This window comes from Salvia hispanica, chromosome 1 (genome assembly GCF_029641045.1).
Source record: "Salvia hispanica isolate PSC_SH4W2 chromosome 1, Shi_PSC_v1, whole genome shotgun sequence".
Classification (NCBI taxonomy): Eukaryota; Viridiplantae; Streptophyta; class Magnoliopsida; order Lamiales; family Lamiaceae; genus Salvia; species Salvia hispanica.
Window position 1 is genome coordinate 13,113,843 of NC_142692.1, and position 122,543 is coordinate 13,236,385.

The 122,543-nt window shown below is 38.6% G+C and overlaps 15 protein-coding genes, 2 long non-coding RNA genes, 1 other non-coding gene and 5 pseudogenes across 24 annotated transcripts; 14 read left to right on the top strand and 9 right to left on the bottom strand.

The window, feature by feature from the left end:
• Nucleotides 1-3,491: 3,491 nt before the first annotated feature.
• Nucleotides 3,492-6,667, top strand: LOC125218748 (uncharacterized protein At5g41620-like). 5 transcript variants are annotated; one of them, XM_089063316.1, is made up of 4 exons: nt 3,492-3,741; nt 3,873-4,441; nt 4,575-4,667; nt 5,122-6,667. In XM_089063316.1, the coding sequence occupies exons 2-4, from the start codon at nt 4,013-4,015 to the stop codon at nt 6,472-6,474; spliced, it is 1,875 nt and encodes a 624-aa protein (XP_088919442.1). In that variant the 5' UTR covers nt 3,492-3,741; nt 3,873-4,012; the 3' UTR covers nt 6,475-6,667. The 5 variants fall into 5 exon arrangements, with proteins under 5 accessions (XP_088919442.1, XP_047976443.2, XP_047976444.2 ...); XM_048120486.2 differs by having other exon boundaries at nt 3,994-4,441; XM_048120487.2 differs by having other exon boundaries at nt 4,000-4,441.
• Nucleotides 6,668-14,889: 8,222 nt separating this feature from the next.
• LOC125224107 (secoisolariciresinol dehydrogenase-like) lies at nt 14,890-16,239 on the top strand. Its single transcript, XM_089062336.1, has 2 exons — nt 14,890-15,029; nt 15,367-16,239. Exons 1-2 carry the CDS (start codon nt 14,992-14,994, stop codon nt 16,109-16,111), a joined length of 783 nt encoding a protein of 260 aa, XP_088918462.1. The 5' UTR covers nt 14,890-14,991; the 3' UTR covers nt 16,112-16,239.
• Nucleotides 16,240-17,295: 1,056 nt separating this feature from the next.
• LOC148933284 (uncharacterized) lies at nt 17,296-17,655 on the top strand. The gene has a single exon (XM_089059803.1). The coding sequence runs from the start codon at nt 17,296-17,298 to the stop codon at nt 17,653-17,655; it is 360 nt and encodes a 119-aa protein (XP_088915929.1).
• Nucleotides 17,656-19,684: 2,029 nt separating this feature from the next.
• Nucleotides 19,685-20,769, top strand: LOC125185405 (borneol dehydrogenase, mitochondrial-like). The gene is made up of 2 exons (XM_048081927.2): nt 19,685-19,707; nt 19,780-20,769. Exons 1-2 carry the CDS (start codon nt 19,685-19,687, stop codon nt 20,546-20,548), a joined length of 792 nt encoding a protein of 263 aa, XP_047937884.2. The 3' UTR covers nt 20,549-20,769.
• A 3,346-nt stretch (nt 20,770-24,115) lies between these two features.
• Nucleotides 24,116-24,415, top strand: LOC125221218 (protein GL2-INTERACTING REPRESSOR 1 pseudogene; annotated as a pseudogene).
• Nucleotides 24,416-27,582: 3,167 nt separating this feature from the next.
• LOC125217757 (uncharacterized) lies at nt 27,583-41,147 on the bottom strand. Of its 2 annotated transcripts, XR_016132901.1 has the most exons (3): nt 40,740-41,147; nt 28,104-29,126; nt 27,583-28,013 (listed from the first exon to the last, which is right to left on the bottom strand). XR_016132901.1 is itself a non-coding variant. In XM_089061682.1 (2 exons), the coding sequence occupies exon 2, from the start codon at nt 39,266-39,268 to the stop codon at nt 38,219-38,221; it is 1,050 nt and encodes a 349-aa protein (XP_088917808.1). In that variant the 5' UTR covers nt 39,269-39,617; nt 40,740-41,142; the 3' UTR covers nt 37,449-38,218. The 2 variants fall into 2 exon arrangements, 1 of the variants encoding a protein (XP_088917808.1); XM_089061682.1 differs by lacking the exons at nt 27,583-28,013; nt 28,104-29,126 and adding an exon at nt 37,449-39,617 and having other exon boundaries at nt 40,740-41,142.
• A 1,242-nt stretch (nt 41,148-42,389) lies between these two features.
• LOC125218839 (V-type proton ATPase subunit E-like) lies at nt 42,390-45,524 on the bottom strand. Its single transcript, XM_048120615.2, has 6 exons — nt 45,305-45,524; nt 45,098-45,198; nt 44,492-44,648; nt 43,780-43,973; nt 43,482-43,581; nt 42,390-42,767 (listed from the first exon to the last, which is right to left on the bottom strand). The coding sequence occupies exons 1-6, from the start codon at nt 45,404-45,406 to the stop codon at nt 42,732-42,734; spliced, it is 690 nt and encodes a 229-aa protein (XP_047976572.1). The 5' UTR covers nt 45,407-45,524; the 3' UTR covers nt 42,390-42,731.
• A 4,248-nt stretch (nt 45,525-49,772) lies between these two features.
• LOC125218838 (putative CCR4-associated factor 1 homolog 11) lies at nt 49,773-50,841 on the top strand. Its single transcript, XM_048120614.2, has one exon. The coding sequence runs from the start codon at nt 49,899-49,901 to the stop codon at nt 50,739-50,741; it is 843 nt and encodes a 280-aa protein (XP_047976571.1). The 5' UTR covers nt 49,773-49,898; the 3' UTR covers nt 50,742-50,841.
• A 1,941-nt stretch (nt 50,842-52,782) lies between these two features.
• On the bottom strand, nt 52,783-53,755 carry LOC125218840 (uncharacterized). The gene has a single exon (XM_048120616.2). The coding sequence runs from the start codon at nt 53,643-53,645 to the stop codon at nt 53,133-53,135; it is 513 nt and encodes a 170-aa protein (XP_047976573.1). The 5' UTR covers nt 53,646-53,755; the 3' UTR covers nt 52,783-53,132.
• Nucleotides 53,756-59,681: 5,926 nt separating this feature from the next.
• On the top strand, nt 59,682-60,592 carry LOC125223735 (FAM210B-like protein). The gene is made up of 3 exons (XM_048127015.2): nt 59,682-59,956; nt 60,038-60,214; nt 60,294-60,592. The coding sequence occupies exons 1-3, from the start codon at nt 59,759-59,761 to the stop codon at nt 60,459-60,461; spliced, it is 543 nt and encodes a 180-aa protein (XP_047982972.1). The 5' UTR covers nt 59,682-59,758; the 3' UTR covers nt 60,462-60,592.
• A 54-nt stretch (nt 60,593-60,646) lies between these two features.
• On the bottom strand, nt 60,647-64,060 carry LOC125223734 (transcription factor E2FB-like). Of its 2 annotated transcripts, XM_048127012.2 has the most exons (14): nt 63,759-64,059; nt 63,157-63,340; nt 63,011-63,058; nt 62,771-62,856; nt 62,607-62,695; nt 62,452-62,506; nt 62,069-62,121; nt 61,940-61,990; nt 61,809-61,857; nt 61,662-61,727; nt 61,508-61,584; nt 61,210-61,405; nt 61,064-61,130; nt 60,647-60,965 (listed from the first exon to the last, which is right to left on the bottom strand). In XM_048127012.2, the coding sequence occupies exons 1-14, from the start codon at nt 63,834-63,836 to the stop codon at nt 60,883-60,885; spliced, it is 1,182 nt and encodes a 393-aa protein (XP_047982969.1). In that variant the 5' UTR covers nt 63,837-64,059; the 3' UTR covers nt 60,647-60,882. The 2 variants fall into 2 exon arrangements, with proteins under 2 accessions (XP_047982969.1, XP_047982970.1); XM_048127013.2 differs by lacking the exon at nt 63,011-63,058 and having other exon boundaries at nt 63,759-64,060.
• A 2,499-nt stretch (nt 64,061-66,559) lies between these two features.
• On the top strand, nt 66,560-68,282 carry LOC148933285 (uncharacterized). Its single transcript, XR_016134740.1, has 2 exons — nt 66,560-67,794; nt 68,009-68,282. It is a non-coding gene; the product is annotated as an uncharacterized LOC148933285 (long non-coding RNA).
• Nucleotides 68,283-69,697: 1,415 nt separating this feature from the next.
• LOC148933286 (uncharacterized) lies at nt 69,698-70,647 on the top strand. The gene is made up of 2 exons (XM_089059804.1): nt 69,698-70,001; nt 70,382-70,647. The coding sequence occupies exons 1-2, from the start codon at nt 69,698-69,700 to the stop codon at nt 70,645-70,647; spliced, it is 570 nt and encodes a 189-aa protein (XP_088915930.1).
• A 6,097-nt stretch (nt 70,648-76,744) lies between these two features.
• On the top strand, nt 76,745-78,951 carry LOC125185304 (aluminum-activated malate transporter 2-like). The gene is made up of 5 exons (XM_048081823.2): nt 76,745-77,100; nt 77,164-77,304; nt 77,374-77,646; nt 77,807-77,907; nt 78,207-78,951. Exons 1-5 carry the CDS (start codon nt 76,833-76,835, stop codon nt 78,762-78,764), a joined length of 1,341 nt encoding a protein of 446 aa, XP_047937780.1. The 5' UTR covers nt 76,745-76,832; the 3' UTR covers nt 78,765-78,951.
• A 2,262-nt stretch (nt 78,952-81,213) lies between these two features.
• Nucleotides 81,214-83,226, top strand: LOC125223749 (aluminum-activated malate transporter 2-like). Its single transcript, XM_048127038.2, has 6 exons — nt 81,214-81,513; nt 81,603-81,743; nt 81,831-82,103; nt 82,250-82,356; nt 82,434-82,577; nt 82,669-83,226. The coding sequence occupies exons 1-6, from the start codon at nt 81,246-81,248 to the stop codon at nt 83,077-83,079; spliced, it is 1,344 nt and encodes a 447-aa protein (XP_047982995.1). The 5' UTR covers nt 81,214-81,245; the 3' UTR covers nt 83,080-83,226.
• A 2,565-nt stretch (nt 83,227-85,791) lies between these two features.
• On the top strand, nt 85,792-85,863 carry TRNAE-UUC (transfer RNA glutamic acid (anticodon UUC)). The gene has a single exon. It is a non-coding gene; the product is annotated as a tRNA-Glu (tRNA).
• A 496-nt stretch (nt 85,864-86,359) lies between these two features.
• On the top strand, nt 86,360-89,258 carry LOC125185379 (receptor-like kinase TMK3). The gene is made up of 2 exons (XM_048081907.2): nt 86,360-88,627; nt 88,710-89,258. The coding sequence occupies exons 1-2, from the start codon at nt 86,488-86,490 to the stop codon at nt 89,153-89,155; spliced, it is 2,586 nt and encodes an 861-aa protein (XP_047937864.1). The 5' UTR covers nt 86,360-86,487; the 3' UTR covers nt 89,156-89,258.
• A 61-nt stretch (nt 89,259-89,319) lies between these two features.
• LOC125218718 (uncharacterized) lies at nt 89,320-89,929 on the bottom strand. The gene is made up of 3 exons (XR_007176010.2): nt 89,700-89,929; nt 89,579-89,625; nt 89,320-89,501 (listed from the first exon to the last, which is right to left on the bottom strand). It is a non-coding gene; the product is annotated as an uncharacterized LOC125218718 (long non-coding RNA).
• A 3,571-nt stretch (nt 89,930-93,500) lies between these two features.
• On the top strand, nt 93,501-93,824 carry LOC148933287 (NDR1/HIN1-like protein 1 pseudogene; annotated as a pseudogene).
• A 4,475-nt stretch (nt 93,825-98,299) lies between these two features.
• Nucleotides 98,300-99,063, bottom strand: LOC148933288 (uncharacterized; annotated as a pseudogene).
• A 4,177-nt stretch (nt 99,064-103,240) lies between these two features.
• Nucleotides 103,241-104,004, bottom strand: LOC148933289 (uncharacterized; annotated as a pseudogene).
• A 4,177-nt stretch (nt 104,005-108,181) lies between these two features.
• LOC148933290 (uncharacterized) lies at nt 108,182-108,945 on the bottom strand (annotated as a pseudogene).
• An 8,674-nt stretch (nt 108,946-117,619) lies between these two features.
• LOC125219870 (aluminum-activated malate transporter 2-like) lies at nt 117,620-119,705 on the bottom strand. The gene is made up of 6 exons (XM_048121952.2): nt 119,375-119,705; nt 119,076-119,216; nt 118,730-119,002; nt 118,527-118,642; nt 118,301-118,444; nt 117,620-118,143 (listed from the first exon to the last, which is right to left on the bottom strand). Exons 1-6 carry the CDS (start codon nt 119,655-119,657, stop codon nt 117,700-117,702), a joined length of 1,401 nt encoding a protein of 466 aa, XP_047977909.1. The 5' UTR covers nt 119,658-119,705; the 3' UTR covers nt 117,620-117,699.
• Between the last annotated feature and the right edge of the window lie 2,838 nt (nt 119,706-122,543).

The window sequence follows — 122,543 nt, forward strand, 5'->3', positions numbered from 1 at the left end:
AACTTTTAATTAGGGTTAAGATCACAAATCGGGTTTCCGTCTTTTCTCTTCTCTACAATTCAACTCCTTGTCTCCTTCCACTTGCCTCCTCTTTCCACCCGCATTTGCGGCCGCTGATTCAATCAGGTAAGGTAATTATGAGTTTTTTTTTCTTCAGCAATTTTGCTCGACTCTCTCTTATTTGAAAATTAGAAGTGATGCCTACTTGGCTTCAATTCATTATATGAATTTGTCATATTTGCGGACTTGCGGAGTATTTCAAGTGAGACTATTACATTCAGCAAGTAATATTTTTAAAACAATCATCTAAAATATACAAATAATATTTTAAAAAAGATCTGATAAAAAAAATTAATGTTTCGGGTCGGGTACCCGCGGTGTTGGGTGCGGGATACCCGACTCGGGTATCGGGTAATACCCGACTAACTGCGGGGCGGGTATCGGGACTAACTTTTGGGCCAAAATCGGGTGCGGGTACCCTACTCGTCGGGTGCGGGTACCCGCAGGTACCCGTTTCGACACCCCTAATGTCTGAAGTCAAAGATATCAGATTTGAATATACTATAATGTCACTTTTAATTTATATTCATTTATCTAATTATAAAATGAGGTACGCAACTTATATATGTGAGAATTGGCTTAGCCGTGGAATGATAATACACACGACTAACATAGTCTTTAAAATTTTTATTTATTTGCCAATAAAAAAGAGATGCTAAGTCAAAACAAACAAATTTCTTTTAACATTTGAATCTCAAACGCCAAAATAATCATGTGCTGGCAACAGCACAATATATTGCCAACAAACGTAGAATCTGCACCACCTAAACAATCTTGTACCCATCAAAAATCCAAACACATGATCATAAAAATAAAATTTTGGTGCATGAAAATGGAATTGGAGGGTGGGGGCCTAGTCATGTGGGGAAGGCCCCCTCTAGTTTATCGGTATGTGAGTGTTTTATGATTCCCCCAAATCCACAATTTCTATATTCCTATAAATCCGTTACCCTATTTCTTATTTGGAGCCGTTTAAATGGGCCCTTTTCAAAACCCTCAATTCCCCCCCCTCTGTTTCAATTATTATACCACATCGTACCTTCTGCATTATAGTATTTGCTCATGGCCCCTTCCCCTTCCAACATTTTGCATTCTTCCCCCTTCGAATTTGACGTATTTTAAGTTAAATTATTAGAGAAAATCCAAATACATGTCTCCAGTGTACATATATTTTACAAAGCACGGTAAAATTAATATTGATAAAAATATTTTTTTCAATGGATTATTGTTCTAATATCTCCATGCACAACGCGCGTTATGATATTATTCCGGTGTTTTAGAAGCGAAGAAGACTACATCAAGATTACAACACACACAATGTTCTAAAATGTCTAAAAGATTAAGAAAAGTCGCATTAAAATTTTTTGGCAATGCTTTTATGGTCTAAAATTGTGATCATTGTTACTCCATCTTCCTACCATTATAAGGTCACATTTGACGGGATACAGATTTTAAGAAATACAGTAAAAAGTGAGTGGAAAAGTTTTGGGAAGGTAGGTCTACACTCCTACTGTTATATACTCCTTACTTTTATAATGAAATGTGAGTTAGATAAAGTTAGTGAAATGTAACGTCCATTATTAAAAATAGTACTACTGTAAAACATAAATGAGACTTTTATTGGTGGATAGAGGGAGTGCTTTTGTTAATAATGGTTAATTTTTGTTCATAATACTATTAATTTTTATTCATGACAACCGTTTATAAAAAAAAATTTGTAAGAATTGTCACTTTCCTTAGTGTTCTCCGAACGTAGGGGGTGGAAAAACCTTTTGTTTTTCCGCAATTTTTTTTTATTTATATAAATTTTTATTTGTAATTTTATTATGCATATTTGAGAACTTGAAGATAGTGCTAATATCGAGAACTCCCGATAATAAAGATGCCTGCCTGCAAATATGTCCCTCTATCCTATGTCGTGATACGTGAATGAACATAAAATCGGTGGGGAACAAAATGTAAATGCAAAGATCCGAGTCAAATTTTGCAACTACTGTTCATTACAATAATATTCATAGCCGTACATTATTTTATGTGCATTTCATTAGATTACATAAATAGGAACATGCAATTATTTAGGTAAGGACACCCTATACAAATTCTACTTTCTTATCAATTAGAAAATTACTAGTCCCTTCGTTCTTTAAATTTTCTCACATTTTTTTATTTACATATGTCCTACAAAATTTATCACATTTCACTTTTTATCATTTTCATAATGGATCTTATATTTCACTGACTCATTCTAATTTATAGTATTTTATTATAAAATTAATATATAAAATAGGGTCACTCTTCATTAATTTTTTCAACTCACTTTCTATTATAATTTTTTAAAACTCGTATTCAGTTAAAATGTAACAAATTTTAATGATAAAATTAACAAAATAGCTCCACATGATATTGATATCAACTTCTACAAGATGTGAATGTATTTTAATATAAAAATCAATACTCCTTATGCCAGGCCATTCTGCCAAAAGTGGACCATTGCCCATCTATGGATGGGACGTCTACCAATATTGTGATTCTTTACAATTGAAAATTGGACACTCATAACACAATTTTACAAATTCATGTGACTACTGTTTGCAGATTTACCATAATCTTTAAAACCACTTGCCATTTTAACCTAAATAATGCTCAACGAATCACTCAATCTCATATGTCTGACAAAATATGCATTTTGTACAAATTTTAATGCATAATTATTAAAATAAAAAATTAAAAAAATAATTAAAATATTATTAATAAAAAATGAGTCCTACCAATAATTTCTAAATTTAGAAAGTGCATGGGATGGAATGAGTAAAAATAACTCACTAATATCGTGCTACATAAGTCTTATGGGAGGGAGGGGAGTATCCCTAATTAAATTGAGCATAAAAGTAAAAATATGGTAGGAAAGATCATACCTAAACGGTCATATTATTAGTATCAAGTAATTAAAGAAGATAATAATTAATAAAATCTCATTAACTTTTTTTTTTAAAAAATATCGTAAATTTAATGATTTTCGGTATATCTATGATGATTGATGACGAGCCAACTTTATCAAAAATAATCTGCTAAGGTACACAGACCACAGTTATGTTATCACGCACGGGCTATTCTATACACAAAAGGCAAGAAATCAGATTAGGAAAAAAATTTATACGCCATTTCAAATTGATTAATAGTACTCCCGATATTATTTTTCATATTTTTTCAAGGTAACACTCATTTTGTATCAGCATTTTTTCAGTCTATGAAATTGAAAAGTAACACTATCAATTCAAAATTACAAAGTACTACTAGTAGTAATAAATTAAAAACAATTGCGGTGATCGTATCTTCTTGATTCTCACGTGTATGCCACGTCGTTATCTTCTCTTTATAGCACTGGTCTTAGTCTTGAGTCTAAAATGTCTTCTATGCATATTTGAGAAACCTTTTCTTTTCCATGAATAAGGTTTGTAGATTCACTCCTTGAAAGCTCTCTCTCTCACACACACACACACCACTTTTTCCCAACTGCAGTTGAAGATGAAGCCTTGACAGTTGCCTCATTAGCAACTACACTGTCACATGTATCTTCTTCTCTTTTCCTTTTCCTCTCTGGAATTTTGAAAATCAGAGCCCAACTTTTCACAAAGGGGGCTCAAATTTCCCTACTCCAAAAAGACACTACATTAATACCTGGTACGTTCAAATTTGCACCCCTTTTTATTTTTTTTACTGCTTAAAGCATTTTACAACTCATTTGGCAGTTACAAAGAAGAAAATATTTTCATTTCTTACCATTCTTAGACCACCTTATTTTTTGACTCTAGATCTGTTTAGGCCTTCTGTTGGAGTGATTCTTGGGATTTTGGTGTTGGCTAGTTCTTGGTTTTTATGCATAAGTTTGGATTTTTGGGCGTAGGACGTTGTTATGATATAGAATAACGTTAGATATAGGTGTTGTTGGAGAATGCCGAGGCAGAGTTTGATCAATGTCGATGTGAAAATTGGAAGGAGAAAATGCAAAGTGAGAAAGAGGGGGTGTTCATCATCTTCTTCATCATCGTTGGTGCAGAATAACTGGTTGAAGCGCGCTTTTTTGGTCGGGAAGCGACTGGGATCGAGCACCACCCATGTTCCTAGGTGGAAGATGATGACCTCCAAATCACCATCACTCAATTATGTGGCCACAACGGGTGATGAAAAGGCGAGGGAGCTGTCGATTTCAGCCCGAAAGCTGGCTGCCACTCTCTGGGAGATTGATGGCTTTCCTTCACCAAGAGTGGAGAGGGAGAATTTGGATGATAGGAGGAGTGAGGTTGGGGGAGTTGTTAGGATGCTAGAATCGGGATCAACGGCTCTTGTTTTGTCTGATCCGTTTCGTAGTCCTCTTACTGAGGTGGGGATTGTGCATTTACATGGACACACTTATCTGACACTCCATTTACTTTTTGTTGTGTTAGTTTTGATTAGGATTTTGGTGCTGTAACAAGTGAATATGTCCATAAATTGTGTTTGATGTTGTTTTGCAGAGAATGGAACCTCATCCACCAAAAATGGCCAGCCACAGAAGGAGAGCATCAGCAAGTTCTCAGAAGCTGGATAGTACTAATTGCCTCCTTGAGGTATGGTTTTTAGTAATATGTCGAAATGTCCTTTTACTAGAAGAAGATGGTTATTGCAAGAAATGATTAGGAACTTAGTTCCCTTTGGTGGGAGTGTGTTGGTGGAATATGTTTCGGAGATCCAACACATTTTCTTGAATTAGGTCAATAAGATGCATCAAGCATATACTTCTTTATTAGGAACAACTAAGACTAAATGTGTTTTTAGTGAAAATTTTGATTCATGAGTCATGACATAAACGGACAAAAAACTGTATGGTGTTACCGTGGAGCTGAGAACATGGTTTGTTTTTTGTTATGTGACACCACTATGCCTATCATGTCAAATGTTTGTCTCCATATAGATATCAACAAATAGTTAAAAGCACATTCATTTGTCAACCAATTTCTTTTAGCTGTTTCTTCTTGATTGGAATGTTCTGGAGAAGGTAAAAGACTTTGGTGGTTAATGTAGACAATGCAGGTTGATCAGGCGCAGAACCATGCCCGAAGCCCATATAGGCACGTAGTTGGAACCAAGAATCGTCTCAAGGATGTCTATAACGGCCTCATAACTTCAAAAGAGTTGCTCAAAGTGATGAGCCGTGTTAGCCATCTTGATGAACAGAACTCTACGCGTTTATCCCTTTTCTCGGCCCTAAAGTTTGAGCTGGACCGGGCTTGTATCCATGTAAGTAAATTGATCCAAGAGCAACGGAAGGGGGGTGAGATTGGTGTGTTGGTAAAGCAGTTAGAAGAGGAGAAGTTAGTTTGGAAACTGAAAGAGCAAGATAGGATTCGCAGTGCCATTGCCTCTGTAAATGGAGAGCTTGAAACTGAGAGGAAAATGAGGAGACAGACGGAGAGGCTGAACAAGAAGCTCGGGGTAGAACTGGCAGAGACGAGGGAGTCCCTGACGAAGATGAGCAAGGAGCTCGAGAGTGAGAAGAGGGCACGAGAGATATTTGAGCAAGTTTGTGATGAACTGGCTCGGGGCATAGGGGAGGATCAGGCTGAGGTAGAGGAACTCAAGAGGCGTTCGGCTAAAGTATGTAAAGAGGTGGAGAAGGAGAGAGAGATGCTCCAGTTAGCTGATGTGCTGCGTGAGGAAAGAGTGCAGATGAAGCTTGCGGAGGCCAAGTATCAATTCGAGGAGAAAAACGCGCTTGTTGACACATTGAGGAGCGAGCTCGAGGCCTACTTGAAGTCCAAGAATAGCAAAGAACAACAAGGTGATGGCTCTCCGAGCTATGACAAGATCAAGGAGCTCGAGAGATACTTGAGGAAGACGCTTCCTAGCCCATACGAGTACCAAGATAAAAACCGAGATGGCATTTTGGATGTTTCAGCCCTAAACAAAGATAATCAACATGAAGAGGAAGCAGAAGATAGCGACGATGATGATGATGAGCAGGAGGAGGAGGAGGAGGATTCAGCTGACAGCGATCTCCACTCCATCGAACTAAACATGGATGACATCAGCCAGAGCTTCCAATGGGGCGACGCTGCCAAAGCAGAGTCGAAGAGGAGGAAATCCATCTCAAGAAAGATCAAGAAACCACCATCACCAGTAGCAGAAGCAGCCATTTTGTCAGATGGGAACAAACAAGAAACTCTAGACATGTTTGACAGGAGAGGGTTGTTTGAGTTCTCATCGATGCCATGGAAGAAAAAGGAAATCAAAGACGAGCTCGAGAGATACAACATGATCAAAGACCTAAGGGACCATATAGTTTCCACTTCAAGAATTGCATCCTCTCAAGACTTGGCTACTCCTTCAAAGGAGGATCCTCCTAATGGTGGTGTGACTGTGCCATGTCATGGCTAGCAGCTTTAGGTGAGGCGTTTCGTCGCACCTCCTTATCGGGGTAAGTGTGAAAACTTCCCCCCAGTGTGGCCTATCTCATGAATTCAGGATTGTAAACAGAAACTTTTGTTTCCATAGATTTAGATAAGTCTACAATTGTATAAATTATGCTTATTTGCCTCTGCAGCAATGAAAGTGTTATACTATGTTGAAATTTCTTGTAGCATGAATAGCTTTTTAAAGAAATCTTAAAGTTTAACCAAATAATGCTGTGATAATGTTGTAGAATAATGCACTATTTTTGCTGGTCCCATGTTATTTAATCATCATAGTACAACCTCCTGAATCATGTCAGTTTTTTACTACTCAGATAGTGATTGCTCATTGCTTCCCACAAACCTTTTTCTGATCTTGTGATACATTTACTTTTTTGATTACAAAAGTTTCATTACAATAATGCAAAATAGACTGTGAATCCAAATATTCAATTCACTCCCTTTAAAGGGAGAGAGAAGTGGAGTAATTGCTAGCGGAAAACTGCCCAACCGGTGCATGCTAACTTGGAAAACTGCCCAGACACAAAATACATAAAATGAAAGTTTGTCACCTTATTAATACCACAAAAATGTTAATTCCATCAAAATCTTGTTTCTTACAAAACACATGGTTTTGTAATTATAAATTTGTACTAAGGTGTGTTGGATTATTTTGATTTTTGAGCATATATGCACGCATATAATTGCCAGATACACAGCTGGAAGCTATGGAATTTTTTTATTTTATTTTATATATATGCATGTTGATTAAATGAATGATTGTCTCATGTGATGTGGCGGCATCATTTTCAAGCAATGTTTGGAAACCAGACCGGGCTAGCTTGTTTGACTGGACCAACCGCAAACCAATGGGTGGTCTGATCCGGTCACCCCTAAAATACATTACGATATCTAGCTACGAGGATCGATAAAACCAGTTGGTCATACCAGTCCGACCAACATCAAAAACCAATTTTTTAATTTATAATTATATTTTTTAAAAATCTATTAAATTTGCAGATAGTGGGACTTTTAAACTGAAATTCAAAAATCTTTTAATTAAATTTTTTTTAATTCACTAAATTTACTACTAATATTTTATATATTTTTCTATATATAACTAATTAGGGGAGTGATCAATTGCTAACTAATTAACAATCTCAAACTAAGACTAAATGTTAGCCATTAGATTAAAAGATATAGTGGTTGAAATAATGTCACATTGATTATATTTTTAATTAAAAAAATTAATAAATAAAATTAGATGGTATTAATGTTAATTCTCTTTCATTAAAATCATCTTAAAACTTTAAATTTATGTAACTCTCTCGATTTAAATTATTTTTTCGCAAAAAATATATCAAATTAAAGATAATTTTATAAGGATTCCAACGAGATCTCAATTGCATATGTTCCGACGACGTTCGGATGATGAAATTTGATATTTTTTATTTTAGTTTTCGTAAATGTTGATAACCGGATTTTTATCAACAAATACATCAAAAAATCTCAATAAAACCATGTAAAAATCTCAATAAATATGTGTTGATATTTTCTTGCACTAGTGTTGATATTCTTATGTCATATTGTTGATATTTGTAATACACTATGTTGATATAAAAAAACATTCACGAAAATTATCATATGATAACATAATGACGATATTACCATATTACCCTTTTGTTGATATTTTGTCTACTATTTATTGAAATTCGTAAGATTTAATCTCATCCACTCATTTTAAAATCTAAGGGTGAAGATTTGGTCTTGATTTTGAATTAGGGTGCTATAAATATTAGAATATGACCCAATTAATTATATTTAAGGTTAAATATTTTTGTGATAAATTATTAATTACAGGATATTTTATCATTCGCTAAAACTTTAATATATTTTGTATAGGGTCATATTCTAATGCTTATAGCACACTAATCCAAAATTAAGACCAAATCTTCAGCCTTAGATTTTAAAATGAGTGGATGAGATTAAATCTTACGAATCTCAATAAATAGTAGACAAAATATCAACAAAAGGGTAATATCGTCATTATGTTATTATATGATCATTTTCGTGAATGTTTTTTTATATCAACATAGTGTATTGCAAATATCAACAATATGACATACGAATATCAACACTAGTACAAGAAAATATCAACACATATTTATTGAGATTTTTACATGGTTTTATTGAGATTTTTTGATGTATTTGTTGATAAAAATCTGGTTATCAACATTTACGAAAACTAAAATAAAAAATACTCCCTCCGTCTCACTTTAGGAGTCTCGGTTTACTACTTTTGGATGTCCCACTTTAGGAGTCCCGGTTGAAATATTCCATAATTGGTAATAGGCCCCACATTCCACTAACCTTTTTCCACTCACATTTTATTATAAAACTAATATAAAAAGGTAGGACCCACATTCCACTATATTTTTTCACCAACTTTCCTTTACATTTCTTAATACCCGTGCCGAACTCAACCGGGACTCCTAAAGTGGGACGGAGGGAGTATCAAATTTCATTATCCGAACGTCGTCAGAACATATGCAATTGGGATCTCGTTGGAATCCTTATAAAATTATCTTTAATTTGATATATTTTTTTGTGAAAAAATAATTTAAATCGAGAGAGCTACATAAATTTAAAGTTTTAAGATAATTTTAATGAGAGAGAATTGACATTAATACCCTCTAATTTTATTTATCAATTTTTTTAGTTAAAAATATAATACATGTGGCATTATTTCAAACTATATCTTCTAATCTAATGGCTAGGATTTATTTTTAGTTTGGGATTGCTAATTAGTTAGCAATTGATCACTCCCCATTTTGTATATTAGTATTTATTTATGTACTTAGTATTCCGTACTAGTAATATTTTGGTTTAATCAATGGTTCAACTAGTCTAACCGATTAAAACATGAACTAATAGCTTTATTGGTTAACTTACTGGTGCGAAGTTTAAAATATTAATTTTCAATTATCTTCATTTATGTTTAATTTTATTTTGTCCACTTGATTGAGTTTTTTAGTAAAGAGAAATGCTCAAGCCTAACAAAAGTGGCAAACTAGATGAGTCAGTTCAAAAAAATTACCAAACAAAAGGAAGAAACAACCATAGTAACAAGAACCCCCACAAACCATTAGAGCACTCCCAATGGAGTTCCCTTATTTCTCCCTTATTTCTCCCTAACTCCTGCCACATCAGCGCCACATCAGCATCACATTTTATCCCCAGTTTTTAGCCAACCCCTACAATGGTTTCTCCCTTATTTCTCCCTTATTTCTCCCTAACTCAACATTTCATTTTTACATCATCACTAATTTAATTGTTTTATTTTTATATATAATAAAGCTAGCTTATTTAATTTATAAAGATAAATCAAATAAATAGTAATAAAGTTCGTTGTATTAAACACGGGTACACATTACAACGAAGAAAATTAAAAAAAAAAAAAGTACACGAATGGAAATAAAAAATCAAAAAAAAAATTCAAAGAAAAAAAAATTCAAGGGCGGTGGGCGCGGTTTCTATTTGCCCACAATTCTTCGATGATATCGTGTTGTAGTGCTTGATGGGCCTCCTTCTGGTGTATGTCCATGAACGCCTGGAACCGTTCATGTTCGTTGTGCGGTACACCCTGGCGGGCGGACTCGGTTGAGACACCGTGACTCGATGATGCAACACTTGGGTCGTTGGTGACGTCGAGGACGCCTTCGTGTTCATCTTCGATGATCATGTTATGCATGATGATGCACGCATACATGATATCGGCAATATCCCCCTGGTAGAAAAAGCGCGTCGGACCCTTTACCAGTGCAAATCGCGATTGGAGCACCCCAAATGCCCTCTCCACATCCTTGCGCGCAGACTCTTGCGCTCGGGCAAAATACCTTCTTCTATCTCCGAGTGGGCATCTGATCGTCTTCAGAAACACGGGCCATTGCGGATAGATGCCGTCAGCCAGGTAGTACCCCATGTTATGCACATTGCCATTGGCCGTGAATTCGATGGAGGGGCCTAATCCGTTGATCCGCTCGTTGAAAAGGGGCGAGGAATTGAGAACATTTAGGTCGTTGTTCGACCCGGCTATACCAAAATAAGCATGCCAAATCCAAAGCCGTTGGTCGGCAACGGCTTCAAGAATGATGGTGGGATGCGTACCTTTGTAGCCGGTAGTAAACTGGCCTCGCCACGCGGTTGGGCAGTTCTTCCACTGCCAGTGCATACAGTCGATGCTGCCGAGCATCCCCGGAAAGCCGTGGGTCCTCCAGTGCCAATCCAGTAGGAACTGGCAGTCAGCTGCGTCCGGCGAGCGAAGGTAGTGCTCCCCAAATATCTCTCGCACGCCCTGACAGAAATTCTTCAGGCACTCGTTGCCAGTCGTCTCGCCGCATTGCAGATACTCATCGAACATGTCGGCGGACCCTCCATATGCCAACTGCCGGATGGCAACAGTGCATTTCTGTAGGGGCGATAGTCCGGGCTTCCCTGCTGCGTCTCGCTGGAGCCGGAACTCGGGGTAACGCGCGGACAACGCATTAACAATGCGCAGGAAGAGGGAGCGGCGCATTCTGAACCGGCGACGAAATACATCTGCCGGATAACGTGGTTCCTCCGCGAAATAATCGGCGAACAGCCGATCGTGCGCACCAGTGTGGTTGCGAGGGATGTATCGGCGCCGCCGGCGGATTGGCCGTTGGGGGGGTGGCTGCTGCATTCGAGCGATCTCGCTTTGTATGCAGCGGGAGATATAGTTGTTGATTGGGTTGTTGGCGAAACCCGCTACATCCCATCCGGTGGGAGCGGGAGGTACCTCTTCTTCGGAAGAAGAATGTGATATTTCCTCGTCGGACTGAGCACGAGACGATGAATCAGAACTCATTTAATAAAGATGGAGAGAAAAAAGATTGAAAATTTGTGTGAATGAAGTTTGTGGGTGATGAATGGAGGAAGAGGATGAAATATTTATAGGGGTGGGATAAAATAGCCGTTCGGCCAAAAAAAAAAAAAAAAATTTTAAAAATCGCCGATTATCGCCGAGCGTCGCCCACAGTGGCCGGCGATCGCTCGGCGATAATCCGGCGATAAATCGCCACTCGGCGAAGCAACGGTAACATTATCGCCGAATTATCGCCGACTTCGCCACAATGGCCGGCGATAATTCGGCGATAATCGGCGATTTATCGCCGAGAATTCGCCACCTCCATTGGGAGTGCTCTTAACAACCTGCACTTCCCAAAATCACAAAGACCACAATCCTACCATGGCAACAAAACACAAACACCCAACAACCTCAACAGTTTGATCCAAATAACTAGACCTAATAACAAAAATGAACAACTAACACAAACCCACTAGAAAGCACAAAGGAGTAACTAGAAACACATGCCAACGCCATAAAGGTAGCCACAAACAGAGGTAGACAAACAACAACTCAAGCCACAAACAGAGGTAGACAAATAACAACTCAAGCGATGCTCACCTTATTAGTCAAATCTTCTTGCAGCTTCGGATGCTAGCCAACTCCTCTCATCCAAGTTTCAAGATGCCAAAAAAATCACTTCTACTCAAACTCCTAAATTGAGTTGAAATTTTGAAATATACTCCATTTTGTATACAGTTTATCAGGTGCATATTTAAGAAAACAGACCAAATTGACCAATATCACAATATTTGAACATTATAGCTAGGTTGAACATATTTGAAATTTAAATACTTTATATCACCACATTTTTAAAAAGACAGATAAATGTAAAGTTTCACATACCGTCTGCAATTATTTAAGTTGAAGATAGATAATTGACACATTGAGAATACATAATTAAAATTTAGTACTCTCTCCGTTCCATAGTAATGGAGGCAAAACTTTTCGGCACGGAGATTAAGAAAAATTGTGTTAGGTGAGTTAAGTAAAGAGAGAATAAAGTGGAAAATGAAAAAGGTAGAGAGAAGAAGAGAGAAAAAAGTAAGAGAGAGTAAAGTAGGTGTGGAAAAATATGTTGACTTTTACTAAAAAGGGAATGACTCTATTATTATGGAACAGACGGAAATGGAAAAACGCCCCTATTACTATGGAACGGAGGGAGTACTAGTTTATTGAACCATAGTTAGCTTTATGAACATGTGTGGTGGAATCATACAAAACCCTTTATCTTACAACTTGCGATAATTGTAATAATATTCTCAGATTAAGATGCATTTCTTCCTGTTTCCTGATTGATTTGTTTATACTTTTATTTTAATAAATTGAAAATGGAAAAATTGAAATTCGTGCTTGAGTCACTGACTCATTCTTACAAAGGAGAATATTAATTTTTATATTTTGTAAGAATGAATCTGAGTCAAATAACTCATTCTTACAAAGGAGAGTATTAATGTTTATAATATCAAATTTATAAAACAAACAAAATCATGAAAAAAATTAGAAAAAAATGTATATTCTCTTTTGTGGGAAGGAGTAGCCTAATCATAAGCACAACAGATAAATAAATCTGCGCAATTTGCAAAATTATGTTATGAGCACAGTATATAAATTATTACCTAATGTAAACGAATTAATGAGATCATAACGAGAAGCTATAACAAAAAATAATCAACACCTCAGTAAATCGGTGGAGCTTGTGATTGTATTCTTTTCTTGGTGATAGTATATTTTAGGGGTGAGCAAAAAATCCGAAAACCGAATATCCGAACCGAACCAAACCGAAATTTTGAAATTTGGTTCGGTTTTTTCGGTTTTTCGGTTCGGTTCGGTTTTAAAAATACAAAAATTTCGGTTTTTCGGTTCGGTTCGGTTTGGGCGAAAAACCAAACCGAAAAACCGAAAAACCGAATTATATTTTAAATATATTATTATATATTTTTATTCTATTAATTTAGTATATTATATCATATATATATAATATATATTCTTTTTATTTTATATTATATATTTATATTCTATTATAGTATATAAAATAAAATAAATTATAGATATAAATATATACATTTTTTTCGGTTTTTCGGTTTTGTTTTAAAATTTCGGTTTTTTCGGTTTGGTTCGGTTTTTTAAGTTCGGTTTTCGGTTTTTCGGTTTTCGGTTTTTCGGTTTTACGGTTCGGTTCGGTTTCAATTTTTGCCTAAATTCGGTTTTTCGGTTCGGTTCGATTTGGACGAAAAACCGAACCGAAACCCAAATGCACACCCCTAGTATATTTGATAGACGGATGGGTCTCATAATTTTTATCTCTCCAGCGCCTCAAAAAAAAAAAAAAAAAAAAAACCTCAAATAATTCATCATGGTACGTAGTTGTTGTCACTTCTTTCTTTCGATCTCACAACTCATTTTTTTGACACTTAGAATATGAAAAGACACCCTCGTATTTATCCATGATAAGACACCTCGTATTTTGTAGGGGCCACGCAAAAAACCTTAACAAACAAGAAAATGTTATGTTTATTGTCAAACGAACCCTCTACAAATAATTGAGTCCCACCCAAACCACCTCACCAAGCTAGGTTTGTGCATATGGAAGAAGAGAGGCATCAATGGTAGTACAAAATAATTGAATCCCACCCAAAATACAACAGCAAGGACAAAGCTAGCTAGCAATAATCCAAATGAGCATCACGTGAAGAGACAGACAGCTTTATGTAGAAAGTGGCCACATTATACAAATGAGCCACAATCAAAGTCGTCGGAAAATTCCATTGCCACCCCTCTGTTTTATGATCTGCAATAGAGCCACACCGAGATGACTCTGTAGTGGCTCTTAGGCCATACGTAATAGGGCCGCGATTCACACTGTTGCAGCCCAGGCGGTTATACTTCCAAACGTGTTAACTTTTTGATACAAACAAAGTTAAGAGAAAGATTGCAATTTGAATTGTTGAGGCTCTCGTGACAGAAGAGAAAACTGGTAGAGCGTCATTATCTTTGATGCTGCCTGCTTCAAAATTAGAGATACAGAGAATTAATTACTTTTTTTAGCCGTATGATATTTTTAAAGAATAGAGATAGCGGATGGGAACTAAAAATGTAGTTCTCATTTAGCAGACTGAAACGGATAAACCTAGAGCATGGCGTTTAGCAGAAATTTAGCTGTAACTGGAAAATGGAAACTAGGTCGGGAATTCGTGATTAGTCTTGTATTTTATCACCCATAAACTCACAACCGAGTCTAGTATTTTATTAATTAATACTCTCGCCGTCCATAAAAATTCTCTTATTTTATCATTTTGGGATATACACAAAAAATATTGTCATTTCTAAATATAGAAAGTTTTTATCTCATACTTGACCTACTTTTTCTCCTTCTCTCTTACTTAATCCATTTCTCATTAAAATCGGTGCTGTCAACAAATGAGACTATTGTTTTTGGACAGTGGGAGTATTAATATTTGTGTTACGTACAAATGTATACAACACATTGTGGCCTATATATTTAACACTCTGGATGAGGTATGGTAATTGTATGATTGCCTACTTACAAGTTACAAACAAGACAGATACAGAGCCATGGGAAGCAGCTTACTTGTATCCGCTGCAGCTAAGAGGTAAGTAGAGTAGAAGTTTTTAAGTATTGCTATTCTGTCACAATTATAGTACGTACTCTACTAGTTAATCGGGCAATTCAAAGCTGGCATATAACACTGAAAGATAGTAGTAATAAATCAAAGAAACCAACACTAATTACTACTAGTAAAGACTAAAGATAGTAGTAGTAATAAATCAAAGATAGTACTGGTTAGTATTTGATACGCAGAGGATAATATTCATTTATACATTTTCAAATCTTCAAACACAAAATTTCAGACTTTTAATTAGTACGAAGTTTATTTGATTTTATACTTGCTCGTAACTTGGTAATTAGACTAAATCTTCAATTGACAGATTGGAGGGAAAAGTAGCTCTAATCACCGGCGGCTGCGGTGGTCTCGGCACGGCAACGGCGAAGCTCTTCCTCCAACACGGAGCCAAAGTGGTTATCGCGGACATTAAGCAAGGCGATCACCACTTTGGAGACGGAATGTCCTTCGTCCAATGCGACGTGACGAGGGAATCCCACGTTCAGAGCGCAGTGGACGAAGCCGTGTCCCAGCACGGCAAGCTCGACGTCATGTTCAACAACGCCGGAATCTTGGACCGGGTGGGCCTCGACATCGCCGACTCCAGCCAGGCCGACTTCGAGCACGTGCTCCGCGTCAACGTGGCCGGCGTCTTCCTAGGCACCAAACACGCCGCGCGTGCCATGAGGCGCGGCGGCGGTGGTGGCGCCATCATCAAAACAGCGAGCGTGTGCGGCGTGGTTGGAGGAGTGGCCACGCACGCGTACACGAGCTCGAAGCACGCGGTGGTGGGGCTAACGGTGGAATTAGGGCGGTACGGGATCAGAGTGAACTGCGTGTCGCCCTTCGTGTTTCCGTCATGGATTTCGAGGTCGTTGCTGGGTCGGGCGGAGGAGGACCCGTTGGATGATGTCAAGTTGCATCTGATGGGGAAGAAGCTCGAGCCAGAGGATGTTGCTGAGGCGGTTGTCTATTTGGCGAGTGATGAATCGAGGTGTGTGAATGGACATAATTTGGTTGTGGATGGAGGCTTCACTATTACCAACTCAGCCTTTTCAATGTTTGATTAGTTGATTGGGGAGTAATTCACTACTTCTTATCAAATAAATAATTTGGTAATATATTGCGTGGATTTGTATAGTGAATGACATTGTGAAGGTAAACAATATTGAATCGCTAGGAATAATGATTAAACTAAGTACTGTAATTTTACCTTCAAATACTATCCTGGGAAACTGAGATTTTGAAAGGTTTCGATAACTAATAGACAAGTAAACAAAGAAAATAAATAAATTATTGGAATAGTATGTGTTAAAACATGAATTCTAGGACATTTACTTCTCCAATTCTAGTTAAATAAACTTCTAATTCTGATATATAATCGTGATTCTGGAATTACTAAGACGTTCACTTATATTCTAAACCGCTTCTCGGACAATCTAGTCAAATATTGACTAATCAATATTTAACTAAACTTGAATTAAATAACTATAATCCCTAAATTCCTAATTTTAGTTGATTATTTTAGTTGGACTTCCTAAAGTTAGTCATGGATATTATTTAATTTGATAATGTGTTACCCTCACAATTGGAGTATCAAATTTCTAACATTACAGTACAACCTTAGGGCATTAGTAATGAGGATCGATCGCAAGGGCCGAGCGATCGGCTCCAACTGGCTCCCATTGTGGAGAAGGAGCCGACAAACGCACCCAATCACCTCCCGCCCAGGGCGGCCTTGGCGATCGGCTCTTCATGGGCCCTGCCACCGGCTCCCATTACAGAAGCCAGAGCTAATAACTTTTTTTTTTCACTATTTTTGTTATATTTTTCCCCCTATTATAAATACCTCAAAATCCCATTCATTTCACACACCACATCCTTCTCTACTCACATTTTTCTCTCATCACTAGAAATGTCTTTCAATTCCTCTTCCGATTCTGACGCTGGCGAGAACAATCCAATCATTGTCCGATGTGGGGATGCATAGCGGAGATAACGGAACGACAACAGCAGGAACAAGTACAGGTGGCAGTCCCTAAGCCAGTCCGGTGTTGAAAGGCGATTCACTGTAACCATGTCACGGCTCACGATCGGCTGCTCGCAGATTACTTTGCTGAAGTGCCACGTTATCCGCCGACAGTTTTCCGTCGGCGTTTCAGAATACGGTGGCCACTTTTCTTGCACATTGTAAACGCTTTCGGCGCGTTATGAGTACTTCCAGCTCCGCACCGACGCAGCCGGCAAGATCAGAATGTCGCCATTGCAGAAACGCATGGTTTTCGTGCAACAGCTGGCTTACGGAGGAAGTGCCGATATGTTCGATGAATATCTTAACGTCGCTGAGACGACTGGATGCGAATGTCTGAAGAATTTCTGTCAGGGAGTGAGGGAGACATTCGGAGACACCTATCCACGGAAGCCGACTGCAGCTAATTGTCAGGTCTTGCTGGATTTGCACGGGATGACACACAACTTCTCGGAGATGCTGGGCAGCATAAACTGTATGCACTGGCAATGGAAGAACTTCCCAATAGCATGGAGAGACCAGTTTACCACCGGGCTCAAAGGCACGCACCCCACCGTCATACTCAGAGCCCAGCTATGGATTTGACATGCTTATTTTGGTGTTGCCGGGTCGAACAACAACCTCAACGTCCTCCTCCTCGCCTCTCTTCAATCAGCAATGCAAGGGTTTAGGCCCAACCATCGACTTCACTGCCAACGGCAATTCGTACAAGATGGGGTACTACTTGGCTGATGGCATCTATCCGTAGTGACCCATTTTTTTGAAGACGATCAGATGCCCAACTAAGCCGAAGAGGACTTATTTTTCCCAACAGCAAGAAGGATGTGGAGCGGGCTTTTGATGTGCTCCAAGCGCGTTTGGCACTAGTAAAGGCTCATCGTGTTTATTCTACATTGGAGATATCGTTGATATCATATATGCATGCATCATCATGCATAACATGATAGTCGAAGATGAAGGAGAAGGAATCACAAACGTCGTCAATGAAAACACTGCTGAACCAAGCCACGGTGTTGCAAGCGATGATGAGCGTCTTCAGGCATTTGTTGACATGCGTTAGGCCAAAGCCCATTTGTTGATATGACATGTGGTCACGTAGGAACTGATGTTTTATTGTAGTTTTTTCAGAATTTTCTTCTCGTTGTATTCTTTTTTCCAATATTGTAATACATCGAAGAATTAATATATTCATGTATATTAACTTAATCAAATTATTTAGACATCGATATTAATAAAAATAAAATAAAAGAGTGCTGATGTGAAAATGGAGATAGGCTCCGGGATGAGCTCTCATTGCAGGGATATAGGCTATGAGATAGGCCTGCTGACGTGACATGAGAAAATGAAGATAGACCAAGAGATGGGCTCCGGAGAAGGGTCACCACTGCTAATGTTCTTAGAGCATCTCCAACCATTACACTAAACTCGAACTCATTTTAGTGTAAATGTCACACTAAATAGTGATTTTACTCCAACCATTTACACTAAACTCAAACCCAAAAGAATATTCTCAACTCACTTACATTTTATATTTTTCAATTATACCTATATATTTTATCTAAACTATGAACTAACCCCATGACACTCTGTCAATATCTTAAATTAAATTAAATAATATACTAAAATTTATTAATTAATATAATTATATATGAAAGGGTATTATTTATAAAATTAAAAAAAAAATCAACTTAGAAAATTTAAATACATTAATATTCTATGAAAATATTACTAAAATACACTAATCTATAACTAACCTATGAAAATATAAAAGTGTTCTTTTGAGTTATATTATGAATTATAGTATAACTATGGTATCTATCTTATTATATAAATAATGTTAAGTTTAACTTAAAAAATGTATAATATGGGCTAGCCCACTACACAATAACTAACCTAATATTAATAAAAAATAATTAAGTTATTAAATCTTATTTCTTCTTCTTCTTTCCCTCGCCAGTCGTCTATATCTACGTCTCTCTTCTGTAAGTTTTTCCCATGCCTTTCTTCTTGAAATTTTATTTCTCTTTCTTTTTTTTCTTTTTTTTTTATTTTGATAAATTAAGAATGACTTGGACTTCATGAATGCAATAAATCATAATCTGAAAAATGTTTTGGTATACTTTTAGTGTAAATAGTAGTATATTTTTTTTTAAAACTTATAATAAAGATTTTGCAGTACTATTGCAGTACTGTTTAGGCATCACCACGGCATCCTAAGGACTCTAGGATTAGTGGCGCCTGTGAGCATTAATATAATAGGAGTGGGTTACTTAGAGGTGGAATTCATATATTTATTTATTCATAGGTTAGGCCTTGTGATAAAAACATAAACTAAAAAAAAAACAAAATGAAGACTAGGTGGAGTAAGAATTTAAGAGTACAAATTACATTAATATAGGTTGTTGAGTAGATTGCAAAGCGAATCAGGTTATATATAGGGCGATTTAAAATGATTAAAAATAAGAATGGTAGTTAGGCGGTGATTTCGAATATCAATAGACTTATTAGGCATGTTTTAGCCTTCCAAATTTGATTATAAATATCGATGACCTTTAATTAACATAGAACAATACATAACTGAAACTCACGACATCAAAAAAAAAATATCGTCAGTATGGCCTTAACTTCTCTTAGACGGTATGTTGAACGTTCACATTTTCTAATATCGTCGACCTCGTCCTTATTATACAACTAATTTCATGTTTGTAGGCTTGAAGGGAAAGTAGCCCTAATAACTGGCGGCGCCAGCGGCATCGGAGAGGCCACCGCCCGATTATTTTCCCGGCACGGAGCGAAGGTTGTTATAGCGGACATCCAAGACGAATTAGCTCGCAATGTGTGCAAAGATTTAGCTCCGGCCACGTTCGTCCACTGCGACGTGACCAAAGAATCCGACGTGGAGAGTGCCGTGAACATGGCGCTCTCCACATACCGGAAGCTAGACATCATGATAAACAACGCCGGCATCAGCGAATCTAAACAACTGAAGATCGTAGAAACCGAGGTTTCCGAATTCAAGCGCGTGGTGGACGTGAACCTCGTGGGCGCGTTCCTGGGGACGAAGCACGCGGCCCGGGTGATGATCCCGCAGCAGGGCGGGAGCATCATCACGACGGCCAGCGTGTCTTCCGTGATGGGCGGCACCTCACACGCCTACACGAGCTCCAAGCACGGGGTGGTGGGCCTGATGAGGAACGCCGCCGTGGAGCTTGGGGCCCACAGGGTGCGTGTCAACTGCGTGTCGCCGTATATCTTGGCGACGCCGTTGACTACGGGCTCGGGGGGATTGGACGGCGACTGGATCCGAGGGTGTTATAGCAACCTAAAAGGAGTGAATTTGAAAGCGGAAGATGTGGCTGAGGCGGCTCTCTATCTGGCGAGTGATGAATCCAAGTATGTGAGTGGACATAACCTTATGGTTGATGGAGGATTTTCCGTCATGAATAAGGCCTTCAACCTATTTGAGCTCCTCAATTAAAGGTCAACTTTCCTACTCTCTCCGTCCATCCGTTCGAATGAAATCTACCTACCATTTACGGTAAAAGTGAATCGAAACTCCTAATGGGTAGACGAACTAAAATGATAAATTGGGCCTCTATAGGCTAACGGATGGAGTATTATTTTATAATAATAACAATAAATAAAGTTTTATTTGGTTGTAATCATTAAATGGAAGTTTGGAATAAAGAAATGGGGCATGTCATGTACAACGGTCGCTTGCTTTTTCATATTTTTCCCATTTTTTGCTTAATAAAGAAAATACACCATCCGTTTCATTAAAGATAATCGCTTTCCTTTTTAGTTTGTTTCAATCAAGATAACTAATTACTTAAAATGAAAACACTTCCATCTCTACGCTATTCTCTCTCCCTTACTTTACCCTTCCATCTCAACACACACAATAAAGTTGCATAAAATCCTGTGTCGCCCAAAGAATGAGTCATCTTTCTTGGGACGGAGGAAGTACACATCAAGCTACTCTCCGCCCCATGACCAATAATATTATAATATGTAGAGAGAGTTACAAATGCACCGTAAAGATTTATGCTACAATTGGTTTGAATTGTGCTACGACATGATTTTTTCAGTTTGAGAAAAATTTACATATACCAAATGACATTATAAATTTATTTCTATTTTTTGTTAATTGGGTCATTTCTTTTTAATATGGAGATTGAGAAAGAAATATTTAATATGTTAAATGGAGAAAAAACAAAGTAATAGAGATGAAGAAGGAATAAAATAAGAGAGAATATTATTCTTTGCTATAAATAGAAATAACTCAATTATCTTGAAATTTTTTGAAATGAAAAAATGACTCATAATTTTTTAACAAGTGGAACTCTAAAAAGTCATATTCCAAATAATGGATGCAAATTTAGGTTTGAGAGGATATAGAGTAATAAGGGTATAAATAGAGCAATTATTCATTTCAAATTTTTTATTTAAGATACATTAAATCCTAACAGTTGAACATAGTATAAATTTGGTGGATTCATACCATGCATTTTTTACAAATGTAAACTTGTAAGCATAATATGAATTTGTTGATTCATACTCTTCTTACCCGTCGTTGTGTGCACTGATTGTGCATGGCAAGTGTGCTCAGCTCTAGTAAGTCTGATACAAATTTGGTAAATTCATAGCCGGCGCCGAGCCTCGATCTGTAGTCGGAGGGGTAGAGAACGTGGCGGCGTAGCCGGTGATCTGGTGGTGCCGGGCGAGAAGTTTGGAGAGAAATTAATTGTAGAGAGAAATGATCAATTATTATTGGGCTGAAAATAAGTCCAAGACGCTTGGACTAGAATTAAATTAGGATTGAGCTTTGGAAGCTTAATTAATTAATTCGCAAAGGCCAGGAAGATGTAGAGACCATTTAATTTTTCCTTGTTTACGTCCTTAAAACATGTCATATTTTCTTTTTTGGATATATTCTTCCTCACATTAATATAAACATACTATATTCTCTCTCCACCTATTACATAAAGCAACATCATCTAAAATCTTAGATGTCACAACCCAAGTGTGTTATTGGGACGGAGGGAGTAACTTTTTCTACTTGCTGATATCTCAAAGGTGCAAATCTAATTTTAGAGAGACTAATTCTGAAGCTCACTCTTAAAGCTTTTCAAATCGACATAGGTTACATGCTATTGAAATTATTATACTATCCTAGTTTTAAAAAAATCGCAATAATTACGATTTGAAAAATATCCCAGCTCAGATGTTTAGCAATATTTTGTTTTAGAGAGAGGGGATGTTTATTGTTTAATTCGGATTCTTGATTTGCTTCTTATATTTAGCAATCTTTGTTTTTTTGAGAGGGGTGTTTATTTATGCTTTGCAGCGAGAATTGCAATATGCTTGTGTCATAATTAACTCAGTGAAGTAGCAGACTTGTAAAAAGTTCTATTTACAGTTGTTGAAATTTGACATGGTAATACCACGAACATTATTGTAAAAGATCATTTTCTAACATTTGCCTTTCCTTTTTTTTATGAAACTCCATTTATGGAATTTGCTTAATATGGAGCTCTTCTCTTGCACCATTTCAATTTATTGCCCTTATTGTATATGCTAGTTGAATCATAACCATGAAAGATATCTATCTCAAGTGTGGGGGGACATATTTGTTTGTGTTTTTTTTTTATCACGAAGACAGGAACTAGGGACATAGATAAGATTAAGGTGAGTAAATTGAAAATATCTCTAGTAGATGGAGAGAATTTATGGCTGCGTCTTGTTTCAATCCCAACAAGGTTTACTAATTACTACTCAGTAACAACATTGGTTGGGAGCATGTTTGGCCTTAAATATGGTGGTTGATTTTTTTCATCTCATTTTCTTGAATCTTGATGAATCCAGGACATCTCCAAACATGTCCTAACCATCAACCCCATTTGTGTTTTTTAGTCCGACTATGGCAGGAACGACGCCTGCTGATGACGGATGACTTTAGACGCCATTTTAAGGTATCTACAATGAACAAACATCCTATTTTATTCATGTGTAAAACTGTGGCCCTAAAATGCTACTTGCCCCAACTCTAGGACGTTAAAAAAAAAACAAAGCTGCTGTGGTATATTTGTTCTTCCAATTGAGAAAAAAAAATGGTACTATTAGTCATAAATAGGATTAGTTGAAGTGAGACCCCTCCATTTTTGATGAAGCTCATCAATGGCTAAGTAAATGCTTTAAACTCTGCCAATCTGTAAAAAAACATTCAACTCATTTCTGCTGCAGATGAGAAATAGTTGGGGGCATAATAGCAGAAAGTTGGAGCCTTTCCAACACACATCTACCTTCTGCTTAGAAATTTAAGTCTATTTTCATTTTCTCTTTGACTATAAATGTAACGGTGTGTGTGGATTTATTGGCTGCAAAATCATACCAACACCTGCTCTTTTGATTAGCAACTATAGGCATTGATGAGAGGAGTACTGCAGTTATATTCTGTATGTCTCTTGCTCGAAACCGGGCTGTCAAGAACCGGACCTAAAAAACCTGGAAAATAAACGAGATGGGTAGACGGGGCTAGAGAGATTTATGTACATGTAACCTACACATAGTGAAAGTTAATAAAGAGGGTTCTGATGGCAGTTAGCTCTTTTTAATGGCAATTTAATTGCTTCTTCGAACAGTATATGTTGGCAACAATTGCAGCCTTGAATTAGTGAAGCCTATTAGACACACTATGGTTGCAAATATTTACTCTAATTTTCAATCTGCCAGCAAACTTCTTGTGATCTTTTCACCTATATATAATTAATACATTCCTCTCCTGCTTGGGATTTTTAATCCCTCATTTCCTACCCCACCACTCTCCTCTTTATTACAATTCATTTCTCCCTCTCTGTCTCTCTCAATTGCATTTCATTACACTCCACTTCTGTTAGTAATAACTTATAGTAGTAGTAGTAGTAGTCATTAAAGCAAACCTGTCCTGTTTTTCCTATAAATAGCCCAAACCATCCATGAAAGTCACATCACAAAATCAAGGCTAATCCAATTTTGGAGCAAATTCTTGTAATCCTGTTCCATTAGAATGAGCTACAAAGACAAAAGCCCGAAGCTGGAGCTGAAACTCAACTTGTCCCCGACCCGGAGGCAAGTGGGGTCCCCCCACGAGTCGGTTTCCCCACAGAGCTCATGCGTCTCCCGGGAGATGAGCCCGGATGGGGAGGCGAGCAGCCCCGAGAGCAGCAGCAACATGATGGTGGTGGGGTGCCCACGCTGCTTGATGTATGTGATGCTGCTTGAAGATGATCCCAAATGCCCCAAATGCAAGAGCACTGTTTTGCTTGACTTCGTGCATGAAGACAAGGCCAGAGAGTTCAAGAAGTGATTAGCTTTTATTGCGGCATGTTTACGATTTCATTTTCTGTTTTTTTTTTTTTTTTTTTTTTTTTTTTTTTGTTTCAATGTTTTATTTTATTTCCGTTTCTACATTGCTTGGATTTTTGTCAGGAAACAATTTCTCAAAGTGCGTTGAATGTGATGTGGTGCAGTTGCAACGAACATCGTAGGCTATAATTGTGAGGCATAAATATATTTATGTGAGTGTGATTTAAAGTTGCTATTTTCACATGCTTCTTGGAAGCAAGCAAATATAGCCTATTATTAAATGAAGTTGTTAGACTATAATCAAGATTTTTATTGAATCTGGGTGCCATATTTACCGTTGGACATTATACGGAGTAATTGTTTATTAAAGAAAAGTAGATTCAATAAAGTGAGGAGATTAATGTAGCATGCTCTAAGTAAATACGGCTGTTAATAAAATTCAATGGGGTGTTTTATTTTTATCTACAACTAGTATATTTATTTGCAATATTTAAGAAAAACCATAAATTCGCACAACAAAAGCCACGTTGGAATGTGATTACAATATTATTTGGCGTTTACTGATACGGAGTAGCATATATAGCTCCATAGTAAAATTTTGCCGAAGACTTCTAGTTTAAAAATAAAAAATAATTATACAAGAAAAAAACTTAAATAAGCTTTCTCTCATCGACTTCAAAAAGAATTCAAAGATGTTATTCTTATAATTAAAAGTGACTGTTATTATAAATTAAAATGGTTATTATTTTTATGAATAAAGTCATTCCTATAGTGAAATTAAATTATTGTTGTTCTATAAATTACTATTGTTTTAAAATAATTGGTTAAAGAATAATGGATCAGACCGAATTTGGTCTGCGCACTATCACATTAGTGGTATGATTTGAAAAGAAAATGGCAATGCCATGTCAGCATATATTTCATACTACTACTATCATAGATCTTGCATAATGACATGGCGGCAAAAGTCTTATCCTATCTATCATCACCTAACAATTCAATGAGGCTACGCAACCTGGCTCCAAAAATTTTAATGATATTTATGATTCTTGTTGTTAATTGTTTTTTCTAGAAAAAAATTACTCCAATAGTCTCTATTAAATGTCTCAAATTTCTTTATTTAAATGGTTCCTAATAAATATTTCATTTCTATATTTATGTTTTTAAAGTGGTGGATCCACTAACTTATTCTCACTCACATTTTATTATAAAATTAAGAGTAAAGGTCAAAATTGGTCCTGAACATATGGTCATTTTACCTTTTTGGTCCTAAACATTATCTTTTGGATTTTTTGGTCCTGAACATATGAGAATTTGATCATTTTGGTCCTCTGTTAGCTTTTCCGTTAAAAACTAACGGTCAACGGATTTAAATCCGATTTTTACCAATTTAAGTTTTAATTTTGTTTTTTAACTCCTTAATTAAAAACCCTAACTATTATTAAAAATATTCTTTTAAATCTTTTAAAAATCTTTTTAAATCCTTAACTAAAAATATTTTAAATAATTCTGTTTTACGTTTCTTATTTTTCACATCGCGTCTTCTTCTTCCTTCTCTTCGCGACGAGGGTTTCTTCCACCTTTCATCTTCTTCCTTCTCTTCCGCTCATCTTCCATCTTCTCCCTCTCAAACCCTAGTTATGGAGCGAACGACTTTGAGCAAAGGGTCCGGCGCGAGTGGCGGCGGTCAACGTGACCTTCGATTCCGGTACGAGTATTGCAATTGCAGTCGACTTGCTTCCCTCCGTATCGTCTAAAGCCATGAAAAACCTACAAGGGGGAAGCTCTACTTTGTTTGTGAGAAAAAAGAGTGCACTTTTTTCAAGTGGTGCTCACCAATCGAACCAATTGAAGAAGACGATGCTGTGGAATCATTGCCCACACTGGCAGAGACGGATGGTGACAGTTTAGGCTTGATTTTGGCATCGATCGATGACAATAAACAGGCCATACAGAAATTAGCTAGTGTTGTGAAGTATGGATTTAGTTTCTTGGTTATTGTGATGTTGGCTTGTATTTTGATGTTGAAGTAATGTATGTATTTTGGCATGAATGTGGAGTGGAATCATGGTGTAAAAGCTTTATTTGGCATCAATGGATTTAGTAATGTTTGAATATCATGGCAGTAAGGATTTTTTGGCTGTAATGTATGGATTTTTGGCAGTAAGGTATGCATTTGGTAGTCTTTGGCATGAATGTGGAGTGAAGTAATCTATGGATTTTGGCAGAAATCTGAAATGCTATGTAATCTCAAATTTGAAATGTGTTTTCTTTGAAATGGAAGCTACAATTTACACAAAAAAAATTGAACTTATCATTGGATAGATGCATTACAAATCTCCTCAAACAGATTGATCTCGATTTGGAGTTGATGATCGACCTTCTCATTCTCTCGTCTAGGTTCTGGCTTCTCATTCTCTCGTCTAAGTTCTGGCTTCATGACGCTTGTTGATGCCACAACGGTTTCCAAACGTTTACTCGGACGTCGATCGATATCGCCCGGTTTCCTTAACTTTTTCATTATCTTCTCAATGTTGCCTTCGATAGTTTATTGGAGTTATTCATTTGGAATGAGAACTAGAGAGATGGGTGTGATTATTTTGCTTCATTGTAAATATGTTTGTCCTATAAGTAGTTGAATTCCTTTAGAATTAAATGGGGACAACAACCATTCATAAATGGGACAACAACCAAAGAACTTGGTCCATACCCTGTGAATATCAAGTGCTACGTCTCGGCAACAGAATTGGCTCTGCTTTTCCTGTCGCAGATTCTTAAATTCACATCAAAGTGCTTCTACTTGGGGCTGCTTACTGATACCAATTAATGTGGTGTACAGTACATTAGATCTTATATTAGTGTGTCGGAATAAGTGAGGATCTAATGATGTATTATCAAACTATTTCTTCAAACTTGGAATCTGTAATCAGCCAACAAACTTGCAGTGCATGTATCCCCAAGTTCAAGGCAATGAAAAAGACAGATGCTGATACTTTATCATTGTTTCATAAAAATATCAATTGCAAAAGCTATAATTGTTGCATAAAAAAATATTAGAGCGTAGTTGGATCACATGTCTTATTAAAATATCTTAAGAATGACAACAATAATCATAAATGAAACACAAACCATAATCATAAATGAAATGTACAAGGCTTCACAATGAAATGCACCATACTATTCATGAATTCCCACAAAAAGGCTGTGAATTCCAACAAACCAATGGGCACTACCCACACCACAAAGTTACACAATTCATGAATATGCTAAGGACCAATATGCACTTCCCAAACCAAAACACAATAAGCTAACAGTTTATAAACCCCACAAACCAATGGGCACTGCCCAAACCAAAAAGTTACACAATTCGCTAATGTTCAGGACCAATATGCACTTTCCATACCCAAAAAACTAAAACCACACTACTGTTTATGACTTCTTCACAGTAGATGAACTGCCTTGGTTGTCACCCATCACCGAGGATGAGGCTGGATTGGCAAACATGTTAGCTATGGTACTTGGACAGCGTGCCCTATTGTGACCGGGTTGGCGACACAATGCGCATTTTTGCTTTTCACTAGATCGCTTGCGCTTCTTCCCTGCATTTATAAAATACAATTAGCCATTGAAATATAGGCTGCGAAAACTATATTAAAGGTTTAGAAATATGTTGCAAACTTTAACGAGACCTGTCGTGGATCCCGGGTTGCTGACACCAGCTGCTGGCTGACGCTCGGGGCAGCTTATTTTGTTGTGGCCGACGATACCACAAAGGCGGCATTTGTAGTCTGTCATTAGCCCTTTCCGGGACAGAGTCACGCATCCGCTAGCATCTTCTCTAACCTTCACAAATCGGGCTGCCCGAGCTTTCTCTCTGTTAATTTCTTTGGCTTCTTGCACGGTCTTCTTTCTCGCACCCTTTGGGTGACCTGGCAGCTTGGTCAGCTCGTGTGGTACAACATCCGGTTGGGCAGTCCTCGTCCATAGCTGTGGACCCTGCACCGGATAGATGACCCGTGCATACACATGTTGGAAGGTTTCCTTGGAGTATATTCTAGATACGAAGTTGTCGACATTCTCCGTCGTCGTCTCTATCGCGGCAATCGCATGTGGACAAGGTAATCCTGTCAACATCCATGCCAGCAGCTGCAACTTCGTTTCCGCAGGTCCACCACGAACTGCTCATCTCGAGCTGTGTTCACTTGGTAGATCAACTCCCCTGCCTCCCTGACCATGCATTCACCTATCTTGGCCTTGGCCTTCTCGAGCTTCTTACGGATTTTCGGGCCAAAGGCATCCTCCATTCTCTCACCCATCTTCCTCCTTGTCGTAAATCTATCCATGAGGTACATTCGGATGCACTCTAGCATCGTGTACAATGGCTTCTCTCGAGCGAACAGTAACACCTTGTTATAACATTATGAAATGTTATTAACAAGGATGTCACACTTTGCATCGAACCCAAAGAATGCTCGACTCCAGTTTTCCTTTCTTGTATGCTCCATAAGCCACTTGTAAGCTGCCTGGTTTTGTTTCTTAATCTCCAAAATCGCTTTATCAAATCCGTAAGTGTTGGTTGCCCGAGCCGCCTCCCAGATTTTGCCCTTCAATTTGGCCGAAGGAAACTGTTTTTTAAAATTATTATGCATGTGCCAGACACACATCCAGTGTTCGGCATGCTCAAGACAGGACCTCATAGCGGCGATCAGCCCCTGCCAAGAAACAAAATCAAACAAAGTAAAACTCATCAGTTCAGTATACCTACATGTATGTTGATTGTAAAATTAGTTAGCTGACTCCTAGAACTAAAGCACCATTGCTTAAAGATATGCAAAAAAAAAAGAGAATTAGACGTAGTGCACAATTTTTTGTATACTCGAAAGCTGTTTTGAGTATAAGTGGGAGATTGTTAGAGTTTGTATACTAGAAATCACCTTTCGAGTGATTGAATACTGTTAAAACTCTTATTTTATTTTCCAAATGAATAAACAGATTATTTTTGTCATAATGTTGTTATATTTTACATTTAATGGATGTTAATTGCATATTTAAATGTATAAGTAATTTAACAAAGTCTAAGTCTTTGTTTTAGTAGACCGGTTGTGGGCGTCGTCCACTTTAAGGTAACACGGTCAGTTCTAAACAAAGAAAAAGAAGAATTTCACAACCTAGATAGGCTTAGACTACCTATCGTGAAAGGTTGCAATGTCAGTCCGATTATTTCTAAGCCTTACTGAAATAAGATGACGTTGGTGTGGTATAGCACTGAATGGATCTAACAGCGAGACAGTCTTTATGCTATCTACTGAAAGACGAGGTCTCGTAAATTATTTCTAAATCAATGTACGTTAGCATTGAGCATACGGTATTGATTATGCACTACTTTGACTTACCAAATGGTGCGGGTTTTTCGTAACCCAATAAGCCTGGTATATTGGGTAGTGGTGATTAGTATCTAGCGGTGCTAGGATTGCTATTATGTTGAATCGTGCGCGAGGTGAGTCTCGTTTGATAACATCCTCAAGAGAAGCTTGAAATAAGGTTTTATTATTCAGAACCTAGCTAGTTGGAGTTTAATTACTCTATGAATAATAAATAAGATTTTCTTGCTGAGTCCTCCCTTGGAATAAATAAGATATTAATTAATTAAGTCCATAGCAGACAATAATTAATTAATGGATGTTTCTATCTTAAGTGCGGGAAATAAATATAAAGTATTGGAAACCCGAAGTACTTGTAATTTCGAATTTGGATGGGGAGTGCAGTATTACTTCTGTAGTGGCTGCTCGTAATATTCCAATTTTAAGCTTATATTAAATTAGGTTTAATTTAATTAGTAAAAAGCTAATTGGAGGAGCCCGTATCCAAAGCCTTCCATAGATCCCTGTCTGGGCCCAATATGTGACTTATTATAAATAGGAGAATAAAGGAGACAGAAAATACACTTGTTTTTTTTTTCAAAATTTTCGGCCCTCTCTAATCCTAGGAGGGGTCGAATTTTTCTCCTCCGTGGGAAAGGATTTCTGTCTTCTCTATTTAAGTCCTAGTGCGCTGGTGAGATCAGCCCACCCTGATATCAGTTCACAGTCCGGGAACCAGTCAGAAGATCCGTGGTTTTGTACTAAAGATCTTCACGAGGAGAAGGCACTAGCTATCTTCGATTCTTTGGAGAATCATCAAGGTATAATGGCTAAACCCTAGAACAGCATGTTTTAGATTTCATTTAATTTAAAGCATGTGATTATTTGAGTTATGAGCATGATACGTGAGATGATTACGTGAATAGAATTTGTCTAAATAATCCGCTAAATAGATCTGATTATTATGTAATTGATTTATGAATGCGCTTCCGCTGCCAACCCCTTCAATTGGTATCAGAGCCAGTCTTTGGCTCTGATTATTTGGATTTAAATTTCGCGAAATTCATGTATGCATGCGCTTTTTGTTTTCGAAGCATGTTCTTGTTTTTAGTTGTTATATTTTTATGCATGATGAACCCAAGAACTATCGAAACAAAGAACTCAAATTTTTGGAACGCTAGAGACGTGCGATTCGTCGGCACTTGCGCCGAGACGAATCGCGCGACACGCGATCCAATTAGGGTTGTCGAGCGAGTGGGAGAATGAAGGGTGATCGACCGGCGACGCACGGGCGAGAGTGGCCTCGTGTGCGCCGCCGGCGTGACCACCGGACCGGCAGTCTCCGAGCACTCACGGGCCGATCGAAAAGGAGCTAGAATGCGATCATGCGGCGACGCGAACACGATCGTGGGCTCATCCGCGCCGCCGGCAAGAACGCGACGGCTGCTCCTCCATTCACGCGGCGATCGACGGTCGCGGAGGTAGACGGTAGCCGCTGCTCGTTCGAGAGCAGCGGCGGTATTCCTTCCGGCCAAGAAACCCTAACCCTAACCTAACCCTAGCCCTAGTTCGACCCAAGTTGCGCGACGCCGATTGGGAGTGGCTCTGCCTTGTGCGGTGGCCGCTGCAACCCGGCAGCATGTCGCAGGCGACGGCGGGAGTCCGCCAGTAAGGCGCGGCGTTAGCCGCTCTGTGGCGGACGTCGATGGAAGGAGAAAGCGGCGCTTTCGCGCCACAGTGGGAATAGCGGGAGCAGCCGCACTTAGCGCGGGCTGCCGGCGGTGGCTGGGCGGCGAAGTCGCCGTCCCGGCGGATCCACCCCGGTGTGATTTCGTTGTTCGTCGTGCGTGCGAACCTCGTGCGACGAGATATCGATGAAATCTTATTTTTTTAATGATTATTTAATTCCTAAATTAATAGAAATCTTTAAAATACTATTATTTAATTGAAATAAAATATTATGGGAAGATTTCCCTAGATTTTAGGAATATTTTGATTATTTTCTATATCTATGAATATTTTATATCCTAGATGATATAGATAAGAATAATTAAATAGTTTCCTAAATTATATTATATATCTAGAATCCTAATTAGGATAGATATGTAAGATTTCATTAAATAATAAAATATATTCTCTTCCCAATCTTAATAAGGAATTAATTTAAGATTATTTATTCATGTCCGTAAAAGATATAAATAATTAATTATTTTAGATAAATCTTATAGAAGACATGAATATGGATTAATCTTTAGTAATTAATATATTATCCTTTAATAAGATGTTTAAAAGATTATAAAAGATTTAATTATCCAGTCAATTAAATACCAACAGAATTTAATTAAGCCTTTAATCTGCACTAAGGCTAAGGATAATTAATGAAAAAACCATAACTTAAATATCTAAGCGATAATTACGAACTATGTTTGTATATGGTCTCCATCGATTGGTCCACAACTTATGAAGCTAATTTCTAATATTATCGCCACCCATGCTGTGGGGACAATAATCCTAAGAAATAGCGAGTTCGTATAGGTGGACTTCTCATTTGTAAATAGTATGGACTAGAAAGTGGTTTCTAATATTATCGCCACCCATGCTGTGGGGACAATAATCCTAAGAAATTACAAGTTTCAGAAGTTCAAACAGAATTTACGAGATAGCTTGGTCTTGTTATCAACGCACGAGCATTGTTATGGGAGTGTGTTGTAGAAACGAGATTCTGTAATGCTAAATCTGATGGTCGTGCTTAGGCAACATTTGGCGGCCATCCCGTGCTGCGGTCTCTGGACTATTCGTCGGTGTTGTGACCAGTAAAAATGTTAAGATTTTAATGCGTATTGACCTCTGCTTGAGGGTACAAAATTTTAATTTTACAGTTGTAAGAATTTGAAAAGTTTTATGGTTTAACCTACTCAATTTCTTCACATAAGTTTATGACAAATAGTAAATAATTCTGTATTGCAGTGCAACCTAAATCGTCAACATGTCACTCAATCCTCTTTCTGCAATTCTTAAAGAAAACAAACTCGAGGGCCAAAATTACATAGAATGGAAACAAAATTTGGACATTGTTCTCACGGCTGATGAGTACAAGTTTGTGCTTACTACTCCTCGGTCCCCAGTGCCGGCGGCTAACGCCGCGCAGGCTGCGCGAGATGCCCATAGACGGTGGCACAAGGCGAATGAGATGGCTAAGTGTTATATGTTGGCCTCCATGTCAACAGTGCTTAGACATCAGCATGCCGCCATGGCAACTGCCACCGAGATTATGGAAAATCTCACGAATCTTTTTGGTACTCAGAATCGAACGGCTAAGTCTCAAGCCTTTCGGAGTATCATGTGCAAGTCTATGAAGGAAGGCTCGTCTGTGAGGGACCATGTCCTCGAGATGATGAGCCACCTCAATCAAATTGAGGTTTTGGGAGGCGTCATTGATGCCGAGTCCCAAGTTACTATTATCCTTCAGAGTCTGCCCCCTAGCTTCCAACAGTTCAAGCTCAACTTTGAGATGAACAAAAGGAATTACACCTTGGCTGAGTTGTTGACTGAACTTCAGTCGGCGGAAGATCTCATGAACCAAGCTAAGGCTGCGATGGTTAGTTCGTCACATCGTTCCTCTGGCCCTAGGCCTGGCGCAGGAAAGAAGAAAGTGACAAACCAAGTTGCACCTAAAGATGCTAAGGGAAAGAAAAGGAGGAGGTCGGGAAAAGAAGCAAACCGGAAAGTGTTTCAAGTGTGGAGAGAAGGGGCATTGGAAGCCAGATTGCCCTAAAAGGAGCAAGGCTACAGGTATGCACCAAGCTTTAGTTGTTGAGTCATGTTTGGCTTCGACTTCTTCTCATACTTGGGTTATTGACACTGGAGCTACTGATCATATTTGTTTTGATCCTGACTTAATGCAGGTGACAAGACGACTATATGATGGAGAGATCGAAGTTCAGCTGGGCGACGCTACTAAAGTGGCGGCCGTTGCAGTGGGAGACGTTTATTTGCGTTTTAGTAGTGATAGATTTTTGATTATGAAGAATGTTTTGTTGATACCTTCTTTTAGAAGAAATTTAATTTCAGTTTCTAAATTGGTTTTTGATGGATATTCGATTTCTTTTAATGACAGTTGTGTTATTAAGAAAGATGGTTCTTATATCTGTCGTGGTATCATGGAAAACAATCTGTACACAATCGTATCTACACAATATAATGATCGCAAATTAGAACTCAATAATGCATCGAAAATTTCAAAGAAAAGAAAAGAACCTTCAAGTTCAATGAACGAAACGTACTTATGGCACCTTAGACTTGGTCATGCCAACCAAAGGAGGATTCAAACACTTGTGGATCAAGACCTTCTTAAAGGGCTAGATACTGAATCATTTTCCACGTGCGAATCCTGTTTGGAAGGCAAGATGACCAAGAGACCTTTTAGAGTGAAAGGAAATAGGGCCAAGGAAGCACTAGAACTCGTTCATACTGATGTGTGTGGACCAATGTCAACCGAGGCAAGAGGCGGCTTTCGCTATTTCATCACTTTTATTGGTGATTACTCGAAAGTTGGATATGTTTATTTGATGCGCTTTAAGTCTGAAGCTTTTGACAAGTTCAAGGAGTTTAAGGCTTATGCTGAGACGCATCATGGAAAACGTATCAAGAGCCTGCGATCTGATCGTGGAGGTGAATACCTCAGTGCCGAGTTTTTGGACTACTTATCAGTAGAGGGAATTGAATCCCAAACGACTGCGCCGGGCACACCTCAGCAGAATGGCGTAGCTGAAAGAAGGAATAGGACCTTGTTAAATATGGTCCGATCGATGATGAGTTATGCACGACTGCCTATTTCGTTTTGGGGACATGCCTTGCTTTCCGCGAGTCATATTTTAGACAATTTACCGTCAAAATCTGTTCCTGCTACTCCATATGAGTTGTGGACCGGGCGTAAGCCTAATCTAGAACATCTCAAGATATGGGGGTGTCCAGCTCATGTTTTGGAAAAGGATCCAACTAAGCTGGGCTCAAGGACAGAGGTATGTTTGTTTATAGGCTACCCCAAAGGTTCGAAAGCTTATGAATTCTATAGTCTCCGAGACAAGAAAGTCATTGTGAGTACTCACGCGACATTCTTAGAGGAAGACTTTGTTATGAATCATAAACCCAGCAGTGAGGTAGCTCTTGATGAGCTCACTTCAGTCACAAGTTCCATTAACCAAGAACACGTACCATTAGTACAACCAATTCCCGAACCTTCAACTTCTACACCTAACATTGTAGTGCCGCGCCGCAGTGGGAGGGTCTCTCATGAGCCCGAAAGGTACATTGGTTTGGGAGAATCTATGGATCACTCCTCGGACAGTAGTGTACCAGATCCCTGGAATTTAGCAGAGGCGCAGGCGGATATCGATCATTGCGAATGGGTGAAAGCAATGGATTCGGAACTACAATCTATGATAGACAAAGACGTCTATGATTTGTCCGTCCTACCCGAAGGTTGTACTGCCATTGGGAGCAAATGGATATACAAACGTAAACGTGGACCCGATGGACGAGTTAAAGTCTTCAAGGCAAGACTAGTGGCTAAGGGGTATACCCAAAAGGAAGGTGTCGATTACGACGAGACCTTCTCCCCAGTGGCCATGCTCAAATCGATCCGAATACTATTGTCTATTGCAGCTTACATGGATTGGGATGTATGGCAGATGGACGTTAAGACTGCGTTCTTGAACGGCAGTCTTGAGGAGACCATCTACATGGAACAACCCGAGGGTTATGCCGTCAAGGGCAAAGAGCACATGGTTTGGAAGCTTAAGAAAGCCATTTATGGCCTCAAGCAAGCATCTAGATCATGGAATCAGTGTTTCGATCAAACTGTTAATAAGTTTGGATTCGAAAAATGCCCTAACGAGAGCTGCGTGTACAAGAAGGTAGAAAAAGGGAATGTGGTGTTCTTAGTTTTATATGTAGATGACATTCTTCTAATTGGAAACAATAAAAAGATGTTGTCATCAGTACGAACTTGGTTGTCGAACCAGTTCGAGATGAAGGATATGGGAGACGCGGGACACATTCTAGGCATCAAAGTCCTTAGGGATCGTGAGAAAAGAATGTTGTGCTTATCCCAAGAACCCTACATCGACACTGTACTTAGTCGCTTTAGCATGCAAGATGCCAAGAAAGGTTTCTTACTTTTTAGACATGGCATCCATTTATCTCAAGAGATGTGTCCTAAGACAGCATCTGAGATAGCAGAGATGAGAAGGATACCATACGCCTCGGCTGTTGGTAGTCTCATGTATGCTATGCTTTGTACAAGACCCGATATTTGCTTTGCTGTTGGCATGGTAGCAAGATATCAATCAAATCCTGGCCAAGGACATTGGACTGCAGTAAAGAACATACTCAAGTACCTTAAACGGACTAAGGACTATGTTCTAGTTTACAAAGCAGGCGAGCTATGCCCTTTGGGATATACTGATTCAGACTTTCAAGCTGATCAGGACTCGAGGAAATCTACTTCTGGCTATGTGTTTACCTTAGGAGGTGGAGCCGTGATTTGGAAGAGTGTAAAGCAGAAATGCATTGCAGACTCTACCATGGAAGCCGAATATGTGGCCGCTTCGGAGGCTGCAAAGGAGGCTGTATGGCTCAAGAACTTTCTTATGGACTTAGGTGTGGTTACGAATCTGCCCAAGAGCATCACCATTTATTGTGACAATTCTGGTGTTGTGGCTAATTCGAAGGAACCAAGAGCTCACAAAGCGAGCAAACACATTGAGAGGAAGTATCATATCATCAGAGATATAGTGCAGAGAGGAGACATACAAGTGGTCAAGATTGCGTCAGAGAACAACCTGGCAGATCCCTTCACTAAGGCATTGGCGGTCAAACCGTTCGAACGCCATGTAGAAGGAATGGGAGTTCGACTCGCTCGAGACCTCAACTCGCTTTCAGTACAAGTGGGAGAATTAGACGTAGTGCACAATTTTTTGTATACTCGAAAGCTGTTTTGAGTATAAGTGGGAGATTGTTAGAGTTTGTATACTAGAAATCACCTTTCGAGTGATTGAATACTGTTAAAACTCTTATTTTATTTTCCAAATGAATAAACAGATTATTTTTGTCATAATGTTGTTATATTTTACATTTAATGGATGTTAATTGCATATTTAAATGTATAAGTAATTTAACAAAGTCTAAGTCTTTGTTTTAGTAGACCGGTTGTGGGCGTCGTCCACTTTAAGGTAACACGGTCAGTTCTAAACAAAGAAAAAGAAGAATTTCACAACCTAGATAGGCTTAGACTACCTATCGTGAAAGGTTGCAATGTCAGTCCGATTATTTCTAAGCCTTACTGAAATAAGATGACGTTGGTGTGGTATAGCACTGAATGGATCTAACAGCGAGACAGTCTTTATGCTATCTACTGAAAGACGAGGTCTCGTAAATTATTTCTAAATCAATGTACGTTAGCATTGAGCATACGGTATTGATTATGCACTACTTTGACTTACCAAATGGTGCGGGTTTTTCGTAACCCAATAAGCCTGGTATATTGGGTAGTGGTGAATAGTATCTAGCGGTGCTAGGATTGCTATTATGTTGAATCGTGCGCGAGGTGAGTCTCGTTTGATAACATCCTCAAGAGAAGCTTGAAATAAGGTTTTATTATTCGGAACCTAGCTAGTTGGAGTTTAATTACTCTATGAATAATAAATAAGATTTTCTTGCTGAGTCCTCTCTTGGAATAAATAAGATATTAATTAATTAAGTCCATAGCAGACAATAATTAATTAATGGATGTTTCTATCTTAAGTGCGGGAAATAAATATAAAGTATTGGAAACCCGAAGTACTTGTAATTTCGGATTTGGATGGGGAGTGCAGTATTACTTCTGTAGTGGCTGCTCGTAATATTCCAATTTTAAGCTTATATTAAATTGGGTTTAATTTAATTAGTAAAAAGCTAATTGGAGGAGCCCATATCCAAAGCCTTCCATAGATCCCTGTCTAGGCCCAATATGTGACTTATTATAAATAGGAGAATAAAGGAGACAGAAAATACACTTGTTTTTTTTCTCAAAATTTTCGGCCCTCTCTAATCCTAGGAGGGGTCGAATTTTTCTCCTCCGTGGGAAAGGATTTCTGTCTTCTCTATTTAAGTCCTAGTACGCTGGTGAGATCAGCCCACCCTGATATCAGTTCACAGTCCGGGAACCAGTCAGAAGATCCGTGGTTTTGTACTAAAGATCTTCACGAGGAGAAGGCGCTAGCTATCTTCGATTCTTTGGAGAATCATCAAGGTATAATGGCTAAACCCTAGAACAGCATGTTTTAGATTTCATTTAATTTAAAGCATGTGATTATTTGAGTTATGAGCATGATACGTGAGATGATTACGCGAATAGAATTTGTCTAAATAATCCGCTAAATAGATCTGATTATTATGTAATTGATTTATGAATGCGCTTCCGCTGCCAACCCCTTCAGGGTCGACAACACAACCGTACTTCCCGGGTTGCTCCTTAAAATCTCAGCCCTATAGTCGTGCAATCTCCTATATTGTCGCACCAAGTCCACCTCAACTAGCTTTCGTGCTTGCTGCATAGCCCGCTTTGCTTTTCCACAAGAAATGGTTATCTTCATATCGCAATGGAACTTCTCGATAAACTGCCCCACAGACATACTAGGAAACACCCGAATATCTTCCTTGTATTTTTTGCTTAAATACTTGGAATTCGCACATCCATGGTTAAACGACACCCCGCCACATTTGTGTTGATTGCGGAGTCTGGAAATCTGCCAAAAACCAAGTTTGTCCTTATACGAAATCTGCACAAACCATGGACATCCATAATTCTTCTTGCTTCTAATCACCCCTCTACAGTGCGCGACGCACCGAATTTTGTCATTCTTCTTCAATCTCAATTTCTTTCCATGCAACACTCCTTGATGACGGATTAGGTCAATGAAGTCTTCCTTGCAATTGAACCGAATCCCACCTTCCCATCTGGGATCATTGAAATCGGTTGCTACCATATATCTTCTCGACACAATTTTATTGCTGTTATCATGCTCATTCTCAGCTTCGCTTGCTGAACTTGGTGACTCACTAGGGAGGTGGTCACTATCACTAGTATCACCCATGTGGACAGTTACAATCTCATCGACAGCCTTCTTCCACCCTTCTACTTGAAGGGCCATGATAGCATCTTCCTCATGGTCACTAAGGTCGTAGTCACTATCGATGAAGGAAGGATCCTTGGCTGGATCATCTTCAACAATTTCATTCACTTTCCCCTTCCCCTTCGCAGAAGCCTTTGCCTTCCCCTTCTCCTTCTCCTTCTCACCACCCTTCCCAGACTCACATCCCTCAAAATCCTCTCCGACCCCAATCTCACCATCCTCAGACTCACCACCCTCCCCAGATTCACATCCCTCAAAATCTAAGTGCACTATGTCATCATACTTATCACTCATATCAACACTCACAGTACCCACACCCATATCATCTAATCCACTCACACCACCAACTTCAACCTCCTGTGTTATTTGACTTTCCAAAACCTAATTTGCTTCGACAACATATACATCAACTACCTCATTTTGAACCCCAATTTCAGCCATCTCCACCGCTAAGAGGTTGTCAAACAACCTCAACAACCCGTCATCTAATCTCATCCCAGGGTTCAAGTAGTAATACTCTAACTTACTCACATCAATACCAAGTTTCTCTAAGACATCATCTACCTCCAATTTAGACCATTTATCAGGGTCACAATTGTCTATCATCTGTACCTTCCCACCAACATAGTGCTTTCCATTAGATTCCACCATCACACCGGAATAATGCAGCCTTGTTGTAAAATTTCCATATGTAGTGCAAGTAGATCAAATTAAGTACAACAAACAAACCCAAAAAACAAAATAAAATCAGAAAAATAAATACATACACACATTCCTAGTCTTCCAAATAAATAAGTAAAATATCAGCAGAAACAAGCCCAGCATTTTGAACACAGTCCAACGAAAAACTAAACTAAGGGAAAGGGAGTGAAGCCTCTGGAAAACAGAGAAGATAGATCTCTCACTGATTGTGAGTTGAGAAAATGCACCAAACTATTGTTGTATATATAGTGCTTCTGGGCAAAGCCATCATAAATGATCCTATCAAAGATTTTTTTTAAATTTTATTACTGCTATTTCACTAATTTTTCAGTCTTGTGATCATGAACCCTAAACAATTTAAAAACTAAACTAATGCTGATATATACAAATTCAGAACCCAGAGGCAACCAGATACTGATGTGCACATAATAGGTATTCTCAAATCCTTCATCTTTTTACTTGAACCAAATATACCCTCATATCCCTCAGTTTACAAACCAAATCCTTAAGTTTAATTGTATTCAGGAATCCAAAAAACAGTTAATCTGATCCCAAAAATACATTTAACACAGAAATCACAGTAAAAAAAGGAACTGCAGCAAATAAAAAAGAATAAATCCCAAGTATTTGACCCCACCACCAAAAAACTAAACTAAATATGTCCCCCCAGCACAAGTATTTGACCCCATCACCAAAAAAATAAGCCACACATGTTCCCCAAGCACAAGTATTTGACCTCACCACGAACTGGAAACAGAAAAAGAAAAAAACAATGCAAATCCACACCCCTATTTGGTTAAAAGCTGGGAAAGCATCCAATCCCAATAAAAATACTCATATTCATGCGTGTGGACCACAACACACAACAAACAAAGGACCACAACAAACTACAAAACCACATGTCCCCCAAACCCACAATCTACACATTCCCTAATAAAAATCCACAACAAACAACGAAAGTTTGTGGATTTCCAAGCACATTTAATTAGATTGATTTAAAAAGTGAAATGCTTTACAAAACCAAAACAGTCGAGCCCTAATATGTATAAAACGAGACTGATTTCCAAGCACATTTGATTAAAAGTTTCACCTGCACAATAAGCAGTCGTCGGTGCCATTGGATTACGTGGTCGGGGTTGATTTTGAGGGGCAAGTGGTGGTAGCTGCCGATTTCCAGTGGGAGGAGGCGGATTTCCAGTCCGAGGAGGCGGATCCGGAGGAGCTCCATGCATGTGTAGATCCTTCTTCCTCTTCATTGTCGCGATTGCTTCGATTATCTTCGATTAGGGTTTCGCGATTGCTTCGATTAGGATTCCGAGAAAATAGGGTTCGTGGAGAAGGATTCCGTCGTGTCTACCTTCGATTCGCCGTCGTCTGCCTGGATTCACCGTCGCCGATTGGAAGAAGAAATGATCGAAGTGAAAGCTTGAGAGAGCAAGACGTTTTGTGGTTTGAGAATGAAAAATCGTATTTTGAGTTTTACAACAATTTCTCATAATTTCTAATTTTATTTAAAAGAATATTTTTAATAATAGTTAGGGTTTTTAATTAAGGAGTTAAAAAACAGAATTAAAACTTAAATTTGGTCAAAATCGGATTTAAATCCGTTGACCGTTAGTTTTTAACGGAAAAGTTAACAGAGGACCAAAATGATCAAATTCTCATATGTTTAGGACCAAAAAAATCCAAAAGATAATGTTTAGGACCAAAAAGGTAAAATGGTCATATGTTCAGGACCAATTTTGACCTTTACTCTAAAATTAATTTATAAAAATAGCGCGCACATTCCAGCAACTTTTTCAACCCACTTTTACTAACAAAGTTAAATAATTTCTTAAAATACACACCGATCAAAAATGAGACATTTAATTGGAAACAGAGATAGTAAATTAGAGCATCCGCAATAGCACGGATTAGCCAATAAGCTAGCATTAGGACTAGTCACAAACACCTTCTGCCACATCACTAGGACTTCACACAGCCTGCCACATGATCAGGACTTCCAACAACCCAGTAATAGGCTAGCATTAGGACTAGTCGACGCCCTAGCCCTCCCGAGAAAAAAAACACCAAAAACAACAACAAAATGAATTGGAGAAAAAAAAACATTGAAAAAAATGAAATAGGAATATGATATTTTAGAGAGAAAAAAGACAAATATAAAAAATCGGTTAGCCGCTCTTGTCCGCGCCCTAGCTCTAGGGCGTTGGTTTTTGGTCCGTCGCGTTCGCCGAGCCCAATATCGGACAAGACGAACTCCCTAGCCGCACGTAGGTGGCTAGGGAGTCGGCTAGTCCGCTATTGCGGATGCTCTTAGAAGCACTATTAACCAACAGACTACAATTCATGTACTCGCTCTGTCCACCAATTGTAGAACCATTTTGTCTTTTTGAGTTGTCCACGAATTATAGAACCATTTACTTCGTGCGGCTAGGGAGTACGCTAGTCCGCTATTGCGGATGCTCTTAGAAACACTATTAACCAACAGACTACAATTCATGTACTCACTCTGTCCACCAATTGGAGAACCATTTTGTCTTTTTGAGTTGTCCACGAATTATAGAACCATTTACTTCATTCCACTTTATATATGTTGACCCCATATTCCACTAGCTTTTTTAACACTCATGATCTAATATTAAACTAATACTTTAAATGAGTCTCATATTCCACTAACTTTTTATTCAAAGATTGTGCCGAGTCAAAAGTAGACGGATGGAGTATTTTTCAAGACAATCTCTGTCAGGCAATTTTAATATTTTACTCGTATTACTTTTACAACAGGCAACTTTTTTTCAAGACGATATCCGTCATCGGTTTATTAACAACAGGATCAAAAACTAGGTCCGAGCAGCTTACAATATTACACATACCTAGAATAAAAAAATTAATAGCAGTATCAAGCTAAACTTATGCATACATAAAATATGAAATGTGGAAAATGTGCACCTCGCGATGCAATTAAGAATGTGACAGAAGAACAAAGCGCATACAGCCACGAACAGGCCACCAGATATACTTCTCTTGGGTCAATGGCCAAGCCAGTATATAGATAGATAGATATATACTAGGCTTCCAACCATCAAGCAGCGATCTGGCCAAACAAACTTTTGCGTATCTGCAATCAGATACAGTTGCATTAAGCCAAGAACATGCTGAATAACCTAGAATGTGAATATGGGTTAGATAGTTTAATGGTGTTAGGTAAGGGTTATATTAAGGACTCCTGCAATTAGACAAAGCTTATTTGGCAGGACTAACATGTAAAGAGTATTTTCTCATTAGGGGCATTTACATGGAGTGAAAGATGGATTTATAAAAACAATCCAAGTTATTCACTATTTATTTTGATGGATTGATTAATTTTGAACTTGTTTAACCAGTTTATCCTTCAAATACTTAATCATATACTTTATCATTCAATCATATCACTCAAAGTAAATGCCCCCTTATTGTCATATTCTTTCTTGTTATCTATGGTAATCATTTTCTACTCATTTCTTTCTTAAAACGCTTAATAGATTGAAAAAAGATGTGTTTTCTGCACATTATGCAGCAGCAGGGTTGGCCTTTATTTTAACAAACACTCTAACATTGATTCCAAAAATGATCTTTAAGATTATGAGATCAACATCCCCTCTTAACTACTTGACGTGGAATTAACAGAAAACAATAAGAGGAATACAGAATATATAGAAGACGGAACATAAAATGAGCTTAGCTTGCTAGCAGAGTATAATTCATAGTTCAAATCTGCCAGCTCCATATGGTTGGTATCATAATGAGCAGAAACAGAGAAAAGTGAACACAGAGAGCTCAGATTCGGAGGTACCTCTGGCAACTTTTTGCGGAATACAACCTCCAGTCTTGCATCAAGAGTGTTCTCAAAAACAATTTTCCCATCCCTAGAAGCCAACACCACACCTCCAGAACTGAAAATAATTATCATGCCATTGTCACTTGTCAGCAGTGTCAACTTTCCAGATCAGTCAATTCTATAATTCAGGGGGGATGGAGGGAGGGGAGATCATTTAGAAATTTGTTGTGTGTTCTCGGTCAACTCTAGCATAAGCCCATTTTGACATATTCCCATGAACAAAAGTGCACTATTATTTTGCAATTTCTATTACCAGTAGCGATCATGCTCATTCTGTTTAGAAGGGGCCGGTGGAAGATAAATTTTGTCAACAATGATCTCAGGTTGATGAACTTGTGCTTTCTCTGCATACTCTTCCTTTGCTGAATCCAAAACAGACTCAACCAATTTCACATCCTCTTTACGACAGCGCAGCAACACAGATGGTTCTTTCAGCCTCAACAAACTCTGCAGTGGAAAAAATACAATTTTGAACAATAGCAGATGAAGTTTTATTTGACAATTTTATGCCTAAGGAGATTCAGTGATATAGACGGAGTAAATAAAGGGAATATCCCAATTCGATTTACAATGACATATAAATGCAATCATGATTATGGATCACAAAAATGACTCATAGTGAAACAGAAAGCATATGTTTAAATTACTACTAATATAAGTTTGAATATGAAATTGAACAAAAAAAGCAGAATGTTCAAATATCTATAAAATTATATTCCCTATCCTGTAACTTTTCCCCAGGGGTCCATCATGCATTGTGCTAGGGCCTCATGTATACAGCTTCCTGAAATTCTTTCCGTAAGGTAACATACTAGTACAAGGAAAATCAATTCTATGGCTGGACAACCAAATCACTAGAACCCGGTAGTTTACTGAGAAATAATGTATTATGCAGAATATGCTGAACTATGAGTGCAAGATGCAAATGCCAGGAATATACAAGATCAAGATTCAGTTTGCGAAACCTGAACAATTAGATTCTTCAGGAGATTTTTATAGTTTTTCTGAACACTGCTAACACCCAGTAGTTCCTTTGATGCACTGTCCTTCATGGAATTGACTAGATCATCCTGGGCTTGGAGAACCTTAATTCGAGAAGCATTCAGTTGCATTGAGTACTCACTACAACAGTGAAGTATAAAAATTTAATCAGATGACATCCAAAATAGATCAAAACATTGTCCTCACATAAGCTCTTGATAATTCTCACTTCAAGTCTAGTCACATGAGCGGTGAGCCTCAACCAAAACATTTACAGATTAGATACTTACATGTCAATTGACATATTGATCATTCTCACTTCAAGTCTAGTCAAAATTTATATATTGTTGAGCAAGAGATTTTTTTAGGAGAAGCAAGTTTCCGACTCCAACAAAATCGGAGGGAAAAAATCATTCAGAGGACCAACACATCAACATCAGAGTATCAATGTAGATATGCCTGCTTTAGAGTATTGGGAAATTATTTAAAATTAAACAATTTCGCTTATATTTTACTCCACTAGTTCCAACAAGAGACGCAGCAAAAACAAACCAAATGCCGACAAATTCAAATGCAACCGTAAATCTCACATCTTCTTGCGCACTTGAACTTGTTTTTCCTTGCGCTCGTACTCCTGCTTGATCTTCTTCTTCTCAGCCTCCACCAATTGCAGCTTCTCGATATTGAATTCCTAAAACAGAAAGACGTTTCATCGAATCAACAAAACTCCTTATCGGAAAAACCCTAGAAACCGAAAAAATAAATCAGAACGTGTCGGAGCTCCGAGCAGGGCGTACTTCTTCGGCGGAGACGGAGATCTCGTTGGCCTTTTCGTCCGCCTCCTGGCGGATGAATCGGACCATCTGCTGGATCTGCGTGGAAACTTCGGAGTCGTTCATCTTGGGATTCGGGTCGGGCTACGATGAATCGGTTAAACTGCCTTTTTTTTCTTTTCTGGAGAGATCAAAGCGAAATGAGAGATGATATTTTGGATTTGTTGTTCCAATAGACTTGCAGGGCGGAGAAAGTGCTACTACCCTTCTTTTTTTCTGAAGTCGTATTTATCGTTTCACTTTAGTAGGATAGATATCATCTATTTTAGAATTTTATGAATAAAAATGACATATGTATTCTTTTTATCAAACTTAGTTTATTTATTTTTTCTATCAAACTGTATCTAAATATAAAAACAGTTTTTATTTTGGGTCACCCCTCATAAAAAGACTTTTTAAACTATCTATTTCACAACATAAACCCCACATTTTATTGACACTAATTTGACTTTATTCTATTATACTGCAATTTTTTTTAAAACAAATGATGGTAGTCCTTCTCAACGTAAGTAGATTAAGATATCCTTTAAGGGATATAGGGTATTTTGAAAAAACAAATTCAAAAGTGCAAAAGTCCCGCGACGATATTAAAATCAAAGACTATGGACGTGTGGTGATATTTTTAAAGTTTGAATACCGCGTATGAAACAAGAGTTTAGGTATAAAAAATGTAGCTCACTCTTCACTTTTTCCTGTCGAACTTTTACTACTTCATACGTTCGCAAAAAAATAGTCTCATTTTCTATATTCGCCTATCCACCAAAAATTTATTCACAATTTATTATTCACATTTTTATATTTATCTCTTCCATTTTATTCACATTTTCTCTTAATCACTCATGTTTTATCCACTTTATTTTTTCTTTCTATTACGTTATCAGTATCATATAGATTAATATTCATTTTGTTCCCTAAGATTATTTCTTGTGGATCAATGAAATAATAAATACTCCATATTTGTATTGCCATTTGGGAGTTGGGAGTACCGGAGAGTGAAAGGTTAGCATAGTCTATACTATTAAATGATCTTAGTTAAACTACTTGTTATATGGAACTAAATGATCTTAGTTAAACCGATGTCTTCAAACACTCAAGGCAGTGGCAACGATGTACTCCAAAAATTCTAATTGCTTTTTTTAGCTCATCTATTAAACTTGAATTTACTAGTATAGTAGTACTATTAGGTGGGGTTCAATTTTTAAAATAAAGTAGTACCAACATAAAATATGATCTCTTCATCTTATTCAAGATGTCCACATTCTTAAATGACACGAAATTTTATGAGAAATTGTTAAGTGAAATAAATAGAAAAAAAAAAGTAGTTGAATATTTTAATCAGGAGATGAGAGATGAGAGAGTGATTTATTACCAAATACTATTAAAAATGAACATCTTGAGCGGCATAAAATAAAAAGGGAAAATGGACCTATTGAATGAGACAGATATGGTTAAATTGTGAGCTTATTTTTGTTGGAAGGGATTTACTATGACTAATGATCACATAATTATTTATCTAATATGATTTAATTCCGAGATACAATCACATAAATTAAAGGCAGTAGATATTTAATCTGACGTACGGTCCTTCAATCCGAACAATTATTAATATATTAACTTACTCAATGTGATCTGCGCAATTGTTGTGGGACACAACAAAAGATTCTTTACCACTACTAAAAGGCTATTAGCGGATAAAGTAAATACCTAATCTCTCATTCAAGCAATATATATTCATAGCTGCATCAACTTGATAGTGTCCCAAAAGACGGCTCGATATTAGTAATATTAAAATCCTTGTTAATATGAACATGTGCAATTTGTTTGACAATTTGGCACATTAAACATATCTAACGTCCCCTATTAGAAAACCATACAACGAACCGTGAGCTAAAAAACAAAAGGAAGCATTAGAGTAGAAGTGACTTAAGATCCAAGAATGTTCCTTCTTCCAAAATACTAACTTGACACAAATAACAATTATTTTAAATTAAGGAAAATGTACCTAACGCCAAAAATATGCACTTGAAACCGTTAAAAGACACAGGTGAGTACGTCATATTATCTATCTAGATCTAGTGCACCCAATATGTTATGAAACATGAAAATAAAACTATCAAAATAAGTGAAATGTCACATGCTTTGAATTTTACACTTTATCATCATATCTATATCTATATTTACTAATTTAAAAGACGAGTTTTGGAGTTATTTCATAATTGTCATTAAGATGTTTTATTATTCTTATAATAAAATAAATTATATTAAAAATCTCAAAATATATAATCGTTATAATTAGAAATGATAAATAATCATTTATTATTCGTTTTAGTGAATCAAACGAAAAAGATAAAATATTTTATTTAAATTGTTATAATAAAATCAACTACTATATTACTACCTTTTTCTTAGTGTGGCAAGGTATCTCATACGTTACATTTATATTCATGAAACTTTAGCACCGCCCACTGCTAATCATTTTTTTTAATTAATTATTTGTTATATTATCATACTCCCACTTTTTTATGTACAGAAAACGTTTTGATTCATTTGACTGATGTTTAGATACTGATTTGAGAGCGTGTGATCAAATAGTAACTTCTTATAGTAATAACTAAATATCAATGTTGTATGTTAAAAATTTCAATACAAAAACATAAATTTCTCTATCTTCTTGTTTTGATAAACTTATGTCTTTGTCTTGATATTTAAATTTACATGTTGTATTGATATAATTATATCTTTGTGTTTATAATTTTAATACACGGAATTGAAAGTTATTAATTATTACTATAAATTAGTTAGCAAACGCAACCCCTGATTTGAGTATGTTTATTTTTTATTTTTATCATAAATGTGGTAATGGGAAGATTTGGAACATGATCTTAATTCTTTTTCTTGAACTATGAATTTATGACATTTGATTGATTGCTGTAAATTCAATTACCCATTAATTATGTTATTGTATATTGCATTTTTCACTGAATTTTTTGATAAATCTGTGTTCAATTTTAGGTATTCTTCTGACTATTCAATAAAATTATTAATCCGGAGTATAAATTTATAATGTTCAAAATGTTGAATTCATGATCATATAAAAATAAATTGTTGAATCTAATTATTTTCCTTATATTGCCCCATATTTAGATTATAATGATTAGTTGGGATTTATTTTACTATATTTTAATTATTATTTTTCACACTTCAATTATTATAATATCCACATATCTTTATTATTCAATTAAAGTATTATCAATATCAAATATATAAATCATAACTTGCAGAAATATTATGTAATGCGTGTGTGCATTGCATAGGTGTTACACTAGTTTTTATAATAAAATGTAGGTTCATTGATATTACAGCCCCTAGTTAATGAAACAAGAGACTAGATTATTGAATTAATTTTAAAACATCTTTTTCTAGATCATTTTTCTTAAACACTAGGAGTAATAAGAGCAGAAGAAGCTAAAGACAAACGAGAATTGGTTGTTGGAAATATCCATGATATTTACATGAATTTGAAAATACGAGAATTAACTTTTGGAAATATCATGAATTTGAAAATTCTAGTACTTCATCCGTCCCTCACTAAATAAGACATTTCTTTGTGACACTAGATTTAAAAAAAATGGTGTCTTGTTAGTTAAATAGAAAGGATAAAGTAAGATATATATAAAAAAAATTACTTCTTCCATCCCAACTAAGTTGAGTCGTATTCTTTTTTGATATATCGCAAGTAAGTTGAGTCATTTTCATTTTTGACAAAAAACAAAACATCAAATCACTATTACTTTATTTTATTACCTACTACTTTTTTACTATCTCTTTATTTTCCTATTTTATTTCTCTTACTTTTCAATACAATTTCTTAATCTCTGTGTCCAAAAATTTTGACTCACTTAGGTTGAAACGTCTCAAAAAAGAATATGAATCACTTAAGAAATGACAAAATGTAATATGTAGTGATTTTCTTTTCAAAACTACAACTAGATCGTTTTATTATCAAAATAAATGAAAGTTCTGTAATAGTATTAGAATCGATATATGCCATAAGTTAAGAACTGCAGTTTAGACTAACTGACAATTTCCAATACGTGAAACTAATGCGATAAGTGATAGTAACTCACAATTTTGATCGAATGTAAGTAGTGTGAATATATGTATCTGCAGTCTGCACAGACTAGTTGACTAGTTGTAGTAGACCAAGAATAGTGATTTGACATTTGATCCTCTTCAGCCGTCTTTGGACACGGTCTTCCCCCAACTCATTCAGTGCAATGTGCATCTATTTTTACGTTTCAGTCATACAACGAATCGAAACGCGTTCTCTACTTAAATGACTGCTCCATTTCAAATATATTTTCCTTATTTTTCCATTAATTTAATCTTAGTTGCATCGCAACAATTATTCGTTCCTCCCCCACTTTCCAAGCTACTTCTTCTCTCTCATCAGTCATCATCCACTATAAAATCCCTTAATTTCCCTCAATCCTCCAACACCAACAAAATAAAAATCAACTCAAGCTTATCCAAACCCTCGAATTTTCCGGTCTCCGATATGGTTTCCGACAACCTTAAAAACGACGGCGCCAAACCTATAAGGATCCGAGAAGTGTGGTCCGAGAATCTCGAATCCGAATTCGACCTCATCTCCGACCTAATCGATCGATACCCCTTCATTTCCATGGACACGGAGTTCCCCGGCGTCATCTTCAAGCCCGCACCGCTGCCCCGAAACCGCCGCAGACCATCCTCCGCAGATCACTACCACCTCCTGAAGTCCAACGTGGACGCCCTGAACCTCATCCAGCTCGGAATCACGCTCTCCGACGCCGCCGGCAACCTCCCCGAGCTCGGCGGCGGCGGCGAGCGCTTCATCTGGCAGTTCAACTTCGCGGACTTCGACGCGGCGCGTGACCCTCACGCGCCGGAGTCGATCGAGCTGCTGCGGGCCCACGGGATCGACTTCGAGCGGAACCGGGCCGAGGGGGTCGACTCGGCCCGGTTCGCGGAGCTGATGATGAGCTCCGGCCTGGTCTGCAGCGACGCGGTCAGCTGGGTGACGTTCCACAGCGCCTACGACTTCGGATACCTGATGAAGGTCCTCACGCGGCGCCCGCTCCCCGCCCGGCTCGGGGAGTTCGCGGCGGCGCTGAGGGCGTTCTTCGGGAGCAACGTGTACGACATCAAGTACTTGATGCGGTTTTGTGAGAGCCTGTACGGCGGGCTGGACCGGGTGGCCCGGGCTCTAGATGTGGACCGGGTGGTGGGAAAGTGCCATCAGGCTGGTTCGGATAGTCTGCTCACGTGGCACGCCTTTCAGAGAATGAGGGATTTGTATTTTGTGGAGCGGGATCACGAGAAGTATGCTGGGGTGCTGTACGGACTAGAAGTGTATTGATTAATTAGCATAAGTATTTCTTGGTTTGATAAGGGTAACTCTAGAAATTGTTGATATTTTATTTATTACTTTTAAGAAAATATGTGTCACTTGTTATTTAGATATTCATTCATTAGAAGTTGATCTCTTAAATTTAAGTCGAAATGCTCAAATTTTATATGCCATGGACACGGACCACTGACCAGAGTGTTGAACAGTAAAGTCAAAGATGGAGGTAGGAAAATCAATACTAGTACATGTGACAGTGCATATTGCAAACCCAATTTGATAGGCTGTTTTTAATTACTCCGTCGCATAAAAATAGTCCCTTTCTAATTTTAACAAGTCATTTCTCTTCTATAAAGTGGGCTCTATTCTTGAGTTACACTATTTCAATCATTTTTTCTTTCTGATGTTTTCTATTTTACCAATTTTACATTAAAACTCGTGTCGTCTTCAAAGTCCATATTTTTATGGGACGGAGGAAATACTATGTAAAGTTATAAAAGTTTTTTTCTATTTACGTGTGTCATTTTTTTTTGTACGAATTATGCTTATCTTTTCTGTATTGTTTCTATTTTATCAGATATTTTTGGAGGAACGCCCCAAATCAGCCTACCGGATGCGACGGTTTTTGGGGCGCTAATGCATAGGGGAATTGGGGGCGCGGCGTGGAAACTGTCGTGCGGGCAGAGGGTTTCCCGACCCTATTTGGCTCGTTCCCGCCGCAGATTTGAATATTTTCTACTAAATAAATACTCTCATTCTTTTCCTCATTTCACCATCTACTTTCATTTTCACTTCCATTTCCTCTCTTTCTATCTTTTCCCTTCTCTACTCCAAATGAGTTCTGCTGCAAGCAAGTCTTCTTTTGATTCATTATCGGACTTGGAAGGTGAATTTATGCTAAATATGTGCGACAATATTACGAGAGGGTCCTACAGCAACGACAACAAACGGTACTCAAGGAAATCCGTCATCGGAAGCCCGTGTTTCATGAGCATGCCTTGACCGCCCAACGGTTAAGTCTATGACTTCTTCGCTAACCAACCGCGGTGGGGCGCAACAACTTTTTGCTGTCGTTTCAAAATGAGCCGTTCTCTTTTTTTCTTATGCATTGCAAACACGTTGGTGGGACGTAATGCTTACTTTCAAGAGCATGTCGATTGCAGCAGCAGACTTGGACTCTCGACACTGCAGAAGTGCCCAATTGCAATTAAGCAATTGGCTTATGGAGGCACAATGGATCAATTTGATGAGTATCTCCATGTCGCCAATGCAACTGGGCGTGAATGCTTGAAGAAATTTTGCCGTGAAGTTCTAGAGGTGTTCCACAACACATATTTGCAAAGGCCCACCACTGTTGATGCTCAATCTCCGATATTTTTTGCATTGAGAGCTCATGAATTTTCAGGTATGTTGGGAAACATTAATTGTATGCATTGGGCCTGAAAAATTGTTAGAGCGTGTGGAGAGGCGCGTGCACGAATGGCTACAAGGACACACACCCGACTCTGATTCTCAAAGCCATTAATGCTCAACAACGACTTTGCATATGACATGCTTACTTCGATTTGGCCGGTTCTAACAATGAAACCAATGTCTTGAACCAGTCGCCTGTTTCCAACGATCTGTGTGGTGGTAGAGCCTCGGACATTGAATTCATAGACAACGACCAACAATATTATATGGGTACTATTTGGCGGATGACATCTACCCGATGCGGCCCGTGTTTGTGAAGTCGATTACTTGTTCGACTGATGACAACAGAGATTAATTTTCTCAAAAACAAGAGATTGTGCAGAATTATGTTGAGCAAACATTTGGTATGCCACAATCGCATTGGGCAATAGTGAAAGGTGCGATGCATTTTTGGTACAAATCCTTTAATTCTGATATCATGTATTCATGTATCATTATGCATAATATGATAACCGAGATGAAGGTGTATGAGCAAACCAATGGCTAATGTTCAAGTACGAGTCCCTAAATGGCTAAAACTAGGAACCCGTAAAAGTAGTTCTACAAATAAAATGAAGTCACTGCCTTGAATGCCGTAGAAGAAAATAAGATGGACGAAATTTATAAACAGCAATATCCTCGAAGTTCAATCAAGCTACATATTAGTACAAATTTACAGAAAAAGGTCAAAAGTAGAGAGATAATAAGTAATAGGAGTAGTACTAAATTCTTAAATTATTTGGAATTTCATTTCCACTTATTATAACACCTACACTTAGAGTATGGAATTGAATTCAACCTTGTTCCAATCTCCCTCGCCACAAAAATGGCGATCGCTTTTGGTGTCCAATTCAATAAATTGAAATTTCAACTCCACCATGTGAAATTTAATGTGTAATCACATGGCCACCCCACCTCCACGTGCCCCCCCATCACACATCTCTAATGTATTCACATGGAGCACGGCGGCGGCGCCTCCTCCTTCCCGCGGTTCCATATCTCGGCGAACGCTCGGACGATGACCTCGTGGTGGCACGGCGAATTGAGCTTGAGAAAGCAGTCGAGGAGCTGCTGCAGATCGTTTGTCGAGTAGATTTGTTTCTCAAGGATCATCTGAAGCATGGATTGCCGGAAATCTTGGTAGGGATCGTCGGAGTCTTTGACGACCGCGACGCTGTTTTGGATTTTGGGGCAGGCGTCGGAGAATAGGGTGTGGCGGTGGGGGGGGGAGTCGAAGGTGGTGGAGGAGGACCAGCCATCGTCTTCGGCGGCGGAATTGCAGCGGCGGCTCTCGGAGGAAGTGGCGGAGGAGGAAGGGAGGAGGGAGGATTTTTGATCGGAGAGTGAGGATTTGGATTTGGATTTGGATTGTGGGTGGATGATGTCAGCTGGCTTAGGGCGGCAGCCGCAGCCGCCATTTGCGGTGAAAATGCTCTTCAGTTTGTGTATCTTGTTGGAAGACATGTGTTGTGTGCGCCGGCGATCTTGTTAAAGAGATTTTTAAGTTTTCTAGTGAAGGCGTAGATTGAATAGGGTGGGCTTTAAGATAGGAGTATTTCTTTGTCTTTGCCTTTGCCTTACTTATAGCTATATGGACCATCATTTCGAGTTTTGTTTTTCTTGTTTTTACATATTGAGATGGAGACTTGAAAAGGGTGGATGCACACTTTTTCCCCTAGTGAAAACCACGTAGAGTTGGTCTTTATTAGGGTCGGGTCTATACGTACCAAAATTGTCATACCGTATATTACATTGAAAATTTGGTACGAGTAAAATGAATTCTTTTATTTTTTTTACCAACATTTTTAATATGACTAATTTCATTACTGTAAAAGAATTTGGTATACCGAAATTTTACGTCATTCCAAAATTCAGTATGGTATATCGAAATACCATCACATAATATTGTACTCCTTATGATAAATATATTCAATATTCACGGTATATATCATATTTACAGTATATATTGATGTCGGTGTATACACAGTCCATCGTAAATTATTGGTATGTTGTGGTATACTGCATCATATGGTTACCGAATTGAAATCTTTCGATAATATATTATACAGTTCTGAAAATTACAATATAATACAACAAATTCAATATTTTTAGTAATTTTTCGGTATGATGTATGAATGTTACTCCTATTAATAATGTATTCTTGTTACCTTGTAATATAGTACTGCAAAGAAACATTAATCTGGGCAACAGTTAATTATGATAATCCATTTAATCAGGGTATATACAATGTATAGTTTTTAATTATTTTGGACTGAAATATAATTTCAATCTTCTTATTCGTCAAACCTGTCGCTACCATTGTTAAATTAGTAACAGATTTCCGCAAATCTTGTTAGTATTTCTATTTCTATCGTATACTATTACTTACTCCTACAATATATTCATATATATAAATAATAGTAGTAAATTGAATTTAAAAAAAGCACATTTTTGATAATGAAACTCGGATTAATTAAAAGCATTACCAATTAAATAATCTGATAACCAAAGGCATGCTCTAATTTCAAAGCAAACTATTAATCATGCCCTCTTTCAGTACACCTGATTATTAATTAGGTCGTGAGTTAACATATCTCCAACTGCAGTTATTATCCATAACTACTATGTACACTTATTAAGAAGGATTATGTAGTTATATTAATAGATTTGTTGTGATAAATTGATTTGCTCCACCAACTAAGTCTCATTTTAGAGTGTAAGTATGAGGGGAGGTGCGTTCGACGTTTTGTATTTTTTATTTAAAAATATATTCACGAATCACGCTCTTCCTTTAAAGTAGTATTCAATTGTCTTCTGTATAAAATTATCTCTGTGAGTAATACTTGAAAGTAACAAAATTGGTTTGCTTTTAAACAGAACTTCTTTTCTTACTTTATGGAGTATAAAATTTTAAAATTCCACCCACAACAATAGAACTTCGGATTGTCTACACGTTACATGCATAACACTCCATTTCATTAATTATAAATGATAATGTTGAAACTTTAACAAATTTAAATGTCATTAAATAGAAGTAAGTATCATTTCCGTCTATAATTGATTGGTAGAGATTAAACAAGTTAATATGGAGATCATTCAAGTTTCCAAAGAGAATCAAAATAGATATCAACACAATCTGATCTTCTGGCTTTAAAATTGATATCTACAAAATTTAATATTCTCATTGAAAATTAATGATTTTTTTCAGAAAATTATATATATAGCGTCGCTTTAAATCATTCTTTTAAATGTTCAACTAAGACCGCATATTGATCGTCAGGTCTAGAGTTTTTGATGGCCCATATTAAAAATACATGTGATATGTATATTGTTAAAAAAAAATTGTATTTAAATGCAGGCATAAGATAGTTTAATTTAACTCTCTTAGTTTACTACTTTAATAGATTAGATTACCCAAGGTAAAAATTCGACTACTCTCCCATAAATAAGGGAGTGGGGATCAATTCCACAGATCTAACTCCAAGGCGCTGGAATTTTCAAGCTGTAATATTTTTTTCTCTTCTAAATTTAGGATTTGATAGCTTATTGTCCGCACAATATTCAATATCCATTAGGTATGAGTAATTGACTAGAAGATTCAAAGCTCAATCGGTTGGGGTTTGGAGCCCCTTGCACAGCGAAAGACTTGTACAAAACAAATAAATCAGACTAGGATCTATTTGACCGATTATGCGATTAATCAATTCACATGTTAAACAGATAATTGCATGCTAGAACGCAAAATAATTCATGCTCTAAGAAAATAAATCATGAAACATGAATTCTATGGTTTAGGGTTACCGATTTTAATTCTCCAAAGAATCGTCGATTGCTCGCGCCTTCTCCACGTGATGATCTTCAATACTAGACCACAGATCTTCTCTCTGGTTCCCGAACTGTATCGCGATATCAGGGTGGGCTGATCTTATCAAAATACTAGGACTCGAATAAAGAAGACAGAAGAAATTCTTCTCCAATTATGAGAGAAATTCAAACTCCTCTAGGTAGAGGGGGACGAAAATTATGAATAATAATAATGAATGAATGATTTCTATCTCCTTTATTCTCCTATTTATATTAAGTTCCTTTTGGGCCCAGACAGGGATCTATGGAAGATTTTGGATATGGGCTCCCCAATTAGCTTTTTACTAATTAAATTGAACCCACAATTTAATACAAGCTTATATTGGAATATTACGAGCAGCCACTACAGAAGTAATATTGAACTCTCCCCATCCAAATCCGAAATTACAAGTAATTCGGGTTTCCACTTTGTTTATTATTTATTTCTCGCGCTTAAGATATAAATGTCCATTAATTAATATCTTATTAATTCCAAGAGTGAACTTAGCAAGAAACATTTATTTATTATTCATAGAGTAATAAAACTCCAACTGGCCAGTTTTCCGAATAATAAAACCTTGTTCGAGCTCCTCTTGAGGACATTATCAAACGAGACTCACCTCGCGCACGGTTCAACATAATAGCAATCCTAGCACCGCTAGATATTAATCACCACTACCCAATATATCAGGATTATTAGGTTGCAAAAAACCCGCACCATTTGATAAGTCAAAGTAGTGCATAATCAATACCGTATGCTCAATGCTAACATATGTAGATTAAGAAATAGGATTTTATCAAGACCTAGTCTTTCAGTAGATAGCATAAAAACACGTTTTGCTGTTAGATCCGTTCAGTGCTATACCACACCAATGTCATCTTATTTCAATAAGGCTTAGAAATATGCGGACTGACATTGCAACCTTTCACGATAGGTAGCCAAAGCCTATCTAGGTTGTGAAATTCTTCTTTTTCTTTTGCAAAGCATTGCATAGATCTGACTGTGTTACCTTAAAGTGGACGACGCCCACAACCGGTCTACTAAGCAAAAGACTTAGACTTTGTTTACTTCTTATGCATTTAAATGTTTGTAAAACATCTTATAAATACACAAGCAAACACAATGTAGTAATAATACTGATTCTATTCGTGCGATACTGCTCGAATAATACTGAATCGGGTTAAAAGTGGATTGTAGAGTTTTACGTATACAAGCAAGATTCTATTCGCGCGAAACTTGCTCGAAACATGATTTTCAGTATACCAAACCTAACACAGTCCATAATGGTGGAGTGATTAGAGTAGCAGAGATTTGACTAAAAAAACAAGATAGGGGATAAAAAGGCACTCCCTCTATGCCTTGCTAAGTGATTCATATTCATTTTAGGTATGTCTTAAGTTAATTGAATCATTTCCTTTTTTCATACTCTCTGTCTTACTTTTTCCGCTCTATTTTTTCACATATCTTATTTTATTCTTTCCACTTAATTAATAAAACTCTATTTTCTTAAACTCATGCCGAAAAATAATATCTCACTTAATGAGGGATGGAGGGAGTATTCCGCAATCCGTAACAACATGCTTATGTTTTTTATTTGATCTACTGTCTGTCAACTTGCATTCTAAAATTAGATATTATTTCGTTGAATAATTCTTCATAATTTTTGTAAATTGTTCTATGAGATCCTCTGGAGCGGGGATCTTTAGTATATTTGAGCAGCAGCATCGTTGCTAGTCTCAATAAAGGGTTGCTCGCATGTTCCTAGGTTGTACGCCCGACACTTTTAATGATACAATTCTTTGATCTCACATCGACATACATTTTGATTGTCACGACTCAATCGTCTTCACTTATGAAAATTTGATCGATAATTTTGAGAGCTGTATATTTTGATTGTAGTTCATTACTCCCTCCGTCCCCCATAATTTGTCACCATTTGATCCGGCACGAATTTTAAGAAATATAGTAGAAAGTGGGTTGAAAAAGTTAGTGGCATGTAGGTACTACTTATATATAGTAGTTTTATACTCCCTCCGTCCCCGATTAAGAATCACACTTTTCCATTTCGGTTCATCCTCAATTAAGAGTCACACTTTATTTTTACCATAAATAGTAAGTAGGTCTCACATTCCACTAACTCAATCCACTCACATCTTATTATAAAACCAATATAAAAAAATGGGTCCCACATTCCATTAACTATTTCAACCAACTTTTCTTTACATTTCTTAAAACTCATGTCCGGTCAAAGTGTGACTCTTAATGGGGGACGGAGGGAGTAATATATACTCTGATCTATTCTATAGTAGTGAAGTTATTTTACCCATTTGGTACATTACATAGTAGTAGAGTAATTTCCCTTTTTAGTACTCCCTTCGTCCGGCATTAGGAGTCCCAGTTGCACATTTTCATAAAATGTGAAACAAAAATAATAGTATAAAATAAAACACTAAAAAAACACAAGTAAAAACATATTCAAAGAATAAAACAAATAATAATGCAAATGAGTCTCACATTCCATTATCACACACTCCAATTATTACACACTCAAACATTTCTTAAAATCCGCATATAATACCGGACGGAGGGAGTAGTAAAAATCAACACATTTCTTCTAATTTATTTTACTCTCTCATACTTTATTCTCTCTTCATCTCGCAACCTTTTTAATTTTCTACTTTATTCATCCTTTACTTAACTCACTTAACATAATTTCTCTTAAATCGCATGTCGAAATGAAACGTCTCCACTGCCGCGGAACGAAGGGAGTATTATCATTAACATTACATGAATTTTCTTTTTAGGATAAGAATCATTACACGAAGGTGTCGTGCTTTAATTAATTGAATTTTTTACTTGAAAATTGTTGATAGCAATATTAGTTCATTAGTTGTTTAGTAAGAGATTTTTTAACGAATACTTAATTTCAGTTAGCAGAGTTTGCATTTATTTTAGATTTTGATCATTTACTAATACGATAGCTCATTATGAATTAATATTTTAATGGGTTTTTGACTTTTTGAACCAAAACCTTTCCCTTAATTCTGGTTTTTCCCATGAACTATGAGATTTGTTTTTAAAACCACGAACTTTCATTTCGTTAGGATTTTCCCCCGGCGGGTCAATGACGAAACCCGGGTTGTCTACATGTCAATTTTAATCCTGTTTGTCACTAAATTATTACTTGGATCCTATTAGGCATAATAATACATACAGTCACAATTATTACATAACAAATGACAACTTTTGAATAAACAAAACACAACTTTAACATGTTGAATTATGTTATTCGGGTCGGAAATGTGCTATTCGGATCAGATTGAGAAAATTCTAACGAAATGAAAGTTTGTGATTTTAAAAACAAATCTCGTAGTTCATAGGAGAAACCAAAATTCGGAAAAAGGTTTTAATTTAAAAAGCCAAAAACCCTATTTTAATACTCCAGCCCAATAGTTCCGTAGTATAATTTGAATTACAAAAAAAACAACCCAATTGTAACATTTGTAAGTCGAGCCATTAAAAAAATGACGATGAAATTCCAATCGATTTGGGCCGAAAGAAAATCAACCCCAAAAAGAAAAAAAATTGGGGTTGAAATTGCGAAACTTGTCACACTAGTGCTCTTGAGACTTCAATCATTTGATCCATCATCATCACCACTGCACCACACCTCCACCACTAAAATAACCAAAATAAAACCCACAAAATGTTGAGATAAACAGTTGCTAAAGACATGGCCACGCTTTTGCAAATATCTGTTCAGCGCTTCAGCACCAGACCCCCCTCCAGAAATGGCGGATTTTGCAGCTCCGTTCCGAATGGCAGAACATTGAAGGTGAGAGCGGTGAAGGAGAAGATAGAGGAAATCAAGACTCCTTCATCTGCAGATGAAATCACCAAGAAATATGGACTTGAAGCTGGTTTGTGGAAGGTGCCCATTTTTTTTTCTTTCTTTTCGTGTTTCGATTTGAAAAGTTTTTGCTTGAAATTGAGCTTTGATAATAATCCACAGATATTTTCGTCAAAAGGAGGAGGCGAGAAGAAATCAAAGGGCGATGAAGCAAAGGAGCTATTGGCAAAATATGGAGGGGCGTATTTGGCAACTTCAATTACCCTTTCGTTGATCTCATTTGGCCTCTGTTATGCCTTGATTAATGCTGGGGTCGATGTACCAGCGTTGCTGCACAAGGTACTAACCATACTAGCAGTAGGATTGCTATTTTAAAACTGCAAATGCGAAATTGTTTGTTTGATTGTTGATGTTGTAGGTTGGAATCTCTGCCGACGAAACGGGGGAGAAGGTCGGGACGTTTGCGCTGGCTTACGCGGCGCACAAGGCTGCGTCGCCTATCAGATTTCCGCCCACGGTGGCACTCACTCCCGTCGTTGCGTCTTGGATTAGCAAGATAGTTGATGCTAGAAATGAAATGAAATGAGCACCACTAGCATTTAGATACTACTCTAAATTGTATACTACTAGTACTTTATTCCATTTGGTGATATGGATATATTGTGACTGAAAACTTTTGAGTTGTTCAATAATCAATTCGGTTTGATTTTGGTAAAATCTCATTTTTGGCTACTTGGTGATTTCAGTTTGGTAATTTTCCTAAGCAAAGACTAGAATAAGAATATTACTACATGATTGCCAAGAAATTAGGCATACTGCTGCAGAGAAGCAAATTATCCAATTTATACAAAACAAAACCTCGTGACAACTAATGATTTGTTCATATCTAGCCAGAAGCTGTGCAGTGAGCATACATGCTACTTCCTCAGCAGCAGTGGAACGCAATCTGGATCTCTGCATCACTGTTATACAACACGGGATTTATGAAGAGTAGTACGAGGTCGGTTCTAGCTCCCCACAGATGGGATTATGGTTGTGCGTGGTGGACTGATGCTAGACGCGTTCAAGGTATCATCCCACTCAACTTCATCTATAATAGGTAGTCATGGATTGTACTTCGAAAAAATATCATAAATACGAGAAAAGAAAGAAAGAAAGCAAGCAACAAAAACCAAATTTTGAGGATACGTTCTGTTCTCCACATGTCAGTGATGCTTACGTCCATCTCTGACAATAGATAGTAATCAGCATCGCTCTGCAAATGAACAAGGGAGAAGCAAGATTTAGAAATGATGAGAATGTGTATGTGTAGTACTGATTACGTGACAACTCACATCAACATCTGGTACGATCTTCTTCATTACACTCCCAAAATCATGGGATGAGCCTGCCTTTTGAACTCCTCCCAGCACATTGATTTCATCTAGTGTAACCTCCTCCGTTGGAGCTACTGCAGGAGAAGTCTCAATCACACTAGATGTTTCAAGGACACTTGATTGTGCTTCATACGCGTTTATTTCCTCAAATTGACTAGGTTTTGACAAGACGCATAGCAATAATGAGAGCTCATAAAGAAGTCGCAACCTTAAAAATATACTTTTCTTCATATGTCCAAACTTCTTTGCTTCATACCTTACGAGGTAAACATCTATTGGTCCCATGGTGCTTCGAAGAACAATTTTGTATCTTCTCTGTGGAAAATCGCCAGCCTGTAGGAAAAAAAATCAACTGGAATAAATGCCACTAGTACTCTGACTTATCAGTAGCACAAAGAAGATGCAGTTACCTCATCAGGTTCAGGAACTTCCAGTGTTGTGCCATGTGGAGCTTTGATTGCTATCAGAGTTTCATTCTAGACCGAGGAACAAAATCATGTTGGAGTGCTTGTAATCTGTAGATGCATAGGGTAGGTTGAATAGAAGAATATCTATACCTCAAAGCATGGTAGGTTTTTCACGTCTTCTTCAGTAATAAAAAGCCACCTGGGAAAGATATCGCTAATGACTCACTAAAAACAATAATGATGATAATTTGGTTCGATAACAAGGAATGGTGGCGTGCCACCTTTGATTGTCTTCGTCTTCGCTCAGGCCCCTTAACTTTTCCTGCATTTCTCTGAAACAAGAAACATATCAGAAGACTGGCACGCTCAAAGAGAGAATCAGGATAGATTGGTTGAAGCATCGAGGTGACCTTATGCATTTGTCTACTCTGCACTCCTCCGAATTCAAATTTTGCATTTCTTCCTGCACGTCAAAGAATTGATCAAAGAATTCCAATACCTATTCTAAACCAAGATTGATGCACTATTCCATTTCAAAAGTTGGCATAAGAATGACGTGACCATAGTCAAACAAACGAGAGAAATAAGTTCTCATTGTAGATAAGTATGGGGGTTCCTGTGTAGTTCAATCAACCATCTTTGGATCATCCTCTGATTTGAGACAGCCGCACACAGGTATTTTGGACCCCAAAACATCACAAAATACTCATATGCACAGACCATGGTTATAGGGGACAAAATAATTAGAGAACGTGAGGACCAGAAAGCAGCTTAGTTCCACTTACAATCGTACCTGTATATCCGGAAGGGTCTCATCCACTTCACCAGGGCTCCGTACATCCGTTCCCCTAGTTGACAGCATTGCACATTAGTAAAATCTCGAAGGAATGCTAAATCTAAACTAGAAGCAATCCCAATTGAAATTAGGTAGATAGGTGCTACTCTTACTTCCACTGGATTATGTTTTTTAGAGTCTTTTTAATAAGACCAATGCCTTCAAGGACATTAGTTATATCGTATATACGCCTCTTTTGGACCTGTTATGGGAGGGATCTGTCAATTGCCAAGACATGGTTAAAAATCAAACACATTAATTGGAAGAAAAGAAACACCTCTAAAATCTCTGCGGCTTTATTCAGCTCAAGGATACCACCTTCTGAATGTTTTATCAGATTAATGAACTTCTTTGTTAGGAGAGCTGAAAGGGGAAAAAGTGCTATTCAATGAGCCTATCAATGAACAAACCAATTCAAATAGTAAAATCTATGATATTCAATACCATATGCAGACAGGTCAATTCAATACGACGAAAAGACACATAAGTATAAAACCTTGCAGGTGATATTCTATACCTAAGGAGCTATCATATCGACAAGAACCGACTGGAGTGAGATTATCGCCTGATGGAGAATCAGCAATCAGATATTTGTCAATAGATTAACGATTCTTACATATTTACGACGTCAAAAGTCTAGAAACTAATGGGGATGATTTTCACCAATATTTGTCGTGGGACTTTGACAGATAGCTCTATTTGCCTTATTTGACCTAGGAACCTTCTGGACTTTCTCGGATTTCACTGACACCGGAGTCCGATGGGGGCTGTTCGAGAAAGCACTGGTGCCGGGACTCACATTTCGGTCAGCAGATATCGTGCCATAGTCACTCTTCCGTTTTAATGACTTGCAAAATCAAAATAATAAGGCAATGAGAGAATGAAGATTTGCAGCAAGCCACATTCTATGAAAAGAAACAACATATCTATGTACAATGCAATTATATATGCTTCCATTCATCATGTTCTTGATTACATTTGGCAATTAGGCAACAATGAGAATCCAACAAAAGATGACATACCAAAAAGAGAGCACATAATAACAATCCCTAGCTAGCTACAGGAAAGGAAATGCAGCTATTAGGAAAGACCGTGTAATAAGTAACGCATATATTATCATTATCCGCTCAAACCTACCTAATAAGAAACAGAGTCATAATGTATTGAAAGCTAGTCAATTAAAGCTCCAATTTTCATGCTATATAAAAAATTGAATTGAAAGATCGATCCTTGGCAAAATCAAGTCGGAAGAAGTAATGGCTCACAGGAGGCGTATTGGGATGTGAGGCAGCAGCGTTGAAGCGGCGGTAGTCAACGCCGCCTCCACCGAATGGTGGCTTCATGGGAAAGGGCGGCTGTTTTCAATAAGTGTACGGCTGCGACATCATCTAACAATTCTTCCAAGCTGAACAAAAAGTTTACTCTTGATTCTGATCCCCCAATTTCCAATATTGGATCTTTTGAGGGGTTTGTGAAAGAGAAAAGGGAACGAAACTTGGAGGGAGGGAGGGAGAGGGAGATATTGTATGGTAAAATTGGGGGGAGTAGCAATTCAGAAAGTGGTAAAGAAAAAAAGGAAACTAAGGTGGGCTAAAGATATGAAGAGGAAAAAATTAGAATAGTACTTAACTGATCCATAAGGGCATCCGCAATGGGGCGGACGATGCATCGTCCGTCGAATCGTCCGCCACTGCAGCATCGCGGACGATGGGTTCCTCTTTCACTTCATTTTTCACACTTCATTTTTCTCACTTCACTCTCATCAAATTCACTACATTTTCAAGCAAATGGATTCCGGAGATTATCCGAATAGTCCGATGTTCGGTGGTGCACCATGGCCAGGTACAGAACCCGACGAATACCGGCCATTCGACACCAACGCCGAGTACGATCCCGACTTTTCCACCGACTCATACGGGCTGTCCGACATGGAACCGTCTCCACACCACCCCTCCGCCGCCGCCGCACCTCGCGGCCGGCCCGCCGCCGCTTCTGGGTCCGCCACCAAAAAGAAGCGGACCAAGGCACGAGCCCAGAAGTTGCCTACAACGGAGGTATGTGAAGAGTTCGCCCCGGGAAGGACGAACTACTCCGACCCCGAATCCATCGTCTTGACGAGATATTGGATTGATGTTTCGGAGGATCCGGTGTACACCAACAACCAGAGGGTGACTGCGTATTGGGAGCGCATCGCCAAGAAATACTGTCACGACCGCATTTTGCTAAGGATAGCGAAAGCGGGTAAACCGCGACTAATAAGAGGGATTTAAGAAGCGGGGAAAAGAAAAGGGCTAGAACTTGAGAATTTCACAAGGCCAAGTCAATTGATAACATAGAAGCCAAGTATTTCAATACACGGTCTTGAAAACAGAATAGACATCTCCTCAAATAAATCAGAGTTGATGGTGAGGTTCTATAATTCTAAGAGCACAGCGGAATAAGTCCTTGCTAAACGACTTCGTGTATAAAGACACGAATCGTTGGGAGATCAACTTGATAACATCGACTCCGATCATCACTCCATCCTCTTGATGTTCAACCTGCACATTTATAAATACATGCAGGGCTGAGTACACCGCGACTAATAAGAGGGATTTAAGAAACGGGGAAAAGAAAAGGGCTAGAACTTGAGAATTTCACAAGGCCAAGTCAATTGATAACATAGAAGCCAAGTATTTCATTACACGGTCTTGAAAACAGAATAGACATCTCCTCAAATAAATCAGAGTTGATGGTGAGGTTCTATAATTCTAAGAGCACAGCGGAATAAGTCCTTGCTAAACGACTTCGTGTATAAAGACACGAATCGTTGGGAGATCAACTTGATAACATCGACTCCGATCATCACTCCATCCTCTTGACGTTCAACCTGCACATTTATAAATACATGCAGGGCTGAGTACAGGAGTAGTGGACACGTGCCGAAAACAAAACATACATTATATAGTTGTCAAGCCATCACAGTAACACACAGGGATTTTCTTAAAAGGCCCGAGCTTACTAAGTTCTTTTGTGAGCTAAAAGTTCGACTACAGACTAGGTTCTTTCATCATTCATCATTCATTCATAAGTCCATTCCATTCATTCATAAATCCATTTCATTCGTGAATCCATTCCATTTGTGAATCCATTCTATTCGTGAATCCATTTCCGTTCGTGAATCCATTCCATTCGTGAATCCATTCTATTCGTGAATCCATTTCCATTCATAAATCCATTCAATTCCATGACATTCAATCTCATTTATCAAAAAAACATTTATGGCATGACAATAATTTTTGAAAAGAAACATAGCTCCATTTTGAGAAAAGATGATTTTTCATAACTTCAAATGTATTTGCTTTATATCCACACTAGTGTGTTGGATATTAAAAGAAAGCCCACCTGGTATGTTTATTCCTTAATTCAATTATTTGCGTTGGCCTCACTTGCCCTTGAGCAGTTTATCCTTAGAAAATAAATAGCGTAACACGCTAATTAGTACTTGAACTATTTCACCTTAGAAGAATGCATGCACCCTATGACATAACACCTATATCCTTAGTCTGGTCTCATAGGATCTCAAATCCTTTCTCGGGCTTCACTAAGTTGTAGGATTTATTCATTCACTTTACTAAGTTCGGAGAAGTTCTATTTTCTTAAAAACAAATACTTGAGCAATTAATAAAATATAGATTCTTGGAAAATCCCTTCTTAAATCTTTTGTTTGAATTTTTCTTAAGGCCGCCCATGGCGTCGCGGGGCGACGCCGGTCGGCTTTCGCGTCTCCCACTCTACTACTTTATTTTCCCGGAATCTACATAAACTATTCGGAAATTTATTCCTCGACCTTCGAGCTCCATCTCAATATCCTTAATTTAATTCCAACTTCTCATAATTAAATCCTTGGCCCAATTTACTAATTAAATAGTAATATCCCATCACAAAATATACTCTTTAATAAATTCCTATGGGCTTAGCCCAATTCCCTCTCAATTCATTAGGCCCAACAAATTAAATTGGAAACAGCCCAATTATATACTCCTATCGGTCAAACTCTCTCTCTCTCTCTCCTATTTTTCTCAAAATTAAATCCCTAAATTGAAGAGCAGAGACGCAGCAGCTTCTTCTTCTTCCTCACGACTATCCGCCGTTAAATTGGCTCGCCGGTGGTTGCCGGATTCGTCTCCTTCATCTTGACTCTCGGTCACCGCACTGATCTCTTCTCCTTGGCGGTGGAGTCACAGCGGAGCGGATTCGCTATTGAACTGAGGCGTCGCCTCGGAGTTCATCGACTCACCGCCATCATCGACGATTTCTCGCCCCTGCCAGGTCGGCTTCGCCGTCGTCTCATCCCTCCGACCAACGCCGTCCGTCGCTCACGCCTCTGTCGCCTCCCACTCGCGACGGCAGGCACGTCATCGCGGCTGCCGAAGTCCGCCACGCACGCCGCCCTCTTCCCTTTCGGCGTCCAGCGACGCCGACCTCGTCCCGGCTGCTCAACGAGCAGAGCCGCTGCTCCTCTCGGTTCTTCTGAGTTTCCGTCGCCGCTCGACCATCGCCGGGCAGCTCTGCCGAGTACTCCTCACTCCAAAGCTAAGTCCCCAAATCCCTTAGCCCCTTTTTAGTTTAGAATTACTAAAGCTTTGATCTTGGGCAGACTGTTATGGCCGTCGCTTATTTGTGTTTTTCGGGGTGGAGCATTGGTGAAGCTTACTGTTATTATGTTGCTCAAACTGAAATCTTGCTAAGTTCTTGCTTATGATACTATGCCACTGAATTCATAGGGAGGGCAGCAATGTGGTTATCTCTATTTCGCATAAGCTCTAGGCTCTTGAGTTCCAAACTCGATATTTAAGATTTGCTACTTGTGTGTGAGGATCCTATGGAAATCTCTAAGTTCTTGTGCTAGCTATTCGCTGTTCTACATGATGCGAAGAGTGTTGGTGTTGAGGCTGTTGGGATTACCTTAACGTAGTTGAATCCTCCTCGGTGGTGGCTGTCCTTGCCGTCACCACTCGCTGCCCCTCTCCCTCCTCTTTCGCTGCTCTCCTTATGGTGTTGTGTGGAATTGTGATGATGAAAGTGATGGTGGAGGAGGTGAGGGGAGATGGCTCCTATATAGTGCTAAGCTATTGGAATCTATGTTTGAGACTTGGAGGCAAAGGCTCCTATTTTAGGGTTGCTAGCTCTTTCTCTTTCGAGCTTGATGATTGTGAGATTCTTGCCGTTTTGGTGATTGTGGCTGATCTTCTTGGCTGATTTCTCGGCCTTGATCGACGGGGAGATGAGAGTTTGACTCATCTTCTACTTTGGGCTTGTGTAGGAGCTCTTTCTCCTATGCCTTCTTTGTCTTGACTCTCTTTTGATGTTAGATGAAGTGGTGACAAAAAAAATTGGCTTACCTCATGCTCTATCTTGTAGCTCTTCTAGCTGCACTATTCACCTACTTGCTCCATCTCTTATTTAGCTTGTTCTTCCCTCCCTCTTTACTTGTGTGTAATTTTCTAACCCCCAATTTGGTGTAAACTTGTAGGTACATGGAGGCATTCTTGGAGCTTGTGGAGGGGAGCAAAATCGAGAATAAGAATGAGAGGGAAAGAAAGAAGATGCTCCTCTTGAGCTCATTTGGTTCTATCCCCAATTTAGTTTGCTTCCAAACTTGAGAATTAAAGAAGTATGATAGATAGTGTAGAATAGGTGCATGTTGATTTTATCACACTTGTAGGCATGTCCTATTTCCATCATCCATGTATTTTATTCCTCAAGGTGTATCCACATTTCTCTAATAAAGGTATTTTCTCCACTTTTATTCTTGAAACTTAAATTTTCCTTGCATTTTATTTCCTCCAACGAAGATACTTAAATTACTCCAAAGTCGAATACAACGAGGAATGTACGATTACACATCTTCTAAACGAAATTAATTAAGCTAATAAATCCGATTTATCCCGAAAGAAGGGAACGAAATTCCGGGGCGTCACAAATACAACGCGGCCAAGCCGGCGAACGCGTACAAGCGCCACAGGGAGCAGCTCCGCAAGCACTGAGATCAAATAAAGAAGCAGGTAAATTTGTTCGCGGGGGAGTACGAGAAGTGCGAGAGGGAGCAGGCCAGTGGTGAGAGTCTCGCGGATGTGCGGGACAAAGCGATGCAGTCGTACATTTCATTGTACGGCGATTTCAAGCACTACCAGACTTGGGCGCTCTAGAGGGACAAACAGAAGTTCGTTGGTGGTGTGATTCCCCAATCGACGGCGGCGAGGAGGAGGGCGTCGAAGCACACCTTCACTGATTATACAAGTAGCGATAGCGGCGCATCTCCGATGGACCTCAACAGTCCGGTGTTCGAGGATGAGAGTTCCGGCACACCGATGTCCTCCCGGCGTCCCCCTGGCGTCAAGGCTGCCAAGGGCAAGGCCACATCCTCATCCGTCGCGCTGCCTAACCAAGCCCCGTCGCCGACCCCGAGTTCGACGCCGTCCGCGACTTCGACTGCGGCCCATGCGTACGCGGATTTGGCGGCCTCCTCCAACTACCAGACGTTGTTGGACGCGCACACCGCACTCATGCAGGCGACCAACCCGACTCAAATCGAGGGCATCCAGCGGATGATCGATGGCCTCAGCCGCAAGTTGGGACTTCTCTAGACTAGCCTCCTTTTTTTGTATTTAGTGCTTTTTTTTATTTCTTATTTTGTAACTTTTTTTTAATTAAGTAAAATTAGAATTTCTCTTTAATTGTGTTGTTTTTATTTGTTTATTATTTTTATTTACATTTGCAAACATAAAAATATAAATACAAAATAGTGAAATGCTTAGAACGTCGCCCCACTGCAGGTGGAATAGGAGGAGGATAAAATACTGACGTGGCGGTGCATAGGGCATCGCTTAGGGCGTCCCATTGTGGATGCCCTAAAAGCATCCACTATAGGAGAGCCGCGGCTCGTGGCTCTCCCGTGGCCCAGCCGCGGCTCGTGGCTCTCGTGGCCCAGCCGCGGCTCCCTATAGTGAGTCGGATGAGCGGCCGTGGCGGGGGGGCACGAGAGCGTCATTCGCGTGGCCAGGCCGCGGCGCTCCTATTGCAGCGGCCACGGCCACGTATCCCCTAATTTTTGATTTTTTTTTATTTTATTAATTCTATAAATATACCCATTTTTTCCCAATTTTTTACACCATTCCAATCTCCACTCTTTTCATTTTATCACCAATTCTACTTTGGAAAAATGAGTTCCGACGATGAGTTCCAACAATTGGTGGATAGGGAGTTCGATGAACTCGTTCAAGAGGTGCAACAGGAAGCAGAAGAAGAGGAGGCGGCGGCGGCGGCGTTCGTTCGCCCGTTCTATCATCGGCGGACCATCCGCCGTGACCATGTCGGGGCCGACCAGCAGTTGATGGAAGACTACTTTGGCGATAACCGCCGTTACCTAGCAGAGATTTTCCGTCGCCGATTCATAATGTCGCAACGGTTATTCATCCGTATATCGACTACATTGGCGCAGCAGTACAAGTGCTTCACACTGCACAGTGATGCTAGCGGCTGACCCGGGTTGTCGACATATCCAAAGTGTACTGCTGCAATTAGGCAGCTTGTCTATGCCGGTCCCGCTGATATGTTCGACGAATACTTACAGTTGGGTGAAACAACTGCCCTAACGACGCTGAGGCAGTTTTGTAATTGTATCCAGACCATCTTCGGTCCGGAGTATCTACGGAACCCAAATGCCGATGAGTGCCAGAGATTGATAGATATGCACGGGAGAGTGCATAATTTTCCGGGGATGTTGGGCAGCATCGATTGCATGCACTGGGAGTGGAGGAACTGCCCGGTTGCTTGGAAGAGGCAGTTCACATCTGGATTCAAAGGGAGACACCCAACAATGATACTGGAAGCTGTTGGTGTGCAGGGTCGAACAACGATTTCAACGTACTGCATTCGTCTCATCTCTTCAATGACGAGTGTCAGGGTGAGGGTCCGACGGTCAAATTCATGGCCAACGGGACGCAATACAACAGGGCATACTATTTAGCCGATGGGATATACCCTCGTTGGCCCGTGTTTGTCAAGACGATCCGGCAGCCGGTTGGGCCGAAACAATCCTATTTCGCGGCCAAACAAGAGGGTGCTAGGAAGGATGTTGAGCGTGCTTTTGGTGTCCTCCAAGCGCGATGAGCCATTCTACGGTGCCCGGTTCGACAATGACACAAAAATAATGTCACCTCCATCATGTATGCATGTATCATATTGCACAATATGATAATAGATGACGAAGGATATTCTGCAGAGAACTGGGCACCGGAAGAGGATGCTAGTACGAGTCACGGTATTGCAATCTCCCCATTGCAGATGGGTGTACCACATAGTAATGCATACTTGATCCAACGGTTCGCCGAAATGTAGAGGGAAACATCACATACGACACTGCAGGCTGATTTTGTCGAAGAGGTTTGGAATCGTAGGGGAGGAGGGGGTAGAGCGTGATATGCGTTGGGAATGTAGTTTATGAGACGTCGAAAATTTTCATTGTATAAGTTTACCCCTTTCTATAATACAACGAAGATTTTGTTTTAATTTTAGTTCTTATGCATTTTTTTAATTATTATAGTCCAATAATTTTTATTGTAGTAATATTAAAATATAAACAAAATGAAAAAAATAAATGAATGTATGGCTTGGGCATGTCCACTATAGTGGAAAACACGGGCGTTGGTGGCCCGACCATGATTTTGTGGCTTGGCCCGGCCAACTATAGTGGACACTCTAAGTGTGTGTGTGTTTGTTTGTTTGTTTAATTCGAATGTTTAGCCTTAAGAGCATCCGCAATCCACCAAGGGGTTGCGGTGCCGCAACGTGGATGGGGCGGGGCGGGGCAGGCCACTGGTTGTGGGTGGCTAGCGCTGGGCGGGGGACATGAGGGAGGCCGAGGGTGTGGAGGGGCAATGGGCACCTGTGCGGCATGGCGTGCGCTGCCCGCACAAGTTGTGGGTGACCTAGACAGCCGCACCCTATTCTTCTTTACTTTTTTTTTAAAATTTAAATTAAAGATAATAGTTTTTTTTTATTTTTTGTATTTTAAATTTTTAGGTTTTGAATATTTTGGATTTTTAGGATTTGTAATTTTGAATTTTCATAATAAATAAATGAATTTTCCGTGTCATATTATTTATCATTTTCAAATTTACAAGTAAAAAGTAGATAATAGATTAAATTAATGTTTGTGGTTGGGAAAGGCGTGGAGAGAGGTGTAGGGCCGTGAGAGTTGTGGTCTGGCGCAGATAATGAGGGAATGATGACGTGGTGTGGCAGGAGGCGCGTGCGGTGTGTTGTGGATGCTATAGTGAGAAGCTTATAATAAGCATCGTAGGCAGTAGGCTAATAAAGATAAATGGAGTGATTGATGTCATTTTGCTGGTATGTTGTTTTGAATCGATTCTTGACCGTAATAGTGTGGAGCATATTGTGTGAGGATCCAAGTTCAGAGGAATACAATGAAATAATTAAAAAATGACTAAAAAGCTCAAATCAAGTGTAAAATCGCATACCTTAGCTGCATTACTGGATCACCTCCTCAATTCAATTCCCGCCACCAATTTTCGTTCAAGAAATACATAATTAACGTAATACAAAAACTTGCATCATGTTTCAAATTTTCCATTCATAAGATTTCAATACAATTGCATGAGTTTTATTTACTTCACCTATCTTGTCATAGATGTAGCTCACATAATTCTTACTTCCTATAACTTCAATTTCTCATTATTCGTGTGGTAAAAAAACTCGAAAATCCACTACATAAAATCACCTAAAACCCAAGTAGAACCAATATGAAGCCAACTGCAAAGAACAAAACTGATTGTTCTAGACTTTTAGTCAATAAAAGTTACTCTTATTTATAATAAAAATTATTCCATTTATCTCATAAAAATAAAATTAATTTCATTTTATATGTCCTATAAAAATAGTCCAAGTCTATTTATGAAAACTTTTCTGTGGGTCTCATTCTTTACGAAAAATACTCAAATTATTTTTTCTTCCCGTATCTATGTTATTATCCTCCAAAACTTGTGTTGTTCCCAAATTGTATTTTTATATGATGGATGGCATACTATTAATAAATAAAAAATTGTTCAAAATAAAATTGAACTCAGTATAAGTTACTATGGCAGTCATTCCATAAGTTAAATAAAATTCAAATCTAAAGTCGAAATAATTAATTAAACGATTCAATTTTAATTTTACTTAAGTATCTTAATTAACAAATTAATTAAACCTCAGTCAAATATACTTCAGCCCATTTCTCAAATCTGCCCCAGAGATTGTTGCTAACTGGGCTTTACTCCATCTAATACGTTTGCACGATTCAGCGATCACGTTAATAGCTCAGAATTAAATTGAGAATCCACATTACAAATAATTAGAAATCCATTTTGTAGCCCAACTTTTCCCTTTTCTTTTTCTCAATCACAGCGTTTACCCTTAATCACAATCTTTTAATATGTGTAGCATGGGATTTCGTATTCTAGAGATGTCATATAACTACCATATTTATCTTTTTTTTTTTATGAAAATCATTCCTCAAGCAGAAAGATATTTAAGAAGTTATTATATAATTTCTCATTTGGAAGAGGTATCATTACTTTACCTCTTCATGAACGGATAAGTAAAATCTTATAACTACCATATTTGTTTCTTTTCATCAAAAACCATTCTTCAAGGGAAGATATTTGATAAGGTATTACATTTTATGTTTAGAAATGTATTTTGTACCATTTATTTATTTTAAAAAATAATTTACTTTTCTATATACATTTTCTCTTTAAAATGCATTCTTTTCTAGAAGGTATATTTCACTTTTTGATAAGGTAAATAGATAATACTCCCTTCGTCTACAATTAAATATTTCATTTTTTTCTTTTTTGTCCGTCCGCTAATAAATGTCTCATTTTATTTTTACTATATTTGGTAAGTGGACCTTACATACTACTACCACTAACTTTTCTACCCACTTTACTATGTAAAATCAAACAATTTTTTAAAATTCGTGCTGGTCAAATATAGGACGGAGGGAGCAATATATCTCTTTTATTTATCATTCCTTCTTGAAAGGAAGTATATTTCTTTTATGGGATATTGGCCCTAGAGGTGCCCAAGGTTTACAATTTTGAACCGAAACCGTGAGAATTTACATGAATTGAAACGTCAATTTTAGAACCGAAGCCGTTCTGGAATCGCGAAAAACCGCCGAAAAACCGTGAAACCAAGCCGGAACTGCAAAAATCGCCGAAAATCGGTGGTTCGAAACCATGAAAAATACTACACCGGAAAATCATCCGTTCGGAACAGAAACCGAAATTGACGGTTTAGGAACCGTAACCGTAACCGCGAAACACCATCGTGGTTCGGTTCCGGTGCGACAATTTCCAAAACCGGAATCGGCGGTTTCGAACCATAACTGTCGATTCGAGAACCTTGGGCACCTCTAATTGGCCCCTAATATCATGGAACTTTTAAAATGGGGTTTTTCCCATGAACTTTCAATTTGACAAATAATATCATGAACTTTTACCCGAGTTTGTTATTTCCCACAAGTGAAAAATTTTCGGCAAATAATATCATAATGTGAATTTTTTTTTCATAATTTCTCGACAACAACTTTGAGAGTTTCAAGTTCTTCAATAATTGATGATAGTTAAGCACACCCTCCAGAATTGTTCTTCAATCCAATAATATAGCTGGAATTTTGTTGCTAGTGGGAAATACTAACAACCTTGGTTAAAAGTTCATAATATTATTTGCTAATTGGTTAAAAGTTCATAATATTATTTGCCAAATTAAAAATTTGTAGGAAAAATTCAGACTTTTGAAAATTCCGTGAAATTAGGGGCCAATCTACGTTGTTTATTGTTCATTCCTTCCTGAAGAGGCTCTACTTCATTTCGTACAGTATGAAAAAAAACAGTATATTTTAAATTAGCTGGAAAATACAGCTTTATTGAATTTATTTTCCATCAAGATAGTCAATAGTTTGGTAAAAGCATCCTCATTTTGTTAGGAATACATGGGGGCTTCACACTTGACAGCGACCAACATGATAAAACCAAGCTAAGAAAATAATCACTACTCAATATTTCTCAACATTGTTTACTTAAGGGGGTGTTTGGTTGACAAGATTGTATCCGGGATTAAATTTGTAGTGTGTTTGATTTATGAGATTCAACCCCACAACTTAATCCTAGATGAATAATTATGGGATAATTAGTCATAGCTAACCCCCTATGACTAAAATAATCTCACAACTCAATCCTAAATTATATTTTGGTATCATTTTATCTTGCAAACCGAACACACCTTATTTGACTAAACGAGTCGTACTCACCAGTTTCTATGTTGGTCCCCAATTCTTAAACCATTTAATTCCGTTGGAATACTTGATAGAAGACATGTGTAATAATACCCACCTGCTACGACGACTTAATAACATATTTTATTTATTTTATTTTATTTTATGAAGATTCAAACCTGTTTACGGAAATGAAGTCACTAAGTGTCTGCGACTAATTCGACACAACTCATTAACAAAACATGTTATTATTAATTACAACTCTCACAAAATATTTAATGTTCGGCATAGTATAGCGTCAGCACCTCAAAACATCAATCATACTTATAATAAAAATGGAATTATTTGATTATTTTTAAAAATGCAGTGTATAGATAATTCATAATCTTTCAGGAGTGAACAAAATTAATTTATGAAGAATTTTATACTAGCATTTTTGTCTGAATGAAGGAAATTTTTAAACTTTCCACCCAAATATTAAGTAGGACATTTTTCTAGATTTTCCACCAAAATACTAAATTAATTATTTAGTGTTGCAATGCTTAATCATCAATCAAAATTGTCATTCTAAGATAATGTGACTGTAATTTTTTTTGACATACGACTGTGTTATTACTTCTATATACGACTATGTGTATATCTAGAGTTCTCACTCCTCTTTAATTCGTTGTTTCTTGCACCCCAAATCCGACGATCTTGAAAAAAAACACGATTCCACAACTATCAACAATAAAACTCTGAAACTTCAAAATCCTAGTTCGACCTCGCATATTTACTGCAAATACTACTGCTTTGATGCGATCGATGGTTCATACATATTGATTTGACTAACAGTATATTTTGGTGGCGTTCGGTTGTCATGACTAATAATCATGAGACTATCCATCTAGAATTAAGTTGTGGAATTATTTTAGTTGGAGGGGGAGGCTATGACTAATTATCACGAGGCTATTCATCTAAGATTAAGTTGTAGAGATTAATTATATAAATCAAACATAATACATGTTTAATCATGAGATTTAGTTTTGTCAACTGAATCCCTTTTACATACTCAAAGATAAAAAAGTTTAGCCTTGTTACGTAAGATGAGCATTGACCGGTTTCACCTTTAAATGATTATACGAAATAGGATTAAATAAAGCTAAAAAGAAGATGGCCGTAAAAGTCCCCATCATTAAAGAAACAGTGAAGAAATCGAAAATAAAATATTTAAGGGATAATTAAATTAAAGGTTGCCGTAACAATAATTAGATTAAACCTGAATATGCGTTAGCACAAGCTCACCCAAACCTTACCTTTCCGTCAATAAAGAGATAAAATATTATAATTATTATATTTGTCCTTTTTTTTTAATAAAAAATCATTCTATAAGGATGAAAATATTACATTTTATGTTTTTGAGTGCATTTTGTACTATTATTTTATTTTGTAAAAAATGATTTACTTTTCTATATACATTTTTTTCTTCGGAATTGTGTTATTTTTTGGAATGGTATTTCACTTTTTAAGAAGATACCTCTTCCATTTATCTTTTCTTGTTGGAGATTGCTCAATAATAAAATTTTGTAAAGAGTCCGTATCCTACTATCAATCTTGTGCTGTAAATAACTAAATTTTGAAGTCCCCATCAATCTTGTACTGTAAATAATTAATTTTGTAATACTTCTATCTGTAATCAAAACTTTTAGTGCTGTAATTGAACACAATCCTTGTTGTGTGGAGTCGGAGAACCCCGAGCACTATGCATGTAATGTAACCCAATTCTTAGAACTAGATTACCGGTGTAAGTAAATTAAAAGCACCCATTTGTAAAAACTAAAAAGTGAAGTAATCGAAATTAAAATTTTGTAGTGAGGTAATCATGTTTAAACTAACATGATATATACACATAATACTATAGTGCAAGCTGTAATTGAACACAATCCTCGCTGTGTGTACATCTCCTATTCTATAAAATCCCCCATTCCCCACAATCTTCCAACCCAATAAAAACACACCCAAAAAATATTAAGTGAAAATGGAGGTGGAAACTCAAGAAAAGGCATCCGCGATGCAGAGAGTGAAGGGGTGGTTGGACAAGATCGGCAACACAATTAGCAGCGTCGGAAAAGAAGCCAAGAGATTAGCCAAAGAAGATCCCAGAAGAGTCGTCCACGCCTTCAAAGTTGGACTAGCGATATCTGCGATTTCTCTTCTCTACTACTTCGACTTCTTCTTCGCTGGATTCGGCGTTAACGCAATGTGGGCCGTCATGACCGTCGTCGTCGTCTTTGAATTCTCCGTCGGTAAAGAATCTTCTTCATCTTTCACTTTCACTTTCGCTCGATTGTTAACTGATAAATTTTCAGGAGCAACGCTGGGAAAAGGCGTCAACAGAGCGATCGCGACCTTGCTAGGCGGAGCTCTAGGTATGGCGGCGCATGATTTGGCCAATCTGACGCCGGCGAAAGTGGAGGTCGTTTTGATCGCCCTCTCTCTTTGCGTAATAGGTAACTGAATTCAGATAATCATCGTGCAATTGGAAATAAAAAGGTGTACTAACTGTTTGAAATTTGCAGCTGCGGTGGCGACTTTTTGTCGATTTTTCCCCAAAGTTAGGGCGAGGTACGATTATGCGTTTTTGGTGTTCATCCTGACGTTCTCTCTGATATCGGTGTCTGGCTACCGCGCCGAAGTCGTCTTCGACATGGCGCACCGGCGGCTGACTACCATCTTGATAGGCGGCTGTGTCGCCATTTTAATCTGCATATTCGTGCGTCCTATTTGGGCAGGCAAAGATCTTCACAGATACACTGCTGCCAACATCGAGAAACTTGGGTGTTACTTGGAATGTATGTTCATTTTTCAATCTTGGTTTTCTTTTGAGAGAATTTTAGTTGATAAGTATTTGATGTGATTTTTATTTAATTTTTTGTTTATAGGCAAATGAATTTAAATTTAAAAGTCTGTAATGGCAATTCACGCATAGTTTATTTCATTCTATTGTATCAGGTTTTGGAACTGTATACTTCGAAGAATCATACGACAAAAACCAAGCACCACTCAAAGATTTCAAAACTGTGCTCATCTCCAAAGGCACTGAAGACTCATTGGTGAGTATTACTAGATGGACTAATAATTTTTCCGTTCCTTAAAATTAGAAAATTTGAGAAAATATGATATTGATTAAATATGAGAAATATAGAAAAAAAGTAGTTGAAGTATTGTTAAAAGATAATGAGGCTCACTTTATTAGAACGAAATACGTATTTACCAAAAATGGACGTGGACTTATTTTGGGGGACAGACCGATATAGCAAAGTTGAATTATATTTTTAAGGATGAAGGCCGTATATCTTATTGTATTCACTCAACTCTGACTTAGTTCTGATTGTATTTATGGCTTATATAGGTCAATTTTGCACGGTGGGAGCCGAGGCACGGCAAGTTCCGGTACCGGCACCCGTGGGACCAGTACCTCAACATCGGGTCCGCAACCCGTGAATGCGCATACAAGATTGACGCACTCAATTGTTACCTCAACTCGGATGTGCAGACGCCATTAGAGCTTCGTACAACAATCCAAGACTTATGCACTAAGATTAGCTCTAAATGCAGTTTAGCCCTCACGGATGTCGCAATCGGGCTTCAGACAATGACATGCCCTTTGTCTAGCGAGAAACACATTATGGATGCTAAAGCTGCGGCCAAGACACTCAAGGCACTGCTCAAAACTGAGCTTTGGCACGACATTGAATTCCTCGATATAATCCCAGTGGTGACAGTGGCCTCGCTGCTGATCGAGATTGTCAGTTGCACGGTAAAGATAGCTGACTCCGTTGAGGTGCTAGCAACGAAGGTGAAGTTCAAGAAGCCCAACCCAGAGATGAACAGGCTGGCCAGCCTGGAAAAGGTGAAGAGGATCCCAAGTATTGAAGCATCACATAGTGTCAATATTGTGTTTGAGTGATTATTAGCAATGTGATGGAAAATATAAACATGAATAGTAGTTCACTATGCAAGCACGTCATAGCAAAAATGTATGTGAGGAGGAGATTGGTTGAGCTTTAGGAAGTGATTGTGAAATTTTTGGATCTCATTTTGCTCTCACTTCAGTGCAACAATCTATGTTGTAAGTACAGGTAGAAATTGGAACATGATATTATATTATTAATCTTTTCTTTTATATTTATAAAATTAGTAATTGATCAAATGCAAAATGAACTTTATATAGTGTCAAATTAGCCCTAAGTTCAGTAACTTAAATAGGAAAGTCGACCTAAGTTTGCCAAAATACAGCCTTTTTGAATTGAACTACATTCATTATGTAACACCTGCATAGAAATGACTTTAGACACTTTATTGAGAATTTCGGTACTCCGGTTGAAAATTTGGCTAACTATGGTATTCGAAATTTAGTTAGACATCTAAAGTAGTCCCAAATACTTCAAAAGTGTATGAGATTCGATAAAAGGGTAAAATACAAAAAACTTGTTCAATTCACCGTAAGGATCTCATATGGCATAATACTTTTGACCTCCTAAGCACATCTATACATTCAAGTGACAGAAAAAAGGAATTGTATTATAGCTAGATTTGTTACATGTTAACCTTTAACTTTCCAAGTTGTATAATGTTATGTCCATACCTATTACTAATAGTAGAAGATATAAATAATTCATTTTTAAGTGATAAGTCGTGCACTTTAAGGAAGAAAGTAGAAGAATCTATTTCTTCAATATTTTATTACATTTAGCGCTGAATCGGCAAAATAAACACGTAACATGGAATTTCGATGTAGGGCTTTCATTCTAGCCTATCTTTGTAGCATATAAAATGATGATATTGTGTATTTGAGAGGTTGTATCAATCGGACCTCATAGGTTCCCCAGGAAGATTTTTTTTTTAGTTTCGTTGATGAATTAGTGATCGCAGGCGTCATAGATTTTGCCATTGGATTCAATTGATTCATACTCTAGCTTTAATCCACATTGGAACAGAAATTATAGGCTTGTGAGTCATGATCTGTTTTGGTTTGGGTAAATTGATACTATTACTACATTATTGTTATACGTTTTGAATAAATATCGTCGAGATAAAAAATGGAGGTTCAGATAATTTAGAAATTGGTTGAATAGAAGCGGACACTAGGTCCATCCATGAATGTATCATTATTTTAATAATTTGAATTATGCATTTGGAAATTGGAATATACACAAAAAAATGATGTCGAATTTGGAGTAATATTTTTCCCACATTATAACCGATCAAAAACTCATCTCATTGTGTCAGATAGCATTCCCCCCGCATGGGGACTAGTCGAATCCTCTCTTCACACCAATATCACATAGTAATCTTTTTCTGTAGGGAACGATGAATCCATATGTCACAACAAAATGAAATAGAGTAAGATAAAGTTAGTGGGATGTCATTGGGTCTATTTCTAAAAGTTGTAAATGACAAAATGAGAAGTTTATTAATAGACAAATTGAGTATAACATTCATTACTATGTCTAATCGAATATAGGGAATATATATAACATTCATTACTAGTATTTGTCTAGTCGAATAATATAGTTTATTATGCATAATATATGGTAAATGTAAAACCGATGAACTGAACAACTACATACGGCGGAGTATATAAAATTTGTCGTTTTAAAGAATTATTTTATTATTGTAATGATAATTATAGAACAGTCAACATAATAATTAACAACTGGCACAAAAATTAATTTAATGCTTAAAATAAATTATGTACCCCAATTGGCTATAATTAAATCCTAATTAATGTATTGCAATAATATCTTTCATTAGCATTATACTTTATATTAATAACACCCTTTTTTGCTTTTTTAATACTTATAATGCATCTTCATTTTAATGCATTGTAACAAGTACTGGAGTGTAAAATTCCGCAAAGATTACGGGCCAAATTGTTTCTTTAATTCAAAAATAGTCTTTCGTCATTTCCCTTATAGTTGAATCATTTTGTTATTTTATAAAGTTTCTTCACAATTGAGTCATTTTCATATATGACATAGTAATATTTTGTTTCACTCTTATTTTATTCTATCTACTTTATTCAATTTCTCTTCTATTCTCTCTAATTTTTTTTTTTATCTAAAGTTTTTATCTATTTACTTCATTTTCTTTTACTTAAACTTGTGCCGAAAATTTTTGCCTCAACTATGAGTAAACAGAGGAAGTAAAATATAAGTTTTTGTATTGATTCAGAAAAAAAGGAAACGTGGTTGGTTCACTAGTGTGCGACGGTGCGAAGCAAAATCCAAAACAATAACGCGTAAACTACTTGATTCTGGTGAACTACTGCTGCACTGCTGTAAAGATCCATTTAATGTTCACACACACATCCGTACGGATATCTGTGGGCGTCTCGCACTCTATAAATACCCGTTATTCTCCACTCAATAAACAACTTGAAGCAAAAATGGAAACACAAAACCAAGAAAAGGTGACAGCAGTGAACCAAATGAAATCCCGTTTAGGAAATATCGGAAATGCGATAACCGGCGTCGGAGCAGAAGCCCGAAGACTGGCAAAGGAAGATCCGAGAAGGATCGTCCACGCATTCAAAGTGGGTCTAGCCTTAGCCTTGGTTTCTCTTCTCTATTATTTCGACTTCTTCTACGATGGTTTCGGCGTTAACGCAATGTGGGCCGTCATGACCGTCGTCGTCGTCTTCGAATTCTCCGTCGGTATGTCTTCCATTTGATGCTCTATATGTCACCACTTAATTATGTTATGTGTATTGATTAATCAATTATCAATATTAATTATTTTGCAGGAGCAACGCTGGGAAAAGGGGTGAACAGAGCGATTGCGACGCTGCTCGGCGGAGCATTGGGTTTTGCGGCGCACGATGCAGCCAGTTATACCGGCGATAAAGTGCAAGTCATCTTGCTCGGTTTGTCTGTTTTTGTCATAGGTAAATTAATAATCATTCAACTTCATTTTTTTTAGTAGTAGTTGAAAATAAATGTTTAATTAAACTAATTAATTTCTTCAAGTGCAGCTGTTGTGACTACATTTTGTCGATTTTTCCCGAAGATAAGGGCGAGATATGATTACGGGCTACTGATATTCATCCTCACATTCAGTCTGATATCGGTGTCGGGCTATCGAAACGACGAGGTTTGGGACATGGCCTATGGGCGGCTGACGACCATCTTGGTGGGCGGCAGCGCCACCGTTTTGGTCTGCTCATTAGTATGCCCCGTTTGGGCTGGTGAAGATCTTCACAGACTCACCGCCTCCAACATTCAACAACTCGGAACTTTCTTGGAAGGTTCGCTTCGCTTTTTACACTTTTTTTACTAATTTATTATTCAGTTCTGTGCTTTCGTTTTATTGATTCTTTGTTGTCGTTTTAATTACGGCGGAATGTCCCAGCTGTTGATTGACGAGTTTGTTTTTGTTACTAAATTAATGTAGTTTTTGGACGAGTCTACTTCCAAGAAGAAGCGAAAGACGACAAAAACCAGGCGTTGCTCAATGATTACAAATCTGTTCTCAACTCTAAAGGCGTCGAGGACTCATTGGTGCGTTGTTTTTACCTAAATTAAATAAGGGTCAATTCAATTTTAACATCTAACACTGTTATATTTTTTGACGTTAGGTAAATTTTGCGAAATGGGAGCCGAGACACGGTAAATTCAGGTACCGTCACCCATGGCACCAATATGTTCAAATTGGCTCTCTCACTAGACAATGTGCATACAAGATTGATGCACTAAATTCTTATCTCAACTCAGATGTGCAGGTAAAGTTAAATTACTCCATCTTTAAAAAAAATTTAATTAGGATTGGTGTAATTTAAAAAGTTAAACCAATTAGAGTACGTATTGGTGCAGACGCCATTAGAGCATCGGGAAAAGATTAAAGAAGCTTGCAAGAAGATAATCTTAGAGAGCAGCTCTGCGCTGAGAGAGCTAGCAATGGGGATTCAGACAATGACATGCTCCCCATCACGTGATATCCACGTTGTGAATGCGAAATCTGCTGCTGCGAAGCTCAAGGCCTTGATGAAAACCGGGCTCTGGCCCGATGCCGACTTTCTCGACATAGTTCCTGCAGTTGCGGTGGCTTCGCTGCTGATCGAAGTAGTGGGGTGTACGATGAAGATCGACGAGGCCGTTGCCAAACTCGCCTCGTCGGCCAGATTCAAGAAGGTTGACCGCGAGGTCAAGAGAGAGATAAGCTTCGACAAAATGCAGAGAACTCCTAGCATTGAAGGATCCCATATTAATATTGTAGTTGAGTGAGGAGTGTTTATGATTTACTAGATTTTAGCAAATAAATATACAATCCTTTTGTGTTGTATAGTACTTACTGGAACTTCTAGTCCTAGTACTAAAGAATTTTGGACGTTTTGAGGAAGCATTCTATACATTTTTATCTATTGATTCTCAGTACTAGTACTACTATTTTCGTTGTGGACGTTCATATTTTTGTTTACAGAGTTATGATACCATCCTTTTATATTGATAAATAACAAAAATGTATGTGTTGGTTAACATAGTGATAGGTTGGTTAATACTCGATGCTAAAAGAAAATTTAATTTATTTTAATACCATCAATTATTATAGAAATCATATCTTTATAATAAATCAAAATTTTGAAATTTGCATTAACTTTTTTATTTAAATTATTTTTATAAAAGATATACAATCAAATTAAATATTCCTTTCGTCCCCGTGAAAAAGGTCTTACTTTTTTATAGTTTATTCTATTTCATTTGTCCGTAAACAAATGTCTCATTTTATCATTTTGGGATGTCCGTGATTTAAAGTTATTTTTCCCATTTTATATAAGTGGAGCCCACTATTCACCCAAATCATTAGAATCACATTTTATTATAAACCAATATAGAGTCCTATTATAAAAGTGAGATCTGCATTCCACTAACTCATTTTCATGTTTATTTTTACAAAGTCAAATAATTTCTTAAAATCTGTGTATGAGACTATAAATGGCGGACTGAGAGAGTATTAAAAAAAACATATTTTCCCTTTTTATAAAAAACAAATTATCATTAATTACATTTTTTTTATTTACTTCCGTTAATATAAATATATTTTCTCTTTCTATTTAATACATTAAATAAGACTATAAATGGTTGATGAAGGAAGTATTAAAAGGTCACATTTCCTTTTCTAAATCATCATTAATAAATTCAACTACATTTTCTCTCTCTTCATTTTTACCTCAATTACCTTTTTTCTCTCGTCAATATATTAAAATATATTTTCCCTCTTTAATTAACACATTAAATAAAATTTTCTAAAATTTCTTACCTTCTCATAGTATAACATCTTTTGTGAATGTATCGTGTATATAAATTTCTCAGAATTCTAACTAAATCTTAATTGCAATTTTATAAATATGATTAAGAGCATTATATGATACTACTCCTTGACTGTTAATGGTAATGTACATGACATTATATAGCTGATGAGATGATAATTTACAAACTGACGTGATTATAGTGTATTATATTATGTATAAAGTGGAGAGCTAGAATGAAAAGGTTTGAAATGGTGTCAAAGGCCGGTGCTGACAGTTGAAATTGCAAGACCGATTTAATTATGTCTCTACAATATGATAACAACAAGGCAACAACAAAACGTTAAGCCACTCAATTATTTCTTCCCACATATGTCTTGCCCTCTGCATAAGCCACGTTCTTCCACATGGAAGTTTGACAAGACAAACGTCGAAGTTGGTAGACAACATAAAATATAATCAATGAGTAGTGACTTTAAGAAACAATGTTTCTATATCAGGGATCTCCCACCGATCCCGATTAATTATCACATTTTTTCATTTCAGTCCGTCCCTCAATAATTGTCGCAATTAATTTTTATCATAAATGGTAAGTAAGTCTCACATTCTACTAACTCAACTCACTAACATTTTATTATAAAATCAATAAAAAAAAATGGGTCTCACATTCCACAAACTTCTTTAACAAATTTTTCTTTACATTTCTTAAAATCCGTGTCCGATCAAAGAGTGACAATTAATCGGAAACGAAGAGAGTATATTAATACCAAATCTACAATTAATCAATTGTACCCATCAATTATATATCAATGCATATAGTATTATTTTTTCCAAACTATGGAATAAGATTTTATTCTATAGCTTTAGGATATGTTTCATACCAATATAATTAGATGCGACCATTATCTTTATTTAAAATTAGTTTAATGTAACATAAATCGACTAATTGAGATTTATAATTCCTCTCCCCGTTCTATAATAGTGGAATCATTTTCCTTTTTAGGAGTAAGTGTTAACTCATTTCTTATCTCTTTGTACTTTGTTCCCTTTTCATCTCTCTACCTTTTCAATTTTCTACTTTATTCTTCCTTTACATAATACACTTATCACAACTAGATTAGTTACGAGTGATATTACTCCGTCCGTCCGTGAAATATTGTCCAGTTTTGTCATTTCAGTCCGTCCGCGAAATATTGTTCACTTTGCTTATTTTTTTTCTTCCATTTTTGGTAAATGGACCGTAATTTAACTCATTACACTCACATTTACTATAAAACTAATATATAAATGTGGGACCTACATTCCATTAACTTTTTTGCACTCAGTTTTCTTCACATTTCTTAAAACCCATGCCCCATTCCGAGTCAAACTTAGACAATATATTGCAAATGGTGGGAGTATTATTTTTAATCGAATTGTTGGGTGTAGTCGTGATGAAGCATTACCCCTCTTTTCTTTTGTTTACAATAACAATATCATAGTCATCATATGTATCATATCGACTATTTTTCGAAGTCACAAATGGAGCCCTTCAAAATCCCATAAAATTTTCCCACTCAACCGCTAATGAACAAGTCGATTTGTTCCAAATTTTAAAACATTACCACCAAGCCGTCGTTGAAGTATACCAAAACAGCGAAAGTTGTAAAGTTATAAGTATATAAATAATAATTTGAAAATCATCATCAGTTCCGTTGTCGTCCAGCGGTTAGGATATCTGGCTTTCACCCAGGAGACCCGGGTTCGATTCCCGGCAACGGAATATTTTTGCGCTAGTTGCTGTATCTTTTTTCTCAAAATTTACTCTTTTAAAAGTCTATTTATTTCGTTAATAAATTAGTTGAAATAGATTAAATACTTTTTACCGACTTAGTACATCTAATCATATAATGATACCTAAATTAATTCCTTTGCCGGAAAATAGAACAGTGTGCGTTACACACAATTTGATTTACGCATGTATACGGATAGCATTACGTTAGTAATTACTACTACTATCATATGACTAAGAATACACCAATATACTTTCATTAAACAAAATTATAACTTTGCTCGAGAAATATATTCGTAAAAATGATGAAAACAACTCAAAGTCGAAATGGGGAGTGATGGCGATAGAATTTATGCACAAATCGAGTTTCGGTTTTGAGCATTCAATGTCAAAACCCTTAAACAACAACCCGAAACCATGCAAAATCCACCGCATCTCACCCTTCTCTTTTTCCCCAAAAATCAACACTCTCCACCAATCCAATAATTGTTCAAATCTGCATGCATGTCATGTCACAGCTCATCACTCATCACCAAGGTTCGTCTCACCTTAATTTCTTGATCACTTCATGTCGTATTATTACCAACCATATAGTGTCCGGATAAATTTGATGTAATGAAAAGATTGGCGCTCCTATTTTTCCTTCTTGGATGTGCCATTGCCGTCACAAATCCCAACGATTTCAAGATTCTGAGTGATTTCAAAAAGGGTTTGCATAATCCAGATCTTCTCAAATGGCCTGACACAGAGAGAGATCCATGCGGGCCCCCTGTTTGGCCTCACATCGGCTGCTCCAACGGCAGAGTCACCGCGATTCAGGTTCAGGGCCTCGGGCTCAAGGGCCCGTTGCCCCCGAATCTCAATCAGCTCAGCCAGCTCAAGAACATTGGATTCCAAAACAATCGTTTCAATGGAAATCTTCCCTCATTTAGTGGCTTGTCCAATTTGCAGTATGCATACTTGAATTTGAATCAATTTGAAACAATCCCTCTTGATTTCTTCCGCGGATTAAGCAATGTGATGGTTCTAGCATTGGATAGCAATCCTTTCAATCAGAGTGTTGGATGGTCTATACCGACTGATCTAGCCGACTGCACGCGTTTGGTGAACTTTTCTTGCTCCTCTTGCAACCTATTTGGAGAGATTCCTTCCTTTTTCGGGAAGCTTTCGTCTCTCAGTTCGTTGATGCTGTCGTCTAATAGGCTCAGTGGTGGGATACCCCCGAGCTTCTCTGGCTCGTTGCTGCAGATTCTGTGGCTGAACAATCAAGAATATGGTGGGATGAATGGCTCCATAGGTGTGATTGGGAGCATGGTTTTGTTAACTACGTTATGGCTACATGGGAATCAGTTCACAGGGCCCATTCCTGAAAGCATTGGCTCTCTAACGTCGTTGAGAGAGCTCGATCTGAATGGAAATCAGCTCGTTGGCCTAATCCCTCCGGGGTTGGCCCGTTTGAACCTCCAAATAGTGGATTTGAGCAATAACATGTTCATGGGTACAATGCCTAGGCTCGGTGCTGCTAAAGTTTCATATGCCTCAAATTCGTTCTGTCAATCCGACCCTGGTTTGCAGTGTGACCCACAAGTTAACGCGCTTTTGGAATTTCTCAAATCTGTGGAGTATCCGGTTGCGCTTGCCTCTGAGTGGAAAGGGAATGATCCGTGTGCAGGGCCGTGGTGGGGGATTTCTTGCAACCCGAGGAAGGAGGTTTCTGTTGTGAACATGAAGAATATGATGCTTAATGGCACGGTTAGCCCTTCGCTTTCCCTCCTATCTTCACTTGTGGAGATTCACTTGGAAGGCAACTCTTTGCAGGGCAGACTCCCACAGAATTTAACTATGTTGAGGTCACTTAGGCTATTGGATTTAAGAGGCAATAATTTGGAGGTCCCACTGCCTAAATTCCCTACCAATGTTGAGGTAGTTTATGACACTTCCTCTTCACCGAGTTCTGATGTTGATTCTTATGTTGAAGTTGATGTTGATGGTAATGTTTCGCATTCGACAAAATCAAGGTTCGGAATCATTTTGGCTTCTGCTGCACTACTCACTCTTGTTGCAGTTCTTGCAATCATTTTCTGTTTTATGAAGAGAAGACGTCGCAAAAATGGTGATGTGGAATCCTCTGCCAAAGAGGCTAGTGGTGGGATCCGGACTCTTGACGCCAGCACCAGTCCAAAATTCTCCCTCTCATCACTGCGCGAAGTGACAGACAACTTCGCGCAGGAGAATGTCTTGGGGAGAGGAGGCTTTGGCGTCGTCTACAAGGGGAAGCTCGAAGATGGCACTATGCTGGCTGTGAAGAGGATGGAATCCGGGGTGATGAGTGACAAGGGGACAAGCGAATTCCAAACAGAGATCTCGGTCCTCTCCTCTGTCCGCCACCGCCATCTCGTCTCCCTCCTGGGCTACACTGGGGAGGGAAACGAAAGGCTTCTGGTTTATGAGTACATGCCTCAAGGCGCTTTAAGCAGACACCTTTTCTATTGGGAGACGATGCATTTAGAGCCTCTGTCTTGGAGTAAAAGGCTCATAATTGCTCTTGATGTTGCTAAAGGGGTTGAGTATTTGCATTCCATGGCGCATTATACCTTCATCCACCGCGATCTCAAGTCCTCCAACATCCTCCTGGATCATGAGTTCCGCGCCAAGGTCTCTGATTTCGGGTTGGTGAAGCTAGCCCTCGACACGGGGACATCCTTCGCCACCAGGCTGGCGGGGACGTTTGGCTACCTCGCCCCCGAATACGCGGGTGTGCATCAAATTTTATAGCTTGAACTTTCAGTTTTGTAGAATGTTATAAAATTAGATCTAATTTATGAGCTTTTTTGTAGTGACGGGGAAGATCACTACGAAGGTGGATGTGTTCAGCTTCGGAGTGATACTGATGGAGCTGGTGACGGGGTTGGTGGCGGTGGACGAGCAGAGGCCAGAGGAGAAGCAGTATTTGGTGGATTGGTTCTGGAAGATAAAAGAGGACAGGGCAATTCTGCTGGCCTGTGTGGATCCTGCTTTGAATGTGGATGAGGATGGGCATGATAGCATAATTGCGGTTGCTGAGCTGGCGGGGCATTGCACAGTGAAGGATCCTAGTCGGCGCGCTGACATGGGGTACGCGGTGAGCGTGCTTGCACAGTTGGTGGAGACGTGGAGGCCGCATGAGGGGATGAGCCGGTGCTCCAGCACTAGGTCGGAGATGCCTCTTCCCGAGTTGGTCAGGAGCTGGAAAGAGGAAGACAGGGTTGCTGCTTTGGATGCTCCTTCACAATCACACCACTAGCAATACAGATTTCTCTCTAAAAAGTGAATTCATATGTTCTTGATAACTGGAACTTGAATGTGGTTTGTTTCATAATCATCATGAATTGGTTTGATTTGTTTAATTGGTTTAGTTAAGATTGAAAATATACTCATGCATGAAACATGAAAGCAAAATTGTTGTTGTTAAATAGATTTCCTGCTAGATTTTCATTAAAACATAATACTATTACATAATCTGCCTGCATAGTACATATTGGATACTAATCTGATTCAGACAACCAAAAAATCACAAGCTAAGGACGCCTGAGCCGTCAGTCCTCCTTGCTGGAGGTGGCAAGTTCTGGGATGAGTTTCTTCAAAAGTATCTGCTTCATTTCCATCCAAATTAAAACCAAACCAACAAACCATTTATTTACACACATAATATTTGTAGGAGATAAACCTGTGGGTGCATAATCTGGGCGTAGTTGGCTACCCTGCTTAAGTATTCTGCAAAATATCAACATATAAGCAAGTTATAGAGCAGTTTTTTGCGTTACAAAGCGAGAGAGATGGAGACAGACCAGCAAGCTGTTGGACGAGGAGGGCTAAGAGCAGCAAGATGAAGATGGCTTTTGCAGTGAAAAATGCATTAAAGCGGCACGAGAGAGAGAAAGTGAGAGAGAGAGAGAGAGAGTGAAGCCAGTATAGTGTTGGACAAAGAGGGCTAAGAGCAGCAAGATGAAGATGACTTTTACCATGGCTAAAATCAGACTACCTGCACCTGTGGGCTGTGGATTTCAATTGAGATTGAGAGGAGAATTTGCAAGTAGATAGATTGAGGAAATAGACGAGGAGAGTGGGCGATTTATACTGCGTTAAATTGACGATTGAGGAAATAGACGAGCAGTAAATTGATTGCTCAAGCAGTCAATTTTCATTAAGATAGGTACATATGATACACTGCGTTAATATCAAATACAGGCTTTTGGCCATGTGCTTGACGCCGCCGTTTCAGATTACCGTGACACTTACAACGTCACCATATCTATTCAAAATTTCTTTCATAGAGCATCTCCAATGGAGGATGTCCCGTCGGATATCGGACCGCCGTGCGGAAAGCCCGCGTCCGCGTGGGACACATTAGGCGTTTGTGGGAGGGGGAGGATGCGGACGTCCAATGCGGATACGGGAGATCCGCGACATTCCTGGGACGTCCGTCGCGACAACGGGCGGACGTTAAGTACTGTGGCAAACCGACGGACGTCGCCGGTGGACGTCCTGATGCATTTTTTAATTTTTTTTTTAAAAAAACTCTATATATACGGCTCGTTGCACCCGTTCGACTAGCGGCAAACTATATACATTCAATGCATATGTATGCTTTTTCTAAAATAAAATCGTTGCATTTTCCCCGTATTCGTGTCTAAATTTTAATTCCGTAAATTGTTTAATTTGGTGAATTTGTGAATTTTTTTTATTGCGGGAAGTCCGCGCGGGAAGTCCTTGGGATGTCCGCCACTGCGCAGTGGGATATCCTTATGACGTGTCAGTGCTGTGGGAGGTCATTATGACGTGGCAGGAGGTGTTTTTGGGAAGTCCATCGGGCAGGCGAGGGACATCCGTCCCCATTGGAGATGCCCTTATCTTGTCACATACTTTTGCTCCTTCCGTCCCAACTAAGGCCATCCGCATCCGTGTCTCTTATCCGTCTCTTAACCGTCTCATCTCTTAACTATTCATGGGTCCCACTGTACTTTTCAGCTCATCTCTTAACTAAGAGACATCACCTGCATCCCTCCATCTCTTAACCATCTCTTAACTATTCATTCAATTTCATTTTTTATTTTTAATTCCAACAAATTCATTTAATAAAAACACACTTCATTAAATAATAAACATTACAATTTAAAAACCTAAAAAAATAAAAAAAATACATAATTTAAAATCCTAAAAAATAAAAAAATACATAATTAAAATACTCTAAATTAAACTATAAAAACTTCTCCGCCGGCGAATCATCATCCCCCGAAGTCGGGGTGCACCCAAGTTAGATTGATTCCCTATACCAAGTTGAGCTTTCATAAACTCAATTCCGTCCATATGGGCTGAAACTTGGGCATGAGTCATTTTTGAAAGGTCAGCCATCGTGGCGACCAGGTACATGGACATTAGGGTATTCGAGCCCGTGCCCGTGTCGGAGACCGAGCCCTCGCCCGCCTGGCTTGATTCGCCGCGGCCCCTCCCTCTCCCTTTCCCCCTCGCTCTCGCCGCCTTGGTCCCTTGCGGCCGACGCCGTGACCGGAAGAAGACCCCCTTGCATCATCGGTTGGCGTGCCCTCACGTGAGGTGTTGCCTTCCCCGCCATCACTAGACGAGTAGTGGCCACGCGCCGTGTGTTTCGTGCGTTTCGAGCCCGACTCGGCACCGCCAGCCCACCTTTCAAGGTGGTGGACTTGCGACCAAACATCGACAAACTTGAAATCTTTACCGACGTCGTCTTTGAAGACCCGCAACGCCGCTCTCAGAATGTCGGCTCCACTGGCTCCGCTCTGATAATTCGCCTCTTCTGCCCCTGTATATCGCGCAAAAATTTTTGACATCTTTGTCGCATCGGTCCCAATGACTGCGGAGCATCTTCATGTTGCGGGCAAAGGTGTTCTTCGGCCTTCGTGCGTTGTAAACTTCGGTGACTTTTTTCCAAAAATACTTGTTGGTTTGTTGATTCCCGACGACAGGATCGTACGAGACGCTGATCCAAGCGTCGTACAGAGCCAACGTCTCGTCTTGGCTGTATGGATGACGGGTGCCGTCTCCCACAACCTCTTCCTCCTCTTCCTCCTCGGCATTGACACCGAGCCTGAGGTCGATCCTGCCGGAGCCGGAGCCTCCACCTATTGCCCAGTCGGGCAAAGTGCGTTCAGGCGCCAAAAAATTCTCCGGAATTTGGGATAATCCCGGCGATTGCCCGTACCTCGGGGGGGGGGGGAGGGACGATAGTATGCATCCACATCAAAATGTGGTGTTTGGTACGCCGACGGAGTGGTCGAGGCTTGGGTGCCCGGCGACGAACCGGGAGTACCCAAAAGTTGTACATGCTCGCCCAATCGTCGAACGAGTTCAAGTCGAACCCGCCGGAGCGCCGCCTGCCGGAGCCGCCGCCGCTGGAGTTTCCATCGCCGGACATTTTTTCAACAATTTGAGAGAAAAGAATAGATGAGTGTAGTGAATGGAAGATAAATGAGAGTAGTGTTTGTGTGTAAAATGGTGAATGGAGTATGGAGTATATTTATAGAATAATAAAAGAAAAGAAAAAAAAATTTTAAAAATGACCGTTTGAGGCCAACGGTCATTTGACCGAGGCCGGCCTCGCCGGCACGCGTCACGCGACGAGATGTCGCGTCTCGTCGAGACGAGACGAGCGTCGCAACGCTGTCTCGATGCTGTCTCGTCTTGTCGAGACGAGACCGAGACAACATCGAGTCAGCGATGCGGATGCCCTAAGTTAAGTCCTATTTCTCTTACAAATGTCCCAACTTAGTGGAGTACTACTATTCTCCACAAAATATATATTCACTCGAATGCGTTAGATTTCTTTTGGAAATGAATGAAGTACCATACTCCTCCGACTCTTACGTGTCCCAATTTTTTTAATTTGATACTCCTTTCGTTACATGTTACTTGAGGGATTTCTTTTCAGCACGAGATTTAAAAAGTTATATTTAGTGAGTTAAAGAAATTAGAGACGAGAATAAAATAAAGTAGAGGAAGAAGAGAGAGTAAAGTGAAAGAAAGTATAAAGTATGTGAGATTAAATGTTTTATTTTTAACCAAAAAAAAGAAATGACTCAAATAATTTGGGACAACCCAAAATGGAATACGACTCAAGTAACTTGGGATGGAGGGAGTAGTATATCCCTTATTAATTATAGCAGTACTAGTACTATTTTATATTTTTAATATTTTTGATAATGTACCTTATGTTCCACTCACTTTCATATATCATTAATTTTTTTCAATTTATTTTCATTTACATTTTTTAAAATTCAAATCGGATCAAAGTGAGACACATATTAGGAGAATGAATGGAGTATTATTTATTGAATTAAGAAGAAAGAATAAGAAAGAGAGATAAATAAAGGGTAAAATATGTAAGAGAACAAATTAAGAAAAATTATGTACTTAGCATTTTTGTTTTTAGTTAAAATAAAAATTAATCATTTTAGTTTTGCTTTAAAATATGTATAGTCCCTAAATTCCTTATTTTTAGAGGATATATACTTAGAATGCCAATATTTATTATAGTTTGACACACAACAAAAATATCAAAACAAAAATTTCCTTCACACTCCCACACTAGAACACCTTCCACCACCGCCGGCACCATGGCGGCCAAGGACTGCGGCCATGACGACGACGAACGCAAGAAGCTCCACCGCCTCCTCCTCATAGGCGGCCTCGGTTTCCTACTCCTCATCCTCTTCCTCACCCTCCTCATCTGGCTGATCCTCCAACCCTCCAAGCCCCACTTCGTCCTCCAATACGCCACCGTCTTCGCCTTCAACCTCTCCGCAGGCAACACCCTCAGCACCACCGTCCAGGTCACCCTCGCCGCCCGTAACTCCAACGAGAGGATCGGCATCTACTACGACCGCATCGACGTCTACGTTGTCAAAGCATATCAAATGGAGAGAAGATTGGGAGAATAATTGGAGAGTAATTGATTGCATTATTGTCCTAGAATAGATTAATCACAATTGATTGTGTTTTCCATAGATAGCATATCTTCACACCTATATAATGAGATGTTGAAATACATTGTAAAACACAACAGAAATACAATAAACTATCTTCTACTCTCAACTCTTTTCCAATATGCATTGCCCTATGAAGCTCGCCTCTCTCGATTACCATCTTTAAGATGGTATCAGAGCAGGTTCATTCGGGATTGAGACTCAGAAAATTATCATCACAGTCTCGAATACCTTTCCCAGCCTTTTGAAACCTGCAAAAACCCAACCAACAATATGTCAGATTCTGAATCTAATAATCCTCCAAAAACCAACCAACCTATAACACTTTCAGCCGAACAATTCACTGAATTTATGAGACTGAGCATGTCTCAGAAAAACCAAAATCAACAGCCTTCATCAATTGAATCACTAGGCGAGGTGCGCCTGGCAGATAAACTCAACGGGGATAATTATCCCTTATGGGCAAAACTGATGAGAAGGGCCATCCGTGGGAAGGGTCTGGCATCTCACGTAACCGGAGTTACAGATCCTCCCCCACCGACTGACCCAAACTATAATCGATGGCAGCAGCGGGAGGATTGTTGCTTCAACTGGATCATAAACAACATCGACGCCAGCCTCGTCAACGAGGTCTCCCAATACGAAACAGCCTACAACTTGTGGGACAGTCTGGCCACAACGTATGGAAGCGGTGCCGACCAATTCCAGATTTCAGACCTGCACAGACAAGCTTACAGTATCAGACAAGGAGAGTTATCACTTGAGAATTTGTGGCAAAAGCTTCAAGATCTATGGATCTCAATTGACACTAGGGATCCAAATCCGATGGAGGACCCATCTAGCATCGAAAAATACAACCAGAACACACAGAGGCACAAGTTGTACCAATTTGTATGGGCGTTAGATGACCTCCGATATGGAAAAATCAAGAGGGAGATCCTAAATATGGATCCGATACCAACTGCAAGAAAGGCATACGGGCTAGTCAGACGAGAATCCGTCAACGAAAAGCTACTCAATCCCGAAACGAAAGAAACCGGGATCGGAGTGGGACTTGCGGTATTCGATAGAAGTCGAACACCCATCGTACAAAATCACCAACCACCAAGAAACCCTAACTACCGGAGGGAAGAAGACAAGAGTAAATTGATATGCAGTCACTGTGGAGGGAAGAAACACACCAAAGATACGTGTTTCCACATCCACGGTTTCCCGGAGTGGTGGGAAGAAATGAAGAAGGCGAGACAAGCTCGGAATGCAGGTCGAAACAGCGGAGGCGGAAGAGCTTCAGCCGCCGTCGCCATTGACCGCGCTACCTACACCGAGAAACCGGCGGGCAGCAGTGGCGGCAACAGCAGTGGCGAGGTGATCCGACCGGAGGAAAAATCGACCTCAACCCGCTCTGAATCACAGATGGCATCCGTCTCCATAGCGAGATCATGGTCAGAAGGTAAAGTATCGTCGATTGAAAACCTCGCCGGCGGTGGTAGCAGTGAAGCAAGGGAGGCGGCGGCTAGGGTTCTAAGAAAAAATCCCCTAAATACTCCCGAATATCCGAAACACCAAATCCACCCCAGACTTATTCCCAAATCTAAACCCCCCCCCCCCACCAGCAAACCTCTTCCTATATTATACCCCAAAATTTCCCTAAATTCGGAACTGACCCCCGCCTCACATTAAACTCCCAAAACCCACCCCACACTCCTATAAAATACCAGAATGAACCCCATTTTGCAAAAACATTGCAAATAACACCCCAGTCTTCCGGAAATACCAAATACATACCGAATATACCCTGTCAAAACTCCTTCGATGCCCTAGCTTGCTCCTCAACATCCACATCAGGCCCGAAAGACCCTCACTGGATCTTTGATTGTGGGGCGACAGACACAATTTCGTTTGAAGCCTCAGATTTCGTATCTATCTCCACTTCCAAAAAATCCTATGTCCAAACTGCCAGTGGAGACCTAGCACAAGTCATGGGCGCGGGCACAATTAATATTTTGCCCACTCTATGTCTCTCTAATTGTCTTTATGTTCCGTCATTATCACACAAGCTCCTATCCATTAGTCATGTGACTAAAGAGCTAAACTGTAAATTACTAATGCAACCTCAATTTTGCATGTTGCAGGATATCAAGACGGGGATGATAGTTGGGCGTGGCACTGAGCGATGCGGACTGTACTATGTGGACGAGATAACCCAACAGAGTGCTGCAATGATGCTGACTCCCGGACCAACAGACAGGCAGGCTTGGCTTTGGCATCGTCGGTTAGGGCACCCATCTTTAGGATATTTTCGCCTACTTTTTCCTGAATTAGCTACTTCTATGAAATCTTTTCATTGTGATACTTGTGTTTTGGCCAAAAACCATAGACATTCTTTCAAGTTGAACAATACGAGAATGAAATCTCCTTTGACTTTGATACATTCTGATGTCTGGGGTCCTGCCCCTATCACTGGGGGCCAAGGTTTTCGTTACTTTGTACTTTTTATTGATGACTACTCTCGCATGACTTGGATCTATTTCTTGAAACATAAACATGAAGTGTTTGATAAGTTCGTAGAATTCTATAACCTTATTCAAACTCAATATAACCACAAAATCCAAATCCTTAGGTCCGACAATGGGGGAGAATTCGTCAATAGTAAAATGCAAGAATTTTTTAGGATAAAGGGACTAGTCCACCAAACCTCGTGTGCATACACCCCGGAACAAAATGGGGTAGCCGAAAGAAAAAACCGATGCATCCTCGAAATTACCCGAGCCCTCTTAATTGAATCCAGAATACCTAAATCCTTTTGGCCTGAGGCTATAGCTACCGCAGTGTATCTCATAAATCGCCTACCTACCGGAATACTCAACTTTAAAACCCCCTTCGACACCTTTTCACATCACTTCGAAATTCCATCATCCTTATCCCTTGAGCCCAGAGTATTCGGATGCTCGGTCTTTGTCCATATCCCAAAACACGAACGTTCCAAATTTGATCCTTGTGCCCTCAAATGTGTCTTCCTTGGCTATGGGAAAAATCAAAAGGGTTACCGTTGCTATGACCCGACAACCCGTCGGATACACACCACCATGAATTGTGACTTTGTGGAGGGGGAATACTTCTACAGCCAATCTAGAAGTCAGGGGGAGACACAACCTTCAGACAATAGTCCAAACAATGACCTCCTAGATTGGCTACCAGATATTGAGGACCACCACTTAGGGGGAGAGCCACATCCAAGGGAACACCAGACAGGGGGAGAGTCACAGCCAAGTCCTGTCACAGACGTTGGTCCACCTGAGGAAGTTAGTGGCACCGCCGGGCCGTCAAATCCTGTAATACAGGACGGAGAACAAAGTGACATTGTCCGGCCATCAACCTCGGCTTCGATTCCTGAGGTAAACAGTTCAGATTTTGATAATATGCCTTCAGAACAGACTAATCTTGATAGGGGCAATATTGAGGAGTGTGGAGCCAGTGGAAGAAGTGGAGACACATGTGACCCATACGAGTTACCCCTAAGGAGTACAAGAGGAATCCCTCCTCGACGATACTCACCAGACTGGAAAGGGAGAAAAGCAAAATACGCTGTATCAAATATTGCTCAAGGTCACCTGTCAGAAATGGCCCGGGCTTTTGAAGCTGCCCTATATGAGAATGAAGAAATTCCACAGTCATTTGAAGAGGCCAGTAAACACAAACATTGGAGAGAAGCCATGAAGAAGGAGATAGATGCCCTAGTAAAAAATGGCACCTGGGAGAAATGCACGTTACCAAAAGGGAAAAGGCCGGTTGGATTTCGATGGATATACACCATAAAAAGAAGAGCAGATGGTTCAATCGAGAGATACAAGGCGAGACTAGTGGCAAAAGGCTACACTCAAGTATATGGAGTAGATTATGAAGAAACATTCTCCCCAGTTGCGAAGATGGAGACTGTGCGAGCCTTACTATCTGTAGCAGTATGCAAAGACTGGCAACTTCACCAGTTCGACGTGACCAATGCCTTTCTTCATGGAGAGTTAGACAAGAACAAGGAAGTGTACATGGAAGTTCCACCTGGGTTCACTGATGGGTTTGGAGAAGGAGAAGTCTGTCGACTACAGAAGACCTTGTATGGTTTGAAGCAGTCTCCACGGGTCTGGTTCGGAAGATTCTGCCAAGCAATGTTCAAACATGGGTTCCAACAAAGCCATTCCGATCACACACTCTTCACAAAAAGGAGAGGCAACAAGATAACATGTCTGATCATTTATGTCGATGACATGATCATCACTGGGGACGATGTAGAAGAAATCCAGAGTTTAAAGGAAAACTTGTTTAGAGAATTCGAGATGAAAGACCTTGGAGCACTGAAGTACTTCTTGGGGATAGAAGTGTTGAGATCCAGACACGGAATATTCCTAAGGCAAAAGAAGTATGTTCTAGACTTGTTAGCAGAAACAGGCCTCCTTGAATGTAATCCCACAGACACCCCGATGATTCCCAATCATGGTTTGAAAATAGAGGAAGGAGCCGATCTTACAGACAGGGAGAGGTACCAACGGCTTGTCGGGAAACTAATCTATCTCTCACATACCAGACCCGACATTGCATATGCCATTGGAGTTGTGAGTCAATTCATGCATCGACCTCAAGCTAATCACATGGAGGCCGCATTGAGGATCATGCGATACTTGAAGGGTACTGTAGGTTATGGTATATTCCTAGCAAAGAGATAAGACCTGGAGATTGATGGATATACCAATGCTGACTGGGCAAGTAATCCAGTGGATAGAAAATCCACGGGAGGCTACTTTACTTTCATCGGAGGCAACTTGGTTACTTGGAGGAGTAAGAAACAAAAGGTTGTAGCTCTATCTAGCGCCGAGGCTGAGTTCCGAGGAATGAAAAGTAGACTCACAGAAATTCTATGGCTAAGGAGATTGCTCACGGAAATTGGCTTTCCGCCTACTCGAAAGAGCCAACTGTTCTGTGACAACAAGGCGGCTATTAGTATCTCAGAAAATCCAGTACAGCACGACAGAACGAAGCATGTGGAAGTTGATCGGCACTTCATCAAAGAAAAACTAGAAGGAGGAATTATTGAATTCCCCTTTGTCCGTTCGGAAGAACAACTTGCAGACATATTGACCAAAGCAGTTCATCCAAAGGTCTTCAAAGAAATATTGGGAAAGTTAAGCATTGAAGATACCATTGCTCAACTTGAGGGGGAGTGTCAAAGCATATCAAATGTAGAGAAGATTGGGAGAATAATATCAAATGGAGAGAAGATTGGGAGAATAATTGGAGAGTAATTGATTGCATTATTGTCCTAGAATAGATTAATCACAATTGATTGTGTTTTCCATAGATAGCATATCTTCACACCTATATAATGAGGTGTTGAAATACATTGTAAAACACAACAGAAATACAATAAACTATCTTCTACTCTCAACGCTTTTCCAATATGCATTGCCCTATGAAGCTCACCTCTCTCGATTACCATCTTTAAGATGGTATCAGAGCAGGTTCATTCGGGATTGAGACTCAGAAAATTATCATCACAGTCTCGAATACCTTTCCCAGCCTTTTGAAACCTGCAAAAACCCAACCAACAATATGTCAGATTCTGAATCTAATAATCCTCCAAAAACCAACCAACCTATAACACTTTCAGCCGAACAATTCGCTGAATTTATGAGACTGAGCATGTCTCAGAAAAACCAAAATCAACAGCCTTCATCAATTGAATCACTAGGCGAGGTGCACCTGGCAGAAAAACTCAACGGGGATAATTATCCCTTATGGGCAAAACTGATGAGAAGGGCCATCCGTGGGAAGGGTCTGGCATCTCACGTAACCGGAGTTACAGATCCTCCCCCACCGACTGACCCAAACTATAATCGATGGCAGCAGCGGGAGGATTGTTGCTTCAACTGGATCATAAACAACATCGACGCCAGCCTCGTCAACGAGGTCTCCCAATACGAAAGAAACCGGGATCGGAGTGGGACTTGCGGTATTCGATAGAAGTTGAACACCCATCGTACAAAATCACCAACCACCAAGAAACCCTAACTACCGGAGGGAAGAAGACAAGAGTAAATTGATATGCAGTCACTGTGGAGGGAAGAAACACACCAAAGATACGTGTTTCCACATCCACGGTTTCCCGGAGTGGTGGGAAGAAATGAAGAAGGCGAGACAAGCTCGGAATGCAGGTCGAAACAGCGGAGGCGGAAGAGCTTCAGCCGCCGTCGCCATTGACCGCGCTACCTACACCGAGAAACCGGCGGGCAGCAGCGGCAGCAACAGCAGTGGCGAGGTGATCCGACCGGAGGAAAAATCGACCTCAACCCGCTCTGAATCACAGATGGCATCCGTCTCCATAGCGAGATCATGGTCAGAAGGTAAAGTATCGTCGATTGAAAACCTCGCCGGCGGTGGTAGCAGTGAGGCAAGGGAGGCGGCGGCTAGGGTTCTAAGAAAAAATCCCCTAAATACTCCCAAATATCCGAAACACCAAATCCACCCCAAGACTTATTCCCAAATCTAAAAAAACCCCCCACCAGCAAACCTCTTCCTATATTATACCCCAAAATTTCCCTAAATTCGGAACTGACCCCCGCCTCACATTAAACTCCCAAAACCCACCCCACACTCCTATAAAATACCAGAATGAACCCCATTTTGCAAAAACATTGCAAACAACACCCCAGTCTTCCGGAAATACCAAATACATACCGAATATACCCTGTCAAAACTCCTTCGATGCCCTAGCTTGCTCCTCAACATCCACATCAGGCCCGAAAGACCCTCACTGGATCTTTGATTGTGGGGCGACAGACACAATTTCGTTTGAAGCCTCAGATTTCGTATCTATCTCCACTTCCAAAAAATCCTATGTCCAAACTGCCAGTGGAGACCTAGCACAAGTCATGGGCGCGGGCACAATTAATATTTTGCCCACTCTATGTCTCTCTAATTGTCTTTATGTTCCGTCATTATCACACAAGCTCCTATCCATTAGTCATGTGACTAAAGAGCTAAACTGTAAATTACTAATGCAACCTCAATTTTGCATGTTGCAGGATATCAAGACGGGGATGATAGTTGGGCGTGGCACTGAGCGATGCGGACTGTACTATGTGGACGAGATAACCCAACAGAGTGCTGCAATGATGCTGACTCCCGGACCAACAGACAGGCAGGCTTGGCTTTGGCATCGTCGGTTAGGGCACCCATCTTTAGGATATTTTCGCCTACTTTTTCCTGAATTAGCTACTTCTATGAAATCTTTTCATTGTGATACTTGTGTTTTGGCCAAAAACCATAGACATTCTTTCAAGTTGAACAATACGAGAATGAAATCTCCTTTGACTTTGATACATTCTGATGTCTGGGGTCCTGCCCCTATCACTGGGGGCCAAGGTTTTCGTTACTTTGTACTTTTTATTGATGACTACTCTCGCATGACTTGGATCTATTTCTTGAAACATAAACATGAAGTGTTTGATAAGTTCGTAGAATTCTATAACCTTATTCAAACTCAATATAACCACAAAATCCAAATCCTTAGGTCCGACAATGGGGGAGAATTCGTCAATAGTAAAATGCAAGAATTTTTTAGGATAAAGGGACTAGTCCACCAAACCTCGTGTGCATACACCCCGGAACAAAATGGGGTAGCCGAAAGAAAAAACCGATGCATCCTCGAAATTACCCGAGCCCTCTTAATTGAATCCAGAATACCTAAATCCTTTTGGCCTGAGGCTATAGCTACCGCAGTGTATCTCATAAATCGCCTACCTACCGGAATACTCAACTTTAAAACCCCCTTCGACACCTTTTCACATCACTTCGAAATTCCATCATCCTTATCCCTTGAGCCCAGAGTATTCGGATGCTCGGTCTTTGTCCATATCCCAAAACACGAACGTTCCAAATTTGATCCTTGTGCCCTCAAATGTGTCTTCCTTGGCTATGGGAAAAATCAAAAGGGTTACCGTTGCTATGACCCGACAACCCGTCGGATACACACCACCATGAATTGTGACTTTGTGGAGGGGGAATACTTCTACAGCCAATCTAGAAGTCAGGGGGAGACACAACCTTCAGACAATAGTCCAAACAATGACCTCCTAGATTGGCTACCAGATATTGAGGACCACCACTTAGGGGGAGAGCCACATCCAAGGGAACACCAGACAGGGGGAGAGTCACAGCCAAGTCCTGTCACAGACGTTGGTCCACCTGAGGAAGTTAGTGGCACCGCCGGGCCGTCAAATCCTGTAATACAGGACGGAGAACAAAGTGACATTGTCCGGCCATCAACCTCGGCTTCGATTCCTGAGGTAAACAGTTCAGATTTTGATAATATGCCTTCAGAACAGACTAATCTTGATAGGGGCAATATTGAGGAGTGTGGAGCCAGTGGAAGAAGTGGAGACACATGTGACCCATACGAGTTACCCCTAAGGAGTACAAGAGGAATCCCTCCTCGACGATACTCACCAGACTGGAAAGGGAGAAAAGCAAAATACGCTGTATCAAATATTGCTCAAGGTCACCTGTCAGAAATGGCCCGGGCTTTTGAAGCTGCCCTATATGAGAATGAAGAAATTCCACAGTCATTTGAAGAGGCCAGTAAACACAAACATTGGAGAGAAGCCATGAAGAAGGAGATAGATGCCCTAGTAAAAAATGGCACCTGGGAGAAATGCACGTTACCAAAAGGGAAAAGGCCGGTTGGATTTCGATGGATATACACCATAAAAAGAAGAGCAGATGGTTCAATCGAGAGATACAAGGCGAGACTAGTGGCAAAAGGCTACACTCAAGTATATGGAGTAGATTATGAAGAAACATTCTCCCCAGTTGCGAAGATGGAGACTGTGCGAGCCTTACTATCTGTAGCAGTATGCAAAGACTGGCAACTTCACCAGTTCGACGTGACCAATGCCTTTCTTCATGGAGAGTTAGACAAGAACAAGGAAGTGTACATGGAAGTTCCACCTGGGTTCACTGATGGGTTTGGAGAAGGAGAAGTCTGTCGACTACAGAAGACCTTGTATGGTTTGAAGCAGTCTCCACGGGTCTGGTTCGGAAGATTCTGCCAAGCAATGTTCAAACATGGGTTCCAACAAAGCCATTCCGATCACACACTCTTCACAAAAAGGAGAGGCAACAAGATAACATGTCTGATCATTTATGTCGATGACATGATCATCACTGGGGACGATGTAGAAGAAATCCAGAGTTTAAAGGAAAACTTGTTTAGAGAATTCGAGATGAAAGACCTTGGAGCACTGAAGTACTTCTTGGGGATAGAAGTGTTGAGATCCAGACACGGAATATTCCTAAGGCAAAAGAAGTATGTTCTAGACTTGTCAGCAGAAACAGGCCTCCTTGAATGTAATCCCACAGACACCCCGATGATTCCCAATCATGGTTTGAAAATAGAGGAAGGAGCCGATCTTACAGACAGGGAGAGGTACCAACGGCTTGTCGGGAAACTAATCTATCTCTCACATACCAGACCCGACATTGCATATGCCATTGGAGTTGTGAGTCAATTCATGCATCGACCTCAAGCTAATCACATGGAGGCCGCATTGAGGATCATGCGATACTTGAAGGGTACTGTAGGTTATGGTATATTCCTAGCAAAGAGATAAGACCTGGAGATTGATGGATATACCAATGCTGACTGGGCAAGTAATCCAGTGGATAGAAAATCCACGGGAGGCTACTTTACTTTCATCGGAGGCAACTTGGTTACTTGGAGGAGTAAGAAACAAAAGGTTGTAGCTCTATCTAGCGCCGAGGCTGAGTTCCGAGGAATGAAAAGTAGACTCACAGAAATTCTATGGCTAAGGAGATTGCTCACGGAAATTGGCTTTCCGCCTACTCGAAAGAGCCAACTGTTCTGTGACAACAAGGCGGCTATTAGTATCTCAGAAAATCCAGTACAGCACGACAGAACGAAGCATGTGGAAGTTGATCGGCACTTCATCAAAGAAAAACTAGAAGGAGGAATTATTGAATTCCCCTTTGTCCGTTCGGAAGAACAACTTGCAGACATATTGACCAAAGCAGTTCATCCAAAGGTCTTCAAAGAAATATTGGGAAAGTTAAGCATTGAAGATACCATTGCTCAACTTGAGGGGGAGTGTCAAAGCATATCAAATGTAGAGAAGATTGGGAGAATAATATCAAATGGAGAGAAGATTGGGAGAATAATTGGAGAGTAATTGATTGCATTATTGTCCTAGAATAGATTAATCACAATTGATTGTGTTTTCCATAGATAGCATATCTTCACACCTATATAATGAGGTGTTGAAATACATTGTAAAACACAACAGAAATACAATAAACTATCTTCTACTCTCAACGCTTTTCCAATATGCATTGCCCTATGAAGCTCACCTCTCTCGATTACCATCTTTAAGATGGTATCAGAGCAGGTTCATTCGGGATTGAGACTCAGAAAATTATCATCACAGTCTCGAATACCTTTCCCAGCCTTTTGAAACCTGCAAAAACCCAACCAACAATATGTCAGATTCTGAATCTAATAATCCTCCAAAAACCAACCAACCTATAACACTTTCAGCCGAACAATTCGCTGAATTTATGAGACTGAGCATGTCTCAGAAAAACCAAAATCAACAGCCTTCATCAATTGAATCACTAGGCGAGGTGCACCTGGCAGAAAAACTCAACGGGGATAATTATCCCTTATGGGCAAAACTGATGAGAAGGGCCATCCGTGGGAAGGGTCTGGCATCTCACGTAACCGGAGTTACAGATCCTCCCCCACCGACTGACCCAAACTATAATCGATGGCAGCAGCGGGAGGATTGTTGCTTCAACTGGATCATAAACAACATCGACGCCAGCCTCGTCAACGAGGTCTCCCAATACGAAAGAAACCGGGATCGGAGTGGGACTTGCGGTATTCGATAGAAGTTGAACACCCATCGTACAAAATCACCAACCACCAAGAAACCCTAACTACCGGAGGGAAGAAGACAAGAGTAAATTGATATGCAGTCACTGTGGAGGGAAGAAACACACCAAAGATACGTGTTTCCACATCCACGGTTTCCCGGAGTGGTGGGAAGAAATGAAGAAGGCGAGACAAGCTCGGAATGCAGGTCGAAACAGCGGAGGCGGAAGAGCTTCAGCCGCCGTCGCCATTGACCGCGCTACCTACACCGAGAAACCGGCGGGCAGCAGCGGCAGCAACAGCAGTGGCGAGGTGATCCGACCGGAGGAAAAATCGACCTCAACCCGCTCTGAATCACAGATGGCATCCGTCTCCATAGCGAGATCATGGTCAGAAGGTAAAGTATCGTCGATTGAAAACCTCGCCGGCGGTGGTAGCAGTGAGGCAAGGGAGGCGGCGGCTAGGGTTCTAAGAAAAAATCCCCTAAATACTCCCAAATATCCGAAACACCAAATCCACCCCAAGACTTATTCCCAAATCTAAAAAAACCCCCCACCAGCAAACCTCTTCCTATATTATACCCCAAAATTTCCCTAAATTCGGAACTGACCCCCGCCTCACATTAAACTCCCAAAACCCACCCCACACTCCTATAAAATACCAGAATGAACCCCATTTTGCAAAAACATTGCAAACAACACCCCAGTCTTCCGGAAATACCAAATACATACCGAATATACCCTGTCAAAACTCCTTCGATGCCCTAGCTTGCTCCTCAACATCCACATCAGGCCCGAAAGACCCTCACTGGATCTTTGATTGTGGGGCGACAGACACAATTTCGTTTGAAGCCTCAGATTTCGTATCTATCTCCACTTCCAAAAAATCCTATGTCCAAACTGCCAGTGGAGACCTAGCACAAGTCATGGGCGCGGGCACAATTAATATTTTGCCCACTCTATGTCTCTCTAATTGTCTTTATGTTCCGTCATTATCACACAAGCTCCTATCCATTAGTCATGTGACTAAAGAGCTAAACTGTAAATTACTAATGCAACCTCAATTTTGCATGTTGCAGGATATCAAGACGGGGATGATAGTTGGGCGTGGCACTGAGCGATGCGGACTGTACTATGTGGACGAGATAACCCAACAGAGTGCTGCAATGATGCTGACTCCCGGACCAACAGACAGGCAGGCTTGGCTTTGGCATCGTCGGTTAGGGCACCCATCTTTAGGATATTTTCGCCTACTTTTTCCTGAATTAGCTACTTCTATGAAATCTTTTCATTGTGATACTTGTGTTTTGGCCAAAAACCATAGACATTCTTTCAAGTTGAACAATACGAGAATGAAATCTCCTTTGACTTTGATACATTCTGATGTCTGGGGTCCTGCCCCTATCACTGGGGGCCAAGGTTTTCGTTACTTTGTACTTTTTATTGATGACTACTCTCGCATGACTTGGATCTATTTCTTGAAACATAAACATGAAGTGTTTGATAAGTTCGTAGAATTCTATAACCTTATTCAAACTCAATATAACCACAAAATCCAAATCCTTAGGTCCGACAATGGGGGAGAATTCGTCAATAGTAAAATGCAAGAATTTTTTAGGATAAAGGGACTAGTCCACCAAACCTCGTGTGCATACACCCCGGAACAAAATGGGGTAGCCGAAAGAAAAAACCGATGCATCCTCGAAATTACCCGAGCCCTCTTAATTGAATCCAGAATACCTAAATCCTTTTGGCCTGAGGCTATAGCTACCGCAGTGTATCTCATAAATCGCCTACCTACCGGAATACTCAACTTTAAAACCCCCTTCGACACCTTTTCACATCACTTCGAAATTCCATCATCCTTATCCCTTGAGCCCAGAGTATTCGGATGCTCGGTCTTTGTCCATATCCCAAAACACGAACGTTCCAAATTTGATCCTTGTGCCCTCAAATGTGTCTTCCTTGGCTATGGGAAAAATCAAAAGGGTTACCGTTGCTATGACCCGACAACCCGTCGGATACACACCACCATGAATTGTGACTTTGTGGAGGGGGAATACTTCTACAGCCAATCTAGAAGTCAGGGGGAGACACAACCTTCAGACAATAGTCCAAACAATGACCTCCTAGATTGGCTACCAGATATTGAGGACCACCACTTAGGGGGAGAGCCACATCCAAGGGAACACCAGACAGGGGGAGAGTCACAGCCAAGTCCTGTCACAGACGTTGGTCCACCTGAGGAAGTTAGTGGCACCGCCGGGCCGTCAAATCCTGTAATACAGGACGGAGAACAAAGTGACATTGTCCGGCCATCAACCTCGGCTTCGATTCCTGAGGTAAACAGTTCAGATTTTGATAATATGCCTTCAGAACAGACTAATCTTGATAGGGGCAATATTGAGGAGTGTGGAGCCAGTGGAAGAAGTGGAGACACATGTGACCCATACGAGTTACCCCTAAGGAGTACAAGAGGAATCCCTCCTCGACGATACTCACCAGACTGGAAAGGGAGAAAAGCAAAATACGCTGTATCAAATATTGCTCAAGGTCACCTGTCAGAAATGGCCCGGGCTTTTGAAGCTGCCCTATATGAGAATGAAGAAATTCCACAGTCATTTGAAGAGGCCAGTAAACACAAACATTGGAGAGAAGCCATGAAGAAGGAGATAGATGCCCTAGTAAAAAATGGCACCTGGGAGAAATGCACGTTACCAAAAGGGAAAAGGCCGGTTGGATTTCGATGGATATACACCATAAAAAGAAGAGCAGATGGTTCAATCGAGAGATACAAGGCGAGACTAGTGGCAAAAGGCTACACTCAAGTATATGGAGTAGATTATGAAGAAACATTCTCCCCAGTTGCGAAGATGGAGACTGTGCGAGCCTTACTATCTGTAGCAGTATGCAAAGACTGGCAACTTCACCAGTTCGACGTGACCAATGCCTTTCTTCATGGAGAGTTAGACAAGAACAAGGAAGTGTACATGGAAGTTCCACCTGGGTTCACTGATGGGTTTGGAGAAGGAGAAGTCTGTCGACTACAGAAGACCTTGTATGGTTTGAAGCAGTCTCCACGGGTCTGGTTCGGAAGATTCTGCCAAGCAATGTTCAAACATGGGTTCCAACAAAGCCATTCCGATCACACACTCTTCACAAAAAGGAGAGGCAACAAGATAACATGTCTGATCATTTATGTCGATGACATGATCATCACTGGGGACGATGTAGAAGAAATCCAGAGTTTAAAGGAAAACTTGTTTAGAGAATTCGAGATGAAAGACCTTGGAGCACTGAAGTACTTCTTGGGGATAGAAGTGTTGAGATCCAGACACGGAATATTCCTAAGGCAAAAGAAGTATGTTCTAGACTTGTCAGCAGAAACAGGCCTCCTTGAATGTAATCCCACAGACACCCCGATGATTCCCAATCATGGTTTGAAAATAGAGGAAGGAGCCGATCTTACAGACAGGGAGAGGTACCAACGGCTTGTCGGGAAACTAATCTATCTCTCACATACCAGACCCGACATTGCATATGCCATTGGAGTTGTGAGTCAATTCATGCATCGACCTCAAGCTAATCACATGGAGGCCGCATTGAGGATCATGCGATACTTGAAGGGTACTGTAGGTTATGGTATATTCCTAGCAAAGAGATAAGACCTGGAGATTGATGGATATACCAATGCTGACTGGGCAAGTAATCCAGTGGATAGAAAATCCACGGGAGGCTACTTTACTTTCATCGGAGGCAACTTGGTTACTTGGAGGAGTAAGAAACAAAAGGTTGTAGCTCTATCTAGCGCCGAGGCTGAGTTCCGAGGAATGAAAAGTAGACTCACAGAAATTCTATGGCTAAGGAGATTGCTCACGGAAATTGGCTTTCCGCCTACTCGAAAGAGCCAACTGTTCTGTGACAACAAGGCGGCTATTAGTATCTCAGAAAATCCAGTACAGCACGACAGAACGAAGCATGTGGAAGTTGATCGGCACTTCATCAAAGAAAAACTAGAAGGAGGAATTATTGAATTCCCCTTTGTCCGTTCGGAAGAACAACTTGCAGACATATTGACCAAAGCAGTTCATCCAAAGGTCTTCAAAGAAATATTGGGAAAGTTAAGCATTGAAGATACCATTGCTCAACTTGAGGGGGAGTGTCAAAGCATATCAAATGTAGAGAAGATTGGGAGAATAATATCAAATGGAGAGAAGATTGGGAGAATAATTGGAGAGTAATTGATTGCATTATTGTCCTAGAATAGATTAATCACAATTGATTGTGTTTTCCATAGATAGCATATCTTCACACCTATATAATGAGGTGTTGAAATACATTGTAAAACACAACAGAAATACAATAAACTATCTTCTACTCTCAACGCTTTTCCAATATGCATTGCCCTATGAAGCTCACCTCTCTCGATTACCATCTTTAAGATGGTATCAGAGCAGGTTCATTCGGGATTGAGACTCAGAAAATTATCATCACAGTCTCGAATACCTTTCCCAGCCTTTTGAAACCTGCAAAAACCCAACCAACAATATGTCAGATTCTGAATCTAATAATCCTCCAAAAACCAACCAACCTATAACACTTTCAGCCGAACAATTCGCTGAATTTATGAGACTGAGCATGTCTCAGAAAAACCAAAATCAACAGCCTTCATCAATTGAATCACTAGGCGAGGTGCACCTGGCAGAAAAACTCAACGGGGATAATTATCCCTTATGGGCAAAACTGATGAGAAGGGCCATCCGTGGGAAGGGTCTGGCATCTCACGTAACCGGAGTTACAGATCCTCCCCCACCGACTGACCCAAACTATAATTGATGGCAGCAGCGGGAGGATTGTTGCTTCAACTGGATCATAAACAACATCGACGCCAGCCTCGTCAACGAGGTCTCCCAATACGAAAGAAACCGGGATCGGAGTGGGACTTGCGGTATTCGATAGAAGTCGAACACCCATCGTACAAAATCACCAACCACCAAGAAACCCTAACTACCGGAGGGAAGAAGACAAGAGTAAATTGATATGCAGTCACTGTGGAGGGAAGAAACACACCAAAGATACGTGTTTCCACATCCACGGTTTCCCGGAGTGGTGGGAAGAAATGAAGAAGGCGAGACAAGCTCGGAATGCAGGTCGAAACAGCGGAGGCGGAAGAGCTTCAGCCGCCGTCGCCATTGACCGCGCTACCTACACCGAGAAACCGGCGGTCAGCAGCGGCGGCAACAGCAGTGGCGAGGTGATCCGACCGGAGGAAAAATCGACCTCAACCTGCTCTGAATCACAGATGGCATCCGTCTCCATAGCGAGATCATGGTCAGAAGGTAAAGTATCGTCGATTGAAAACCTCGCCGGCGGTGGTAGCAGTGAAGCAAGGGAGGCGGCGACTAGGGTTCGAAGAAAAATCCCCTAAATACTCCCAAATATCCGAAACACCAAACCACCCCAGACTTATTCCCAAATCTAAAAAAACCCCCCATCAGCAAACCTCTTCCTATATTATACCCCAAAATTTTCCTAAATTCGGAACTGACCCCCGCCTCACATTAAACTCCCAAAACCCACCCCACACTCCTATAAAATACCAGAATGAACCCCATTTTGCAAAAACATTGCAAATAACACCCCAGTCTTCCGGAAATACCAAATACATACCGAATATACCCTGTCAAAACTCCTTCGATGCCCTAGCTTGCTCCTCAACATCCACATCAGGCCCGAAAGACCCTCACTGGATCTTTGATTGTGGGGCGACAGACACAATTTCGTTTGAAGCCTCAGATTTCGTATCTATCTCCACTTCCAAAAAATCCTATGTCCAAACTGCCAGTGGAGACCTAGCACAAGTCATGGGCGCGGGCACAATTAATATTTCGCCCACTCTATGTCTCTCTAATTGTCTTTATGTTCCGTCATTATCACACAATAATTCATTACTCCTTCCGTCCTACGATTGTTACTCTTATCCTATTATTCATTTCAGTCCGTCTCACAATAATTGTCACACTTCATTTTTACCAATAAATGGTAAGTAGGTCTCATATTCCACTAACTCACTTTACTCACATTTTAAAACCAATATAAAAAAGTGGGTCTCATATTCCACTAACTTTTCCAACCAATTCTTCTTTACATTTTTTAAAATCCGTGCCCACAATAAGAGTGACAATTATTGTGGGATAGATGGAGTAATATGGAATACTCTCTTTCTCCCACAAAAGATATCACACTTGTGGGACTGCACGAGATTTTAGGAGGCTTTATTTTGTGTGTTAAATGGAGAGAGAAAATATAATTTTTATATTCATGTGAGACAAAACTTCTTTCAAAAATGGAAATGTGACATTTTTTTTGAGGCAAACTATAAAGGAAAGTGTGACGGAGGGAGTAGTTTTTTTCACGCACGCTATCGAATGTGATCAGATTATTTACCAACTTTTTACTTTTATGTCCAACAGTTTATTTATCATTTCAGTGAAGTAGCTATGATGCATATTTCAATCCCTTTTGATGATTAAATCATTAAAACTTAGCATAGAAGAATACTACATACATTGATTTGTGAAATAATCCTTGGATAGTGTAAAGCCAAAGGAAAACAATGTTCAACTATTGATTGACAATTTTTATGGCTGTTGACATGTCAAGAAAATATATTACTAGTAGTATGGTTATTCAATAAAAAATACCTATTTCGATTTAACCAAGAATTATTTTTTGGGATGCTATATTCGAAGGTCGATATTAATAATATGAGTATGTGTGCAAATTCCAATCACCAATGCGGTCATAGTCACATTTTTATAAACTTAACTGAGCATATTTTTAGGATCTCGCTCACGACGATGAACGAACCTCTCAAAATATATTTGATGGTGAGTAGTACATTTCTACCTAAAATGTTGAAAATTGGATTGGTGAGTGGTACGTGTCATATGTAAAATATGGGGGTGTGTATGGGGTGTGTTACAGTCAGAACAGTGTTACGGTCAGAACGTCAAATCATATACATTTTATGCACATATAATGTACCCACCCCATATGTAATAATGTACCACCCACATATAATGTACATTCAGGGACGGAGATAGCACTGACCAAGCCACCGCTACAGCGGGGGCTTGGCCGATGCCGGACCCAGTATCCCCGCCCTGGCCGCCATCGTCGTTCTGCAATTGTGCGTGTTTTTGCAAAATTTGATTTGGGGAAGAAGAGAGTCTTACTTGGCTATTAGTTATACTAGTATCACACCTGTGCGATGCACAGATTAAATATTTTAAAATAATAATTTTAAATTATAGGTTATTTACAAAAAATTTAAAACATTATAAAAAATGTATATAATAACTATGAATTATACGGCTAAAACATACTCCCTCCGTCCCAAGATAAGTGACTTGTATTCCTTTTTGGAGTGTCCCACTATAATTGACCTATTTCCATTTTTAGCAAAAAGTCATTCCTCTTACTTTATTCTCCACCTACTTTATTCTCTCTTCTCTCCTCTACTTTTCCCTCTCTCATACTTTACTCTCTCCACTTTAACTTATTTAAATATCATTCCTTAAATCTCGTGCCCAAAAGAAGTAGGTCACTTATCTTGGGACGGAGGGAGTATATATTAAACATGAAATAATTAAGAATGAATCATAAAAATTTGGAAAGCTTTGATTCATAATACATGAATGGAAATTATTTGAAATAACATCATTTCATTAAGTTCTTCAAAGAAAAAAAAAATAATCCATGTATCATGGAGTACTAAATAAAAATACTATTCCTATATTAGAATTAATTGAAAGTATAACATCTCACGAACTACTTTCTATACAAAAATTTCATAATTGTGAATAAATAAATTATAAATCAATATTATTAGACTAATTCAAATTAACTTATTACTATTTTGTTATTAATTGACACACTTAATAACAACAAATTTTAAAAATTGACATGGAATAAATATAAAACAATAGCTAAATGATTCAGGCAATATTAAAGTAAAACTTAAAAAAAATTAAAAAAGAATTAAGTTATAATATACTATTTAATTTATAAGAGCATTAATACTTCCATAACTCAACTTATATAGATATGTGGAAAATAAATACTGATATAGTATAATTTTCTATCATGGGACAGAGGATATAGTAATAACGTCTTATATAAGTGATCCAAAAAGATGGTAATATATATTAGTGAAGGCTATCGCTTAGCCAAATATATAACGGACCAATTATATAGGCAAGCTTAAACTTAAAAGCCTAATAGCTCATCTTTATAACAAAAGGAATAACGACAAGCTTAAACTTAAAAGCCTAATAGCTCATCTTTATAACAAAAGGAATAAACTACAGTTCATCAGACTAATATAATTATTGAAGAAGATTAGACCAAAAATATAAGGACCAATAATATGGGGAAGTCTAAACTTGATGAATAGCCTAATATCCAATCCACAATTAGTAGGACTATTAGTAATATTATTATTGAAAAAGACTAAATATGAATATGCAAATTGGACAGGAGTATGCCAGCTGTGATGCTACACAGAAATTTCACCATATCATCGGCCTTCGTCCACGTTGTGCCCCTCTACCTCATTCTCTGTCGTTGTGAAGATTAAAAAAAAAAAACAAATAAACAAAACAAAACACACAACCACAATGAAAATACAACAAATGATAAACATGAAATTGTACGAAAAAACGTCACTTCCTTAAGTATTGCACCAAACTTTTCGTGTAAACTTCACGGAAAAGTTGCTTGAATGCTAACGCCCTAAGCAAAAAAAATATAATCAATGATTTTATATAATTTGCATACAAACATAAAATAACTCATTAAACAACATACCGCACGGTAATGAAAAACACTATAACCTGATGGCATTGGTTATGGCTCCATGAGCAGTAGCTTCATAAACGTGGATGCAACGAACTTCAATAACAAAATAAATTGTGGAAGGCTCCAAATCATTGAGAAAGGTGAAGAATGATTCCATGATGTCGACGTTTTTTCATAAGATATGAACAAAAATATCAAACTTAAGTGTGAGGTAAGTAGGAATGTGTAGATAGTAAGTCTTCAAACGTCATATTTATAGATAAAACATTAACCATGAGATGTTTTATAACTTCTCCAAATTAAAGTCATTAATTTGCACCTTTAAATGTGAATAATAAGTTTTAAAAACTGAATAATTAATTAAAAAATTGATTGATGGATGCAAACTGTATACGGACACACATTAATTTTATAAGAGAATTTAATATTTTGATTTTTTATTCTATTCTCATAGATAATTCATGATAGCAAATATGTAACGGTAAAATAATGATGAGCAATAATTTTTGGATATTAAATTGAGTGTTACAAAGAAATGAAATGACATTTAATTAAAATAATTTTATATTACTCGATACTTATGAAATTAAAAGAGACTTAATCTTTTAATCTAAAATGGCAGATAGATGAGTTTCTTATTAAAAATTTTAACCTATGTAATACGCATATATACTTGTTTGGTTCTTAAATGAGAGTTAGTGATTTCCTATGTGCATAAAAATAATTTTGTACGTACATAATTTCTTTAATATATTGAAATAAATTAAGATACACACGCGGTGTGAAAATTATGTTAATTCATCAATATATACATGATGGATTTCTAACCCAATAAAAATTATTTCCCCACACAATAATGTGATTAGATTGTAACTGCCATTTTAAATTATCATAATTATTACTAATACAATTCTTAATTTTGAAAGAAGTTACAAATCCTATAATTATTATTAATACACTATATTGTTTAATACAAATATATTTTAAAAATATTCTAAATTAGTACTCAAAACACAACTTTTATATGATGAAGATGTATAGATAGATTTTCATTTGTAATACCCAAAATGATATATGGACAAAGAAGATGCTTATTAATTATGATTCCCACATTTATCGGTTATTAAATAATTAATTATTGAATTATAAATGCTATAGGCATTGATTATCATGCCCAATTATCAAATATTCAAATTAGTCCATAACTTATAAGTATTTCAAAATGAGGATAAAATTTATAAATATTTCAAAAGAAGGCCAAAACTCGCCTTTTATATATGTATAGATAGATGTTATGTTGGGCTTGGGTCATTAGGGATTAATGATTGGAATGGAAGCCCAAATTTCTAAGTATCTAATTAATTAGTATATTAAATCTTATTTATACAGCTCAACATTATTAAGAAGATGCAATAATAAATATTATATCATATTCCAAGTTTCCAAGCACCATGTTTACTTTAATATTTTGTGATCTTCTTCTTAAAATTATATTGTATAGTTTATTTAGGATATTTCTTTAGTCTCTTTTTATATTCATCTATTTTTTCAATATTATGAATATTTATATACTTCCTCTGTCCCACAAAAGATGTCACACTTTCCTTTTTAGTTTGTTCCATAAAAGATGTCACAATTTCAGTGTTGGAAAAGTTCCCTCTCACATGAATATAAAAATAATATTTTCTCTCTCCATTTAGCACATAAAATAAAATCTCCTAAAATTCCGTACCGTCCCACAAGTGTGACATCTTTTGTGGGACGGAGGGAGTACTACTTTTTATACATATTATTATATGTCATAGTGTAAGTTTTGAGACAATTACTTCCTTTTTACTATAAAAGTATTGATGGTAAAGTTAAAGACCTCTCTCTTCCAATATTAGAAGAGCATATAAAGTATTCAAGTGATCCAGATATCAGTGAAATATTTTTTCAAATTTTTTTTTGATAACAAGACTATTATTTATAATTTAAAGTCATGATGATCCATCTAATACAATTACTATAATTTAGTGTCTCCTAAAAACTATAAAATATTATAAATAAAAATTAGATTAAATATTTTAATATTATTTTTAAATTCAGCACCAGCTTCCTTAAAATTCTAGTTCAGTCCCCGTGTATATTATATGGGGATGTACATCATTTTGGGGTGGTACATTATTAAATATGGGGTTGGTACATTATATGTGCATAAAATGTGCATGGTTTGACGTTCTGGCAATATTTAGTGTTCTGACCTAAATACATTCCTATGGGTAATAAGTAATAAGTATTCCCTTTGTTCACTAAAAATAACAACACGAGTAGACGACATGAATTTTATTGAAGAATTGGTAGTGTAAGAAAGAAAAAGTAGATAAAATAAATGAGAAAAAGTGTATTAAGTAAAGTATTAAAAAAAAAACTTATATTTTTGGATGAGATTATTTTTTTTATGAATAATAAAAAAGATGACTATTTTCCATAAATGAGGAATAGAGCAAATCATAAGCACCTGTGATATTATGTAATCGACTCCTCACTTTACAATTTATGATTAGTTTGCTACTTGCTAGTGAATATACCGATGAACTAAGTGAACAATAATGTTATCATGTTGAGTGGATAACAAATTATAATCAGTTTACTTATAAATAGGGATTATAAATAGGGACGTCATTAGATGTTAACTAATTTTCAATTCATAATTTAGAAATTTTTAAATTTTATATGTTAAAATTATTACACAAATATATAGATATATCAATATAATATTATTGATATATTTATGTGTCTGTGTTGATATTTTAATTTACATGATGTATTAATAAGGTTATATCTTGTGTTATAATTTTTATACTATCGTATTGAAAATTCTGCATTTTAGATTCACAATTAGTTTTATTATAATGCAACCCCTTATAAATATACTCATTTAACAAAAAATATGAAATTCTAATACTATCACTTAGGGCATTAGCGATTGGGCCGATTCCCAGAGCCGATGGATCGGCCCCCCAATCGCCTTCCACCGGTCACCATAGTGGGGAGGGAGCCGATCTCCCTTCCCCTTCGCCTTCGCCGTTGCGCCGATAAATCGGCCAAGCCGATGCACCTATCGGCTCCGTATCGGCCCGCGATAGGCCTCCATTGCGGAGGCTCGGGCCGATGGCGGAGCCGATTTTCCTTTTTTTAATAATTATTTTTTAAATTTTCTTCTCCTATTTAAATACCTCAATCCTCTTCATTTCACACACCCACATCCTTTACTTCATAATTTTTCTCACTAGAAATGTTTAATTTCACCCATACTTCGGATTCAGATTCGGATTCCGAAGCCCATCATGCACTCCAACGTGATATGATTGAAGAACTTTGGTCAAGGAAGGCCGATTTTTTATTTAAATTTGTTTCTCGTTGTATTCTGTTTTCCAATATTGTAATACATCGAAGAATGAATTTATTATGCAATTTTATGCGTTTTTTAGTTTTTGAAATGAAATGAGATAGGCTCTGGGATGGGCTCTCTATTGCAGAGAGATAGGCTCTGGGATGAGCCTGCTGACGTGGCAGGAAAAAATGGAGATAGGCTCTGATATGGGCTCCGGAGAATGGCCCTTATTGCTAATGCCCTTATACATGGCGCGTTTCAACTAAATCGATGAAGTCAGTAAGTTATATTACTCCCTCCGTCCCGTAATAGATGTCATACTTTCCCACAAAAGAAGTCACATTTCCATTTTTGGAAAAAGTTATCTCTCACATGAATATAAAAATTATATTTTCTCTCTCCATTTAACACATAAAATAAAACCTCTCAAAATCTCATGTCGTTCCATAAGTGTGATATCTTTTGTAGGATGGAGGGAGTATTATGGTTAAAAGTTGTTAAACTTATAAAAACGTTGATAGAAGCAAGTGATGTCGGTTTGAAACTTTGAATTCGAATAGACGTGAAAATAAGAAAATTCTCATCAATTATACTTTATTTGATCATTTTCGACAATACAACGGTAAAAAAATTGTATTACTATCTTTTAAAATACCATCAAATCAGAATCTGTTCATCAGCAGAAAATTCAGTTCGTTCATCAATCGCAACACTTAAGCTCGGAATTTCCGCCATTCCAATCTCTATACAGTTCTTGTCGTGACCGATCTCCGACTCACCTTCAACTCCATTTCCAGTTTTGCTCTTGAATTTCGCCATCAAACTGAGCTCGTTTACCGCATCACCAATCTGTTCCACGCTAGATACCATATCGGTCATCACCACGGCAATAGGTATTATTTGCAGAATATCGCTTTCATCTCCCTTAATACCCGATCGCAGTAGAATTTTTAGATTTTCCGACGCCGTTTTTAGGTTTTCGATGTGTGGATTAGCTGATGATGGCTTCGTCATTGTTTCTATTGCCCATGCTAGCTCTTTTAATGTCTTTCCAGATTCTGAAAAGGCCTCTTGGATTTTGCATTGGATCTCTTGCGGTGCCTGTAGTTGTGGCAAAAATTATAATTCTAGTTAATTCTACAACCGATTTATGAATGCTATACTGATGTATGCATGTTAAATTGTGTGTTTATTAATGAGTGTAGTGTAGTTCATGAGATGAGGCATCGTTAAATCTAGAAAAATGTTTGAGATGTACTTGAATGTTGGAGTTTAAGTAGTCATTGATTGGTTCAAGTCGGCAGGCACACTGCCTTGTCAAGTTTCCTATTTTGAGGTATTGTTTCCATGGGTGACGAAACATGAACTGACCATGCCCCGGCTCCCATCCGGCTAGATTGGCCTGTAAATGTGGAATTCCCTATCAATAATGGAAGATTCATAGTTAAAACATGCCTAGTTTTACAGGAAGTTGTTTCACTTACCAATGTTTCTTCCCTCCCTTTTGAATCAACAAGGATACTGTTTAGGTTGCTTATAGATGGTTTTGTTATCTCTATCCGTGCATCAGACGATCTTTTGAAACACTGATCCATGTGCTCTGTGTTGATAGTAAAAATTGAATAATCATGTCCAGGAATCAGTCCAACATCATATCTGTATTAAGTGATGTAATATCGTAGAATACCTTCCAAGAAATTTCCAAGTTGGCTTATGTTTTTACCCACATATTTGTGAAGATCTTCACCGGCCCACACAGGGTAGATGAGGATGCAGACAGCCAGGCAAGTTGATGCACCAATGACTATGGTTACAAACCTCGCTTGAGCCAACTTTATTACTTCATTAATTCGAAGACCAGATATGGAAACCAGGCTAAATGTCAAAATGAATATAAGCATCCCATAGTCATATCTGGCCTTCACTTTGGGGAAGAATCGTACGAAACTCATGGCTACAGCTGCAAAGGTACATGCTATTTTAGTAATAGGATCAGAAACTTTAGGATTTTATCTTCCTTGCTGCATATTTACCTTGTATGAATACAAATAGTCCAATCACATATGGTTCGTTTTCCCCCCCACTCAAGATGGCCAAGTGATTAGCTCCAAGAGCAAGGGCAGCAGCTGCTAAGGTTGCTAATCCTCTGTTCAGGCATTTTCCAATTGTTCCACCTAAAAAGAACGTAAATGCATGAGCCATTTAGGTTTCTTTCCCGAAACTAGTAGTATGTGACATTGCCTAGATATTTTGGTCTATGTTAGTATATTTGCTAAGCTTTTGACATGTAAAAAGTAGGGTGTGCTTGAGTTTAAGGGATATGAGAACATACCTACTGAGAATTCAAAGACAACCACCACGGTCATGACAGCCCACATTGCAGAGGCACCAAGGTTGTTGTACAGAGGCTGGAGGTAGTACAACAGTGATACTAATGTTACTGTAAGTCCGACCTTGAGGGAATGGATCAATCTTCTTGGATCGTCCTTTGCTAGCTCTATTGCTTGCCTAGCTACTCCACGTAGTTTAGCTAGTGGCTTAGATGGAATATCTCTAAACCACAACCACCCCCTTATAAGAATGGTAGGTTTCTCTGAGTTTTCTGGCCCCACCATTGGTGTCTTATGAATATGACTATAACAGGTTTAACGTGGAATGGAGGTATGAAGTTGGCTCTTTAATTAGAGCTGTATGGATTGAGTTACTTATATAGGAACATAATGCATAGAAGAATATAATCATAGGAATAAATTCATTTGTGAAAAAGAATGGTCTATGTGCCTTTTTGGAGTTGTGTACCAAACAAGTACTAAATTTAGTGAAAAGATGAGGCTGCTTTAGTTGGTTGATCGAAGTGGGGTTTCATAGATATTGCAAGACATGTTGCTCATCAATAGGAGAGAAAGATTTAAAAGATATTTTTTATAATTTTCCAATAAATAGCAGTTTGCGTGTGGTTGAGGTATTATATATTGGGAGCTTTACTAGGAATAGCAGGTGTAATTTTACATATATTTACATTGTGCGACAGTGTGTAAATATTTTTATGTTTTTATAAACACTCATCACTTTGTGTTATGTCAGACAAAAACTTTTGTTCTTTTTTGCATGTGCTTCTAACTTTATCAAGCTTTAACTATTTGGAGTAGTAAGCTCCATCAAATTTATCATGTGCAATGTACTTGCTCTACCACTTCATCTCTCCTACATAGCTAGAGTTTAGTTGGAACATTTTCAACAATATGTTTTCTAATGACTGTCAAGCATAATGTGGTGAGGTTTTCGTACAGCCTACCATTCACTTGTTTCTCAAGATCAATACTGACTTCAGCATCTGAGGGTCTTTTCTGGCTTTACGCATCTAGTTTTACTGAAAAAACATAGTAAAAGGTACTGCATATGATGCTGATTTCATTTGAAAATGTTCCTTATCTGCTATATCATAAATATAATCAGCACTGTGAATTAATTTGTGTCTGAGCCCTGCAAATAGAATATCTGCAGCTCCAACAACAACTCATATATCTAAAGTTTATCATGCACGTTGTTTTCAGTCATGCATCATTCATTTCTGCTGCGCGATACTCTAGTGTGTATCCTATCCTCCAAGTTACGTCTGAGACTCTTAGTTTGAAATCAGTCTGCACCGTTAATTACAGTTGTCATGCAGCAGCATCTAGCTCTTGGACTTTGAGAGATCAGTTCAATGTTGTTCACTTTTTCAAGAACCTGATTAGACCTTAAAGTTCAACATGCTTAATGTCTGTTGCCCTTCATCTTTTAACCTTTATTTTTTATGTTTTCGTATTCTATGACTGAGAAGAGCTCTGGAAAGTTGAAACACGAAAAAAAAGAGGAGAAAACCATCAGTTTGATAGGTAAAGTTACCAGAGAATTAAAGAAGAATATTTGTGTTAATAGTGTGAGGAGATAGATATATGGTGGTGAACCTGATTCCTGCTAGGTCTATATTTTGCCATGCTGAATTGCTAATAAACAGATAAATTCTTGCATAATGTGAAGTGTTTGAAATGATATAATAGCAACTCTCACTCCTCAGATATTAATGATGTAATGCCCTATAAATATATCTGTCACTTTCATGTAGGAGTATAATTAATTAGACTGAGCTATACGGTATTTGATGCAGTCTATTTCAATAGATATAGTTCTCCTCTCAGTATCAGCCAATAAATATCAATGCTCCAGATCTAATTTTAAGATTGAACCCAAAACTTATCTCCTTTGTATACTGTTTTCTGTAAATACTCCAATACTATCAATACGTACGTGATGCGGGGAAGCGTCTAATCCGTTGATTAAGATCCACGAGATAATTAAAATAAATGAATAAAAGCTCTAACAGTTATAATAACAACAAATTATAATAAAGTAATGATTAAAATAGTCTCTTAATCATTCTCTATTCATATCAGAAATAAGCTGCAAATATCCAGATGGAGAGAGCAGAGTGTTATAGAGAACAAACTATGATATAATAATGATTAATGAGTAATAATAGTATATACTAATAAACGAGGTTTATGGAACAAAAAACATCAAAGTGTTCCAGAGTTCAAGCTATAGTTGAACTATGATATAAATAATGACAAATGAGTAATTATATAATAATCGAGATTTACGGGCCAGAAAATAGAACTTTTAGGTAAGACAGTTTATGAAAAGGGTAATCGCTTCTCTTTATTTTAGCTATCAATATGTTTTCATCTATATCTACGAGTGATCATACATCTTTTGTTTCTTCCTCAATTAGAATTCGTGATTCTGGATCTGTATATTTAATCAAGTAATTAGAAATCACTTTTTTAAAGTATTTTTGACCAAACTTTTAAACTAATAAAGTATTTTTGTTGAAAATCTTGTCGATATTACATGTTTATAAGTTGTAATGCCTAGATATAGGTACTTATATGACTATTTCTAAGTGTTTGGTATCATAATTAACTTATCATGTAAATCAGTGTTATCCTCTATGGCAAATCCAAGCCTGCAATTTTTTCCTCAAAATGAATGGATACATATCTCACAAATTTGGTTTGATAGCATTTCTGCTCATTTCTTTTCTGCCAAACAACAACGAAAAAAAACTCTTATCTTAGTTTATCTTGACACGAAGCCCGCATTTCTTATCTTACTTTTTAGATCTTCTTATATCTCATCTTTGTGATCAAACGAGCCCTATAGTGTACTATTATTCATTGTTAGATATTTGGTTAGTACAAGGATTCATTTGTAATATTATTTGTTAATATTGAATTAAACCTGAATATTACTCCTTCGGTCCCAGATAGTTTGTCTCACTTCCTTTTTTGCATTCGTTTTGTAAAAATAATAGTAATAAATAGCTATAGTGGAGAGAAAGTAAAATAAGAAAGAGAATAATGTAAAGAATAGTCTTATCTACATTATTCTTTCTATTATTTTACTTTCTCTAAACTTTACCTATTTATTATTATTTTTGCAAAACGAGTGCGAAAAAG

Excerpts from the sequence above, each read along its gene's own strand:
- LOC125223734 (XM_048127012.2), bottom strand. The coding sequence starts at position 63,836 with ATGAAGCCACCATTCGGTGGAGGCGGCGTTGACTACCGCCGCTTCAAC. Across the intron at positions 61,728-61,808 it reads AAAACCTACCATGCTTTGAG|AATGAAACTCTGATAGCAAT; the intron begins GTATAGATATTC and ends TCCTCGGTCTAG. Across the intron at positions 60,966-61,063 it reads TGACATGTGGAGAACAGAAC|ATGAAGTTGAGTGGGATGAT; the intron begins GTATCCTCAAAA and ends TACCTATTATAG.
- LOC125219870 (XM_048121952.2), bottom strand. The coding sequence starts at position 119,657 with ATGGTGGGGCCAGAAAACTCAGAGAAACCTACCATTCTTATAAGGGGG. Across the intron at positions 118,643-118,729 it reads ACTTGGAAATTTCTTGGAAG|AGCACATGGATCAGTGTTTC; the intron begins GTATTCTACGAT and ends CTATCAACACAG. Across the intron at positions 118,144-118,300 it reads ACTTAAACTCCAACATTCAA|GCACCGCAAGAGATCCAATG; the intron begins GTACATCTCAAA and ends CCACAACTACAG.
- LOC125224107 (XM_089062336.1), top strand. The coding sequence starts at position 14,992 with ATGGGAAGCAGCTTACTTGTATCCGCTGCAGCTAAGAG. Across the intron at positions 15,030-15,366 it reads GTATCCGCTGCAGCTAAGAG|ATTGGAGGGAAAAGTAGCTC; the intron begins GTAAGTAGAGTA and ends TTCAATTGACAG.
- LOC125218838 (XM_048120614.2), top strand. The coding sequence starts at position 49,899 with ATGGTTTCCGACAACCTTAAAAACGACGGCGCCAAACCTATAAGGATC.
- LOC125185304 (XM_048081823.2), top strand. The coding sequence starts at position 76,833 with ATGGAGGTGGAAACTCAAGAAAAGGCATCCGCGATGCAGAGAGTGAAG. Across the intron at positions 77,101-77,163 it reads CGTCTTTGAATTCTCCGTCG|GAGCAACGCTGGGAAAAGGC; the intron begins GTAAAGAATCTT and ends ATAAATTTTCAG. Across the intron at positions 77,647-77,806 it reads ACTTGGGTGTTACTTGGAAT|GTTTTGGAACTGTATACTTC; the intron begins GTATGTTCATTT and ends CTATTGTATCAG.
- LOC148933286 (XM_089059804.1), top strand. The coding sequence starts at position 69,698 with ATGAGTTCCGACGATGAGTTCCAACAATTGGTGGATAGGGAGTTCGAT. Across the intron at positions 70,002-70,381 it reads CAAGTGCTTCACACTGCACA|GGTCGAACAACGATTTCAAC; the intron begins GTGATGCTAGCG and ends GTTGGTGTGCAG.
- LOC125185379 (XM_048081907.2), top strand. The coding sequence starts at position 86,488 with ATGAAAAGATTGGCGCTCCTATTTTTCCTTCTTGGATGTGCCATTGCC. Across the intron at positions 88,628-88,709 it reads CCTCGCCCCCGAATACGCGG|TGACGGGGAAGATCACTACG; the intron begins GTGTGCATCAAA and ends GCTTTTTTGTAG.
- LOC125223749 (XM_048127038.2), top strand. The coding sequence starts at position 81,246 with ATGGAAACACAAAACCAAGAAAAGGTGACAGCAGTGAACCAAATGAAA. Across the intron at positions 81,744-81,830 it reads TTTGTCTGTTTTTGTCATAG|CTGTTGTGACTACATTTTGT; the intron begins GTAAATTAATAA and ends CTTCAAGTGCAG. Across the intron at positions 82,357-82,433 it reads AAGGCGTCGAGGACTCATTG|GTAAATTTTGCGAAATGGGA; the intron begins GTGCGTTGTTTT and ends TTTTGACGTTAG.
- LOC125218748 (XM_089063316.1), top strand. The coding sequence starts at position 4,013 with ATGCCGAGGCAGAGTTTGATCAATGTCGATGTGAAAATTGGAAGGAGA. Across the intron at positions 4,442-4,574 it reads TTCGTAGTCCTCTTACTGAG|AGAATGGAACCTCATCCACC; the intron begins GTGGGGATTGTG and ends GTTGTTTTGCAG. Across the intron at positions 4,668-5,121 it reads GTACTAATTGCCTCCTTGAG|ACAATGCAGGTTGATCAGGC; the intron begins GTATGGTTTTTA and ends TGGTTAATGTAG.
- LOC125217757 (XM_089061682.1), bottom strand. The coding sequence starts at position 39,268 with ATGGGTGTGGGTACTGTGAGTGTTGATATGAGTGATAAGTATGATGAC.
- LOC125218840 (XM_048120616.2), bottom strand. The coding sequence starts at position 53,645 with ATGTCTTCCAACAAGATACACAAACTGAAGAGCATTTTCACCGCAAAT.
- LOC125223735 (XM_048127015.2), top strand. The coding sequence starts at position 59,759 with ATGGCCACGCTTTTGCAAATATCTGTTCAGCGCTTCAGCACCAGACCC. Across the intron at positions 59,957-60,037 it reads TTGAAGCTGGTTTGTGGAAG|ATATTTTCGTCAAAAGGAGG; the intron begins GTGCCCATTTTT and ends AATAATCCACAG. Across the intron at positions 60,215-60,293 it reads TACCAGCGTTGCTGCACAAG|GTTGGAATCTCTGCCGACGA; the intron begins GTACTAACCATA and ends TTGATGTTGTAG.
- LOC125185405 (XM_048081927.2), top strand. The coding sequence starts at position 19,685 with ATGGCCTTAACTTCTCTTAGACG. Across the intron at positions 19,708-19,779 it reads GCCTTAACTTCTCTTAGACG|GCTTGAAGGGAAAGTAGCCC; the intron begins GTATGTTGAACG and ends TCATGTTTGTAG.
- LOC125218839 (XM_048120615.2), bottom strand. The coding sequence starts at position 45,406 with ATGAACGACTCCGAAGTTTCCACGCAGATCCAGCAGATGGTCCGATTC. Across the intron at positions 44,649-45,097 it reads GTTCAAGTGCGCAAGAAGAT|TGAGTACTCAATGCAACTGA; the intron begins GTGAGATTTACG and ends TCACTGTTGTAG. Across the intron at positions 43,974-44,491 it reads TGAAGAATCTAATTGTTCAG|AGTTTGTTGAGGCTGAAAGA; the intron begins GTTTCGCAAACT and ends TTTCCACTGCAG.
- LOC148933284 (XM_089059803.1), top strand. The coding sequence starts at position 17,296 with ATGTCGCCATTGCAGAAACGCATGGTTTTCGTGCAACAGCTGGCTTAC.